At 35.2% G+C, this 144179-nt stretch overlaps 1 protein-coding gene and 1 non-coding gene across 2 annotated transcripts; one reads left to right on the top strand and one right to left on the bottom strand.

Moving 5' to 3' along the window:
• Window positions 1-30488: 30488 nt before the first annotated feature.
• On the bottom strand, window positions 30489-30575 carry LOC131070629 (small nucleolar RNA U36a). The gene has a single exon (XR_009112356.2). It is a non-coding gene; the product is annotated as a small nucleolar RNA U36a (small nucleolar RNA).
• A 24753-nt stretch (window positions 30576-55328) lies between these two features.
• Window positions 55329-112136, top strand: LOC131070618 (beta-adaptin-like protein B). Its single transcript, XM_058006194.2, has 15 exons — window positions 55329-55670; window positions 82423-82620; window positions 88367-88480; window positions 88600-88850; window positions 100677-100812; window positions 101448-101627; window positions 101784-101876; window positions 105832-106043; window positions 106158-106221; window positions 106368-106547; window positions 109161-109253; window positions 109345-109736; window positions 109873-110062; window positions 110247-110450; window positions 111452-112136. Exons 1-15 carry the CDS (start codon window positions 55584-55586, stop codon window positions 111752-111754), a joined length of 2697 nt encoding a protein of 898 aa, XP_057862177.2. The 5' UTR covers window positions 55329-55583; the 3' UTR covers window positions 111755-112136.
• Window positions 112137-144179: the final 32043 nt, after the last annotated feature.

The raw sequence follows: 144179 nt of genomic DNA, 5'->3' as shown, positions 1-144179 counted from the left end.
GTGTACCTCTTTGAGTCGTGTTTGACCAGATGGTTGTTTTCTCCTTCTTGAACTCCGTTCGTCTGACCATGTGTATTCCTTGGTTTTTGAGTTCGTCTGAGTTTAGTCTAGTGTCGTATGGGAAAGTGGCTTTCGATTAGGGGCCGCGCCCAAAGTGGCTGTTGGGTAACCCGTCCAAAGTGAGTCTAATAAGTGATAACCTAACAGTAGAGTAGGATGTAATCTCTAAGTAAGATAAATGTGCCTCACACATGGGACGAGTGCTAACATAGACCTGACATGCTGTGAGAAGGCTTGAAATGGCAATCCATCATCCTTGTCTTCACGAGAGGATGTGTGGGTCCACATGAGGCTTGGATGGGCCAGAGGCTCAGATTAGGTCGCTAGGGTAACCCAGTGTATGGGGCCGGGACCTATGAAGACTTGCCATGGTAACCGTACCAGGTTGTGTGATGACACTTGTCCCTACGTTCACTAGTGTGTAGTTGTTTTGTCCTGTTAGGAGCACTTTTGTGGGTCGCCCTATTGTCTTTACCTTTGTGAGTACTTGGTTTCATGTTAGACCTTGGGTGGTGATGACTCAATTTTGTGGATGCTCCAATGGACCTTTGTTTTAGCTTTGATTATGTTTAGCTGGATCCTTTCCTTTTCAAGGATCGTTTATGTATTATTGACCGATGCGGTCGTTTGTATATTGTTTATGTTTCGCCTTGATGACCAGATTGTAATGGTGTAACCTCTTGTATTCTTAACTTTATTAATTATTAGAGGGGTCTTGCAGTTGAGTAGACCCAGAGATGTAGCCCTTTAGGGGTGAACTCCGAGATCATTATGGTGTTATGTGATGTTATTCTCTTATGTTTCCCTTATTCAACTTTATCATGTGTGAATAGCTTATGTTAGAATGTATAAGTGGATAAGATGGAATTAACTTTAAATGTTTATATGCAGTTCTTTCTTGAATGCCATTTTGATCGAATGCATAAGTGGTTTAGATGAGATTTATCGTAGATGCATGTATGCAATCATCTTTTAAATGCAATAAATTGGATCATGAATGAGTGTAGCTTAGTATAATGGAATATATTTAGTTGTTGTTAAGGAAATTAAGTATGCTTGAAAAGATCTCATATGTTTATGATGAAATTCTAGTGTGTTAGAATATTAGATGTATGGCTTGTATTTTAATGAAAAGCTTAAATGAAGATTATGAATAGATCTTAATGGATGAATCTTTGCTTGTGATTTATATTTCCATCTTCTGAAAGAAATTATCCTGATTAAGAATTATCTCGTTATTAAGATAATCAGCTTATTGGATTAATTGTGTGAGTTAAGTGAATTGTGAAATTTAAGTAATCTCGTTGGGAAACTCTTTAGGTGTTAGTTGATGCCTTCCGCTATGTAATCTGAATCTTTGATATCTTGTTGTATCTTAATGTGGTGTAACTTTTTTTTTAAAAAAATTATTGCACTCTATTCTTGTGTTTTGGCTTATCCCTCCAGGGTTTCCTGGCGGGGCATTACATTTGGTATCAGAGCAAAGTTGCAAACACTGAGATCTCTGGTGTCGCGTGTGCCCTCTATTGGTGTGAGGTGTATCGACCTTATGTGTATGCTTGTCCTCCTTTTGCATGTGAGTGATTGAGCATACCTTAACTTGTGTGTAACGTGTGTGCATTCACACCTTGTTTTCACCTTCTTGATGTTGGTGTTTGAGTGTTTATATGTGCATTGTTTGCTTATTGATGTCTGGGTCTACGATTACTCTTATTCTGAAAGAGAGTCGTATGAATCTTCCCTTATTAAGTGTTGTACTCTTTAGACTAATCCATTTGGGTTGGTCAGTGCTTGTCTGGAATCTGAAAGTGTGTATCGTGCTTGTTTAAGATTATGATCTAGCTTAGTGTTGTCCACTTGAAGGACTAGTATGGCAAATATTGAATGCTTATTTTGTAGAAAATTAAATGACTATCACCATTCCTCTCTCTCTTTCTAGAAATTAAAATGATTAGGATATGTGTAATTATCTTTGATTCGAGTTTTCTTGTTTGCGAGAGAGAAAAGGGTGTGACTTCTTGAACCCTTGTGTGAGCCTTATGATGCTTATGTTTTTAGATTATTAAAGGGCTATGGGTTTAAAAGTTTATGTTGGTTATTGGGAGGAAACTGTATGTGTACGTTTAAAGTATTCTCCATGTGTATTTTGTAGGAGTAACATAATTAAATTTTATCTTAAGTAATGTACATTAATATGTGGATAGTTGTTATGTGAAACTACTTTGTTTGTAACAGATGTATAAATTGGAACATATTATAGTAGCTTCGAGAGTATATTAATGTGTTCCACGAAAGATTGTTTGATGTGTTCAGTAAACCAAGTTGATCGAGAATTTATTTTAGCAATGCTCCATTGAACTTGCTTTTGGATATATAAATTGTCTTACTATGTTTAGGAAGTGCGAATGAAAAGCTTGTTTGATGTGTATGCATTAATATGTTTTAATTGGGTGATAGCTCCTCGCTTACTTTTGATCGTAATGTGATTTCTATAATAGGTTGCAAATTATGGCATGTGTCTATATTGTATTAAGTATAAGAGAGTGTTCTCAAGAGGTCTGGTATTATCGAAAAGATTGCCTGTCTTGATCTATGTTTTGTTTGGAAAACTAGAACATTCTGTTGCAACCATAATTATTGGAAGTGTTTTGTCAGGCTGATTGTCATCCTTTTAAAGGTAGCGAAATGAAAACTGTGTAATTAAAATGATAGGCTTATAGTGAGAAATTTTATAATGTAGTGTGATCTATTGATTGTGCATTTTTGTAGGAAATAGTTTGGTTATCAAACTCTCTTTCCCTTCTCTTTGCCTAATCATAAGATTTTTAGAAATGGTATTAAAGAATGCATTGATTTAAATAGAATGTTTATAAAACATGTGAAATTGTAGGTTTGCATTTTGGCTTCATATTGAAAGATGAGAGTCCTCTTTGAGAAAAGAATTTGCATAGCTAAGTAATTTAGTTACGGATGCTTAGTGAAATTTGAGAAAGATATAGGAATGATGTTATTTCCTTATGTAATTGTGAATTGTTAATAATTTCAGTACTTGTATCTAGAGTAAACTTGATTCAGCTATTCATGCAGAACGCATAATTAAAATCTTCCTTGAAAAGATGTTAGCATACTAAAAAGTACTCCCCGTAAATGTGACTAAACCAGTACTAGTGTATTCGTGTGTATTGTAAGAAACCAGTACTTATTATATGTGCCCATGGATTGGTGAAGTAATCAACCATGGAGGATATGTTGCTTATGAGTATGGGAAACCATACTGTTTATGTGATGTTGTTTAATTGTTTCCCTACTAAGTACCAAACCTCGGGTTGTGGGTAACTCAGTATGTTAAGGGGTAGTATTCGAAGTAACCATTCCTTGAATAGTATGGATTGGCGTACGAGTAATGTCGGCGCGAAGCGACTTTAGCTTCTCTACTTTGAGGAATGATATAGTTGTACTATTAAACTGTATCAAAGGTGTACTCAATAATTTCCCTTTTGATGAATCTATTTTATAGGTTTATATGTGATAGCCTATCCCTCTTCTTTATTTGAGCATATGGATGGTGATTCTTGTGTATAGTGATGGTGTAATTTGGAGGATCCTTTGCCTTGTCTTCATGAAAGGTAGGTTTATTCACATGTGCTGCCAGTTAGTATGTGTTGGTGGGCATGTGGGTGGACCCTAATCATGTATACCTCTGACTTACGACGAGTATCCTTCTAGATACGTCACTATGCGGGATGTGACCTGCACGTGCTTTTTCCATGAGGTACACTACCACGCGGGATACGCCCATTGCGTGTTTTCTCCGCTTGGGGTATTGCCATGCCACATGACGATGTGATGCGGGGTGATGTCGAGGTGCACACTGCCATGCCATGTGGGTAGTGTGACTATGTCGCACCACACGATGAGCTACTGCAATAGCTAGTCAGTTGTTCCTTCCTCCCTCATTGGTGGCTAGATGCTAGTCACACAGTGATGTTATGTGCAGTTGTGATATTCTTTATATTTCTTTGGGGATCAGCAATTTATTTTACTTTAACTTTAAAGGTTTGGCCACGATCTTGTGATCTTTTGCATTCTTGATTTGGTGTTGCAATTCCGGATTAATTTTCTTGCCTTACTGTTGGAATTGATGATTTATTATCCTTATCCATCTGTACTTTGGTGGCTAAACTAGGTTATCCTTATTGTTTTCGTATGTTGGTCTTGTGTTGAAATGTGAAATTCCTCTCCAAAGACGTATGATACGGATTTGGTAGAGTGTGTACGAGGAAGTGGTCGTAAGGAACCTTGAGGATGGGGGTATGTGAGGCTGTGATGCAGCTAGGATCCACTACCTACCTATGTGTGGTGACTATCTCTTGGAGGCTAACCACCTTGCTCAACAAGGGATATTCACAAAGGTCTTGTATGGAAGGTAGCACCGCTATGGTGTGCCTAGCACCATCGAGCCTTGAGTGAGATATTGGATATTTATGATCATATTGTTGTTCTGAGATCAGGCATAGAGATGTTGATCATGCATGTTATCTTTGACCGAGCATTAGACATGCTCACATGTGGCCTTTTGAGTTATGCATTCCAGTTATGTGGATGGTTATTATTTGTATCATGGAGTAAATTGTGTTAACTTGTCACTATGTTATGGGACATAGTCATTGGAAAGGTTTTCTTATGCCTGACAAGTGTAAACAATTGAGTTATTTACGTTGCTCTTATTTCGTGAAAGTTAATTTGGTTGTAGAAATTGATATTTAAAGCTAGTTCTATTCAATAAAATTTTATGATAAAGATGTATTGGTAAAAGAATTGATCATGATGGCATGTTTTCTTGTCATTTTTGGTAGATGATTATGGTAATTGTTGTTTACCTCCTTGTAATGCTTTAATTTGGTGTAATGAAAGGGAGAAAATTCTTGTTTCTTTGCTATGATTGTGGACAATTTCTAGAATGTTATAAGAAATGTATGGATTTAGATGTATCTTGCCAATGGGTAATGGCATTTGTAGAGGATTTAGCAGTAATATTTCATTTGATTATGGAAAGATTTCTATGTGCAATTTGATATTTGTTGAATGAGTTTCAATTCTGATGCGTATGACATGTTCTCCATCTAGCCTTACGACTTCCAGGAGTAAGTCGGAACCTAGGGGGGGAGAATGTAGTACCCCTACCCTAATCAATCTATAATCTCGATTTAATCTTGGTCAGTTTATCTTAATATAATGTTATAGTCAGATGTTTGATTTAATGCATAGCTGTTGATGTGGTTTTCACACTAGTTGTATGCAAGTTGTTTAGTGTTCCTATTTCATGGTATTAATATTGGCCTAACGCTTTCATTAAGTTTATATATGTATGCATGTATGACTCTTGGTTGCAGGAGATTTCAGGTACAATGCCGCATGAGTGCGAGGTTTGTCTTCACCTGGATTTGTAGGTTTGAGTGTACCTCTTTAATCCTTAGAGTTGGATTAGGTGGTCGTAAGACCCTAGTTGACCATAGTCGTGCTCAAGTGAGCATCGTCAGTTGTTGTCAGTATCCCCTTTTTGTTGGGTTTGCGAGTCGTCTGTCTGGTTGACTTTCTTGGTTTGCATGCTTGGTGTGTATGGTTAAATTGATTAATTAGTCCTTAGTATTCAATTTGATTAAATATGTATTTGTGCATTAAAGATTAATGGACTAAATTAATCGGGATTTCATTATGTGATTATCGTTGATATTAGATTGCTCATCTTAAATTAGGAGTAAGTTCAATTAAATGGTTGATTTTGAATATTAAATGCATTTTGTATATGTTGTTGTAAAAGAAAGATTTAAATTCAATTACAATAGAATTAATTTAATCTTTTGGCATTTTTGAAATAGAAAGGTTAAATTTCAGTTGAGTGAGAAAATCAATTTTAAATGGGAAAAGCAATTTAATTTGTTGATATAGTTGGGAAATAAGTATTTTTGTGATTTATTTTAAATAAAAATTTTAATTCCAAAAAATGAAATTTTGGTCAACTCTTCCTTATAACCTAGACTTTTGGAAAATTTTGGGGGGATTGATATTTTTGGAAAAATGTTTGTTGGAAAAATATTTTTTTGGATGAAAATTTGGGGGTTTTGGAGGAGGAGAAATTTTTTGAGCCTGTAGGTTGGGCTCCTCACTAAATCTTTTCCAGGATTGCTATAAGAGGTAAGATTCTGGTTTATATTTTGGTTCTTTGCTTATCAAAAATTGTTTTGGATTTTGAAGAAATCTGTTTATGGAGATTAAAAATAAATAAAAATCTCAGCTATTGGGGGAAAATGATACAGTTGTGATTGTAATTCCAATCCAATCCCTTCTTGTTCTATTTCCATTTCAATTCTGGATTATGGTTGCTTTGGTTGTTTTTTTTAAAACTCAAAGATAAACTTGAGATTGGCTGTTCTTCAATGAAATTTGTTAAAATTCTAAGTTAATGCTTTCACATTCAAGTTTTTATCAGAGATATCTGCCTGTTGGTTGATATATGAATGTTAATCAATCTTATTTGGCCAATATGTTGTTGGTTTGGAGAAATTTTCCCCTTTCCTGATCTGGGTATTTTAAAATTTGCAAATGGGAGAATAAAATTTAAAAAAAAAATTATTTATTTCAGTCTCTGCGAGACTGTGTTTTTTTTTTTTGCTGTGTATGAAATTCTTTTCTAACAGCAAATTTTTAAAAATATAAAATATTATTATAATCAAAAATTATCGCGTTGCGTTGTTTTTGTATTGGCGAATTTGGGAGGGGACGGCAGGTGCCAAGGCCCTCGACCCATGGTTGGGGAGAGCCAAGGCTTCCCCATACCATGGGGAGAGGCCTACGGTGAGGCCATGTCGTGCTCTCCATGCAGCCTAGGCTGGGTGGAGACCACGTCATGGTCTCCCCAGCCCTTCCTGTGGGGAAAGGGAGGCCCGCGTGGGAGAAGCCCACGTGGGTCTGCCCTTGGGGTTTTAAAAAAATATAAAGTATTTCATTTTTTTTTAATTATTTTTTTTATTAAACAAAATAAATAAATAAATTTATTAAATTAAAAGTATTTTTCTTTAAGATAAAGTTTTCAATTAATTATTAATTATTTTATATATATTATTAATGGAAATTAATATATAAATATAAACTAATCGATATTTAATTTGAAATTTGTGCGATGCATTAATTATTAGTAAAATATATTTTATTAATAAAGATTAATAATTATATATTAACTAATAATTAACTGGGTTATTGTGCACTATTAGTTATTAATTGTGTATATTTTATTTATCGTGGATTGATAAATATACTCATTAATTAACAGTTAATTTTGGATTCTTCTATACGTGCGTAAGGAAGTAATATTTGGATTTTGGAAATGATTATCTACATTTGGATTCCCTTATATATTTATATTTCCGTGATCCGTATAGTGGAACTGGGCTTGGAAAATATGAAACTGTAGAGGTTGGTTTTGAACCAGTATGTCAATGATGTTTTAATTGGAGATTAAATATCTTATTTAATTGGTTAATGGTTGTCTGAGATTTATTAATGTGAATTTGGTTTAAGAACTCATTATGGCTTAATATGTATGTTCGATGCAATGAACCTTAGAGAGTTAGAAAACCAAGAACAACCTATATCTAAATGAAGTAGATAACTGCAATCTCTTATAGATCATGTAGGAAAACTTGATCGACTTTTAATGTTTAGATCCATTCGGAAAAGATTGTATTTGCTGAATATTACCTATGCGAGTTTAATTTCTGTATTCTCCTTTGCTTATGTAATGGCAAGTCGTGCTTGTTTGATAGGTCCCTATCGTATGGATTTACTTGGGGTACCTATTTCAGTCCTCGGTTCCGAGTTGACTATTGTTTTGTGGTAGTTTCGTATTTGGTCATATCCTTTGTGTGGGTGTCGAATGATGATTTGTGGTTGACCATAGTTGGTCGGGTCTCTAGTTAGAGTACCGTCAGTAGTGTACCTCTTTGAGTCATGTTTGACCAGATGGTTGTTTCCTCCTTCTTGAACTCCGTTCGTCTGACCATGTGTATTCCTTGGTTTTTGAGTTCGTCCGAGTTTAGTCTAGTGTCGTATGGGAAAGTGGCTTTCAATTGGGGGCCGCGCCCAAAGTGGCTGCTGGGTAACCCGTCGAAAGTGAGTCTAATAAGTGATAACCTAACAGTAGAGTAGGATGTAATCTCTAAGTAAGATTAATGTGCCTCACACATGGGACGAGTGCTAACATAGACCCGACATGCTGTAAGAAGGCCTGAAATGGCAATCCATCATCCTTGTCTTCACGAGAGGATGTGTGGGTCCACATGAGGCTTGGATGGGCCGGAGGCTCGGATTAGGTCGCCAGGGTAACCCAGTGTATGGGGATGGGACCTATGAAGACTTGCCATGGTAACCGTACCAGGTTGTGTGATGACACTTGTCACTACGTTCGCTAGTGTGTAGTCGTTTTGTCCTGTTAGGAGCACTTTTGTGGGTCACCCTATTGTCTTTACCTTTGTGAGTACATGGTTTCATGTTAGACCTTGGGTGGTGATGACTCAGTTTTGTGGATGCTCCAATGGACCTTTGTTTTAGCTTTGATTATGTTCAGCTGGATCCTTTCCTTTTCAAGGATCGTTTATGTATTATTGACCGATGCGGTCGTTTGTATATTGTTTATGTTTCGCCTTGATGACCTGATTGTAATGGTGTAACCTCTTGTATTCTTAATTTTATTAATTATCAGAGGGGTCTTGCAGTTGAGCAGACTTGGAGATGTAGCCCTTTAGGGGTGAACTCCGAGATCATTATGGTGTTATGTGATGTTATTCTCTTATGTTTCCCTTATTCAACTTTATCATGTGTGAATAGCTTATGTTAGAATGTATAAGTGGATAAGATGGAATTAACTTTAAATGTTTATATGCAGTTCTTTCTTGAATGCCATTTTGATCGAATGCATAAGTGGTTTAGATGAGATTTATCGTAGATGCATGTATGCAATCATCTTTTAAATGCAATAAATTGGATCATGAATGAGTGTAGCTTAGTATAATGGAATATATTTAGTTGTTGTTAAGGAAATTAAGTATGCTTGAAAAGATCTCATATGTTTATGATGAAATTCTAGTATGTTAGAATATTAGATGTATGGCTTGTATTTTAATGAAAAGCTTAAATGAAGATTATGAATAGATCTTAATGGATGAATCTTTGCTTGTGATTTATATTTCCATCTTCTGAAAGAAATTATCCTGATTAAGAATTATCTCGTTATTAAGATAATCAGCTTATTGGATTAATTGTGTGAGTTAAGTGAATTGTGAAATTTAAGTAATCTCGTTGGGAAACTCTTTAGGTGTTAGTTGATGTCTTCCGCTATGTAATCTGAATCTTTGATATCTTGTTGTATCTTAATGTGGTGTAACTTTTAAAAATATATATATATATATATTGCACTCTATTCTTGTGTTTTGGCTTATCCCTCCGGGGTTTCCTGGCGGGGCATTACACAGCATAACAAATTCTTGATCCCTCATCCACATTTTTTCAAATTTAAATGGGAAATTGATGGGTTTCTTATCTCCAGAAAGAACTACCTAAATCAAATAGTGATCTGATCCAGAGATTGGCATTATTGATGATTTCAATATAAAAGATGCTAAGGAAAGATCTCCTTTGAAGAAGAATCTATCCAACTTCTCTTTTGTATAACTAAAACCCAATCTTCTATTGTTCCAAGTTTATGCCCCATTTTCGATGTCTATATCTAATAAATTATTTTTAACAACCCATTCTCTAAAGTCTATTTTTGACTAAGACACCTTTTGAATGCCTCCATATTTCTCAAAAAGACGAAGAACCGCATTAAATTCCCCTCCTAACACCACATTATCTTGGGGAATATTTTTTTGGGTCCTTTCTAGATCTTTCCATAAGGCCAATTTCATATTATTTTGAACTGGTCCATAAAAATTAAAGATAGTGATCTTTATATCTTCCTGAAAGTTTGTCAGTGTTCCTGTTATCCAATGTTTATTTGAGGATAAATGAGAGTATGATATTTTCCTTGGGTTTCGCAACAAGGTCAATCCTCCAGCTGATCCCACTACATCAACCGATTCAACTTCCCAATATCCTAGTTTTTTGTGAAAGTTGAAATTTGATCCTTATTCAGTTTTATTTCCTGAAGCACCACAACCTCTAGCTTTGAGAATTTTATGCAGTGCTAAACCAAGCATTACTTTGTAGGGGCATTCATACCCTTGACATTCTATGATATAATTTTCATAAATCCAAAGTAAGGGGATTCCCCTTTCCTTTGTTCCAAAGGTCTATAATTTTTAGTTGATTCCTATCTTCTCCATCCAAAGACCTTAATAACACAGAAGATTTTCTACCTCCTCTACCCTCTAGCGATTGTCCACAATATGGATTTTGTTTGTTAGACCATCTCTCTAAGATACCAAATGATTCCTTATCTTTATGATCTATATGTGTTTCCAAAACTTCAAAATTTTATCCTATTGAACCATTATCTTCCTTTGTTGAATCATCCATATTTAATATTTTCTTTATTAATTCTTGTTTATTTGTCCATGAGTCCTCTGATTTCCCACTCTGAAGCTTTGAAATACGTAGGAATTCACAAACTACTACCAATTCTCCAATTAGGATAGAAGGAGAAACTGAGTCCCCAGACTTGGGATTTAGGACTGTAGGGAAGCTCTACAAGGGGGAGTGATTTACTTGGTTTTCTGAGAGATCTAAAAAGGATCCAAAGGAAAATCTTCAATATCCTTTAAAGGAATTAGGGTTTAAATTATATTCAATTCTTTCAATTTTAATTGCATAAATTATTATGAAGATACTATAAAGGTAAGCCGCGTTAAGAAATCCTTTGGTGGGCAAGATCGTTGATGTCACAACTTGCACCATTTAAATTCTTTTTATTATCAACTCAGGTTATGTCTAAAAGCTATCTGCGATAAGGAGGATCTCAATTGAGGATTTTGTACTGTAAAACAGTGACTGGGGTTAGATCATGCTCCGTCAAGAGCTATCAGGATCTATTCGGAACTATTCCTATGACTTTGGTTTAGAACTGGAAAGACATATTGCAAATATAACTAAGAAAATCAACTATCCTATGAAGAATTTGAATCTGATACGAAGAGTTTGAAAAGAACAGAGTTTAAGATATAAATCATGGAATTTTCTAATCATGAATTTAAATAATATTTATCTTCCTATGAAATGAAATCTATCAGTAAGTGTTGAAAATGAACCTATTTTACACTTGTTGAAAGTGAAATCTAGATTGCGTTTGTGGGAAATAAATCTAAATTATAATTGCATAAATGAAGTCTATTTAAACAAACAAGAAAACAACTAAAATCCATGAGTTTACCCAACAATTCTTTTGTTCTTTTCTTAGTCCTAAACTCTTCATCTTACTAAAATGAGAAACTAAATTTATTTACTATAAAGAAACTAAATGACAACAGAAAACTAAAACTTCTTTACATGCATTTATCAAAACAATATCTAAATGAAGATTATACAACTACAACTTTTAAAGTTTAACACTTAGATAATAAAAATGCATTAGCAAAGAGTTTGAACAACATGAGATAGATTCCAATACAGAAAACTAAACATGAAAAATAAATAACTTAAGGATCACCTCCCTTCTGTTGAGCAGGCCTTGCTCTTCCTCTTGTGGTATCCTAAGTACAAGAATTCTTAGATCAACTTCTGATTTTCATTGAAATGTACTTCCAACAAGAAGTGAAAACAGGCTTGTTGATTACAAAATATGGAGCTCTACTATTGGCTAACTTACTAACTAATTTTCCTATTACATTCTATAGAACTCAACTAAATATTTATAGATATCTATTTTTATTCAAATTCAAACTATTGATACCCGCTTAAAATAGAGTAACGATTATAACCGAATTGGAAAAAACTTAATGTCAAACTAATAAACATTGGAAGGAAGTTAAAGTTCTAGCACAACTGATGAAATAGATATATGGAAGATCAAGAGGATCTTCAAACTAGAATACTTCAGGATCTGCCATCATACAGGTGGCCAATGAACTGGAGTTGATTGTTTAAGTTCGCTTGTTCTCACTAAAATATATTCAAAAATACATTTATGAAGATAAAACATAACAAAGCAACATATTTATGGTTATAATGACATTCATACTTGCAAATTAATAACATTTAACCATAAGATATCATTCCTAATATTAAGCAGAATATAATTTAACCATTAAATTTAGCAAAAAATGACATTTAACCATTAAGAAGAATATAATTTAGCAAAAATGAATAAACATGCAAGTTATAAGGATGCCGCCAGGCATATTAGTTCACAGATAATTAAAAGTTTTAAACCATAAAGTATGATTAATAGTGCAAAGATGAGCCCCTCATCATTTCTCCCCTTCCTATTCCCAACCATGTCCTCATGGTTGATCTGGTAAGTCCCTCTTCAGCCTCTCAATCCACAAGGTCAAATCTAATTTATTAAAATTATATTCCTGATATCTCTTGGGAGGTACATAACATTTCCATTGTTCAACCTCGTTTGTCTAGTCCCTTAAGGCTGCCCATGAAAAGTTTGTTGGTGCATCAAGTTGCGGTACTTGAATAAGAATCAATGGTGGCTTGAATCTCATGCCGACTAATTCTATTTCTTACTCTTCCATTATTCTTATAATAGACCTTACTCTATTCAGACCCCAGATGATGTTTTTGGGATAAATAGGTTCTCTTCTCCTCAATGGAAGTGGAATAGTGTTATACCTGGCTCTTGTTGCTTGCAATGCTTTATAAGGGAGCTAGTTTTTAACATCTCTAAATGCCCTTATACTGTCCTTTCTGGAATATGTGGGTTGCACTTGTTGTAATTATGAAATTGAAACAAATTTGGACTAGAAAGCTGAGGAATTAGGCATTTCATCCCTAATAGGAAGGACTAGTCTATTATGTGCTTCGCTATACTGATCTAACTGGTTTTCCCAATCTACTTGATTCTGTAACAAGACCAAAAAAGCTTTGACTTGAGCATCACCAACATAGATACTTAGGAAGGGTTGATAATAATGGCCCATCAAAAATCTGTGCAAAAAAAAATTCACACATTTGATTCTGGTATATGGGATGACTTTTATAAAAATCTTCAAGGAAATCATAATCATTAGCATAGTTTATTTTTCTATCCAAAACCAACTGATTTATTTTCCATATAATGAATTTTTGACGCAGAAACAAGTAGTAGAGACTAGAAGGTTTCCTCATTGATAATAGAGCAGATGAAAGTTCTGCAATTTGCTCTATTTGTTGAACTACTTTACCTTTATGTTCCTTTTCTTCTTCTAGTTGTTTTGATAGTTTAGAATTTTCTTGCTTCAATTTATCAATAATCAAGGAAAGTTCCCATGGACGGTTTTTTTTTATTATTATTGGTAATGGGCCTAAGCCAATAAGGTGTGCATACCCTACCCTACCCCCTTGTGGGATTTGAACTTGTGACCTCTCTTTCAAGAGCACAAGTTCTCCACCACTAGGCCAACTCAAGCTATACAAATAACCAAGGATGTTGACAGTTTTTTATTCCTTATTTGAAGTTCTTTTATTGCCAATTGTTCCTTCAACTTTCTGATTTCCTCATTGTTTTGTAACAATTGTGTCGTTGTTTGGTTCAAAGCTTCCTCAGCTTGTTCCACAACCTTTTTCCAATTTTCTTCTTTTTCTTGAGCAACTTTTTGTGTTGTTTCATTGCTTAGAGTAGCTTTTCTAATTTCTTCATCTTTTTATCTCAAAATTTCTTCCATAAAACTTTTTTTTTTTTGTGCATCAGAGAGTTTTGTTTCTAGATGAGACATCCTCATGGCTTTTATTAATTCAACATCCTCCTTCTCTCTTCCTTTATCTACAATCTATGCAATTTCTTCCTCTACCAGAATTTCTTTCCCTTCTCTTCTAACAAATTGTGAAGGAGACAGAAGCATTTGAGATTCAAAATTATGAGGACGAGAGGAGTAAATTTGAGCAGCCTCAAATTCGTCGGAAGCTTTTAAAATTTTCGTATTTGCTCCAGAGGTTGTAGAAGAATGAGGAGACTGGTGTGCTTGTTCATCATCAAAAGAGTCATCATCAAGAGAAATTATTTGAGGATGAAATTGTTTTCCCTTCACAAGTGAAAAACTTCATGAGCCAAAGGACTGTAGTTTTCCATGGCTCATCCAAGCTTCTTCTATTTATACCTTTTGTACTACTCTTATGCACTTGTAAAATAGGTTTTCTCTCATTCCCTTGATGGAAGGAACTAATCACCTCATCAAAATTGATATGCCCCTTTTTTATCAACTCTCCTTCTGCACACATTCCTGAAATTTCACTTATAACCTGCGGAGTGACTTCAATTATTTCACCCCCTACTCTGGTAACATTAACATGAAATTTTTTTACAAATTCCTCTACAATTTTAGGCACATATCCCTCATATATTTTAATGAATTTTAGCCATCCCACTTCCTGCAACAATCTTTTTGTTTCTAGGTCGAGGCTAAAATTCTCAGGTTCCGCAATTCAACAACTCCATCCCCTTCTGAGTCCATATCCTCATCAAACCATTGTTGAGTATTAGAATGGATTGTTGGTTTCATTGGAGGATAAAGTATTAATTTTTTTTGTATATGACCATTAGAAATGGTCATACTGTCAGATCTGCTATCTACATGAGTGTTGCAACAGTTGCTAACCAAGGTCTCCCTAGTATGATTGGATATCTTGACACCTTTCTCCTAGCCTTAAGTACCAGAAAATTCACTAGATAATCCCATGTGTCTATAGTTATGATGACTTTTTTCCAGGATGCCTTCAGGTCTAGTAGTAGACAGATCTACTAACTGAAGTATAGTTGTTGTTGGTTGAACTTGAGTCATTTTCAACATTTTTGTCGTATCTACAGTGATAAAATTTATGGTCGCTCCTAAGTTGATCAAGGCATTTAGTATTTTAATTCCTCTTATGTTTAAAGTAATCACGGGACTCCCAAGGTCGCTATATTTTTGAGGAAGCAATCTTCCTAACAAAACATCAGTAAGTTTTGTTCCTAATTGTATTGTGGGTGGAAATTTACATTTCCTTCCATGTGTCTTAACATAAAGTGACTTAATAAGTTGATTTATTTCTAGTATATCCTTGATGTCTTGCAACAAATGGATTTCAATGTTAATCTTTTTGAACTGTCGAAGAAGTGGTGAACCTATCAAATTGGCATGGTCTGATTGGGAGGAATCAGGAGCTTTTTGTGGTATATCCAATCATTCTGGATATGGATATTTATCAATTACTTCTTTATCTTTATCCGAATCATGTTCCTCTTCCGTTATTTCCTCTACATTGCCTTTCTCCTTGGTATTATCTTTGAAATAAATATTACAATTCCTTAGTTGGATATCATTTACTTCAATTACATTCAAACTAGGAGGATTGATATCGGCATTAAATGCTTGTTGAGGATGGTTATTTTTTAGAATTGGGGACTGGTTGTGTTGCAATCTATGATTTGTCGATCTGTTCATTGGTAGCATTTGGACTAGTGATAAGAGGTGGAGGTTGTCCCCAAGGTCGCTTTGGGCCTTGATTTTTCCATGGTTGAAATTGAGGTTGGTTTTGTTGCCATGGTTGTTGATTATGTTGCCACTGTGGATTCCATTGTGGTTGATTCCATTCTGGACTAACCCATTCAGGAGGTCCCCAAGATGTAGGAGGTGGTTGTATTGGAGAGGGGGTCCATTGGTTGTAATTCCAGTTATTCCTAGGAACATATTGCCATGTGTATGCATTAAAACCAATGTTTTACGATCTTTGACCCACATAATTGAGTTCTTCTTTAACTATAGGTGGCTTTTTCAAATGATTCTTAATTTTTGATAACATATTGCAAGAACTAGTAGCATGGCTTTTCTCACAAATTTCACAGAGATCAACTTGGTTCATTGGACACTCCCTTAAAAGTTGTTTCCCCCTACATTTCGAATAATAGATGGCTAAAGGCTTAGTATTTTTCTTATCTACCTAAGTATTGAAAAGGAGGAGTATATCACTTTTTAAATTTGCCAACTCTTCCATAACTTGAGATACATCATGTCCTAAAGCTTTGTTTCTCCTAGATCCCCTAGTTCCAATTCTTGTCCTAGAGTAATTTCTGTAGATATCAATAATCTCCTCTAAACGAATCTTATTAATATCCCCTTTACCCATTAAGTTCAAAGCTTCTTTTGATTCATCATCAATTCCTCATAAGAAAATTGTTTGACTAATGTCATCGTTTAGACCTTTAACACACCTTTTGTATACAAACATGAATCTATCAACATAATCCTCTAAAGTCGTGTCTTCCAATTGCTTCATTTAAAACAATTCCTCTTTCCTATCTCTTACTCGATAATAATCTTGGTATTTATCCAAGAATATTATTTCCATTTCCGACTAAGTAGAGATTGAACTAGCTCATAAACTCATAAACCATCTTAATGTTGATTCCTTCAAAGTGGAGGGAAATAACTTCAACTTCTGATTATCAGATGTGTAGTCATATGTTTGATACAAGACTTTGAATTCAAAGAGAAACTGATCAAGATCTTCATAAATTTTTCCTCTAAAAGTTGGTAATACTGGGGGTGAAATATTTTTCATAGGAGGTTCATTATCTCCTAGATTCAGATTAATAGGATATGAGAATGTCTTATTCGGTGGAGGATCTTCAGCTTATATACTATTACCCATTTCGTTATGTTGTTGTTCAAATTGTTCAACTTGTTCCTCTAACTCATTTTGTTGTTCTTCCTGCAATTGATCAAGGTTATAATGTCTTGGAAGGAATCTTCTAAATTGATCTCTAGATCTTCTCATCAACTGCTTGAATCTTCCTTATCAACACTAAGGTTCTAACTTTAATAGCCATATCTTTTTAGGTCCCTGACAACAATGTCGAAAATGGTGGGCAAGGTCGTTGATGTCACAACTTGCACCATTTAAATTCTTTTTATTATCGACTCGCAGTGTGTCTGAAAGTTGTCTGCGATAAGGAGGATCTCAATTGGGGGTTTTTCATTATAAAACAGTCACTAGGGTTGGAACATGCTCCATCAGGAGCTATCAGGATCTAGTCAAAACTATTCCTATGGTCTTGTGGTTTAGAACTGAAAAGACATCTTGCAAATGTAACTAAGAAAATCAACTATCTTGTGAAGAATTCAAATATGATACCAAGAGTCCGAAAAGAATAGAGTTTAAGATATAAATCATGGAATTGTCTAATCACAAATTTAAATAATGTTTATCTTCCTATGAAATGAAATCTATCACTAAGTGTTGAAAATGAACCTATTTTACGCTTGTTGAAAGTGAAATCTAGATTACATTTGCAGGAAATAAATCTAAATTATAATTACATAAATGAAGTCTATTTAAACAAACAAGAAAAAAGCTAAATTCCACGAGTTAATCCGACAATGCTTTTGTTATTTTCTTAGTCCCAAACTCTTCATCTTACTAAAATGAGAAACTGAATTCATTTACTATAAAGAAACTAAATGACAACAGAAAACTTAAACTTCTTAACATGCATTTATCAAAATAATATCTAAATGGAGATTACACAACTACAACTTTTGAAGTTTAACACTTAGTCTAATTATAATGCATTAGCAAAGAGTCTGAACAACGAGAAACTAAATGACAATAGAAAACTAAAACTTCTTAACATGCATTTATCAAAACAATATCTAAATGGAGATTACACAACTACAAATTTTGAAGTTTAACACTCAGTCTAATCAAAATGCATTAGCAAAGAGTTTGAACAAGATGAGATAAATTCCAATGTACAAAACTAAACATGAAAAAGAAAAAGAAAAACACAAGGATCACCTCCCTTCAATTGAGCAGGCCCTGGTCTTCCTCTTGTGGTATCCTAAGTACAAGAATTCTTAGATGAACTTCTGATTTTCATTGAAATGTACTTCCAACAAGAAGTGAAAACAAACTTGTTGATATGGAGCTCTACTGCTAGCTAACTTACTAACTAATAGATATCTACATAACTCAACTGAATATTTATAGATGCCCACTTTTATTCAAATTCAAACTATTGCTACTCGCTTAAACAGAGTAATGACTACAACTAAACTGGAGAAAACTTAATATCAAACTAATAAACTTCAGAAGTTAAAGTTTCAACAAACCAATGAAATAGATACAGGGAAGATCAAGAGGATCTTCAATCTAGAATACTTCAGGATCTGTCATCACACAAGTGGCCAATGAACTGGATTTGATTGTTTAAGTTTGCTTGTTCTCGCTAAAATATATTCAAAAATACATTTATGAATATCAAATAGAACAAAGCAATATATTTTTGGTTATAACAACATTCATACTTGCAAATTAATCAAAAAATAAAACATTTAACCATAAGATATCATTCTCAATATTACTTCTAATAAGCAGAATGTAATAGCAAAAATGAATAAACATGCAAGTTATAAAGATGTCACCAGGCATATTAGTTCACAGATAATTAAAAGTTTTAAACCATAAAGTATGATTAACAGTGCAAAGATGAGCCCCTCATCATCCTTCATGTAGAAATAATTATTTTAGTGACACCGCTAGCAATATATTTTACTAGAATATTTTGAAGACAATTTACTAAAGATAGTTATTTTAAAAATAATCTTTATAAAGTAGGAATTTTTAATTCTAGATATGAAAGATAAAATTTATAAATTAGTTTAATCAATATATATTGATTACAATTTTTAAATATTAGAAAGATAAAGATAAGTGATTATTATATTTTTAATACATGTAATTTTTAATATTATATTTTATCAATATAGTAATTAACTAGAATATTTTGAAGAGAATTTACTAAAGATGGTTATTTAAAAATTAATAATTACAAAGTTGGAATTTCTAATGTTGGATATGAGAGATAAAATTTATAAATTAGTTTAATCGGATTCTTGATAAAAATTACTCCTACTTTATTTCCAATCTTGTAGTCATCTACATTTTTGTAATTATCAGTAGTTATGAATTGCATTTGGCACTGACAGAAACCTAACAATTGCACTCTTTAAAATTTGCAAAAACTGTTAGATTCTTCATGAAAATTGCTCCCACTTTATTTCCAATCTTGTCGTCACCTATATTTTTGTAATTATCAGTAGTTATGAAATGCATTCGGCACATGTCAATGGCTAGACTCAACCCTTCCTTCTACATTCCTTCTTGGAAAAACCATCAAGGCATTGTTGTTCTTTACCATTATACCTAGCATGTACATTAACCTTCTCTAAATCCCCTCTACTGCCCATACATTTCCTATTCTCCTCTACCATCCACATTTCTAACTCTTGACAGGAATATGACCCTTTGCATCTCTTATTGTCATGCTTGTTAAGCTTACTCAAAAAAAAAAAAGTCTTCAAAAAATATGAATATAAGAACAACATAATGAAACAAAATATTTTAATAATACATAAATCAACAAAAATAACATAAAAAATATATAAAAAATTGTAAAGTAAAATAATAATATTGAAATTAACAAATTAATGTCTACTTATTTGAAAAAAAAAAAAAACTTTAATATACAAGTTGAGTTTTACCTTCTTTGGATAAACCATTATGGTCATAAAACTAAATGCTTGCATCAAATTTTCATATGAAACATCAAAAACTAAATAAAAATAATTAGTGGACATTTATTTATTATTTTATTTCAAACTTGTCAAGCAATTTGCTCAAGGACAACCTTTGTTCAACTACCTCGCTAGGGCTAGCTGATGTAATTTTACCCAAATTTATGGCTTCCACAAGCCAATATTGTCCATTACAGCTTGGATCAATGAATTATTCTACTCTATTGAATTTCACCAATAATTTGATAGTATTACATGAGGCAAAGATGAACAAGGGTTATGTTGCAACAAAGTTCCCACCAAATGCAAGGCAAGGTAGTTTTGCAAAACAAGGGACTTGATAAAGCTCAAATTAGTTTAAACATGAGGAGGGCTTCTCTATTGAACAATATTTGACACCCGTATTTGTATCCATATGTGGCAATTGGGCCTATATGATTGGAGTTGCATCCATAGGTGACAATTCCTTATGCTTCCCCTTTTCCTGGGCTACTGCATTGCAAATATAGTATGAAATCTACATAAACATAAACTTTTAAAACAATGATGACATTGTAAAATATTTCACACCATCTTCCAAACTCATATGCAACCATATGCCAGATTTACTAGATAATATGTATCTTTGGGAATTGATTGCAAATGTAAGTAGTTGTTGCAAGCTAATATGGCACTATGCTCGCTCAGAATGAAAGTGGTTGAGAAGAGTAGATTAAATTTGATATACAATTCCTCAAAAGTGTGTGACAGACCTCCATTTCTTAGATTTAATGAATACTCTATTGCTTTGGGGATAGATTTTGGATACAGATAAGTATTGTAGGCTACTATGACACTAAACCTGTATAGAATTAAATCAATAGGATCGAGTAGATGAAGGTTATGCCAAACAAGTTGGCAAGATCAAGGCTGACATGCAACCATATATCAAATTTATTGAATAATTTATAGCTATGGAAATTGATTGAGGATGCGGGTAGACATGGAGGTAATTGTCATACCCAGCTTGCAAAGAGCATAGTAGTGGGGTTGACTGATACAACCATATATAAATTTACTAATAATGTGTAGCTTTGGAATTGGACTGAGAATACTAACAAGATGACTAGGAATGGAGGCCTTGGTGGAAGAGATTTGAATAGATTGGAGTAGATTGGAGCAACTTTGGAGCAAATATTAGATATGGTTCAAGATTTGCAACCACAAATTAGTGAAGGAAAAGTGCTTGATTTTTTAATAGATCATCACCAATGTGATCTACAAAATTGTGAAAAGGTATACTTGCACCAAAAGTGAAATCAAGTTTGAAAAAGATCCAAGCATGATCGATACAACAAAATATGAGAAACAATTTTTGCACAAATGTCAAATAGCCAAATTTACACTTGATGTGATCAGTGCAACATACCCAAGATAAGCTATATTTTGTTGAATTCATAGTGATGGCATGGAAAAATATGAATCTTGATTATCATTAAGAGGTGTCCCTAATCAATAAAACAACTTGTGACATTGCAACTAGTTTACAAGAAAGAACACCAAATAAGCAAAACGAGTCTAGATGCTATGATGGTGGCTCCAAAAGTCTTCCAACAGTTTTTGTGATGCAGCTTGCCTATTTCAACACTTTAATGCTCATCTTAGTTTTCTCAGCAACAAATATGAGATTTAGAGGTAGTTAAGGTATAATTGTGAGAAAAAAGTTCAAATTTGGCCTCAAAATCTAGCAATGGATTGGATTTTTTTATAAAGTCTAAGTAAAAACTTTAGCATGTAGTGGATCTTGTCCTGGTTGCTTCTATGGACCAAAAATATCAATATATATTGAAACATTAACAAATTTTCAAGCCTCTATTTTATAATAGGTAAATAAATATATTGTATATATACTAGAGGATATAAATATTTGTTTTGAAGGATTTGAGAGTCAACCTTGGGGTCTTCTTAGACTCCTTCTAACTAAATTATTTCTATTGCAAATCAAGGAAAAATATATAAAACCAACAATATCAATAGTTGAGCATGTGTAAATTACAGGATCTAAACACCCTAACTAAAATATAATTATTTAGGTCAAGAAGGTTTCAGTACAACCCAAATTCCTCTACCATATATTCCAGCCTAACAAGTAGATATAGTAAATGTAAATATATAAATAAATCATAATCTACTCACCCCATAAAAAGATATTGCTAGAAAGGATAACCATTGCTTTGCTTTGTGCAACCCCTTCTATGCAAAACAAGAAGTAGAGAAAGGGTTGTCATTATTGGAAGCCACATTTCCTTTTAGGCATTTTGTCAAACAATTTGTGTTTCCTACAATGCACATGTGAATATTTTGACATAGTCCAAAAAAAGAAGAGAGTTATATTATCTGTTTTCCTATTTGGTGTCATGGAAAGGTAATGATGCATCCTCCAAAGAAGGCTCACAACCAAGTTGCTTTGTCTTAGTGGTATACTCTTCTCAATACCATTACCTAATTGTTACCTAGTTAGTTGTTAGGCCTGCTTCTCCACCAAACCATGCATTGTTGTTATCTATGTCGGAGATAAGAATGGAGTCACCTAAGATTTACTGAGGCATTCACAAGAAAGAAAATACACTAATCAATCAACTTGTTTGAGTTGTTAAACCATAGAGGAAAAGAAAAAATAGTGAATGATGATTGATATAGATAGGGCTTGAGCCCAATTCTCCAAGAGGGAAATAAGAGTAGAGGCACTAAGTAAACAAAATATTAGAGTTTGATAAATCAAAACAAAAAATTGAATATCTATTAGCATCATGCAAACAAACCATACTATATATACCTATTTTTTGCACCTTGATGTATCCTCATTTTAGAAGAAGAAAAAAGAAAAAAGCATTACAAGTTGTCTATGTAGGGAGGACATCAGTTTAAAGAAAACTTGTGTGAATTATAAGTGCATACAGAACAAAGAAGAGTTGTATAATTTAAAGGATCTCATTAAAACCTTAGGCTTACTTGTGTTGAAATGGGATCTTTGTAATAATGTTGAAACTGCCCTAACAAGCATATATTAAAGTCAAGTAAACTCTTTTATAGAATGCCATGTGGAACAACTTTTGTTGCACTCCATGAGCCAAAGTGTGTGTATGTTTCCTAATAAATAAAAAACATTATAAAACTATTTTACAAATACCAACCTCTGCAAAGTTGCAAACAACATTAATTGTAGGCTTCGAAATTTATGTGTTCTCTCATCTTGTCCACTGCACAAGACTCTGACAATTTATATAGATGAATTGAACTCGAATCACATAACAACAAAAACTATTTAATAAAATCTTAAATAAAAACCATGTAGCTTTACCTTCTCATCTTAGGAACAAAATAACAAACCAATACAAAAAAAGTAAATGGTGATTGGTTCGTGAAGGCATTAATTAATTGGTAGTTAATGTGCAATAGCTCCAAGCATGACAAGGACTAATTATTATTTTTGGTCATTCTAATAAAGATTGGGAATTAATTTTTTTTAAATGAATACATCCTTTTGAGTGTTAGGTGTCTAGTAATAAAAGAATAGCCATCATATCTTTAGTTCTCTTCTCTTTAAAATATTTTTTTTAAAATATTGATATCTATTATTTTATTTTCTTTGGATGAAATGGAATACAACTCCAATTCCATCAAAGACTATTGCGCAAACGATTTCAAATCATTATTGATAATGGTTTAATAAAATTTGAAGTTTTATTAGCTATTAAAATTTTAAAAATAACACATGTAATTTGGGATTGTAAAAAACCTTGTCTAATTATTGATTATTATATTTTTTCTATTGTTGAGGAATATTATCATAATCAAATATTTGCTCGTAATTATTTTACACATCTAAGTATTCCACCATGATTAATTTTAGCACTGCTACTTTTAAACGGTTTTCTTCTTGATTTATTATTCAAATATAAAGGTAAACATATTTCTCATACTCAAAGTATGTATAATCTTGAGAAGAATAAATATTCATGTCATTTCTATAATGTTTGGAGGTTTATTTATCTGATCGTCTATATCTAGTCCATCTAGATTTATTCATTTCTTATAAACTAGTGTGCCATGAATCTTTTTAAGACAAATAGAACTACTTTATAATTAATTAATTTTTAAATATATTTTTGTCTTTGTATTAAAATATACATAATTTGAACAAACCCTATTATAATTAATGTAGTATAGTAACATTGAAATTTATTCTTCATGACATTCCTATCTAATATATAAATCATATAATTTTTATTTTTAATTTTTAAAATTGTTAAACTATAAAAATAAAAAGTAATATTTTGAATAATTTAAAGGAAAGCATAATCATATAAAACTGATATTTAACAATAATCTCTTTCAAGTAAAATTGGACCTATTAGTGGTTATATTAGTCACCGCCTTCTCCCCCTTTTCTAATATCATAGGATTTGATTACACAAACACAAACCACTTCTACATCAACTATTTGAGCCTCTTAAAGGAACTCTATAAGCTATAGCTAATCATAGAGATCTCTATATTTTGAAACTTTATAGAAATTCAAAACTTGCAAAGGTGAGGAAATGAAATTGGAACTTTACTATGATTGATTTATGTCATTATTTAGAAGAATGCAAAAAGAAGATAAAAAAATGATAGATATAGTGTGGTTGTTGGTGTTGGAAATAAGCCACACCTGGACTGACGATGGACTATTCCAAGAGGGGCCAATAGCTCAATGGTAGAGCACTCCAACAGTGTATGGAAGGTCCTAGGTGCGAGTCCTAGCTGGTCCATGTCTCAACATGGTATCAGAGCTAGGTCCAGGCTAGGAGCCCCAAGCACACGAGAGGTGTGGCTTGAGGGGGGGTGTTGGTCTTGGAAATAAGCCACACTAAGACCGATGATGGACCAGTCCAAGAGGGGCTAGTAGCTCAGTGGTAGAGCACTCCAACAGTGTATGGAAGGTCCTAGGTTCAAGTCCTAACTGGTCCATGTCTCAACAGTGGTACACAAACAACTCAAAATTATAACCATTTGCAATTTTGTAGAAGCATTCAAATTATTGTAGATACCCTCTGGAATCATCTATCAACAAATGGCAATTGGGGAAAGATCTTCAATTTTCCTTTTACTAAATTGTTATAACCCTTTAGTTCCATTTTTCTACAAATAGCTTATTCACACATCTTAAATCATTGAGCTCATTGATTATATATATTTTTCATGCTCCAAAAATTGAAAATCCCACATCCTATGTCTTTGCAATTAAAAGGTGACCAAAATTTATTGTATTTTACTTTAAAAATGTTCCTTACTCTCCTCTTAGTTCCATTAACATAAAATTCTTATTGAATATCTAGTATGACTATACTATAAAAAAATCTATGTAAAATAAGTCGAGAGATATTAAACTTAAAAATATTAAAAATTCACAAATATGAATATATTATTAGATTTACTATTAAATACTTATGAAGAATATAAACAAACAAAAAAAAATTACTAAAAATTTCCACTTTCAAATGTTTATCTATTTTTCTACAATATACATGCAATTTGTAGGATCCAATAGTCATTGGTGATGTAAGGGTTTTATTGCATTGATCAAGTGATAAGAAATTAGATAAACTAAGCTAAACATATTCAATGAGTTTATTTGAAATGTTTGAAAATAATTTTAACGAGAAAGATATGCATGCAGTCAATTGAATGTAATAAAACCTAAACCTTAACAATTGAATCTAATAAATCTCTACTTTCAGATGAATAAACATTTTTGTGTTATATTAATAGTGTACTTAATCCTATCCAAGGGGTTGAGCTTAACTGGTTAAAACATTGGGTTCTCACTGTGGAGACCCAAGTTCAATTCCCAATAGGGACATCTGAAGTGGAATTCTAAGTTGTGACTCTTGGCCTTCCATAGGATGGGGAAGGTCTTGGGGTCAATCTAATCAATAATAATAATAATAATAATTCAAAGATATGTAATGGGGATGGGGCCCCCTATTGTGTCCCCACTGGTTCATAGCTCCAGTCAAAAGCTATTCAGGCTTCGGCCGATTACCGATCAAAAAAACATAGTGTACTTAATCCTTTATTCATCATTATAAATCTCTTCTTTCACTTGAAGTTTAAATATGTATTTATTGAAACAAACTTTTCATATAATTTCTTCAAAAAAGACATCATCTTGTTCTTGATTCTTGAATATGTTTAATTCCTTTTTCGTAACATCCTTAATTTCTTCTATGGTTCTTCAAAAGTAGTAATTCAATTGAAAGAAGTATGGTCTTGCACTTTTCATTAAAGCATATATCTATAATCACATTAAGGGAAACTCTTATCACATCTTTTACAATATCAATTACTAGTTCCATTATTGTTCACCTTCTTTTGCATTGCCTACCTTCAATCTTCAAGTGGTAAGTTGTGTAATAGATATTGTCCACCTTTATGAAAGATAAGGTAGATTTTATCAATAGCCAATAAGGTTTATTAAATTTTTTGAGTTCCTCATTCTTAATTTATGCAACATTTTTCAACACTCTAGCTTATCTAATAGATGAGATTTCCTTTGTAATAAAATAACAAGTGAAATTATTCCCTTCTATATCAAACCAAGATCTCAATAATTGTGACTCTAGAAGATCTAAATTTATAAGAAGTTAGGTTGTGGTGATTGTTCTCACAATTTTTTGACCAAAATCACTAATTCATCCAACCTTTACAACAAGAATTGAAAACTTTCCTAAATTGAACATTTATTGGAGTTGTTGGCCTTCCTTATTTTAGAAATCCCACATTTTCAACTCCACCTTGTAACCCAATATGACTTTCATTTGAAGAGTCCATTTCTAAGTTTGTGTGAAATTATTTCTAAATATTGGTTTTTTTAGATCAATTAATAAAACAACACCAATAGTATCAAATAGAACTGATTTGCATTTCCTCAACTTCACTTATTGATTTAAAATTGAAGTGTTATTTTGGTACCAAGTTTTCCTCCTCATAACACAACTCAACTATGGCATTACTTTCTAAGAAAAATTCTCAATCATTCTTTAAATGGTTGAAATTCTTTTGTAAAATTTTTAATCTCCCTTTGGAGATTGTAAACACTCTCCCAATGTCCATGAAATCATAAAATTGTTCTATGACAACACTAAAATTGTTACTCTTATTTTGACCACCATCAGAATCTACTAATTCAAAACTAGAAGTTTTTCCATATCTTTTTGCATTGTTGAAATGACAAATTTGTCCCTTTGTAGTTACTCTAACATTTATTGTTCATTTGCTTTGGTAAGGATTTAGTGTTGCAATAGGAATTATTCTTGTGGGAGCTTCATTTCTTGCAACAATTGGGTGATCATACAGATTTTTGTTAGGATTCATGCTTGGTTCATTAGAATGTAAACAAAATATTATTCAATAAGTTACGTACATAATTCCACAATCAAATTTTTAAGATTGTACAAACTTAAATATGATAGTTATTATATTTTTAGAAAGAATCTTTATTTGTAATGAATATTACATTATGTTTGTTTCAATTAAGAGACTAAATTACACAAGAATAAATATTTATTAATATTTAAATAATTATATTGAAACTTCTCCCCTAATACATTTCACTTAAAACGTCAAGTTAACTAATAAACCACTTCAAAATCATAGAAATAGTTCTCAAAACCCTTACTAGTCCTTATTACAAACAACTAAATTCCAAATCTTGCACAACATAAACATCCAAGCAAACTTCAATTATACAACTCAACCAAAACTTTAGATTTGTTAAAATGTACATCACAACACACCTCAAAACAAAAAACGACAATAAAAAAGTCTATAACAACAAAAACATTGCAATATAAAATAAATAAATAAAAAACCATTTATAAGCAAATCCAACATATTTCCCCCACTTATCCTAGCCTTGTTATAGATCACACAACCAATATTTCAAAAAAATATCTCTAATAAACTTTAGCTTGAATCAATCTTTCAACCTACCAACCTCCTTATTATCCACCTAAGGAAGCACGAAAAACAAATTGTCAAAACATTGTGCCTACACTATTGGCTTGATCATTGGCTTGAATTAGGTTTTAAATTGTCACACTAAAACCTTAGCATTTCTTGCAACACTATTTGTTGTCACTGATAAATTGTGTTTTAAACCTTAGCATTCTGTTTAGATTCTCTTAGTTTTTCATAGTGGGCAAACCCAATAGATAAATGAGGAACCAATCAAGCATAAAACTATGTTATTTTAAGAATAACACATTTGTACGCTTCATTGAATAAAATAACTTCTTTTCAGTTGTAAATTTTTGAGTGCTTTTATATTTTTAATATTCTTTAACCAATTTCTTATTGAGAATTTTCTAGGTTGAAGTTGTTAACTTACTCCATGTGACTTTTGTTTGCATAATACATGCTTGGGTCATAATCTATATGAGTTTTCAGATGATGATATTTTCCATTGATACAAGGTACATAGGTTCTTAAGTGGGACATAAATATTCACAAAATACAGATCTCTTTATTTAGAATATCTAGCATTGCAAACGATAATAAATTAATTTAAATTTTATTATCAATAATCTCATAAAAATATGTATTCTATCAACCACTAAAGGATCCTAAGAGATAGTGGATGTTTGTTGGTGTTGGCATTTCAAGAAGTCAATGATATGTAGCTAGCAAAAAATTATTGGCATCTTGATGCAAATTTTGAGCACAAGTATGGAAGGCAAATCCTATTAGAAAGGATGATAATTCTTTTGTAAAGTGGACTTGTAGCCTTCTCTTAACTATCTTCCTACTTGTATGTACTTAAAGAGGTGTGAAGAGTTTCAAGTTGTTGGGAAAAGGTGATGGTTTGAGATTGTTAAACAAACTAACATTACCAAATACAAATAGTGGAAAAATAGTCCCACAATTTATTCATATGGTTTTTATTTTTAATACTAAGTGCTCAAGCAACATTACATTTGAAGCAAAAAAATGTTCCTCTAATTCTAATGTGGTAATGAAATGAGGATTAGGGAAGTAATCCCAATTTTGAGAATGCCTAACTAAAAAAATTCATATAATTGTTATCACAAATTATCTACAATAACATTATCGGTTGCGGAAATCATATGCCTAACTACTTATATATTTCATCATTTTGTCGCCTCAGATGTACAACTCCTTTGATATAAGGGGATATTCATAAAGTATGAAATTATTGGTGGGAATATTTTTTCATATGTGATTATTTTAACATTACCACTAGGTATTACAAAAGATAATCAGTTCAAGTGAGTTCTAACCAAGAACACAGGAGACCACTATTAGAGACGTTGGTTTATAAATTTATATTTGTCAAATTTATTGTAATGATATAGTAAGGAAACAATGGCTAAGATAGGGATAAAGGATATTCAAGAGATATTGTAATGGCGGATTGCAATAGATGGATATTGTTAATAGTAGAGTGCCATAAACATGATATCAAATAAGGATTGACTTGCGGATATAGAGAGTAATAATACATTATTTAATTTTAGAAAATAATTGTGTACCCACTTCATAGTATTATTTGGGGGAATGAGTAATTAATAGTCAATGTTTAATCATAATATTATCATTTGTGTGTGTACAACCTTTGTTAATCTTGTGAGTTAGGGATTAAAAAAAAAAATTAATGTGTATGCAATGACTAACTAAGCTTGTTAAAGAAACAAATGGCATAAAAGAAAAATACTATAGAGAAATCATGATAAAATGTATCCATAATCATTGTCTCCAATATCAACACTCGAGAAGCATATCATCTCAGGAAAAGGATAGGAGGAAGTAAAAGAAAAAGAAGTGCTCCCACAAAGGAAGAGGAGAGAAAAATAAATTCAAGAGAAGATGCAAAAATCATGTCTTTAGAGAATCAATAACAAATTGTGAAGAGAAACTTAATACTACAAAAACCATTCCCATGAAACTCAACATTAATTCCCATCTCAGTGAAAGAATTTGAAAATTTCAAGTAGGAGGTATTTTCCACAACAAGTCAAACTATGATATTGCTATCAGGGTTCAACTGATGAGAGATGGGTTCTTGTGAACCACTACTCATGAAACATGGGTTAATGAGTTTGACTAAAAAACTACACAATTGAACCCTGGTAGCAATATCATAATTGCAAGTAAACAAGACGTATTGTATCAAAAGAATGTTCAACAAAAATAAAACTTTGAGTAGATTTTCTTTTAGGCTGACCAATATTTAAAATTATTTTTGTAGCTTAAGTTACAATTTAAGATATGGACAAAAATAGTATAAATTAAAAATGATACCTCAATCAGTACCCAATGGTGTCATTGAAATGCAAAGGCAATGTTGAGTAGGTTCTCCTTGTTTCCACAAGGACTCGACACCATTTGCAACTCCACAAATTGGATAGGCCATCATTTGTAACAAAATAAAATACATCAAAGAAAAAATATATGATAAAAAATAAGGACAAATAGATAAATAAAAATAATTCTCAAAGAGAACCCATAATTGTCATTGAAATAAACGAGCAACTCCAAGTAGGTTCTCCTTGATGATTGAGGACTTGGAAGCACCTAAAACTAACTTCATTTGGTTCATTTCAGCGTCAACCATACACAAACACCATTCCAACATCTTGGCTCATATCAAAAAATTCAAACATTAATCTTTTTACTTCATTTACAATAAAGCATCAGAAGCACAAATAATCCTAATCATTGCCATATGCCAAAAAATACTATTCTATAATTGAAATTATATGGTAGAGTGTTGAACTAAAATTCACATCTAGGGAAGTTTTTTATTGTGATTAAGGGTGAAATTGTTAGCTACATAGGTTGGGTTCTCTGCTCAGTTGTGTATTTCCTTTACTTAGCTATGTTAATCAAGGGTTTAGGAAGTTTGTAGCTATGTAGGGAAGAAGGTTTTGGCAGAGATTTTTCTAAGAAAATTGAAGGTTTTGGGGTTGGTTTGAGTGAATGAGGAAGGTTTTTGTCACATAGAATAATTAAAGGGTGTTCATACTAGTTTAAGGAGAGGTTTTGGTAGTTCGGTAAGGGAGTTTTTTGGTGCTAGTGTGGACTAGAGTCGTGTTTGTGTTACTTTCTAGAATGTGAGCTTGGTGCTTCACCAACCATGGCACATCATGAGACTTTAGTGAGAGAAAATTTGTCTTATTCAATACATGCAATTAATATTGATTGCCTAAATAAGTTTTCAAAGGGTGAGGGCTCCTCTTTAACTGAAGGGCCTAGAATCCTTAAGGTAAATGTGAAAGGAAAAGGGCATCCCATGACCTTTGAGAATGAGTATGAACCTTCAATATCTTTTGTTTCTTTTAATTAAATGTTTAATGTCATGATACAAGAATATATTATTATGCCTTTAAAGCATAAATATGCATAGCCAATTTCTCATCGCATTAACCCTTTGAGGAAAGATAAATCAACTCATGGATTTAAATTTCAATAGCATTACAACATGTAAATTAATGCTTTAAAACATGAAAGAAATAATAATTGCACAGAAGAGAAGAAACACCAATATACATGGGGAAAACCTTTTTGAGTTAAAAAACCCACACTCTAAAGCATTTAACCAATGTATTCAATCGTAATAAATAATTTACAATACACTTGTAGGCTCATAGCCTTAACATGAAGAGTTACATCGTATTTTCTCTAGAGAAATATAAACAACATAATAGAAACTCTTAATTCTTCAAACTATCATTCAAAATTAAATACAACTCAAGAATATATTGCTTTGCAAGCTAGGTACCAAAGAAAGAAACTCCATCTTCAACAAAGCAAAAAAGATGAATAAAGCACATCATCAATGGATCTAACTTCATCTTGCATATGCAAACAAAGTTGTCCTCTTCCTTGGTTGTAAATATTCAAGGAAGCATTTCAATCCTTAACTCAACCTCCAAGAAAAGATAAAAGAAAAAAAATGCTTTCTTTATGTTTCATATTCAAGAATAAAAACTACACAACAAGTCTCTCTTCTAAACATATGAGATTGTCAAAAAAAATTATTATCTTTAACATGAAATATTTGACTTAAATCTCCAAATAATAGGAACTCCAAAGTGGGCACCGATTTCCTAAAAGAAAGGGATTACATCGTGTTTTGTTTCCTACACAATAGGAAACATGCCATTGACTTCACCTGCCATGTAGGATTCCACCTCTCCAAGAGGACCCACAAAGTGAATGGAAAACTTAGGAAATATTCAACTTAGGATAAATAAATATGCACCAAAATAATTAATTAATTATCAATATTAGGACTCAAAGGTTGAGACACCTTAATCCCAATATTCTCCCACTTGTTGAAGACTTACCAAGAGTCTAATGCAAACCACATAATATTGCCATAAATCCACTATGCTCACAAGCTTTACAGAAGCATCAATATGACTTCAAATCCATTACCAAAACACAACCTTTAAGTCTAAAAATTCTCCAAGAATGAGATTGAACATGAATGTTCAACAAACCTATTAGAACAACAACCATAACTTATGACTCTTATCCAACTCCAAAAAACCCACTTTATTGGAAAAAGCAACCACAACAAATCCTAAACCATGCAGTCATCCATACCTCTAAGGTATCAACAACATCAATAAACTCATGCCAATAAAAAATAATCCAACCCCTAAACCACAATCAAGCTCCATGTGCAAACCTACCAATGAAGAGCATGCATATCTAGGAGGTCCCAATGTACATGGGTAATGCAAAACTATAAAAAAACAAGGCATATCAAGTCTACCAATAGAATCAGATAGAAGGTGTTAACTAATATCATATGGTACCAAGGAAAATCCAAAATGATATGCAAAGCTTGCAAACAAAACTACTACAAAATCATATCTCACAACAAGTCTCCAAAGCTCTCTCAAGTTCTTCACATCCAACAATAAAAAGAGATAATAAGAACCTCCATGTAATCACCAAATGAACAAGTGACAACACGTGACCATAAAATAGTGATCGCCATAGCTCCAATCAAACCTTAAAATCAATTCCATGTGAATCCAAAAATCCAGGAAGACAACCAAGACCAAAGAGAGAAACACTATAAAACAACACATGTACAATGTCCTTCTACATACACCTCCAAATGCAAAATGTGTCAAGTATGTTCTCCTTCATAACTAATCACCAAGATCAAACATAAAATATATATTATGTAACCAACATGGATGAAACCTCTCAAACCAAGAAGATCAAAGTCAAACTAACCATTCCCATGTGAATAATTTGGCCCAATACATTATCTCCTATGATCCTCATAATTAATGAATGCCATCATAAATGAACCAGAATGCATAAGGAGATAACCATGCTATCCATCTCTCAAAATGAATCCTCCAAAACTATCTGTCTATAGCTCAAGATCCTTGTCAATGAAAGATAAGTATAAAAATAACTCATCTAAAATAGAATGGGCAAGTACCTTTTCAAATGAAAATTTGTCTTGAAGACCAAGAGTGGGAATGAGAATACTCCTTCACGGTAATGAAGTCAACATGACTCATTCCAAGAACAATCTCTGAGTCTCAAGTCCATACCAGATGAAAGCTCCTCTATCTTTCAACTGAAACCACCAATTGTCTTAAATAAATGTGTTTAAACACAAGAGAAGATCAACGTCACCTAAGTCAACAAGTATCCATGAGAACTTGTATCTAATCGATCCATGCCAAACTTCAAAATGCAACATAGCATAATCACGAATTAACAAACAAGTGATCATGTACACAATACCAATAGAACTACACAAGATCAACTATCATTGTTCCTGCTGAAAAAAAAAGCAACAACAACAATCATTGTTCCCATAGACACCTAAAATTGTCCTATAGTTAGATAGACATTTGTTTATTTCATTATTTTACGATAATATCATAGCATCTATTAATTAAATAAATAATTTTATTTAATTAATTAACTCACTAAGCCTCTTCTTTCTAATTTAAATAAATAGTTATTATTTATTTAGATCACATTTCCTCTCCTAAATTAAATAAACATTTTATTTATTTAATTTATCCAACCTTTCATCTATTAATTAGATAAATACTTTTATTTATTTAATTAAGTCACTTACCTTTTTTCTCTTTAACCCTAGTCCTCCAACTTGTTCAGATGGGTCATAATCTAAAATCATAGGCATGTGACAAGTATCAATTATCTTTTCATTCACTTTGTCTTTTCTCCAAAGTCAATCCATTGCTTAATCTCATCCCTTCATTTCAAGTCAACCTCTTAATCTTATCCTTTACCTTTCACCTCTTAATCTCCTCCCTTCATCTTCACCTACCCTCAAATCCTATTGAGTCTCTTTCATCTATGTGATCATGGCCATTCATCTTTAACCTCTTAATCTAAACCCTCTATTTTTAGGATGATCACTATAAAAGAGACTTCCTTCTCTCATTGTGAATAACATACACAAGCAATCATACTCGCATAATGCCAAAATCATTCTAAAGCATACATCATCACAACCATATCCATTCTTCCTTGAGCTCTTGTGCAAGTGCAACACAAATATGAGAGCAACATCATGGAGGATAGGAGGACAATGGAGATAGGCCTGCCATGGATGTAAAAGTATAATATTTATTTATTTTATATTTTATTTACATTTCATGACAGTTCTCTATTGAGTTTTGTTGAATTAGTCTGTAGATCTAGGGTTAGTGGTTGGATCTTATAAGGGTTTACAAATAGATTCAAAATTTGACATAAACATTTTGCAGCATGCAAAGGGACTTGGATCTCTACTAGAACTATATTTAGCAAGTTTCCTAACCTTCTATTGTCATTTTGTGCAAAAATTTGGAGACTAACATTGCAAAAATTTGGAGACTAACATTTGTAGCTACAGTTGGAGACACAAGCTTTGGGAAACATATGATCATATCTCTCAAACATATATAATTTTTTGTACAAAAAAATTATTGCAAGTTGGGGATGGTATAAGGAGCTCTTAGTCCAAAAATTAGAATTTTTGGATCAATTTTGAGGGACTTGTAATTTTTTTTACGATTTTTTATAAAAATTAATTTATGGGTGTAAATCAACAAAAAATTTGGAACTTCTTACATTTTTGCAAATATCTCAGAATTATAAGGGGGATTAGATCGTTGTATTTTTAATTTTGATGAAAAATAATTAGCAAAAAATCAGATCTTTAAAAATCAGGGTTTTTCCTTTAATCTACTTTCTAGGGGTCAAATCAAGGAATTTTTCTAAATTTTTTACATTTTCAGAAAGATCTCTGAATTTTAGTAGGGTATATACTTTGTATTTTAATTTTTGGAGTCAAAATAATTGCAAAAAAAATAGATCTTGTTCACTAGGTCAAAAAGCAAAAAAAAATTATAATTTTGTGATGAGCTTATGTTTTCTTTTTGCATTTCTAGATTTCTGGCTAACTCTTGGTACTAACAAAGTGATGCAGCTTGCTTTTGATTGTAAAAGTCCCCCCGGACTACTAACACCTATCTTGTAGGACCTAGAGTGGCTTATTTTTGCAACTACTAACTTGTTTTTTTGTAGGGGTAGCTAGTTGTGATTGTGCTTTTCTTAAAATAGCTCATATTTGGATTTAGTGCTTAAAAAGAACCTTTGTTTGTTGTGTCTTGTGTTATTGCATGCTTTGTGTTTAGAATAGAACCAAAAGGTGTTGTGAAAGTATCATATCCACTTGCCTTCGTGGACCTTGGGTGTAAAAGAAATCATAATATCTTCCTTTTCTTTTTAGAGGGTCTGCCTTTGGAGAAGTGATCACTCTAAGAGGAATGACCTAAAATACTATTTTGTTTGGGCTACTATATAAAAAGAGCAAAATAAAAAGTTGGAGCTCAAACTTGTGAATAGATATTGAAGGTGTCAATTTTGCAGGGGACGTATGGGTCCTAAAGTGGTTGACTAGGGACTTAAGTGTCTCACGTTGAATGTGTGTATGCTAGTATCCCAAAATTGCAACTAAATATCTTATTTTAGTAGCCCACCTCTTTTTATTGAGTGTTTGTGGTGATCTCAGTGCAAGGGATGCACATCACACCTTGAAGTTACTCACCAATGTACATCTTTAAGTTGAGACAAAAAAATTGGGTTGTATAAGCTAATTGTAGCTTTCGAAAAGAGGGTTATTGGGTTATTCCTCCAGTCTTGGAGCCCCCTACCTATCCTTCTCTCACAAAGACAAAAATGCAAAGCACTCCTTAAGGTGTGGCACATTTCAGTTGATGAAGTACCAAGTGGCCTAATTTCACTGGAATAAGCCTTGACTTTTAGGTTGTAAAAGGGTGCTTGAAGTGTCTTGTATTGTGCTAAACTAGTGGAAATTTAGGCTTTTGTGGAGCCTTGGTCATACCCTTATTTTTTCAACAATTAATAGCCTTTGTGTCTTTATGTTTGCAGTATTTTATTTCCACATTGATTATCAAACATTTTAGTCACATTTCAACATCTTAAACAAATTTAGGAAAACATCATGGAGTGACATTACACATTTGTAGGGAAGGTGAAGAATTTATCCCTCCACTTGAAAGAGCATATGAGAACCTACCATTTTTCCTTTGACCAACCTATCAATCCAACTTATGCATATCCCAAAACTTACACCAAAACTACATACAACAACAAAACACCCCCTCCACAAACACATGCAACCCAAAGTCAAACTTCAAGGATTGGTTTGAAAAAATGGTTATGGAAGTTAAAGCATTTAGGTCAAACCTCCAAGTCACACATTGATGCAGGAGCATCCCTAGTTCATAGCAATCTTGCATCAACCAAAAACATTTTCTTTATGTTTTGCTTTTTGTTTGCGGTTTCAACTTTTCTTTCTGTGTGTCTCAGTTTTGGCTCACCAGATCCTGTGGAGTTGGATTCTACTTGAAGACTTGATCATCTTTCTTATTTCTAAACTGCATCGCATTTGGATCATTTTTCGGCAAGATATCGCTATCAGTTTCCTTGACAGTTTCCTATTACCGGTTGACAATTCTTGTTACCAGTTGCCTGGACCTATTTTGGTGGTCTACCGAAACCCCTTTTGAAGCTTATGGAGCCTTGGGCATTGATTCTGATGTTCCTTGGCATGTGGCCGACCTTTTCTCGCGATCTAGACTTCATCTTTTGGATTTTTCGGAGGAATCTCTTGGCGGAGGTTGACCTTGTTAATTTTACATGTTAGGTCTTGTTCTTCGAGTTTTGATCTCTTTTAGGTTGACTGTATCCTTTGGATTGATATATATAATTGTAATTGCGCATTAGAATGTAATCAATTGAAGAATCAAGTAGCTAGACTTAGCATAGAAGATAGATCATAAGATTCAAGGTCCCAGTTGTGACCTATTATGTATGTTCTACCAGGCCTGTGAGCGGGTTATGTTGTAACCCAGTTGTTACTGGTTGGTTGTAATCAATTTTTATGAAATAAAACAATCGGTTTTGCATTACCTCCATCACATCTTTGTGTTTTCGTTGTGTTTACTCTTGTTGATCGGTCCAAATTGATCTCTTTGAGGTCCCTCCTCACTGGTGACTGCTTCAAGTTTGCTTCACACATCCAAACTACATTCCCCAAAAAAACATTCTTCCCAACCAACAATCCACATGCACACCTATAATTTCAAATAACCAAGTCAACACCCAAAGGACAACATCAAAACCTATGGTTCAATCACGACAAAAATTCACACCTTTGGGAGAACCAATAGAATCCGCCTTGCAAAAACTTATCGCATCTAAGCCGATTAAACTTCTGGAGGGTGGACCTTTTGAACCAAGATTAAAACCATCATGTTGTAATGATAATTAGCTTTGTGAATACCATAGGAACACGTGATATAAAACTTCTAATTGCAAGAAGATTAAGAACACAATCCAAGACTTTATTGATCAAGGCAACATTACTATTGAAGATCATATTATTATAATTCACCTAATGAGGAATTAGGCATGTGTCAAGATAATTTTTTCAAACATGATCAAAATTATCTTATGTTTAGCAATAGCTCATCCCAAGACAATCACTCTAATGACATATCTACCTTCCATGAAGAAATTAGTCCACATGTAGCCTCCATGTCTCCCACCATTCCTTCATCCTATGAATCTTTGCAATACCGATTTCCACCATCTCAATAAAAAAATGAACCCAATGATGACGCCTTTCATGTCTACCCCCAAGGGCTATCCATAATAGAAACACAAGTTAATCCACTTCATGATACCAATCCCTCCTATGAGTCAAAAGTCCTAGAAGCAATGCCACCATATGCCCCAACTCCAATCAACCCACTTAAGAGAGTCTCATTCAAGATCCAATGCTATCATGCCAAGAATCCCCTATGAATATCCAAACCAATACACCATGTCAAGAGGATAATCAAAAGTATCAAGAAACAAGTCCTAAAATGAATCAAAATCAAGATCCCAAAGCTTTCCCGTCCCATTCATTTTTTTATGAAGATCTCATCTCCCTAGAATCCCATGATGATCCTACCATCCATTTTCATTCCATCCAAGATGGCCCCCTTCCATCTCAAGAGAAAATTATCCCTCTAATTCCCACTCATAATACACTTCCTAATCAAGATCATGATATCCCTTCCATCTTTTCCAATGAACCTATTCAAAATCAAGAGCAAAGCATCCTTTGCACTCAATGTAATAATTCTCTTCCATGTCAAGATCAAAGTATCCCTTTGCCTCCTTTTCATAAGTCTTCATATCCTCCTCAAGATCTTATCATCCCTCCTAATCCCTCTCATGATCATAATCCTCCTCAAGATCCAATCACCCCTATCCAAGCTATTCGGAACCCCTTACTTATCAACTAAAGACCTCCACTTTCATAAAATTGAGTTTACTCCATGAGCTTATCATTCCCTCCAAACCATATCCTCCTCAAAATGGATTTGCATCTTGTTTCAAAAGAAACAAGTATCCCATTGCTAAAATTATTTGTCAAAGCATACATTATCAAGGAAAGGGGTCAGATATCCATGAACATGGTATATTGGAACCCCTTGATATAAAATAAAATCCTAATTATCATGGCCTTGGATACATAGCTCACCCTCAAGACATTGTTACCCATAGTAAGTCTCAGATTCCTCCATCTAAACCCAAACGTACACATCCCCCTTCATACCTTCCATCCATCTTAGGTCCTTATACCTCAAAACTAAATCCTTCATCCCTTTCATCCATATTAGGTCCTTATATCCCTCCATCTACTATCTATATCACCCCTAGCTCACAATCCACTTACCCTACCATAAATCAAGATCAACAAAGGTACACATCCTTGATAACCTTCCCACTATCTACCTACACAAACTCTTCCAAAATAACTCCATATCATTCCTATCCATCTGTGAATCCCAATACTTTTGGAAGTAATTTGGATGCCAAGCATAAAATTCATAAATACAAAACTCTACATTCATCCAAGTATAAACATGTCCTATTTAAAATACATGTAAAAGAAAAGAAAATTTGATCCAATATCAAAAATAAAGGCCACAAATGCCCATTAAAAGAAAAGAAAAATCGAAAGCCATATGAATTCCTAAGTTTCTCATAGAAGAAATGTGTCCTAAACAAAAAACAAAATTGGCATCCAAATTCATTATTCCAAAGGATTCCTTCAATCCTTCATCTAAACGTCTACTAAATTTAAAATCTATTTTGGGTCCCTATGTCCCAAAGTTCACTATCGTAAATCCTCCATCATTTCCTTCATCCATTTTGGGTCCTTATGTCCCAAAATCCACATCCACTTCTCCATCAAAATCTCAAACTCCAAAATCCATTTTCCCTTCATCACTCCACCACCCCTCAAGGTGTGTGCCAAATTTTATCTTGCCAACATTTCCATCCACCCCTACAAAAATATTCCAATGGTGAAAACCACCTTTTGTGACACCTTGAGCAAGTACCATGATGAAAACTTGGCAAATAAACATCATGTGTAAACCATTTTCCTCTTGAACTCTAAAATTGGGGGCAAGTTTCATCCATTATTCCTATCCACCTCATCCTCCATTATCCCTCATTCACCCTATCTACATCCATATTCCCTTTTCTACCTTTTATCTTGACAAGGTTAGGGATCTCCATAAGCGTTATACATCTTATCTACTTTACCTTATCCACATCCTTACGCATTTGTTACGTCCATCATTTATTATCACCTTTGATCTTCCTTATCCTATCTATATCATGTCTCCATCCTATCCAAATCCATCCCTAAATCTTGATCAAAACTAAGGGCATAAAATGCAAAACATGTTTATAAAAGTGGATGAGACAAATTGATATGTAAGGGGTTCATGGATAGCTTGTATAGGGGTGATGGGATCCTAAGGAGGATTGGAATCATGAGGGGGATTAGGAGGGATGATGGGGTATTAGGGAAGATATTGAGGAGCATGACAAGGAGATGAAGGGATACTTTTATCTTGACATGGAAGAGGATCATTGCATTGAGTGGAAAGGGTGCTTTTCTCTTGATTTTGGATAGGATCATTGGAAACGATGGAAGGGATATCATGATATTTATTAGGAATTAGATTATGAATGAGACTTGGAAATATACTTTTCTCTTGATATGGAAGGGGATCATCTTGGATGGAGTGAAAAGGTATGGTGGGATCATCATGAGATTCTAGAGAGATGGGATCTTTGTAAAAAAATGGATGGGATGGAAAAGCTTTGGGATCTTGATATTGATTCACTTTAGGACTTGTTTCTTCATACTTCAGATTATAATCTTGACATAGGGTATGAGTTTGGATATGCATGGGGGATTCTTGGATGGAGTCCATATTTTGGCATGATAGGGATTGATTTTAAATGGGACTCACTAAAGTTGCTTTGATTGGAGATGGAGTGTATGGTGGCATTGGTTCTAGGAATTTTGACTCGTGGGAGGGATTGGTATCATGAAGTGGAGTAGCTTGGATTTCTATGATGGATAACCCTTGAGGGTATGATCATTGGGTTCATTGTTTGATGAAGATGGTGGGGATTGTTGTTGTAAAGCTTTAGGGGATAATGAAATGGTGGGAGAGATGGAGGATTAATTTTGGGATAAGTTGTTGCTAGACATAGATAGGTGATTTTGATCATGCTTGGAAAAATTATCTTGACACGTGCCTAATTCTTCATTGGGTAAATTATTAATATGTTTAATAAATGTCACCTTGATCAATAAGGTCCTAAATGATGATCTTAAGATTGTTGTAATTAGAAGTTTTATGTCCAATGTTCCTATGTATTCACAAAATTCATTATCATTCTACCACGAGGACTATAGGTTCAAAAGGTCTACCCTCAGGAAGTGTAATTAACTCAGATGTGACAAGTTTTTGCAAGGTATATTTTACAGTTTCACCCAAAGGTGTGATTTTTTGTCATGATTGAATCATAGGTTTTGATGTTGTCCTTTGGGTGATGACTTGTTTGTTTGAAGTGATAGGTGTGCATGTGGATTATTGGTTGGACAAAATATTATTTTGGAGGATGTAGTTTGGATGTGTGACTTGTGGGTTTGGCCAAGTTGCTTTAAATTCCATAACCATTTTTTCAAACCAATCCCTAAAGTTTGGGTCTTGGTTGTATGTGTTTGTGGAGAAGGTGTTCTGTTGTTGTTGAGGTATGTAATTTTGGTGCAAGTTTTGGGACATTTCTAAGCTGGATTGATATGATTGATAGGTTGGTTAGAGGAAAAATGGTAAGGTCTCATATTCTCTTTTAGTTGGAGGGATTAATTCTTCACTTTCCCTACAAAATGCATAACACCACTCCATGTGATGTTTGTTTGAATTTTTTAAGATATCAAAATGAGTCTAGATCTAAATATTTGATAATCAATGTGGCAAGAAAGAACTGCAAACACAAAGACACCATAGCTTTTGATTGTTTATGACGAACAAATAAGGGTATTTCCAAGGTTCCTCAAAGCCTAAATTTCCAAAGTTTTAGCACAATAGAAGACACTTCAAGCACTCTTCACAACCTAAAAGTTAAGGCTTATTACAGTAAAATCAAACCCACACTTGAAAATTCATCAACTCAAATGCACAACACATTAAGGAGTGCTTTGGTTTCTTGTCTTTATGACCAAAGGATAGGTAGAGGGCCCTAGGATTGAAGGCATAACCTAATTAACTAATTTCTAGAAGCCACAATTAGCTTGTACAACCCCAAAAACTATGTCTCAACTCAAGAAAGTACAAATGGTGAGTAACTTCAAGGCATGATACACATCCCTTTCACTAAAATCACCACATCACTCAATCAAAAAGGGGTGGCTACTAACACAAGGTTTCTAGTCATAATTTGGGGACACCTATGTATGTACATTTGAGGTGAGACACTTAAGTCGCTGGTCAATCACTTCAAGGCCTATAAGTTCCCTACATAATTGACACACTTGGTATGTAGTCACAAGTTTGAGCTTTGAATTTTGCTTTTGCTCTTTTTATACAGTGGCCTAAAGAAAATACCACTTTAGGTCATTCCCCTTGGAGTTATCACTCCTCCAAATCCAAGCCATCTAAAAAGTAAAAGAAGATGTTATGATTTCTCAAGCACCCAAGATCCATGAAGGTGAGGGGAGAGGATACTTTCATAACACCTTGGGTTCTAATATAAACACAAAGTGTGCAAGTACACAAGACACTACAAGCAAATGATTTTTTTCAACACCAAATCTAAATGTGGGTTATTATAAGAAAAGGAAAAGCACAACTAGCTACCTCTACAAAACCACAAGTTAGTAGTTACAAAAATAATCCCTTTTACATGCTAGGTCCTACACGAAAGGTGTTACTAGTCTAGGGGGCCTTCTACAACCAAAAGCAAGTTGCACCACTTTGTTAGTACCAAGGGTTAGCCAAAAATCTAGAAATGCAAAAACAAAACATAAGTTCATCACAAAATTACAATTTTATTTTTTTTGCTTTTTGACCTAGTCAACAATGTTTGATTTTTTTGCAATGATCTTGGGTCAAAAAATGCAAAGAAGATACCCCTGCTAAAATTTTGAGAGATTTCTGAAAATGTTTAAAAAATATAGAAAAATTTCTTGATTTGAGCTCTAGAGAGCAGATTTAAAGAAAAACCTTAATTTTAAAAGATATGGTTTTTTGCTAATTAATTTTCATCAAAATTAAAAATATAAAGAACAAACCCCCCTTAGAATTACGAGAGATTTCAGAAAATGTAAGAAATTCTAAAAAAATTGCTAATTTGCACCTAGAAATTAATTTTCATAAAAAATCATAAAAAAATATCTCCCCCTGATTTTTGGATTGAAAGCTCCTTATACCATCCCCCTCTAATTATTTTTTGTCAAGATTAAAAATACAAAGAACAAATCCCCTTTAGAATTCTAAGTTTTAAGTCACGTCATTTAGTTTGACAAACGTTTCAACAACTTTCTAGACCTACAGGAATCAGATTTTCTACAAGCAAGTGAGAAAGTTTATTCTTATTTTCTTTGATGACATTTTTGTCTACAATAAAACATGGGAGGAACACCCATTGCACATGGATGATGTGTTGGGAATTTTCAAAGCATAAATGTTGTTTGCTAAGGAGTCAAAGTGTGAGTTTCCTATGAAAAAAATATAGCATCCAGATCACAACATCAACACAAATGGAGTGTAGGTGGACATGGAGAAGGTTAAATTAATTTGGGAATAGCCACCCTCAAGGACCTTGACATAGCTATGAGGATTCTTCGTCCTTTGTAATGACTAAAAATAATTTCTTAAGGGTTTTTTTCAACTAGTCATCCCTTCAATTGACCTAACAAAGAAGGATATTTCATGTGGATTGAGGATGGATAAAAGGTATTCGATAGACTAAAAGAGGTAATGATATTGTGCCTCATGTTAGCAAATGTTTAGATTTCACTCTTCCTTTCACAATGGAATACAATGCATTAGAAGAAGGAAATAGGATTTTGCTTATGTAGAACAAGCACCCAATTAATTTTGAGAGTAAAAACTCATAGAGATAGAAATATTATTCTTCATTTATGATAAGAAAATGTTGGCCATCATGCATAGTTTGGTCAAATTCAATTAATACTTGGTGGGCAGTGGATTTGGGGTCAATACTGCTAATTTGTCATGTTTTTTTCAAATACAAGGATTTAAATGAGTGGAAAAAAAGTGGGCGAGAAAATTCCAAGTGCATGATTTTGATATTCACCATGTCAAAGGGAAAAAAAATGTTGTTGTTTATGTGCTATCTAAAAGGTTGGATTTGTGTTTCATGTTTTTCATATTCGTGGATTAGAATAATAAAATTATAATAGAGTATGTTAAGAACTCATTTGTAGTTGATGTATTGGAAGGGAACTTGTTAAATGATAGGTACACCATCCATAATGAATTCATTGTCTATAAGGGAAGAGTCTACTTTGTGCTAGAATCAAGGACATAGGGAATGCTTTTATGGGCAATCCATGACACTCCTTTCGCAAGCCATCTTTGGTATTTTAAAACCTATAAATAAATTAAAGAAAAGTTCAGATGGAAGGGGCTAGAGGGTGATGTTCTTACCCATATCATAGAATGCCTCATTTATCAAAAGAATAAATTATAATATGCATTTTCAACAATTATTTTGCAGTCGAGTTTAATCAAATACTTCTTAAAGTCCAAGTCTAAGGATTTTTTATATTTTTTTATAGATAGAGTAATGAAGTATGCACATTTATTCATTGTCTCTTCATGTTGTAAGGTGCCATGATAGGATGATTCGTTCTTCAAAAAAGTGATGAAACTCCATGGACTACCGAAGAGCATCATGAGTTGTATAGAAAATTTATTCATGAGCTTAATTTTGTAACTACTCTTTCTTTTGATAGGAATTGAGTTAGCTCCTAATGTTCACTAACTACTACATGTAAATAGATGACCAAACTTCTTAGATTATGAATAATGGGTAAAATATTATTTGAGAAATAATTTTGCTAATTAAATACTTGGATGCAGTGGTTCTACTTGAGAGAGAATTGTTACACCACCACCTACCACATGTCAATAAATATGACATTGTTCATGACTTTATATGTGTATGAAGGTCAAATCTTTATTGATCTCTTTCTAGTAGGTAACATGGTATTAAGAGAAAGTGATGAGACCAAATAGAGCTAAGACATTCTAAAGTCACTCAAAGATAATCTAGCATGCTAAAAACTAACACAAAAGATGTATGTAAACCATTACAAGATCAAAAGATTATTTGAGATCGAAGACAAGGTTTTGAGAGATTATAACCATATAAGCAATCTTCCCTTAAGGAAATTGTGTTGGAAAATTTCAAACTACATTCTTATAGACCTTACAAATTTTTGAGAAGGATTAATGAAGTGGCCTATGAGTTGGAGCTACTAGATGGAAGCAAGATACATGATGCATTTATGTGTCTTGTCTCAAAAAGGTGATAGAAAAACATAAAGAATGCCTAGATGAGTTACCTAGATAATTGATGAAGACAACAAATTGGTTTTGATTCTAGAAGTAGTCATGGATGTAAGGTAGAGGAAGTTAAGAAATGGAAGAACCAAGAGTACCTAATTTAGTGAAAAGATTATTCAATGGAGGATGCAACAAGAGAAGGACCAAACATATTGGAACATTCAAACTTATAATTTCTCGAGGAAGAGTTACTTTTAGTGGAGAAACTTGTCATGTCTCATTTCCAATCAATCAAAGTCTATATATATTAGATCTTTACTTTTGTCTTCCTTTTTTTTGTTGTGTTTTCCCTTTTTGAGTATGTTTTTTTCTCCAACTTTTCTCTTACCTTCTTTTTGATGGACTTTCAAAATTTCCCTTACTAGCATGCCCATTGCTCAACCCTCAAAAGCTCATCCTATAGTTTGAGTCGTGTGATATGGTTGACCCTCAATCCTTGACTATGCTTCTTATTTTTGTTCCCCTTGTTATTTCTTAGTACATGTCATATTATTTCTACTAGTCTATCCCTTTTTGAGTATGTTTTTTCTCCAACTTTTCTCTTACCTTCTTTTTGATGGACTTTCAAAATTTCCCTTACTAGCATGCCCATTGCTCAACCCTCAAAACCTCATCCTATAGTTTGATTCATGTGATATGGTTGACCCTCAATCCTTGATTATGCTTCTTATTTTTGTTCCCCTCATTATTTCTTAGTACATGTCATATTATTTCTACTAGTCTATTTTTGGTATTGTCACTCTCAAAGTGGAATCTTTCCCATCAATGATCACTATTAAAATTTAAAGTTGTGAGTGTACATGGTGGATGCCATGTTCTAGTTATGGAGGATATAAAAGAGTGAGTGTTATCACCTAGGATGATAATTTACACTTAATCAAATTCCTTTTAAAATCCATCTTGAGAACCTGTGTTTGGGTGTGGAAATCCTAGAACGAAAATATTAGTGATTTTGGAGGGAAATATCATTTGCAATTCACGTTTGAGCTTCATTTGATGCGAACTTTGGTTTCATTGTATTAAATTAATTTTATATTCTTGTTGGTATGAAAGGCATTTTGTGACATAATCATTTGAATGCATGATAGAATCATTATAGTAATAGGAAAGAGAGTGAGAATTACGTCTTTATTTGTTTTCATCATAATAAGAAGATTAAAAAATTGTGTTGCCATTGTTGATCGAAGTCTAATGAAATTATTGATATATTAACAGTAATTTATATTCGAGTTGTCTAAGATCTAGTTAAATAATAGGGTCAGATAGTGTTGTTATTCAACTAATAACTGTTTGTGGAAGGTTAATAATTAGATTTGAATTATTATTTTGGTTTGAGACTTTACACCCAACCTTACTATTATACACATTGTTCCTTCCAAATAAGTTCTCTCTTATTAATAGGCGCTTGGTTTGTTGGTGAAGCTGAGTGGTTCCAAATAAACTCACCAAGAATTAATCTTTTTGAATGAAAGGCCTTGAAATCACAAGGAATGAAGTTGAGATTGTCAAAATAATGTGACATTAACCTTGCAAATCCCATGCCATTCATATGTCTTCATGTTCCTTGGGAATTGTTTTCAAGGAAATGAGAGAAAAATAATATTTGTACTTTATGGCTATTTGTAATTGCATTTTTGAGGGGTGAACATGTAATTATGATAAGGATAATACAAAATGGATATTTGCCCTCCTTTAGGCATCCACATTGGGATATGAAGAGTCATGCTTTAGGCGCCTAGGAATGGAAGGAGAAAGGTTGCCCATTAAGAGATTTGAAGAATCATTGAGGAGTTATGGAGCATCCTGAAGGCTAAAGGTTTGAGTGGTTATGGGTTAGGAACCCATCTTGGCACCACCTTAAGGAAACTAATATTTTACTACGTCTCTTGGATGTTCACTTTCCTAGGCATTGATTTTTGCAAGTTGTTTCTTGCCTCTTGTTTCGGGAAACAATAACACAATTTTCCCTCTCATTTTGCTATAAATTAAGCCATGACATAGTAGTTTCATCATGATTTATTTACATGTTTCTAGGTGATTCTAGGTTTAATTGGAGAAGTGTATTGTAGTGTATTGTTATAACATTATCTCTTTTTAAGATTAATAATATACTTCCGCTCTTTCTCTAGTGGAGTTTTTTCCCAAAAGGGTTTCTTCATGTAAATATGATGTCTTATTTGGTATGATGATTTTATATTATTGTTGAATGTTGCAATCACTTTCATATTTTAGATTTGGTTATCTTATTTCAAGCTTTCTTCACCTTGATTCTCAACATTTGGTATCAAAGTAAATGGTTCTATTGAGGAGGGACACCTTTCTCTTCAAGTGTTGAAGTTTTTTTGCTATAATGGGAGATTTTTTGTGTGGTTTTGCATATTTAAGAAAAGGATTGAAAGGCATGGCTTCTTATTCTCACATGGATATTTATAAATTCAATGGCACTAGCTACAAGATGCAGAAACTAGAGATGAAAGATCTTTTGGAATAAAGAGATCAATGGTTGCCAATATCACAAGAGACAAATCCATCTACCATGACCAATGAAGATTCAAAGAAAGTGGACAAGAAGGCACAAGGTCCCATTCGATTGTGTCTTATTGATTTTTTCCTCTTGAATGTCTCCACATAATACTCTACATACAAGTTGTGGAAGATGATAGATGATATTTATCAAACCAAAAGTTTGTCCAATAAGTTATATCTCAAGAGGAGGTTATATTTAAAAAAAATGAAAGACGATTCAATTCAATTGTTGACCATTTGAATGAATTTAATTTGATTTTATGTCAAATTGCATCAAGAGATGTTAAATTAGAGGATGAAGATAATCGTGTCTTGTTTATTTTCTCTCTGCTCGTATCTTGGTAAAATCTAATTATTACCATTAGCAATGGTAATGTAAGATAGATAAAATGATTTCAATTCTTCTTTCAGGAGAGAGAAGGATAAATTACATGTATGTTGGCTCCCAAGATGCCTTGCATGTGAAAGGAAGGTCCAAAGAAAAAGGGCCTAAAGGGAATAAAAAGAGGGATATATCTAAAGGATGTTCTAAGAACCTCAAAAAGAGCAAAGTGTTGGAATTGTGGTAAAAAAGGGCATGTGAAGAATGAATGTAAATTTAAGAAAAAGAATGTTGATTTCTCCATGAAAAAATCCTCTGATGATGATTTAGATGCTTTGTTTATTTCAAATAACACTATTAGTGATGATGTGTGGCTTATTGATTTAGGTTGTTCCTACTGTTGGGTCTCAAATCAACGGATTGGATAGGTTCTAAGGAAATGCCAACTCCTATGATCAAACCCTCCAATTGACTTGGCCAACTTATAGAGTGAACCTATTTGGTTACTAACTCTCTCACTTTAGGCTCTACAGGACCTAAGCAGGTATACCTACTCACTAGTTGTTCCTTCAACCAATGCTTTTTATAGCAGATTTAGTGTCTTAATCTGATATCTCCTAGTCTCAGAATGGCATAAGTTTCTTAAACAGACCGATTTCAGATGTGTGTATGGATCTATGTATCTTACAAAAGTATATATGTTAAACTTTGGCTAAATTACCTACTATACCTACTCTACTAATCCTAATGCTTAAAATTAAAGGGTAACTGGTATGGTTAAAGGGTTTGTTTACAAATGATCAGTGCCTTTCCTCTTATTTGGGCTACAGAGTCTTATATTTCGTCAGGACTTATTGTGTAAATTTATGAGACAATTTTTAAACCCACCCCTCTCGGTGAGTCTGTCAGTTACTGCTTCTTATGAGCTCTACTTCAATGTCTATATTGTAAACTGCTTGAATGAATTTAACCCTAACTTTAAGAGACCATCCAAGGAAGAAATACATGGAACAATTACAATTCACAAGTAAATCTTTTTTTATCCAAATCTACAATATGAAACACAAAATTTCACTGGAAGAACACAAATAACCTTATCTCCTTTAGATAATATCACAAGCAACTGCCTTCTAAAAATATGTTATCTCTCAACACATATGAGAAAGAAAATGCAACTGGTTATTTTTGATAAAAAGTTTAAAAGTACAAAATTGCCTCCACCTCTTGTATCTCTTTTTTCTCTTTTATACATTTTACATCACACATATATATGTGGTTGAATGGTTTTCATACCCCTTTGGGTGAAAAGACACCCCCCTTTTAAATAAAAATAATTCCAAATCCCAAAGTTGCCTTAGTTTATGTAATTAATTGTCACTTTGCAAGTTGTTTAGGCATATTAGAGGTATTTTAAGGCTATTTTATGGGTATATAATGGATAAATGGTCTTTAAATGATGTAAATACCCCCTTTGGTGCTTCACAATCCATTTTTTATGCCCATTATTGTGTTTATGTTATGGTTTCATATTGTGCAACAAATATAAAACATATTACTTGTACCTATTCTATATATATAGAGAGAGAGAATTTTTCTCATTTCTTGTCTTGGAATCTGGAATTCTAAAAATTGCAAAATTTAGGGTTCCAACACCTACCACACAACTCATTACAAGGAGTGCTTTTCTTCTTATAAAGCATATGATGGGGTAGAGGTTTTCCTTGGTGACAACAACACAAAGACTATTGTTGGTAAAGGAAAGGTAAAGCTATGTTTAAGTGATTTCTATGAGCACTATGTGTTTGGTAAACAAAATAAATCATCATTTCCTAAAGGAGTTTATAAGAAAAAGAGATCATTGTAAATTATTCATTTGGATATATGTGGTTCATTAGATGTTGATTCTTTGGGTAAATCTCGATATTATATTTCCTTTATTGATGATGTCTCAAGATACACTTAGATTTATTTTATGAGTTCTAAATCTAAAGTTTTTACTATGTTTAAGGAATTCAAGGCATTAGTTGAGAAGTAGTTAGATTATAAGATAAAAGTGTTGAGATTCAACCATGGAGTTTAATATCGGTCTAATGAATTTGATGAGTTATGTAATTATGTAGGTATTGTTTGGTAGAACACTACTCCTTATACTCCACAACAAAATGGGGTAGTAGAAAGAATGAACCAAACCTTAATGGAAAGAGATAGGAGCATGTTTAGTGGTTCTAATCTTGATAGATGCTTTTGGGTAGAAGCTATTAGTACTGCATGCTATAAATCTAATAGATCTCATTGTTCAACTCTTATTGACAAAAATATTAATGAAGTTTGGATAGGTAGAAAGCCTTCAATTTTGCACTTAAGGGTCTTGGTTGTGAGTCTTTTTTCAATGTCCCTCGAGGGAAGTGATTTAAACTAGATCCAAAAAATTATAAATGCATAATCTTTGAAATCCTCTTAACCCATAAAATGATATTTTCTAGAGATGTTATTTTTAGGGAGTTTAGAGTTTAGTCATGTGAAGAACAACCAAAGGAGAAGACCAAGACAATGCACTTCAAGATAAAAAATTGAGGAGGAAGATGCACATGTAGAAGAACAATTACATGAAGCCAATGATGGAGATGAAGAAGAGGGTTCAAAGAATTTAGTTGATGTGTAGGATGAGAACATGGAGGAAGATGAATAGGTAGAGCCTATTACTCAAACCTTGAGGAGATCTACAAGGCAACAAAATATAGTTGACAAGTATAGCCTACCAAGTTTTTACTTTAAATTTGCTTCATTGAGTACTAACAATGAACCTAGATCTTTCATTGAGGCTCTCTCTTTGGAGGAAAGTGAATATTGGATGTAGGCCATGTAGGAGGAGATGATGGCCTTGGATAGTTATGACTCTTAAGAGCTTGTTAGCTTTCCCAAAGGAAGGAAGCCCATTAGATGCAAGTGGGTGTTTAAAAAGAAATTGGAGTAGACAATTAGCTAGAGTGGTAACAATCCAAACTAATGGCCAAAGGCTACTCCTAGGGAGAGGGAGTTGATTTCGGTAAATTTTCTCTCATGTTGCAAAATTAACTTCTATTAGATTCTTATTGTTTATTGTTGTTGCTTATTATTTTGAGATAGAGAATATGAATGTTATTATTTTTTTTTGTGTGGGGATCTTGAGGAGATTTATATGCAACAAATTGATGGTTTTGTTGTGAAAGAGAAATAAAAATTGGTTTGCAAGTTAAAGAGACCTTTTTATGGTTTAAAATAGTCACCTAGGAAGTGGTACGAAAAGTTTGATGCTTTTGCATTGAAGTTGGATTATATGAAGAGTGAGGAGGATCATTGTATTTATATTCGGGTTATTGATGATCATATACTTATTATCTTCTATATGATGACATGTTGTTTATTGGTAACAACAAGGTGATGATTATAGAACTCAAGGCTCAACTTTTTGGCACATTTGATATGAAGGAATTAGGAGCTACAAAATATATTCTTGGGATGGATATTAACAAAGATCGAGTTTACAAAAAATCTTTGGTTAAGCTAGAGCAAGTATGTTGATACTATTTTGTAGAAGTTTAATGTGTATGACTGTGAGCTAGTTAGTATTCCATTTTGAGTTGTTACTAGGTTGATTTTAGACATGCATCCATTTTTTTATGATGATTTTGAGGACATGTCTAAGGTTCCTTGTGCTAGTGCCATTTGGAATATAATTGTAGATATGAATTTGGAAATCATCAAAGCAATAAAAATTAGACTAGCTCAATCACGAAAACTCAATTGCAATGATAAGAAAACCTACAAACATTCAATAGAGATAATGAACATAAAACATTCAATTCAAATGCAAACCATCACAAATGTGAATGTCTCCTCCATAATTCTCCATTGTCCTTCTTTCTCCTTCAAATTGCTTTGTTTGTGGACCTCACCTACAAGTGCATAAGCATAATATGAAAGCAAGATTGACAAGACAGCATAAGGATACTGGAAGCGTGATTGATTCAAGATCGGGATCGATTCGAAAATGTAATTAATTGGGATCGGGATTGATTCAAAAATGTAATTAATTGGGCTTCTTGATTGAAGAAATTCATCCAATTTATAGATAAATTGGAGAAAAGACAAGATTAGCATGAAGAGATTTGAAAGGAAATTTCAAATCAAGAATGACAAATATGACAAATTATGACAAGATTGACATGCAAAATTGATTGATTGACAAATTATGACCAAATTGACAAGATTGCTATGCAAAATTGATTGATTGACAAATTATGACAAATTATGACAAGATTGAAATGTCATTCCATGAAATTAGGGGAAATATTAGAAAAATAGGAGAAAATAGAAAATTAGATGAATTGGAAATTAGGAAATTAGAAATTGATGAAAATTAGGTAAATTAATTAATAATTTTTCATTCATTAATTAATTCACAAAAAGAGGAAAGAATTAATTAGCCAATTAAATAAATATTTAATTGTGACAAGAAGACTTAGGATAAATAAATAAATTATTTAACCTAGAGGGAAAATGACAAACAAGATTAAATGAATAAATCATAAAACCCTAGAAGATGAAATAGAAATGCAAGGACAACAATTAGGTCTTGACAAAAGATAATTGATGTCGATTCGATTTGATCATGATTTTGATTGACAAAGGACCAATGCTGACAAATGATTGAGATTGATAAAGAGATCAAATTGATAGGAGCCAATTGACGAGGAACAATGACTAATTGATCCAAATTGACACGATTTGAAAAGGACAACGATCGATGACAAATCGATCGCAAAATGACAAGATTGACAAAAGGACAAGGATTGATGACAAATCGATCGCACAATGACAAGATTGAAAAGGACAACGATTGATGACAAATAGATCACAAAATTGATGAGATTGACAAGAATCGATGGCGAATCAATCGCAAGATGACAAGATTGACAAGAGGACAAAACCCTAATTCTATCATTGATTAGAATTGACAATGTCCAGAATGAAATCAAATTGACGATGTCAAAATATGACAAATGAGCACGCACATTGATGCGACAGGATAAGATCGACCAAAATCATGACTGAAGATTGTTATGGACAAGACCAAATTCGAAAGCGAGACAAATGAAGAATGCAGAAGAAGGACTCGATGCTTGCAAATGATAAAGACCAAGTGCGCAACATAGAAGAAATGTTAATGCAATGCAAGAACCCTAAAATAAGGCAATGCACAAATGTTAAAGTATGACTCCGCAAGTGTTGACCATTTTTAGACGTCTACAATAATATATGCATTAGTTAGGACTAGACTAGATATAGCCCAAGCAGAGGAAGTTCTGAGCAGGTTTATGTCTAATCCTGATAAAGAGTATTGCACTTTTGCTAAAAGAGTGTTTAGATACTTGCAAGGTACTTTTGATCATTGTTTGGTTTATCATGGTATTGGTGATGTGGTTAAGCCATTCAACATACATGGATTTTTTGATGTAGATTGGGCAAGTGACTTGGATAGTCTAAGGTCCACTAGTGGCGATGTATTTATTTTGTTTAGAGGAGCAATGACTTGGACGAGTAAGAGGCAACCCACATTTGCTTTGTTCATCAATAAAGTAGAGTATATGACTACTACACATGCCTCTAAGGAAGTGATATAGTTACAGAGACTTGACATTAGCATTGGTTTTGATTGCAAGACTACGAGGATTGAATGTGATAATTAAAGTGCTATCTATTTGGCCAAGAATCCCATGTATCATGCTCGCATTAAGCATGTAGATGTTCAATATCATTTTATGCGACAAATGGTTGAGAATGACAAAGTACTGATAGAGAAAGTTAACACTTTGGATAATGTTATAGATTCTCTTATGAAGCTAGTGACCACAAAAAAATTCTCTTGGTGTAGGAAGACCATGGGCCTTGATCATTGTACTTGATTTTATTTTATGTATCTTGTGGATGTTATTGCAACGTATAATGTCAAGTGGGAGAATGTTAGGATAAGGTGACATTAACCTTGAAATCCCTATGCCATTCATATGTCTCCATGTTCCTTGGAAAGTATTCCCTAGGACATAAGAGAAAAATATTAAATATATGTAATTTATGGCTGCTTGTAATTACATTTTTAAGAGGTGAACATGTAATGATGTTAAGGATAAGACATAATGGATAAATTATCCTCCTTTAGGCATCCACATTGGGATATGAAGCGTCACACTTTTAGTGACTAGTATTGGAAGGAGAAAGGTTGTCCATTGGGAGATCCGAAGAGTCATAGTGGAGTTACAAAGCATCCAAAAGGCTAAAGCTTTGAGTGGCAATGGGTTAGGCACTCATGTTGGGGCCACTTAAAGGAAATTAATATTTTACCATGTCTCTTGGCTATTCACTTTCCTAGGCATGGGTTTTTGCAAATGGTTTCTTACCTCTTGTTTTGGGAAACAATGGTTTTCCCTCTTAGTTTGCTATACTTGGAGCCATGGCATAGTAGTTTCACCATGAATTATTTGCATGTTTCTAGGTGATTCTAGGTATAATTGAAGAAGTGTAGTGAAGTTTGTTGTTGTAGCATTCTCTCTTTTGAAGAGTAATAATATACTTACCCTCTTTCTCTGGTGGAGTTTTTTTCCCAAAATTGTTTCTCCATGTACATTTGGTGTCTCGTTTGCTATGCTGATTTTATATTGTTATCGAATGTTGCAATAACTTTCATATTTCAAATTTGGTTATCTTGTTTCAGATTTGTAATCACATAAAGAAGTTGTCATTACAAGCTTTCTTCACCTTGACCCTCAACAAGGATTGTATCTCAAACAACTTTGATGAAGTAGACACCTCTAAATCCTTGAATCTCGTGGAAAATATTTCAATTTAAGACTTATACTCCCATAACCGAATGATTATATAAATTTGATATAAAATCTTTAAAAAATAAAATACATCTCTTTAAAAAATCTTTATAACTCCCCTAATAAAGAGACTAATAAAAGCAATCCTAAAAAGGTACCACTACAAGCATACCGTTTGAAGAGGCATGGCTATCATATGGCCAAGTAAGAAATGAAGATTAAGTGGAAACGGACTCAATATAAGTCTTCAAAACACAACCGAGGTCAAAAATCATGCAATACGCTTGCCCTTGAATTATCACAAGGCGTATGAACATTTTCATCTGTGTTCTCCCAGGATGCTATAACCATCCATATGTATTGAGAAGAATACAGGCATAGCCAATGTCTTTGTGAGAAAATTGTTCAGCAGGACTGTTTGCATCAGATTAGTGGTACCGTTGCAGCACCAGCAGGGGTACGATCAGCAGATATCCTCATCAAAATGAGCGGTCACGACGCCAGATATTTCTCCACCACCAAGAAGGGTGAAATATCTGAGTTCAAAGATGAGCTCAATTCTCAGTACAAGGTATTGTTTATTCAAATTCGTTTCCTTCTAACTTGTTTTACTCTGATCTAGTCGAATAAAGTAGACAAGAATTGCTGATTATTGTCATTATTTAGATCGACGCCAATGCATTGAGAATTTTAGGAATTTGATTTCCTGTAAAATATTACGGATCGCCTCCTTAGATAAGCGATCTTGCGTCTGGAAAATTGCTTTTAAAAATGCTCTTTATTATCCAAGCAGTCGTGGGATCGATGGTCAGAAGCACTCACCAAAAAAATTGTGTCAAAAAAACTAGATCTTTGTCTTAGGTGGTCCAGGGCTGCACTCATTATAGTCAAAAAATCGTTTGTTATTTTTATTTGCGAAACTTCTGGTCGTGGCTCTGATACGCGAGACGACATCAAAGGCACTTACAAAAAAATGGGGGCAATTTAGATCATGGCTCTCGCCATTACAAGTCGTGCCCTTAAGTCTAGTTTATGGTCCATGTGATCGCCAGTTCGCTGCACTGAACATCATTTGAAGCAGTTAGAGGAAAATATTAAGACAAAATGACCTAGAGCATGAGCGTCGGTCTTAATGACTCGCCTTTGGATTTGTTTAATGACTCTTGTGGTCGTGAGTTTGATTCACTAGATATAATTAGAAGCATCCGCAGAAAACGCTGATAAAATGACCTAGATTATGCGCCTAGGTGCTATAGGGCATGCCCTTAGGTTTAAATTATGATCCCTATGGTTGGGGATATGCTACAATAGATACTTGTGAGAAGTACCTGAGAAAACATTCATGCCATTCTTACAGGGTATGCCCTTAAGGTTTTCTAGTGTGGTTTGATCTTGTAGAAAGAGAACAATTAGACCAAGCAGATTGCCTAAGGATGCCTGATGTAAATCCCTAAATTATCTCCTGATTTTTTATAAAAATGAATATCACTCAATGCTATTTAGCTATATTTTACGTTTTTTTGTAGGTTGATTGTTGAGTTGATGCCAGTTCATTGAAAAGTGGCATCCCTAGGATAAGTTGTGTTGATATTTTACCATCATTTCTGATTTCTAATGCTTGAGTAGACATTTTCCAAGCACTATGTATCAGAGAATATGCTTTGGGTTAATATTTTCAAGATTAGTTACCGAGAAACTTGTGCACACATATGCAGATCCTCTCCCCATACCTGCATCTTGTTATTATTATATCTTCATAGTTAGATCCTTAGTCATTAACTGCAGTACCTTGATTTGAAACAGCACCCCTGTCCACAAAGTCTTATGTTAGTATAACGTTTGAATGCCTGATACTTTGGGTGGGTACCATGTGGCAAAGGAGTTGGCGTATGAATTGAAATTTGGTTTTACCAACATTATAGGCTGCTTGTTCTTATACACAAACGCCATGTAAAGCAAAGTAGGCCATTATTTTTGCAAATGCAAGTGCAAGCACATATGCTGTTTCACTCTGCACATGAGGTTGATGGCTTACAAATGACTAATGGGCATTGCCATTAAAATTTAATGGTGATAATTTTATAATTAGCAGGATGATGAGAGCAAGTTATGATCTTGTACCACCATTGGTCAAGTCACATTGTGACACCCATGTATGCATGCACCATGTGTTGATGGCATTTGCATATATGATAGCAATTGGCATCACATGTAAAACTAGTTTGTATAAAAATGGGTCTCCCTGGCATGTATGCCAGTATTTTTCCTATTTGGGGTTAAGTGCTTAATTTTAGTAATTAGACTGAAAGAAAATAACAAAGAAAATAAATGCAACACATAACACAATACTATCCTGGGAAAACCTCCCTCTTGGAGGTGAAAAACCCAGCAAGAAATCTCAGATCCAATTAGGTTAAATATAACAGCAAATTACAACATAGCCCCTCTAGGGCATACACGTAACTTATCTGATTCACAACTCAGATTAGACTTGATCAACTTGCCCAGAATTCAGATTTCAGACCATATGGTGATATTTGCATGCCCTAGGATGAATGTCTTTAGGTCTGGAGCAGATTCAGCAACCTTGAATCAGGTTCGGCACCCTAGGAGCAGGCTTGGTAGGCTTAAGAGCAGATTCGGCAGGCCTGAGAATAAGTTCATCCAGTTAGAAGATGATTCATTGAATAGTTTGCTGCCTTAGATGATTAATTCGATGTTTAGTAAGTTCGCACATCAGAAGTAGGAGTATTCGCTTGGTTGATGGTGTTTTTGATCCTCAAATGATCTTACTTATATATGAGTTCAAGCCCACTACAAACCTTGCCCGGCCTTATTCATTTTGGTGCCAAGTCACAATAATTTGAATACTTTATTTACAAGTTACATCAAATAGGTCTTGACCTATTTACAATTTACAAGTTATATATTAATCAATTCGCCCTATTTAGGGCCTGCCCATAATCTGATATTACAACTGAGATTTCTAAATGTCAAGGCCGATAGGCCACTTGACATTTTGTGCACTAGGTTGGCCCTAGAAGGGATCCGACCTAGCTACACAACAACACTTCCTCTTAGCTAGGGAGGATTCCTTCCGAATGACCAAGTCACATAGTGACTATCACCATGGCTACTCCCATGGATGAAAGACATAAGTGCTTATTGTCATCTCAACATGACGTTCACCACTTCCAAAAGGTGAACAAGCACATCATGGAATTTCTTCCATGAAATCCACCATACCTACTCGTAGAGGGTGGAAGAGGTTTTTCACCTCAACCTTCTCCCTGAGAAGGATTCAATGTCACTTTGCATTGCCCGTAGAGGGTGGAAGATGCAACTTAGTGCATCATTGGGACTGAGACTCCCTCTCAGCCAAAGTTGTGTTCTCAACAACTCCAAGTCTCTCTCTGAAGTACTCAAACTTCACTCGAGCAAGAGGCTTGGTGAGAACATCTGCAATCTGCTCATTAGTGCTCACATATTTCAGCTGAATGGCACCTCTCTGTACCATATCACGAACATAGTGATAATGAGTTTCCACATGTTTTGACCTATCATGAAACACAGGATTAACAAACATCTTAATACAACTCTGATTGTCACAATGAATGACTGTGGGTTCCCAAGGTTGTCCAAACAACCCAGCAAGAAGCTTGCGAAGCCATACTGCTTCTTTTGATGCCACACTTGATGCAATGTACTTAGCTTTTGCAGTACTCAAAGCAACTAAAGACTGCTTCCTGCTGGCCCAGGGGATCACGACAGAACCCAAACTGAAGCATATCCTTGAAGTGCTCTTCGTATCAATTACACTTCCTGCCCAATCAGATTAGAGTAGCCTTCCAGGGTGATGATAATGTTGATTGGATACTTCAGCCCGTAGCCAATTGTGCCTCGCAAATATCTCAGGGTATGCTTGGCTGCAACAAGATGAACATGCTTCGGTTTGTTCTTGCATAACAAATATCCAGTCTAGTGTTAACTAGATACATCAAGGATCCAATCAACTGCCCGTATTCGGATGGATCTGCAAAATCAGAGTTAGCTGTAGATAAACTCAATTTCTTCAAGTTAGTTTCCATAGGAGTAGACATAAGTTTGCGATCCACCGATCCAAATCTTTTCAATATATCAATAGTATATTTTCCTTGACTAAGGATAATTTCATTAGATCTTTGCCATACTTCTAAACCTAGATCCTTCATTTCAAATTCAATGGCTAATTCCTTCTTACATCTAATGATAAGACTATCTTCACCAGTTAGAAATAAATCATCCACATATAAAACCAGAACTAGCATTTCACCATCAAATACTTTAAAAAGTAAAGGTTAGAATCAACATCATTCTTACAAAATCCTAAACTAACCAAATACTTATCAATTCTTTCATACCAAGCTCGAGGGGTCTGCTTGAGGCCGTAAAGAGCTTTCTTCAATTTGCACATGTGAGATTCTCTATCATGAATCTCATATGCTTCTGGTTGTTCAATATAGGCTTCTTCTTCAATGACACCATTAAGAAAAATAGTCTTTACATCCATTTGATGTAATTTCCAGCCCTTAGCTGTAGCAATAGCTATAATGGTTCTAATAGAAGTATATCTAGCAACAAGAGCAAATGTTTCCTCATAATATATGCCTTACTTTTGAGAAAACCACGAGCTACAAATCTAGTTTTATATTTCTCAATACTTCCATCAGCAGTATGTTTAATTTTAAGCAACCATTTAGAGGATACAACAGACTTACCTTTAGGTCTAGGTACAATATCCCATACACCATTCCTGGTGATGGATTGATATTCTTCGTCCATGGTTAACTTCCATGCTTGCTGGCTCATAGCTTCTTCTACATTTAATGGTTTGGTCTCAATAATGTTGCACATCATTGTAACATAGTTGAAGAACTTCTGAGATCATCACATGGAGGAACTCTCAGGGAGGAGATCATCACATGCTTGCAACCCAATCAGTCAAGAAGAAAAGTGGAAATTGGAAGAAGGGCAACTTAAAGAGGAATAGAGATTTCAAACCTTCAACAAGTCATGATTCAAGGAAGAAGCCAAGAGATCTCTCACGCATTCGTTGCTTCAGGTGTGACAAGTTTGGTCACTATGCGAAGGAATGCCAAAATCAGCTCAAGCAAGGAGAAGTGAATCTCAATGAGGTTGCAGAACTTAAGAACAATGAAGACTTCCTCTTCATCTCTGCCTTGTCAAGCAATGTATTGACTGACTGCAACACATGGCTGATTGATAGTGGCACATCTAGACCCATCACAGGCTACCGAGAGCATCTTTCAGACTTGATAGAGAGAATCCAATCTTCATGTGGTAATTGGTGATGATGCTTGATATTCGGTAAGAGGTTTCGGTACTACTTCATTAAATTTAGATTCCGGTATCTCTCTACACCTCAGTGATATTTTATTTGTGCTTGGAATTAAAATGAATCTTATCTCCATTTCTGCACTAGAAGATAAGGGTTATCAATTAGCATTTTCTGAGGGTAGAGTACTTGCGTGGCCTAAGAAATCTAGTTTTAAATCTACTCGTGTCATTGGTAATAAATATGATAGCTTATACAAGCTTTCAACTAAACCTGTTCAAGCTCTCATTCATGAGGCTCCTGAGATCAACGAACTATTGCATAGGAGGCTTGGTCATTTACACTTCCAAGCACTTCCCTCACTTGAAAAGATGGTTAAAGGTATGCCTAAACTTAGTCAATTTCATGATGATACTTGCAAATGATGTGCTTTAGGTAAGAATTTTAAAAGTCCATTTTATAAAAGTGAAAGTAGAGCTAAAGAAAAATTAGCACTTGTTCATTCTGATTTATGTTGACCTATGTCTGTTGCTTCACCTAGTTGATGCCTATATTATGTTATATTCATAGATGATTTCTCTAGGAAGACTTGGATTTACTTTCTGAAAACTAAAGAATCTGATGAAGTATTAAGTAGGTTCAAAGAATTTAAGGTTTTAGTTGAAAATCTATTTGGAAAAAGAATTAAAGTGTTAAGATTTGATAATGGAGGCGAATACACCTCAAGTAGCTTTCATGACTTTTGTGTAGAGATGGGAATTAAGAGGGAGTTCTGTGTTCCTTACAATCCTCAGCAAAATGGGGTGGCTGAAAAGAAGAATAGATCCATTGTTGAAGCAGCTAAAGCAATGATTCATGATCAGGATCTACAAACCTTCTTGTGGGCTGAGGCATCTAAGACTGTAGTATATATTCATAATAGATGCCCTCATCATGTGTTGAAGGACATGACTCCTGAAGAAGCCTTCATTGGAGTCAAACCTGATATCAGCCACCTAAGGATCTTCGGAAGCCCTGTCTATGTTCATATACCAAAGGAGAAGAGAACTAAGCTAGAGCCATCCGGGAAGAAGGGCATTTGGATACAGTGAATCCTACAAAGCATTCCGAGTCTACATCCCAGGACAAAGGTACATTGTGGTAAGCATAGATGTAACTTTTGAAGAAAATATTGCTCTTAAGAAATCTAAAGGTTCCTTGGTTGATGATGATAAAGAACTTAATGGAAATCAAGATATGGATGTTGATTCTAACCCTGAGATTCAGAGGGAGTCTATTGAGCCTTGTGATCCTTTTGAGCCTCTGGATCCAACTAATGGACCCAGAGACATTGCAGTTAGTAAGAAGAGACCACTTTGGGTTAGGAACACCATCCAAGAAGCCAAAAAGTTTGCTGCTCCCCAAGGAACATTCAGAGAAAGCAAGAGACCTCAGAAGCTCTCCAACTGTGTTGAAATGATGTGCAACATTATTGAGACCGAACCATCAAATGTAGAAGAAGCCATGAACCAACAAGCGTGGAAGTTGGCCATGGATGAAGAATATCAATCCATCATCAAGAATGATGTCTGGGATATTGTGCCTAGACCTAAAGGTAAGTCTGTTGTATCCTCTAAATGGTTGTATAAAATTAAACATATTGCTAATGGAAGTATTGAGAAATATAAAGCTAGATTTGTAGCTTGTGGTTTCTCTCAAAAGGAAGGCATAGATTATGAGGAAACATTTGCACCTGTTGCTAGATATACTTCTATTAGAACTATTATAGCTATTGCTGTAGCTAAGGGCTGGAAGTTACATCAGATGGATGTAAAGACTGCTTTCCTTAATGGTGTCATTGAAGAAGAAGTCTATATTGAGCAACCAGAAGGATATGAGATTCATAATAGAGAATCTCATGTATGCAGTTTGAAGAAAGCTCTTTACGACCTCAAGCAGGCTCCTCGAGCTTGGTATGAAAGAATTGATAAGTATTTGGTTAGTCTAGGATTTTGTAAGAATGATGCTGATTCTAACCTTTACTTTAAATTATTTGATGGTAAAATGCTAATTCTGGTTTTGTATGTGGATGATTTATTTCTAACTGGAGAAGATAGTCTCATCATTAGATGTAAGAAAGAATTAGCTACAGAATTTGAAATGAAGAATCTAGGCCTAATGCATTACTTTCTAGGTTTAGAAGTATGGCAAAGATCTAATGAAATCATCCTTAGTCAAAGAAAATATACTATTGATATATTGAAAAGGTTTGGAATGATGGACTGCAAACTTATGTCTACTCCTATGGAAACTAATTTGAAGAAATTAAGTTTATTTGCAGCTAACTTTGATTTTGCAGATCCATCGGAGTACAGACAGCTGATTGAATCCTTGATGTATCTAGTTAACACTAGACCAGATATTTGTTATGCAGTGAGTGCCCTCAGCCAGTTCATGAACAAACCGAAGCATGTTCATCTTGTTGCAGCCAAGCATATTCTGAGATATTTGCGAGACATAGTTGGCTATGGGTTGAAGTATCCAATCAACATTGTCATCACCTTGGAAGGCTACTGGGCAGGAAGTGTATTCGATAGGTTGAGCACTTTAGGAATTTGTTTCAGTCTGGGATCTGCTGTTATCTCCTAGGCTAGCAGGAAACAATCCTCAGTTGCATTAAGTACTGTAGAAGCTGAGTACATTGCGTTAAGTGTGGCATCAAGAGAAGCAGTGTGGCTTCGCAAGCTTTTTGTTGGGTTGTTTGGACAATCTTGGGAACCCACTGTCATTCATTGTGACAATCAGAGTTGTATTAAGATGTCTGCTAATCCCGTGTTTCATGACAGGTCAAAACATGTGGAAACTCATTATCATTGTATTTGTGATATGGTACAGAGAGGTGCCATTCAGTTGAAATATGTCAGCATTGATGAGCAAATTGCAGATGTTCTCACCAAGCCTCTAGCTCGTGTGAAGTTTGAATACTTCAGAGAGAGACTTGGAGTTGTTGAGAACATAGCTTTGGCTAAGAGGGAGTCTCAGTCCCAGTGATGCACTAAGTTGCATCTTCCACCCTCTACGGGCAATTCAAGGTGGAGTCACCCTTTGCGGGCAATGCAAGATGGATACTGTGTTATTACAATATGATAATCCTTTCTAGCTAAGAGGGAGTGTTGAAAATAAATAGCCAGTTCGGATTATACTTGATTGAATTTTAATGTTGCCTAGTGGCAATTAAAATTTAATAACTTAAAGCGATTACAATATGAGACTGGTCCTATTTGGGTGTAACGTGCTAAGGCAATATATAACTTGTGATGACATGATAGGTCTAGACCTATTAATGTAACTTGTAAACAAAATTCAAATTTATTGTATTTTGGCGCCAAGTTTATTATGGCCGACTAAGGCAAATAAGTTACTTTTATCTCATATATAAACAAGGCGATGTAATCCATTCAAAACACACTCATGCATTCATTCAATTCAGCGATCTGATCTGCAAGCAATTCAAGACACAACGAATATACATTGAGGGCCTGCCATTATACTCTGGGTCAGTGAACTCACCTTGAAGAATAGCGAATTCATTCTAGCTGTGTGAATCCAGTCAAGGGTGGCGATTATCATTAGATTGAAGGACAAGTCAAATTCGGATCAGAATTCAAGATTCAGGTAAGTCAGTTTGTTCATGCCCTAAGTGGGCGAATTTGTACTTGGCTACCCTGTGACATTAATATAATCTGATCTGAATCTTGTTGCTGGGTTTTTCGTCCAAGAGAGAGGTTTTCCCAGGGTACTGCTGTGTTGTTCTTGTGTTGTTTTGTACCGTTATGTGTTGCATTTTCAGTTTCAGTTATTTACATTCAGTCTGATCACTAAAAACTAATACTTGGCATGTATGTCAGTATTTTTCCTATTTTTTGTTAAGTGCATACAAATGATGACTATTTTTTTTTGTATGTGTGGTTTTTTTAATTATAATTTTGTCAGCTCTGTTTGATCTTATATTGTCAGCAATTGAGGCACACCACAATGCTTATTTATTTTCTGTGTGGCTATGGCAATGGTGTAGAGTTTCATCCAACTTCTCAAACCTAATCAGCTACTTAGTGTTCATATACGGACAAGTACATCATATTTGTGTAAATAAGAACATCATTTCTGTTCACACACAGAGCCAGCTGTTTACCAAAAATTGGGGTGTTGTCACTGCAATATATGGTTTTACAATTTATGGGCATATGTGAGCTTATCACGATCTTAAACCATCACCCCTCAAGGTACATTGCATTGTATGTGCATTTATGCATCATGGCAAAGGTAATTGTCTATGCATTTATGCATCATGGCAATGAAAATGATGTATGAGAGTGAATTCAAGTTCACGAACATAGCTTGATGTCAAGCTTGAATGTTGTGAGGAACATCTGAAATGAGAGTGAATATTTGCTTAACGTGGTTATGATCTTATAACCCCACCAATTAAGGCACACCACATCATCTATATATTTGTGCATTGAGGTGTTTTGAATTGCCTATGGCTTGGAGTTTTACAATTTATTGGCATGTGCGAGCTTGTCATGATCTTAAGACTTAAGCTGTCACCCCTCAAGGCACATTGCAACGATTGTCATTTATGTATCATTTGGCAATGGTAATGGTGTATAATCTTAAACTATTTCCACTTAAGACACAATGCATTATTTGCACATTTATGCACCATGGCAATGACAATGGTGTTTGAGAGTGATTTCAACTTTACAAACATACAAGCTCTTGATGACAAACTTGAATGTGGAGAGTGATTTCAACTTCACAAACATGCAAACTCTTGATGACAATCTTGAATGTGGTGATAAACATCTAGGATGAGTGTGAATACTTTTGTTCACTACAGGGTGATGTGAATTTCATATGGCCTGACATAATACAATTTATTGGCATGGGTGTGCTTGTCATGATGGTAAGACTTACACCTTCATCCCTCAAGGCACATTGCAATGGTTGTGCATTTATACGTTATGTTGCAACGTTAATGATGTATGATCTCAAACCGTCACTACTCAAGGCACATTGCATTGTTTGCACATTTATGCACAATGGTAATGACAATGACAATGGTGTACGAGAGTGAATTCAACCTCACAAACATATGAAATCTCGATGACAATCTTGAATGTGGTGAGGATCATGTAGGATGAGAGCGAATACTTGTTGATTAGGGTTATGATCTTATAGCATCACCAATCAAGGGACACCACATTATCTATGTACTTGCGTACCATGGGCGATGTGAATTGCATATGGCTTGACTTCTTACAATTTATTGGCATATGTGAGTTTGTTTCAATTTTAAGGCTTAAGCAGTCACCTCACAAGGCACATTGCAACCTTTTTGATGCATTATGTGGCAATGACAATGGGGTATGTGAAAATAGCTAGCTTCATAAACATCAGTGAATTTTTGAGGACAATCTAATTTCATTGATGATCATCTAGGGTGAGTGTTGATACCGGGCTAACAAGTTCATGATATGTAATGCATTTGAATTCACAATAAGATTTGCTATTGGGTATTAAATGGCTAGGATGTATAAGACCAAGTAGCCCATTATATTGGTAAAATAGATTGCTAGTACCTATGTCATTGGGATCAAGATTTCTCAAAAGATTTTGCATTATTACTAATGATGTTACCAATTATAGATCTATGTGAACTTGTTATAATTTCATACTCATGACACACTGTAATGTTTGTGTTTTTGTGCACAATGTGGTGATGATAGTGATACATAATAATGACATTGTAAATCGCTAATGTGTGACTTGAAATCTTGTTACACTAGTTAAGTAGCTAGGATGCATAAGACCTAGAATCCTATTATATATTGTGGATTTGGATGTTAAATGCAAGCCATTTCCTTCGACAAAATGGCCAAGGGTTGGTGTTCTACTGATTATAGACCTATGTGTTCTTTTCATTAATATTACCATCCTAAATTACCGGTTTGGGTTTGGATTCGGGTACGGATTCGCAGATTTGGCAATTTTTTTCTTCTTGGATACGGGTACGGGTTTGTCCGTACACATATATATATGTTCAAACATCAAAATTATAAAATTTAATTATATAATTTATAAACTATCACTACCATTATTGATTATTACAATGATACAATCCATACAAAAATGAAATATACAATGTGACTGCTGCAATGATATATTACAGCAGTTATAAACATATCAGATATTACAGAGAATAATATAATACAACATCATTTAACCACGAAAAAAGGATCCTAAGTTAGAGCATGACAGAGATGAATAAGAATAGAATTAGGATAGAAGGATGAACAGAATAAGGACATAAATAAAAGCAGATCTGCAGTAGTCTAGGACAGCTTGGTGCGATAAAACAAGAGAATATATGAGCAGCCTTATGTAGAGGATAAGAACAGAATTCAGAGCAGACCGGTGAAGCATATTGGAAAAGATCAGAGAGACATGGGTTTACATATTAAAAAAATATTAAAAAAAGTGTTTTTTTATTGGTTTTTTATGTTTTTATGACCCGAGGGCCCCGTTTTTGGGAACCCATGCGCCTGGCTTCTCCTGGGTCTGCCTGGGTTCTCCCTGGGTTCCACCCAGGTCCTGCCCAAGTGGAACCCAGGGAGAACCAGGGGAGGACCAGGACCCAGACCCAGCCTAAAATGCCGAGAACCAGTATCTTAGCTACCATCATTAAAGGCATATAACAATGCTTGTGTATTTTTGCACCACACGATGATGCTAGCAGTGTATAAACTCACATTTGTTTTTGCAAGAATAATGAGCTACTAGGTGTTATAAATCAACTATATAAGATTGAGTAGCCTGCTATAGTTAAAAAGCCTGTTGTGAGATTGTATACTCTTATACTACCATTCAAGGCACATTAGTATGCTTATGTATTTGTGCACAAGGTGGTGATGGGACTAATGTATAGTTTAACTCTATAATATAACATGCTATTGTGTCTAATAGGACTAGATTAAATAACATTAAGTACCCAATACTCTCTTTGACGCTAATTGACAACATGGCTGGTATGTTTATTGCCACATGAGGTTTTGTGTTTACAAACGATAGAGAATGTTGCCTTTGATGGTGCTGGGCTTATGATTTACGAGCCTATTGAAGGTCATGTTCTTGTACCACCATCTCTATAGGCATATTGTATTCCTTGTGTATATGTGCACCTTATAGCAATGGTAGCAGTGTACAAGTTGGTGTTTGAATTTGCATATATATATTAGGGTACTGGGTTTTTAAACAATTGGGCAATATTCATGAATTCAAATGCCAACTTGTACACTGCTACCGTTGTTGGGCCATATCAGACCACATAGCCTGTAATATTTGTGAATTCAGTTGCCAGCACATGCACCATTTCCACTACCACATGGGGCTGAGAGGGGGATGTTTTCTTTTACATTGACAGTTTTCAAACTATAGGCATACTTGGTCTTGTTATTATCCTGCAACACCATGGATCATGGCACGCTAACACTTCCATGTTTTCCTGAACCAAGGGGCAGAAGTAGTGATGGTTGTGTTGGCATTGAATTTTAACAATATAACATTCTACTTTGTCATTTATGATGAGGCTATAGAAGACCAAATAGTCCATTTTATTTTTGAAGCCAGTTATTGGCACATTTACTGTTTCTGTTGTGATGTAACAAAGTTCTTGATGATTTTCACAAGGATGACATGACCTTGGTGGGGCCATCCATCAAGAACCTTGAGGCATTTGTGGTCCATCCTTGAATGATGCATCCTAGCAGACATGGCACTGGTGATGGTTCAAGATTGCAAACTTTTTGGCTAGTTATCTATGTTGACCTATGTGACTAGCCACTTCTGAGATTGTCATTCAAATGACTTTATTAAGGGATACATTTACCATAGCTCTAGGTTTGAATAAGTAACGAGTTAGGAGCTACCCAAGCTTGAAATGCAAATATTGTTTCTCTTTTGTGTACTTATCATTTTGGCCTTGAGCTAGACTTTCACAACCTTTTTGCAGGTCCTGGGTTTGGGTGTTAATAAATGGCTGGTGGGTGTTGCCAATGCTGATGGTGGTATTATGGTTTACCAATTATAGGTATAAGTGAGACAGGGATTTGCTCTAGACAGCTGGGTGTGGGGCCTTGCTTTGTGGTACATGTGTTTGCAACTGCAGTTAGGATCAGTCTTGGGTTCTTTGATATTGTGTGGACCTCGTGCATTGTTCCCAACATTTACTTTGAAACTAAGGTCGTGGGGCTTATCTATGGTTTTGCAGCTATCTAAGTGTTTCTATCTGTTCTACTGTTGCCGTCTGTTGATACCCCAATTTGTTGATATGGGCTGCTATGACATTTTGTTTATTATTCGAGACCTCATGCTGAATGCAAAATTGCTCCTGAAAAACAAGGGCACACATTTTTGAGCTACACTGGAAACTTTGAATACAAAGCTCGCAATATTCAATAAAACCTATTTGATTTAAAATATCAACAAATACATGATATCACAAAGCAATTTGGTTTGGGTTTGGGTTTGGTAGTATGATGATGTTTGGTATGGACCCATAGTTTGCAAGAAAATGAAAATGAAAATGAAAATTGGAAACACATGTGATAATGATAAAGATAATAACTCAATATCAAGTGTCAAATAAATACAAAATTACAATCAATATTCCCAATCTTGATCTCCATTGAGAGCATCAATGTTACCATTTGGTTCGTTTGAACCAAAGATGGAAAAATCTTAATCGGCAATAAATCTTTTGGCCAATTTTTTTTTTTAAATCGGGAATTGGCAATAAATTGGCAAATTTATCGAACATTTGAAAATATATAGTTTCTTAAAAATATTAGCAACATTACATTCCAACCAGCTATTCATGTATTGGAAGGGGCATGGCAAATAGCAGTACAAGTCTTCCCTTTGGATCACCCATAGGCTATGACAATGGCACTTAAGAAATTTATAAACTTAAAGGTTCAAGTGCCACAAGATATGATCACTTGTAGATTGTATTTGTAAGTATGAGCCAAAGGTTTGGGTTCCTGTGGAAGTTGGAGAACGCAATCTTTTGTTCCCAACTACAATGTATGTCGCAATGACAAGATTTCTGCAGAAATATTATGAGGAACTTAAGATTTTTATTAACTTAAAGATTTTTATTAACTTAAAGATTTATAACTGCGAATTCGGTGTAACAGAAGACAGAAACTAGGTCAAATCTCATAGGTGTTTGCGTGCCTGTATTTTCTCCTATGTGCATAAAATTGCTTTCTTTCGGGGTCAAAAGAAATGTATATCGTGCTAAAAAACGAAATCACTTTTTTTAAACACGATTTTCTGCCATTTCCTCGTGGTTTTTTCGTGATTTTTTCTCAGAAATCCATTCGATTATTTTTCTAAAAATCGGCGACGATTTAATCGTATTTTTGACTCGATAAATCGCGAGTCAGACGATTTAATTGCGATTTTTTCATCCTTGGTTTGAACCACAAGCAACGACAATGCTACTTCCACTAGCTGCATTCTGTAAGGAAATTATAGGAAGTTGTGGAATAGAAGCATCTGAGTTGCAACATTCAAGGGCTCCATCCCAATTCCTCATTTTGACCTTTGTGTACCTGATTTGCTTATGTGATAGGAGACACAAGTTGGAATGCACATAGATCAGCTCCTTTGCCTTTTTTATGACCAATCGGTTGTGCTTAACTGAGTGGATAAATGAGTATGTATTCCAATTATGCTCAATTGAAGAAGAATTGGGAACATTTTGAGATTGGAGAAAAAGTCAATACATCATTTACAATTATAAGTGAAAGTATAATATGTAGCTGTCAAAGAAAAGCAGGGAAGTTGTTTTTAATAAAAAATGCATAACTGCAATAGCACTTTGATTTCAAGAGGCTGTGGTTGAGCATCCTACTTGTACTTGTTGTGAAGGATACTAAGACAATGATTTCTTGAAGTTATGAAATTATCAAGCTCAACCATGATAACAACCTCCGAGTTTGGAATTGGGAAGAACCTAGTGATTGCAGTCTTGTACCTCTAACTGAGTTGAGCATCTCTATATGGTGCTACACTCTTGGGCAAGGAAAGTATCTTTTTGTTATAATATTTGGAATGTTAGGAGATGCAAGGGTGTTGTCATCCGTTTCAACAATAAAGAATGACTTTATGCCATTTAAAAAATGCTTCCGTGGGGTCATTCTCCTTAGCTGCTAGTATGACCTATATTTCTTGATCATGGAGTCCACACCGCCATGTTTCACCCAAACACGACTGATCCATATTAGCAAACCCAATTATACTCCTAATGGGCTTAGTGAAACTCAAAAGATAATTCACATGAGCCCACCTAGTATTATCTAGGACCAATAATTTGACCATTTTGACACTCTTTGAATTTGATTGCCTCTATACATTCCAAAGGTTGTTGATGACCGTGGTACTTTATGCTTGTTGCACCTTCACAAGTCATCTCAAGAGGATTTGTGTGATGTAAGTCAAGTCTGAAGACTTTGAACAACCTCATATGATGTGAAAAAATAGAACAAATTTTGAAAATCTAAAAAGTAGATAATATGATTAAAATTATATAGCAAAATTAAAAGTTAAAAGTTCAAAACAAATCAGAAAATTAGTTTCAATTCAAATATTGATATTTTGTAAACATATCTTCAACAACTCCAATGTTGAGGACTTGAAAATGGCCTGCGACTTATGAGGATTTGTTACAAACATTTGAATATCCTTAGCCTTGACATGGGATCCACTCGATTTGTGTGAGTTCTTAATCTCTAAGTTCAGGGAGTGGACAGAACATGGCCTCCAAAAAATGTGATTGTAGGACAATAAATTTACTGCCTTGAAATTTTTAGCATTTGCTATGACTTGGACAACTTTTTCAATACCAACTATCTCTTTTGTATCTCTGAAAATTTTGGTAATGAAGTTAGCATCCTTCACTTGCCTCTCACAATTAGTTACCTCCAAGAACATTGTCCCTTTAGGTTACTCTATGATGACATTCATTGCAAGCCTTTTTTTGCAATCTTTCCATCCAGTAGAAACGGCAGACACTCTTGTTTTGGAAAGTGAATCCTTGATTGGCTTTAAAGTTGTCTCTACATTTTATATTCTTTTACCTATAAGGTGGTGTGCACCTTCTCATACTCAGGACTTGTGTAACCTATAGGAGTCTGATTTATTGTTACCATTTCCTGCCAATATGGTAATCTCACTAGGTTAAAAGGAAGTCCATTGGTGTGAAATTGTAAATCTAATGTGCACTCATCTACTATGGCCCTTGCCTCATTGTAAAATTACCTTCTAATGGGCCTCTTTTATATGAAAGAGGGGGTTCAATCTTGTTGGGAATAGGGTGTCACAACGAATAAAGTTGGTGCAGCAACTATTAGAGAAGCAAAAGATGGTCCAACATAAGTGCTTGCACAACGAATGATAGTAACGAAAGTGCTAAATTGGAAATGGTAGTAACAAAAACCAAGTAGGGGGTTCACTTTTCATAGTGATTGTACAAGGAATTGTAGTAACAAAATTGACAACATGCTCCTCAATCTCACCATGCTCTGTCTTCAGATCCATCAATATTGGGATTTAATTGTCAAGCAACCAGATTGAAATCTTGTACCAATTCTCTCATCCAAGAGAGGGATCCTAATTTGCATTTGCTACCTTACTCATTTCTTTCAGTTTCCAATGGCATTAATATGATTCAGCTTCTCCATGAAGTGCTGATGTGGAGAAACCATCCATCATAGTATATGCTCCATCTTTGAAATTCATTCCTCACCTTATGCATTCTTGTTAACAAAGCATGCGATCAGTTAATAGCATGTGAACCCTGTTAGCATATTTTGTCACTCCATTTCTGTATTTTTCCCCTGAGCGACTAGTTGATTCAGTTGCCTTTCCCGATGACTAGAATGCAAAACTTGTGGCACAAAACACAAGAAGCATGGCGTGGGCTGCAAAAGACAAGCTGTGATTTCTCAAAGGTGTTTGACTTAAGATATGAGGTTAGCCTTATTCATCATGCTCAAGGACTCTTTCCTTAAGATTTTCTGAAGCCTTCTCACGCATTGCTTTTCCCTCAAGAGGGATAGCCATCTCAACCAGGTGGTCCTCTATGTTTTTCTTTACCTGTGTTTGCATGTTAGGTTTGCTCAGCTTCAGCTCAATAAGAAGACATGATACTGCTGAAAAGTTAATTTGATATGTAGGTGCTGGAAAACAATTGTTTTTTATATTTGGAACTGTTGCTAAAAGCCTTGCCAAAGCTGCTGCAGATGGAGGTAAAGTATTAGAATATTTAATTATATTTTAGTCACCTATATTTAGTTCCTTGTTTAATGGTCATTTAGCTTTTTAGTTAATTAGCTTTTAAGCTTTATTTAGCATTTAGCTTTTTCTTTTGAGTTAATTAGTTTTTAAGCTTTATTTAGCGTTTAGCTTTTTAGTAGTTCACTTTAAACGACTTGTTCTTAATTTAGAACGTCGTCCTTGTAATCTCTTTATATACGCTTGTATATTGTTGAATAGATTATCTAATTATTGAATCATTCATTCAATTTTTATTTTTCATGGTATCAGAGCGGGTCGATGGGATTTTTTAAAGTTTGGCAAATTTTTTAATAAAAAATCATGGCCTTCTTTCTGGAATATTTTCCAGATTTTTTTTTTTTTTTTTTTTTAATAAAAAAAAACGATTTTGCTTTTTTAGGGTTTCAAGGGTTTTTGGCTCGTGGGCGAATTTCTTTAATTGGGCAGCAGTTCATGTTTTGTTTAGGGTTTTGGAGATTTTCGGGCCTGCAACCTAGAGGTTTTTTTTGAGTTCATGTTTTTTTTAGGGTTCTGGAGATTTTCGGGCCTGCAACCTGGAGGTTTTTTTTGAAGATTGAAAATTTTTCTAGGGTTTCTGCAATTTTCGACTAGGGTTTTGACCTTTCAGTTCAAGTTGAATTTTTTTTTTGGTTGCAGATTCTTGGTGGGTTTTTCGAGACCTCAACTGGGTCGTTGTCAGATTTTTCTGGCTGCATCGTTTCCCGTGCCTCAATTTTTGAGCCGTCGGATTTGCATTTTGATTTCAGATTCTTGGTGGGTTTTTCTAGAGCTTTTTTGGTTTGGTCTCATATTTTTTTGGGTGCCTCGTTTTCCGCACCTCGAATTTTGTGCCAGCAAATTTGCCCTGGAATTTAAAAACAGTTCACAATTTCTGCTATTTTTGTGGACGTTGGGATTTTTGCTGTTTTTTTTGGGCAACATTTATACTATTTTAAGTTTGCAGAAATTTTTTAATTTCCGGATTTCTTCCAAACCTCGAAATTTGCACCTTAGAATTCGTGCCATAATTCTCCTCCAGGATTTCAGATTTTTTGTGCAGTTGCTTCTACTCTGATTTTTGAATCAGATTCTTCTGTCTCATGCTTTCACTAGGTTGACCTCGTTCAACCTCCATTTTCGTGATGGCATCTTTGACCGGCATCATGTCGGAACACAGTCAGAAGTTCAGTGGCCTCAACCACAACACTTGGAAACAATGCATGTTCACGATATCTGAATATCGTTGCCTTGATCAGATTGATTTAGGCCAGACCTCGTCCTACAGGTCCTAGGGTTTTCACATTTTTTTTCCTCAAAAATTGTTCGAAGGGTTTAGAATTTTTTCCTTAAAAATTATTATCTATCATCTTGGTTTGCGTGGGTTTTCTGATTTTTCGCCATAAAAAATAATGGGAGGGTTTTGCTTTATTTTTTTCTCAAAAATCAGGTTTTTACCACGTGATGTCTGGTATTTTACCACGTGATGTTGTCTGGTGTTTTCCGGCATGGTGTCTGATGTTTTACCGCGTGATGTTTGGTGTCTTACCACGTGGTGTTTTGGGTCTTGCCATGCGAAGTTTCAAGGTTTTGTTCGATTTTTTCCACAAAAATCGTTTTGAGGGCTTTTACCATATTTTTTCACAAAAATGATGATTTGTATCTTCAGTTTTGGAGGGTTTGCCGATTTTTCCTCAAAATCATGGTTTCAGGTTTCAGTTTGGTTACCCAACATCAGGTTGGATGGATTTTGGTATTCTTGGTCATTAACACTTTTCAGATCCAGGGAGGGTCTCCATTGTAGCAGAGTGTTTTTTTCATTTGTGATCAAAAGACCTGCAGTGTCTTCTATAGGGTAGTTAGTAGATAGAATGACCATTAAGGGAGGGTATTAGAATATTTAATTATATTTTAGTCACCTATATTTAGTTCCTTGTTAAATGGTCATTTAGCTTTTTAGTTAATTAGCTTTTAAGCTTTATTTAGCATTTAGCTTTTAAGCTTTATTTAGCGTTTAGCTTTTTAGTAGTTCACTTTAAACGACTTGTTCTTAATTTAGAACGTCGTCCTTGTAATCTCTTTATATACGCTTGTATATTGTTGAATAGATTATCCGATTATTGAATCATTCATTCAATTTATTTTTCATAAAGCACTTTTAAAAACCTGTTGAAACTGTCCAAAATTTTTCTGAAAATTTGCTATTTATTATGTCCGATGAATAGAAACTTACCAAAGCTGCTGTAAATGAATGCCACATAAAGGTGTGACCTTTGAAAGCCTGCAAAAAAAATCATCTGAAAACCTGCTGAATCTTGGATGGCCGGAAACTTGCTGATGACATTTTAAGTCCTGATGTATCTGCTTGTCCTTTGTCACTGAAGCATGAAGTGAATAATGACAGTTCTTTCATTCAAATACCTCTATGGAGGTGATACACCCTTATGCTTTTGTATTTTGCAAAATCATGCCACAAGGATGTTGGGCCCTTGCTTTAAGTGTGGAAGCTGTTTTTCCCCATTTTTCTTTGAAAAACTGCCTTTCAGTTATAACTGCGTGCCCTTTTTTGCATTTCGATCATCTTTTTATTGTTTTGATCTTCTTTTTAGTTACAACCGAGTGCACGTTTTAGCTGTATTGTATTTTAATATTTCTATGTTTTTGGTTCTTCCCCTTTGTGGACTTCTTTAGAATTCAAGTCTAAAAACTTTCTACTGTAAACTGGTAAGTCTCATTGACATACTTTTGTTCATCTATAGACATTAATATATTTCTTTTTTTCTTTTTCTTTTCTTTTGAAGTATTCAAAGTTTGGCCAAAACCTTGTTGGGTGTGTGCTGTTATACTGTTTGATGATTGTTTTTTGCATTTATACTTTGCTGAGATCTCTGGTAGGTGGATGCTTTGGATGTCTTGACCCCTTTTGTCGTCTAAATTTGTGGGAAGAAGGATTATAATGTGTGCTTTTCAGTATCTGGGGCACTTTTTCATATTCCAAATTCTTGAGATAAAATCTGTCATGACATGCACTTGGGATCATTTTGTTCACATTTTGGCATGGCATTTTTTGGATATTGGCCAAATGGGGTTTAGGCATGCACTTCTAGGTCTTTTGGCTTTTTTTTTTGGTATTTGAACCTTTTATCTGCAGAAAATTAAAATATGTACCTGGGGACACTTTGGACAACTTTTGTTTTGACAAACTTTTTGGACAAAAATGATTAAAATGTTTGCTTTTGAGCAAAATGATCATTCTTTGTTGACTTTATTGTTTCTGGGAAGAAACACATATGGAGTGCACTTTGGCTTCTCTTGCATCCAAGCTCTAATGATTTCCTTGTCTGATGTTGGAATGTTCCTTTGATCGGTCATACAAAGACATGGATTGAACCTGAAAGTATTACATTCAATGTATGATAGACAAAGATTTGACTGATGGCCCAGCTAAAAATGGCTAACATTTGAATTGAAAATTTGACACCATACAGAATTTTTCGTATGGGTACAATGGGCTTTATGCTCTCCTCATGCAAATATACAATTTCAAATTTTCCTTTTGAGTGTTTTAGTGAGCTAGAAATTTTGCAGATTACCATCTCTTTTCCTCGGCTTTTCTCTTTGAGAAGAATAAAACCTCCCCTTCTTTCTGTTGATTATAATTAGGTAGGAATGGCGGATTCCAATTGCCTTGGGCAACATTGGAATCTGCCCAAAGGGCTAGCTCCTTCTTCAACGTATAGGGCTGGGCCCTCTCTCACGGCACCTCTAAAACCCCACGCTACATTCAAGGTAATGTGCTCCAATGAATAGGGCCGACTCTATAAAGCATTTCGGTAAAAGAGACATAAATAAATTAAAGGTTATTAATTTATTAAAAGCCGACATTCCTAGATCTTGCACCACATATAAATAAAGTCATCTTCACCTCATTCAAAGATGACACAATATATCAATTCATGCAAAATTTATATCTGCCTAATGCGAAGTCAGAAGAAGGAATGCATGCGAGTTATACCTGCCGTTGAAGGTGCTAATATCAAGTACATACCATCATAAAGGAGTGCGAACTGCTCCAGTTTCAAGGTGCTGTTGTTACAGATCAGTTTCAAGCATAAAAGCAGACTTAAGATGCACTAAAAGTGCAGATCTAGTGTATGAACCTGATTGCTGGTTGGTGTGCTAAAGGGGCAGATCTAGTGCTCATGAAAGTGCAGACTTGTTGAAGTTTTCATCAGCCCTAAGAGTAAACATCTCAGACCTCTACAAGTACTTGAGATAAGTATTGTAATCAGAATATTGAATCTAATCCATAATCAGATTTGAGGATCTTTTCTGGCTGGGTTTTTCCTCCTAGGAGGTTTTCCCAGGGTAATTGTGTTTTGTTCTTATTTGTTCATTTCTATGTTATGCCTAATCTCTAAATTCTACAACAAACATCTAATTAGAAACTAAATTCTGATTTCTGAGTTTTACATTAATCTGAAAGTATAAAAATCAACACTTTCTCTTTTGTCCTGCCTATTCTATTGACCTAGTGGTCTTTCTGTTTTGTCCAGCCCTATGTATAATATAGAAATGCTGGCTCACTTTGATTTCATGTATCATGCATCCCTTTTGTAAATGAATTGATTTTCACCTTTGGTATATTGCCATTTGCTGATAAACTCTATTAGCCTTCATTGTCTGTTGATTGAGTGAGCTAATATTGAATGATTAAACAATTATGCACCTGTGTTTTAATGTTTCCTTTGCTCTTGACTATGAAATCAAGGTTCTGAGAGCATCCCTTTTGATTTGGAACACAACTTGAAAATTGTATATAATCCACTGTTGTGTTTTTATGGTCACAACTAATACAAGTACTGTTAAAGTTTAGAAGCAGAAATTCAGGCCTCTCCAATGGTCCCATAAAAAATTTAAATTTTCATTTACCATAAAACAATGTGCAATATCAAGGAGTTGGTGAGAAAAAGAGTGCTATATTATATATTATTCTCATATTTTTAAATCTTGAATAATATATGATATATATTATGTAACTTGCTGACACGACTTCATATATCACATAATTTATCCATTCTCTATAACAACTGTTCAAAACAATCAATTATTCTCTGGAACACTACCACTCTGTAAACATTCACAAAATGATAAGAGTGTATGTTTGATAAAATTCACTTGATAAATGTAATATAAAATTCAGCAATAGTTCTGATGTATCAGTATAATTGCATTGTGATTGTGGTAAACAGTGAACATAGAGATTTGGTTTAATGATGTTTGAGAGGGAGATCATATGTTGGAAATTCTAGGGTCGGTTGCAGATGCCAATGTTCTTGAGATACATAAAATTATCAGCCAGGTGAATATAGCCTATAGGCAAAGCAGCAAATCCAACACTTGCGTGTTTTGTCATATATTTTGCACCCCTATGAATTTGCTGAAGCCCATGTGAGCTAGTTTTGGAGGTCAAGTGGATGCAGATAAGAAGCCAGTTGTTCTCCTAGTGATGGCAGTCTTATTTTGCAAGCAAAAAATTAATTTTAAATTGTGATTTTTCCAAAAGGTTTGCAGCAAAGTACATCAAGCAAGTAAAATCTTGGTAACTACAGTTTTGATAAAGCAGGAACCTCTTGAGTCTAATGCATCCAAGGTTATATGTATTTAAAATTAACTTGGAGATAAAAGATTATAGTGGTGTGGAGATCATTGTCATTGTTGGTTTTACTCAGTATCTTTTTCACTTACACTTGTACTTGACCAGAATTTGTTTGCCTATGCAGTCTTAAATTTGATTTTATTAGTCCTTTTTGTTAGGAAATGTATTTTACATTACACCAGTTTTGTACTCGATTATAAAAATCATTTCTTTGGAAAGTCCTGTTTGTATGTGATGATAAGTATCAAGCATTTTGGATGGTTATTAACTTTTGATGCTCAACAAGGGGCTTCCTTTTTCCTATTAGGCTTTCACTATCTATTATAAAAAATGACAAGAATCTGGACCTGGCCACTGGTTATGGTACAACTCTCTCATAAATTGTCGAGAACAAAAAGTAGGCCTTGGAGCATCTGATTTAGATTGTCATGTTCACGAATCACAACTAGTAGTTGTTCATTGGGAGACATCAGGCGTGCACTAGTGTGAATGCGCCTAATGGGGCCAACATTAAGATAGACATTATTGCACTTATGTTTTAAACTGCAGTATATAATGCTTTTTACTCATTTTACTTGCTCTTTGGTAAGTGAGAGAAACTGGACTAGTTGTGACTGTATCAATTTAAATTGATTGTCAAGTATCAGTTATGGGAGCTTCTTCATGGGCTTTTGCATCTATGTCTTTAACTGCTTCTGAGGATTTACCTGTCAGTCAGTCACTGCCAGGTTGGATCCAACATTGATGATTTTGAGTTGGATATTGTACATGGTGGAGTCTTGATAGTGTCTATTGAATTTTCAATGGTTTGGCTTATGGACTTCTGTGTCTTCTCTCTTTTTGGTTTGTAGACTGACCAGATTAATATGTCTAAAGTACTACTTAGAGAAATTATTATCACCAGTCCATTGTTGGAGTATTCGGGTATTTACTTGATTAATTAAACATTATTTGTTTAATTATTTAAGTTCCTTTTATCTCTTTTACACTTAAGCTAACTTTAGGTGCATATAATTAATTATTTTAATTAATTATTATGTGCAAACCTAGGTTTTCCCTTTTTAGGGTTTCTTGACCTATTAAAGGTTGAGTTCTTTCTTTTCATTGTAAGAATCACATTACATATTTTTGTGAATATTGAGCTCTCTCTTTTTGAGCATATTCTCTGTGTTTTGTATGTTCTTCAGATTTTGCTTCATTGCTTCTCCTTGTAACAGGTTATTCGGCTTGCAGAAGATCTTCAGGCTCCTGTGGTGTTGTATTTTCTCAACTCCTATATGGTATCAGAGCTTCAGATCTGCAGCTGCCTGTTTTTGTTTTGAGAATTTTTTGCTTTGGAAGCAGATCTAGGGTTTCAGGAATTTTTTATGTACCTAGGGTTTGAGCTTTTTTCCTGAGCACTTTGGGCCTAAACGGACCTCACCATCATGCTCAGAAGGCCCGAAAACCCTTATGGTCATATAAAATTCGACCTATTTTGGTTCCTGAGCCTCTAGGAGCAATTTTTTTCTCAGATCCAGGCCGTACGGCCTTGGCATGCAGATCGAGAAAAAAAATTCAAAAAAATAAAAAGTTTGCCTTTTTACGGCATGCAGGCCGAAATTTGCTTTTAAAAAAAATTAAAAAAGAAAAAGCGAAAAAAAAAAAAGGTGTTAAAAAAAAATTTTTTTGGAAAAGATTTTTTTTGGGGTTTGGGGGTACCGCAGGGTACCGGATTGACAGGCCTGTCAGACCTGTCAGTCCGGCCTCTGCGGCCCCCGCCGGCGGCCCTTTCTAGCGTTCTTTTCCGGTCCCCGCTGTACGCTCCCGCCGGTCGCCGCTTCTCCTCGCCGGCCGCTGCATGCTCCTCCGGCCGTCGGTCGCCGGCCGCAGCTCCTCTCCCCGGCCGTGCTCCGCCCTGGCCCCCGCCGCTCAGTCCTCGGTCCCCGCTCTGGCTCCTCGGCCCTTTTTTTCCGGCCGGCCACCACTTTGCCACCGAGCCGCCACCGGGCCGCCGCCTAGCCACCGGAGCTCCGCCCGGCCGCCACCGGTGCGCCACCCACTAGCCACCGGACCACCAACAAGCAACCAGACCCCCTTTTTTGGCTTTTTCAGGGGGGGTTTGATTTTTTGGCCCTATCTTGGGCATACGGAGTCGTTTTTTCGAAAACGAATAGGCGTCGGAAAGCTGGTTCCGAGGCCGACCTCATGGTGTTGGTAATTTTTTCCAATTTTGCTGTTTGACTATGTTTTTTTACAGTCAAAGTGAGGTATCTTTTTTGCACTCCGGGAGACGTAGAATGAGCATCCGAACTCCGTTTTTCAAAAAATTTATATTTTTGGAAAGCTTGTGCTGTGTACTTTCCAGAAATATGAGTTTTTTTTCCAGATTCTGCTCCATGCATATTTTATTCAGTTTTTTGCTTTTCAGCACTCTGGTGGATATCGTGGTTGTTTCAGGTCCTGGGATCTCTTTTCTGAGTAGGGTGTCTCTGTTTTGATTCTCGTTTCTATTTCCAGTCTTCTTATCATTGTAGCTTGTAATTATGCAAACGCACTGAGATAAAGTGCCATCATGCATTGTTTACTTGGAATCTTGCATATCTTGTGTCTTGTTGTACATGCACTGTTGATCAAGTGCCATGAGGGGGTTGATGTTTGCCTTTGTTTGCCATCTTCCTTTGTCAAGTGAGTGTTCCTTCCACGACATTTGCCTCATGATGATGTGTCTCAGCACCTTTGATGTTCTTGGTTCTTCGTCATACAGTTGGTTTTTTGGCTATCCTTTTCAGTGTTCTTGTCCCTCTCCCACTTCCGCATTATGGGGAGGTTTATCCTGTTGGTTCTAATGCTTCCGTGGTTCGATTGATCAGCTCTTCAGGCTTTGGTTTCTCATGCCATCTGTATCTTCAATTTCAGTTGTTTTGCCTTGTTTGCCTCCTGATTCGAGTAGTGTCATTTGAGGGCACTCATGCAGATTACAGTCTTCTCTACCTGGTCATGTTCTAGTTCAGTGGATGTTCTTCAGATCAGCAGTTATTCTTCGACAGAGTTTGCATGTTCTTCATGCTTCTATGGTGTTGTATTTTCTCAACTCCTATATCCATGAGGTGTGGTTCCTGTTGTTCATTCTGTGGTCTTTCATTCAACACACAAATTTGCATATTTTATTTTTTCCTTTTATTGGCAAATCAATCCCTTAACTGTATATAATGACATATACTCTCATCTCATCCAGTCTAGTAGTTCTGCTCATGTTCTGAGCGGTTATATGTGAGCTTCTAATATTTCTAAAATGATGTCAACTCCAAACTTTGAGTTTTTCAGGTATCATATGATTGATTTATGGACAGTTGTGAGAAAAAAGATTCTCGCTCAAATATTGCCAATTGCTGATTTGGGATATGATCTGGTCTAGGTTACCCAGCATCTCCCCTGCAAAGAGGGGTATTTGTGGCAATGGGGAGGAGCATGCCAGCAAATGACAATTGAATCTTTAGTTCTAGTCATAATTAGAATGCTTTCAGAAGCTGGTTACCTTGCTTGTGTTATTTAAACAATTTTGACGTTTTTTTACAATGATATCCTTTGGAAAAGCACAAGGACATGACATTTTTCAACCATATTGGAAAGGAGCAATTTCTGAGTTGAAAATAGATTTTCATCTATAGAGTTTACATCGCTGGAGGTAGCACAATGTATATATATTTTTATAACTAGGGGGACAGATGTAGGCTTTATCTGTATTTTAAAACTTTAAAGATGGATTTCACACTGAGTTTGTTGTGGTCTGTTCTGTTTGCTCATTATCGTAAATTCTGTGGAAAGTTGTTACACAAGTTAACACATAGCTAACACATTTAAATATGGTTGTTTTTCTTCTTTTTGAGTGCATAAAAATATCTTCTTTACAGATTAACTCACAAGGTTTGATGTTTAATATGACATTTCTTCCCTTTCTGTCACATGCAGGATAAGAAAAAAGATGCGGTAAAGAAAGTCATAGCTGCCATGACTGTTGGTAAAGATGTTTCATCATTATTCACAGATGTTGTGAACTGCATGCAAACAGAGAATTTGGAGTTGAAAAAGCTTGTTTATCTATATCTTATTAACTATGCAAAGAGTCAGCCTGACCTTGCCATACTTGCAGTGAACACATTTGTCAAGGTAAGTCTTCCTATTTTTGTTTCTCAAGTTTCTATCAATGTCTACTTTTGTCCCTTTCACCCCAACGACGAGTACCATTGAAGTTCATCTAATGAGGGGAACGGGTGCTTACTGTTAAATTATCTGAAGCATTTAGTTATTTATTTTGAGATGTATGTAATCTGGAATAGCTACTTGGTGTAAGAATTAAGACAAATGGGCTATGTAATCTGAAAAACCATATTCTGCAAAACATTGAATCATCTTGGAAACATTAAATGACAAATGGAGCACATTGTGAAAAAAGGGTCCCTGTTCTCTGTGCAAAGTTATCAACTTATCTTTATCTTTGCCTGCATCTGTTTCTAGAGCTTGTAGACAGGATAATGAAAGAAAACAGGTATAGCCCTTAGTTACACTCGTGTCTACTTTTTAAGGAAATTATCTTGATTTTTGTTATAGAAGACAGGTATAGATCTTATTTGCAATAGGAGAGTTTTCTTGTCTTTATTGTTATGGATTTGTGTATTATTTATTAAATGTATGAATTGAATATCACATGTCGAGAGGTTTACTTGTTTTGTTTACCTTGTTTCTAAACTTTTCAATTTAGCAGGTGAAAATGTGAGGAATTGTCATCTGTCGAGTGGTTCTTAGGTGGATGCTTCATGCATTTGTCTTCTATTGTCAACAACGTTAGCTCTAACTTCTGAGCTTGTATATGCAATTAAAGTTTTTGGTTTGCACATTCTTGATCTTGCCATTTGGAAAGAGCTGTTTGGGTCATGTTGATTCTTTGAACTTACCATATGTATTCCTCATAATTTAAGTTCCCATTCACAGAAACACCAAGCTTCTCCTGCTTCCAGCCTTTCACCTAACCAATTTTTTGGTGCTTTAAGTCTCTCTCATCTTTCCTTAAGCATTGGCCATGCACTCTTTATCAAGTTCAGTGTGTGGCAGTACCAAACCTTTCTACTGCCCCCCCTCTAAATATTCCATCAGAATGGAAGAATTGCATCTAAGTACTCAGTTACTTATTTATAGTAAACTGGATATTCAGTCTTATTTGAAACATATAATGGCAAAGTATAAAATTATGAATCTATACAGATCAGATTTCATTGAATATTAGTGAAGCCTCATTTTCATTTCTTGTCTGCTAGTGACCTTTCAATGTTGTCTCTGATTCTTTCTTGCCTTTCCTATCTGTCTTACTCTCTCTCTCTCTCTCTATGTATGATTTCTAGGCCACAATAAGAGCCTGTCTTTACCATTTGATTGTTTAATGGCATAGATTCTTTCTTATCCTTCTATGGGACCAGGTTGCATCATATTTTTGAAGATCTAAGTGAATTTGATTATACATCAGAAATGGGATAAACAAGGTTCAAAATTTGTTTTACACAAAATAATAAGTTCAGAACATAATAATATCTTTGCGCACTGCATCTTAACTAGCTTCAGCATGTCCTCTTCTAGATAAAGCTGTAATCTGAATTCGTTGTAAGGTTTTTTAGCAAATCGTGTTCGTTCCCTTTTATTACATTGTACATCCTAGTCTAGGAATGTAAATTCCCAGTAACAGAATAGCTTGCTTATAATTCCATTGCAGTATTTGCATAGCTAATGTAAATTGTTGTGGGCTTGTCTATTATGAGACTGAATGTAGCGTTGTAGAAATAGATGCTCAAATTTTTTAATGCTTGAATGCATTTGAAAGATTTAAGAGCTTGAGAACATTAAAGAAAGGAAGGCAAGCAAGTGAGCTGGATGTGTAGATATTATTTACATACATGTGATTCACATTAAATAGCAGAATATGCACACATGTCAAAACACATCCCAAAGGTTTTGAATAATTGGTCTATAAACCTTGTATTTGATACCAAAAATTTGAATTGAGCACAGAAATCTGAAATGACTGAAAGTGCCGTATGTGTGGATTCTGTACATACTATATTTCTGAGATTTTGGACATCTGAAACTGCAAAACATAAAAAATGAGTCATTGGAAGGAAATCTGAAAAACAGGAAAAAATAAATATGGGAATAAGGAAAAATCTGCGGTGAACTTCTAGTTTCATTTTATGTCAAATTTTGGTTAAAGAACAAACTATGTGACTACTGAAAGAAAACATGCTCTAATGGTCTTGAATAATTGTTTTAAACCTCATATTTAGTACTAAAAATCTGAACTGAGCACTGAAATCCGAAATTACTAAAAGTGCTGTATGTATGGATTCTATTTCTGTATACTGCCTTGATTGGACATCTGAACTGCAAAACCCAAAAAATATGAATTGTGGGAACGAAAACTGAGAAATAGGAAAATCTGAGTCTCAAAATAAGAAAAATCTGCAGTGAACTTCTAGTTTTATTTTATCTCAAATTCTGGTTAAAAAGTAAACAATGTGATTACTGAAAATGAACATAACTATAACATCACTCAAAAATGGATTTTAATTGTACATAGAATGAGTGAGAGGTTTCTTCAGAAGGCATAGATTTCAACTCAGGCCTATTTTTCTAAATAACCAAGTGAATGTGGACTTTGCTTTCTGAACATCCAATTCAGCATTGACGTTGATTCTGGCTCATCAGTATTGAAGACTCGTGCAAAAGTCACATCCAAAGCATAATGATATTTTAAGGCCTGGGGGTCTATTTTAATAACAATTTTTATTTCATGTCTTGTTCGCCTTATGCATGTGGGGCTTTTGCTTCTTACAAACCTAACATATACTATCAAGCAAATATGATGAAACCAGCAATTGAATTGAATGTTGGTTGATTGTAGCCTACTATCTAAAGGGTGGATCTGTGGACCCATTGCCTGAAAAGATTTGCTGGGTCATGAATCCCAAATTAGAGTGCCTATATACATAATATGTTTGGTGGGGCTACTACTGAATGTTTTTATTTCTTATGGAACAAAACAAGGATTATAACATTGCTGTTTAAGGTGGACTGGTTTTTATTGCAAATTCAAATACTAATTAATATATGAATGGAACAAGGGTGATATATTGTCCAGACTCTTAATGACAAAGATTTCTGCAAGAACTACTATTACGCATCTGACACCTTCAAACTATAATGAGTACACACTACAATATCTAGAAGATCTGGAATTCAAAGATGTGTACTTTGCACTGCAGAAATAAGTTCCATCCATTTTTAAACAACAGAACCTATTTAAAACAGGAGCATTATTGTACGAATTTCATATTTGCATATTGCCAGGATACAATTGGAATCAACTCAGGAAAGAAACCTACAAATATCTACAGATATCAGTATTGGCCAAAGATGCATGGTGGAGCCAGATTAATATTAGGATATGCATTGTGCAGTAACAACAACCCAAGTAATTAGAAAGTTTGGCTTGCATACACCCACACCAGTAACCAGTTGGCTTTGGGAGAACATATTCATATATTCTAGGGGTGAATTTCAAACACTAGTTAAACTTGTGATTATATGTTTTTGATTGTGGATTGTTCTGGCAAGATTGTGAGTCAATAGCTTGTAGGGGGACTATATCTGGGTAATAGACACAGAATTTTTCACCTTTGTTGGTTTGTAAAGATTCATGGTGTTGGAATGGGTTTTTTGATGCTTTAGTAAATCTTTGAAAGCTTCGTGGAGTAGGATGGAAACTAAGTTGCAGTGATTTACCACCTTCTATCCACAATGTGATGGAAAGAGCAAAGTGTTGAATCAGACTGATGTGGTTGTTTAGGGGATCCAATCTGAAGTTTCCCCAAACCTTTGATTTTATTTGTACAACAGAGGGCTTTACAGCTGAATCAATTTAACTCCACTTGAGACCTGCCTAGGATTCTTATTGCAGACCCTATTGGATGCCATTTTTTAAGTATCACCTTATAATAGATCTTGTTGAATGTGTTTGTGAAGTTTAGACAGGATAAAATAGTTATTCAGAATATGCACTAGCATCTCCTGAAGTCTTACTAAAGTACAAAGACAGAGTTGGCCAACATCAAGCAGTGCATAATCAATGATTTCCAAGTTGGGATTAGTTTAGTCATATGCAAGCAAAAGTACATTTCCAGAAAAAAATAAAAAGCATAAACCAATTTAGTATAGACCATTTTGTATATTGCAGAAATCCAACCTGATGCCTTAAAGTTGGGTTTTCTTCCCATGCATGTTGGATGATGACAGAACAAAGCATTTATTGACTTCAATGGAAGACTTAGCTCTGTTTCTCAGGAAGAAATGGTTGAAAACATTATACTGCAAAGAAAAGAACAATGGACATGATCTGCTGAGTTGGAATACTTACAGACATGTTTGATTGGCTGCTGTTGTAAAAGGCTATTGTTTTCATTGGAGCAGGTGATTGGAAAACTATCATGTGTTAAACAATTAATCTTTTTGGGACAAAGAGTCTAAGCTTTAGTTAGATATGTTCTGAAATGGATCATTAAAGAAAAGGATACAAATGTGTGTCTATTGTGGGTAGAGTTAGCAGAGTTGATCTTGGTATATTTCAGGTATGGATCAAGGGGCAATGTACTCCATTACCCCTGAAGAAGAAACAGGTACCAAAGTTGAAGACTTTGAAGGGAAAAATGTGCAAGTATGGTTTGACTTAAAATGGACATGTCCTATGGAAAATTAAGTGAAAGCGAACAGAAGGGTTGGAAAATTTGGCCAAATTTAAAAAGGAAGAGAGAAAGTTTATATGACAAGAATGGTTTACCTTCCAGTAACAAATCAAATAATTAAATGAAAATGAAAATTTTAATAACCCTCAAATGCCATATTGTGTGGTATACAAGTTAGGCACTAACATATGAGTGCGCTGCTTTTTGTGTGAATGAGGAATTAATGTAATTTTTCCAAATTGAAATTAGTATCTCTCTATCTCTATCATAAAGTGTTAGAGAAGGAATAAAAGCAGTTGCCAATTGTCTAGGTGGATTGTTCTAACTCGACGGTTTCACCATGTTAATATATATCTGATGGGTGAATGTACTAAAATCTCTATTTAATGTTTTGTCACTTTTATTTAGTCTTCCATCTGCATAAAAATAAGAATTTTAGATGTCTATTCCATGATTTCTGTATTTAGTATCTTTCACTAACAAAGTTCAGAAAGTATAGAGACACAATTTTTAACTTCTCTTCATTTGCGAAGATCTGGTTGGTGAATTGTAATCCCTTATAGATTAGTTGATTAGGGATCAGTAGGTCATTTTGTATTTAGAAAAAGTTATCCATTTCTTGTATAGTAATTTCAAAACTTGAAAATTATCAAACATCAAACAACAGGATGTTCTGGGAAGTTTAGGTGAAAGCATTGAGCCATTCATGTCAAAGGAACAATTGGTTATTCTCACCTACAAGTTCATTTGACCAGGATTGACTTGTGCTCATAAAATTTTAACATTTCTTGTGACAAGGCTTTCATCAATAACATATTATGAGATTGATTATTGGATCTCAAGTATCTCTTTATTCTTTTCCACAATAAGGCCTTTAATAAGGAAGTATGGTTTGAATCTTATATAGGGCATTCTCACCTAAATAATAGCACATAAAGCCTATAATCTTGTAATCTACAAACTTTTAGTTTACTTCAGATACGCCTTTTTTTGGCTGATTAATGTGCTATTCACACTGAATATGCATGTTCACGGGCAAAGTATCTAGTATGGTCTCGGCATACTTAGCTGTTTATAACTATCAGATTTGTGATGTAATGGCATTTGAAATAATTCCTATGGTTGTGCAGGATTCCCAAGATCCTAATCCCTTGATTCGTGCCCTAGCTGTACGGACAATGGGTTGTATTAGAGTTGACAAAATCACAGAATATTTATGTGATCCTCTTCAAAGGTGCCTCAAGGTAGCGTCCAATTCTGGTGAAAATCTTTCTAGCAGTTTTATGCATCTACTGACTTTATTTGTTTTGTTTATTTAATGTTTGTGTAAGTTGATTTAGTAGTTTCCATTTTCAACATTTAGGATGATGATCCCTATGTGCGAAAGACGGCAGCCATATGTGTTGCTAAGCTTTACGATATAAATGCTGAACTGGTTGAAGATAGAGGTTTCCTAGAGACTCTCAAGGATTTGATTTCTGATAGCAATCCCATGGTTGTAGCAAATGCTGTGGCAGCACTGGCAGAGATCCAAGAACACAGTAGCAGAATGATATTTGAAATTACAAGTCACACACTTTTTAAACTCTTGGCAGCTCTCAATGAGTGTACTGAGTAAGTTTCTTTATCATACCTGGTTTCTTTGATAGAATAGTTTTCTGGAAGTGCTTCTGTAAAATAAAGAAAAGCAACATACCATTCTACGGAAAGATCTGAAGTCAGCATCACTGTTGTAGAATATATGAATCCTAATCTCTTAACATTTTATCATATCGAGAATCTTCCTGACATTTGTAACATACTGAACATGTTGTCAAAAGAGAACACTGTTCGTAAATGTAATTGAGTATATTTTCACCAAAGGAAAAGACAACGGTAGCATCAGGGACAAGAGTGGAGATACTACCAGTTTTTAATCCATCTCATCTGTAGCCTAAGGAAACAATGGGCCAGTCTCTATAGCAGTTTAAGATTATGTGTGGCTTTCACTCGGTCCACTTAAATTAGGTTGGTTCAGGTCTGGCTTTTCTACTCATATAATGGATGAAACTCCTGGCTATTCTGTAGGAGAATCTACCACTGGGTTATTCAGGCTTTCAATGTCTTCGCTGGCTCAGTTAAGAATTGATTGCGGATTTAAAGCATTGTTTAGTCATTGTGCATTTTGCTGATCATTTGTTTTGCACATTTTAACTCTATATCGCTAAAAGGCTAAATCTTTGTGTTGGATACGTCAGATTTTACAAAATTGGTTTGTACCAATGTTTCCTGGGTAGCCAATTGGATAGACATCATATTTCAGTTGATTTGAAACCCAAATTTATAAGACAAACTGCCACCTTGTTCCCTTTGTGGAAGCATTTTAATTAAGCAACCTTGAAGCTTGAGGCAATCTCTCAAGCATCTTTAAGGGTGAAATTTAGATGCCAATCAATGTCGGGACCTTGTAACAAGACCAAGGATAATACAAGTCTTGCTCAATAATCGACTGTTTGCAACCATGTAATGTCCCTTTTTGGGATATACTTATATATTGCCCTAAAAGTCACAAGTTCAATTAAAATAAGAAGTGTAATATAAATATAGTTAGAATTATAACTTTACCAATTAAATGCCTTTTAAACAATATTGTATTTGTATATATTATTCATAAATCCAATTATTTTTATAAAGGGTTAGTAATCACACATATGAGTACAAATAGATATAATCATCATAATTCATTAGATAAGCCATGTTACATCGATACTGATTTTTAATCACAATAGGTTGAATGAGGGTGCATGATGGGTTGGCCTGAAACAATACTAACACTAAGCCCAAGAGCAGACATTCACCCTCTTGGCCTCAAGTGGGAGGCACATTGGACATCCAGCATGGGGTGGTCTAGCTAGTGGGGTGCTTGTATTCGCCCTCCCTATCCAACAATCAACCATCTTAGAGGTTGGAAAGGAAATCGCAATAGGGTGCCCGGAAATCCTCCTATTTAGGCCCAAGAGTGGACACTCACCCTCTTGGCCCCAAGTGGCAGGCACATTGGACATTCATCCACATGATTGCTTGCCGGGTTATATATATAGATTAATGATTTAGAATATGCATTTCACATTACCACACAACATTTATTGATTCCACTATTTCATGCTACTACAATTGTAGAACATAAGATTTTTGCAGATTATATACTTTCAGTCTGCTATTGCAATTTAGATTGATCTGACTGGATACTGTTTCCTTCTTTGGATGCTGATCACTGCTCTCTTGAATGAGTGTTATTGCAATGGTTTGATCTATCTATTGAATTGCTGAATATTGTTTGTTCTTGTTGATGTGTTCAAGTATCTTATCCTCTCTTGAACAAAATCTCTCGGATGCTGAAGATTAGCTTAAGGATCACTTGAGATGACTCCAAGGTTCATGAATGTAGGATCACTACGTGTGGATAAGCTTAGTTGGTTTGATGTGATTATGCTGGAATCACAAGGGGACTGGCATTCGAATGCTTGAATGCTTGATTTGCTAGAACTCGATCATCTGATGTTGCTATATGGTGATGCTCTTTGTCCTAAACTAGCTTGATTTGAAAAAAAAGGGCAAAAGGAAAGGATTGAGAGAGTCTACTTTAAGACCTAGAATGTAAGAAGATAGTTGAATGATTAGCTGAAATCCTACTGGGCAAGGTCTTACCATCAAACTGAACAATTTGACACAAGCTCAGTGCAGTCTTCTAAGGACATTTCAAAGATGTTCGAATCGATACCATCTAACATTGATCACCATTCAAGTTAATGCATAAGCAATGAGTGTAAAACAAGGCACACAAGGTGCACTTACAAGCTCATATCATTCCAGTTGACCACACAAGGTGCACTTACAAGCAGCAAGAGGCTAGTGGTATGGATTAGGCAGATTCCACATGAATACATTCAACAAATTCCTCCACTCAATCTAATTACATGAAAGCAAATTGAGAAGCAAAGACCATGTGAGCTGTTTAAGTAACGAATCAGATTCACCATAATTTCAATGAAATCAATTGTTCCTTACAACAAGGTTTGGCAACAATCTTTACCTTCTCCTAATCTAATTTCTATTCTATGCTATTCTATTCACTAACTATCTATTTTTCTATTTACCATTAACCTTTACAAATGAAGAATTTGAGCTTTTATAGAGAGCTCATTTACAATGAATGGCTAGGATTGAATCTCCATCAATGGCCAAGATTTTACAATGAAACCTTAATTAGGGTTGTTACAACAAACTCTCTTTAGCCAATGAGAAAATTACATTCAATGATTGTGGACCAATAGATATTGAGGGTAGGTTTCTCGAAGTTTGTGCCATCATGGAGGAATCAAGTTCGCTGAATCAAGGCACACCGATGTGGATCTTCTCTGATTGGCAAATGGTGACTAGGATGATGACTAGGATGCCACCTTTAACTTGCACTTTGTAGGCTTGATAGATCACCATGAAGGAATATTTCTTGATACTCAACATCATCTAGCTTCCGCGATGATGATGATCTTCTGACTTTTCTTCTAAAACTATACTCCTGAGGTTTTCAATGATGGAAGTGCAAGGTATAGATCTTGGTTTTGAAGTATTGATGTACCTTATAATGAACTCTTGATGTCACCACTACCTTTCTCCTTTGGCATTCCTTCTCTGTGATTCCTTGGTGCTGTGAGAGTTGGTGTTGTGGTTCATGTCTTTGTCTAAGTGAGTGCTCCTTGTATAATCACCTTCTTATGTTTGTCTTATGAAATTCCCTCGAGTGTATCTTCCTTGTATTTCAACCTTGATGTTGAAATTTGATGATGTTGAAATTTGATCATGGAGCGGCTTGTTTCAATCCTCCTTCAATATGATCTCCTTGATTTCTTTCTTCATCTCCTGCAAAACAAATAAGCATCAAATACATATGATATCCCTTATATTATAACCTCCTAGTTCGATGTAATTATGTAATTTCATGTGATTTGCAGGTTTAACAAGAGCATCTATAGAAGGGGTCACTCCTTGGTTGAAGCAAATTTGTTGTCTTCTTGATGAATTCACTTCTTCTTTTGTGACTTTTGCTGTCACCAATGATTGGAATTGCTGCTTGTGGATCAGATTTGATGTTAATGCTTACTGAACTCACTGTGGATGTAATCAAATTCGCTGATGATATGTTTCCTGAATCAGATTTGTTTTTGATATTGATTGGACTCCTTGCCCTGCTGATTGAATTAGCTAGTGGAGTTGATGGGGACTGATGATCTGCTGATCAAGTTCACTCTAGGAGAAAGGATAGCTTTGAATTGGTGACTAAATGATTGCTTCAAGTCTCCTTATATAGGTGTCTTAATGAGGAGATGTGTCCTTTTAGGGTGAGGCTGACTTGCTTTGATAACAAACCATTATTTCAAGCTGGCCGACTCAGTTCTTTAGATTTGAATTTCACTTAGAGGCTGATTGATCTTTTAAGTACAAGTTGGAATTTGCTCACCCATCTTGATCTATGAGGTTTGCTCATGTGTATCAAATCTTGAAGTTCGCTGATGTCCCTTGTTTCATGAAGTTCGTCCATCCTCTTTAGATCATGAAGTTCGCTAATGTAGGTCAAGCTGTGAAGTCCATTCATAACATTCAATCTTAGGTGCTTGAATTCGCTAATATACCCCAATTCTTGAAGTTTGCTGATGTGTATTGATTTTTTGAAGTTTGCTGATGTGTGTTCAAATGTGAAATTCTCTCATAGGGCTTAATCTTTGAAGTTCGCTCATCTTTAGTTGCAAGGACAAGACTTATAATTGAGGTTTGCTCTCTGTCCTTGGCAAGGACAAGACCTATATAACAATTTGCTCTTTGTCCTTCTCAAGGACAGGACCTATGATGCAGTTCGCTCTATGTCCTCTCTAAGGACAAGACCTATAATGACAAATTCGCTTGCTGACCTTTGCAAGGTACGCTCTCATCAATTCACTTTATGTCTTTTGGGCGATCAAGACAAGTGTTTCGCTCCATGTCCTTTGGAAGGACATGCCCTATATGATAAATTCGCTTTGTGTCCTTGACAAGGACAAGACTCAGTGCAGTTCGCTCTGTGTCCTTGGCAGGGATAAGACGTATAATGTAGATTTCGCTCTTTGACCATTCTAAGGACAAGCTCCAAATGATCAAGTTTTCTCTATGACATATTCAAGTTCACTCTACCATCAGCAAGTAAGCAGTTGATTTCGTCCAATGTCCTTTGGAAGGACATGACCTATATAGCATTTATTGCTCTAAGACCTCCCTAAGGACAAGCTTCAAAAGGTGAATTCGCTCTATGACCTTGGTAAGGACAAGCTTTAAAACATAATTCGCTCTCTGTCCCTTGGAAGGACATGCCATATGTCAAAAATTCGCTTCATGCTCTCTCCAAAGAGGTCTAAAAGATTCATTCGTTCCAAGTTGATGCAAGATGCATGATTAAGTGAAGAAGCTCGTTCAATGTCCTTGATGGAATTTCGCTCATGTCCTTGATGAGGTCAAGATCCAAAGCATAATTCGCTCATCGTCCTTTGGAAGGACAAGGTCAAGGTATGAGAAACTCGCTCTATGTCCTTTCTAAGGAGAGGACCTGTCAAATTTCAGTTGGCAGTTCACCTTAGGGTCTTTACAAAGACATGACTTGAAACTCTTTTACCTCATCAATTTGAAAGCATCATCAATTCGGCCCTTAAGAACATCTATAGAGGAAATTTGCTTTGTGACCTTCAGAAGGACAATACCTAAAACAAAATTTCGCTCTAGGACCTGAGCAAGGACATGAAACAAATTCTCTCCAGGACCTTAGGAAGGACATGGAACAAGTTCTCTCTAGGACCTTAGGAAGGACATGACCTATGATGAAAATTCGCTTTGTGTCCTTCGAAAGGTACGCACATGTTTCGGACCAAACTCGCTCTAAAACTTCTCTAAGGACATGACTTTGGAAATCTTCTTTCATTTGGTTGGTTTTGAGTTCAAGTTTTCCAATCTTTCCACATAAAAGCACCATCAATTCAACCCTTAAAAACACCTATGGAGGAAATTCGCTCTAGGACCTTGGCAAGGACATGCCCTTAGTGAAATTTCGCTCTAAGACCTTTGCAAGGTACAGGAGTCTATGTTCTTAGCAAGGTATGAGGTCTAGGTACTTGGGCAAATTTCGCTCCAGCGAGGGAGCAAGGTAAGCATCCTTAGGAAAGATTCTTGACTTAGTCCTTTCACCTGACTTTGCCCAGTTTGTTCAATCTTAAATCATTTTTGCAACACTTGATGTCCTACTTCACTCCACTCAGGAGACCAACCTGACATGATGACTCTCTAGCTTCTTGAGAAACTCTATTCCTTCAATGCAAAGATTAATAGCAAAGACTCTAAGACAACCTAGAAAGCAAAAAGTGGTGGGTCCCCATTTGCAATGGGGCGATGTGTGAATACCTCACAACAGTTCTCTTATGAGGATTGATGTTCCTTTTGAAAATGATTGCTTGATGCCCTTTTGCAGATCAGACTGTCTTATATTTCAGATCCTTCTCATGATCCCTTCTTCCTGTATGTAGATTATGTGTATTTTAATTTCTGATCTGATTCACCTTCTGCTGTTTCTGCTTTAGTTCATCTGCTCTCAATTAAATTAATTCTCCTTGCTTACCCCCCTTTTCAACCCCTCGTTATCTCCTATATATACCTTTGAAGGGATGCGATCCTTCACCAAATGTTGGCCTTCTTTAAATTAATGGGTGCTATGTAAAGGTGACCATTGATATCTTAATCTAGTTGGACCTTATTCAAATAACAATTATTATTTTATTTTTCTTATCTCTTGGTCGGCCAAATGTAGTTCCCTTTACTTTAGGTTAGCCCATTTCCTTTGCAATTATATTTTATTTTTATTTTGTCACCCTTTGCTTCAGTTCGGCCCTGCTCACCTGAGTTTTGTGGCTGTGACCCTATTTAATTGGTTGCAATTCCACTTATTGACAGGGACATTACAGTCTGCCCTTCCCAAGATTGCTTGTCCTCAAGTAATGACAGTTTTAATCTTGTTGACCAAATCGTTTGCAATGTGAAGGTTACAAACCATATAAGATAATTAGCCTCCATAACCCTGGTATTACTTTAAGCTGCAAATCTTAACTATATATGTTTTTATTTTTAATGCGAATTCGAGTTATAACCAATTTGGGAAATGGGCAAAGTTTGTAAATTAAGACGATTTTTTTCCACATATTAAGATGAGGATTAGAGGCATGACACCTATCTATGCAATGCTCTTAGTCAAGTAGGTTTAGTCCACAGGCTGGCAGGATTAAGGCTCTGATACCAATTGTAATGTCCCCTTTTGGGATATACTCAAATCTTGCCCTAAAAGTCACAAGTTCAATTAAAATAATAAGTGTAATATAGTTATAATTATAACTTTACCAATTAAATGCCTTTTAACAAGATAAATTCTGATTTCAGACCTGCAATCATACCAGTCAATATTGTATATGTCATAAATCCAATTATTTCTATTAGGGTTAGTAATCACACATATGAGTACAAATAGGTATAATCATCATAATTCATTAGATAAGCCATGTTACATCTATACTCATTTTTAGTATTCAATCACAATAGGTTGAATGAGGGAGCATGATAGGTTGGCTCGAAGCAATCCTCACACTAAGCCCAAGAGCGGACACTCGCCCTCTTGGCCCCAAGTAGTAAGCACATTGGGCATCTAGCATGGGGTTGCCTACCTAGTGGGGTGCTTGAATCTACCCTCCTTGTTCATGTCTCCTTATTCATCCTCTTATGACTGTAATTTTTCCAACAATCAACCATCGTAGAGGTTGGAAAGGAAATCAAAATAGGGTGCCGAGAAATCCTCCTATCTAAGCCCAATAGTGGACACTCACCCTCTTGGCCCCAAGTGGCAAGCACGTTGGATATCCATCATGGTGTGGTCTACTTAGATGTTGATCTCGTATATGCTCCCCTCTCTTGCATTTTCTTCTCCTCCACATGATTGCTTGCCGGGTTATAGATAGATTAATGATTTAGAATATGCATTTCACATTATCACACAACAGTTATTGATTCCACTATTTTATACTAATATAATTGTAGAACATAAGATTATTGCAGATTATATACCTTCGGTCTGCTATTGCAATTTAGACTAATGACTGGATGCTGTTTCCTTTTTTGGATGCTGATCACTGCTCTCTTGGATGAGTGCTATTGCTCAATGGTTCGATCTATCTATTGGATTGCTGGATAGTGTTTGTTCTCTTATGAGAATCGATGTTCCTTTTGAAAATGATTGCTTGATGCCCTTTTGCAGATCAGACTGTCTTATATTTCAGAATCTTTTCATGATCCCTTCTTCCTGTATGCAGATTATGTGTATCCTAATTTCTGATCTGATTTGCCTTCTGCTATTTCTGCTTTAGTTCATCTGCTCTCTATTAAATTAATTCTCCTTGCTTACTCCCCTTTACAACTCCTCCTTATCTCCTATATATACCTTTCAAGGGATGTGATCCTTCACCAAAAGTTGGCCTTCTTTAAATTAATGGGAAATAACAAGTATTATTTTATTTTTCTTATCTCATGGTCGGCCAAATTTAGTTCCCTTTACTTCAGGTCGGCCCATTTCCTATGCAATTATATTTTATTTTTATTGTCACTCTAAGACTATTTTAATTTAATCATTCTAAGACTTTCCAGACTCATCTTTTGAATCATATTTTTTCTTTTTCTCATCTTTGTAGTCTCTTTTGAAATGCCCAAGCTTGCTATAGGTCCAACACTTGATTTGGTCATCTTAGGTGATTTAGATCTCCTATGAAACTTGGATCTCCTATGATATTTTGATCTAGACTTATCAACCCTTTAGTTCTTCCTCTTGCCTTTTGCTGTTGATCTTTCACAAACAACTAGGGCCTTCTTAGCCAAATCAAAAGTTTTTCTTCACATCTCCTCCAAAAGTAATGATGCAACTACCTCATCCATCTTGAGTGTAGAGGTAGTAGTCTTGATTGCCATCGCCAAATGATCCTATGCGTTTGGCAAAGAACATAGTAAAGTCATGCAATGATCCCCCTTCTCCATCTTCACTCCAACATAATGCATCTTCATGTAAAATTTAAGAACACAGAGTCTCTTTATGTACATTTAGCATCTTCATATATGTTTGCCATGAAAAATATTTCTACCTAGTTTTTATTAGAAAACAATTCCTCTATTGAATAGACTTTGGAAATATCATTTCTCTTGACATCGAATTTGCCAAACAAAACCTGATGAGGCCCTTCATTTTTTGTCCAATATGTCCTAGTCTTCTTGTTTCATTGCAATTGGTTTCGATCTAGATATTGCAATCCATAGATCTCTATCGATGAGTATATCCTTAATCTCGAGCTTCGAAAGCTCAAAATTAGTTCCTATGAACTTCTCCATCTTTATCTTTGTTATTGTCATTTTGCTTGCAACAAGATCTTCTTTTGAGGTGATTAGGCTTTGTTACCGAATGAAAGGAAGCAAAGGTATGGAATACACTTCCGACACTGATTTAGGAGAGGAGGTATGTGCAAAAAATTAAATTAATCTCATATAGTTACAAGGAAATAAACACAAAAGATAAAATACCATTACACAATGATTTACATAAGGAAAACCCTTTCTAAAGAAAAATTCCACATTCTAAAGCAACTCAATGTATTATTAAGTAATTAATGGTTACAATACACTTGTAGAATCTAACCATTTTATAGCAGTATCAACACAAAGAAATTTGGAGTAATTTTAACATCATAATAGTACCTACAAAATTCACTATGTTTTCTCTAACTCAATTGAGCACTCAATAAATATAGGAGAAACAATACATCAAATTGTAGACATAAAATTAATTAAATTAATATTTAATTAATTATCCCATGTCGCATAAATAATTAAATTAATTATGTTAGCCCTTTAGTACCTCTAAGTTAATTGAATCATATTTAGTTAATTCCCCCTTCATTCTCCTAAAGTTTGATAAATCAAACTCAGCCTTAGGGAATATTCCAATTTTATCCCCAATCCTAATTAGCTAAATTAATCTTTGATCAGTTAGGCTAATTTAGTGATTCATACAAACCCACAGCTTAATCCTCTCATTAAACTAATTAACCCAAATCCTAATCACCGTTAGTATTTATTCAAATCTAAAATACTACACACCTACCCAAGTCATCTCACCCATCCACATCATCTTTGACCAAGGGGTGCTCACACATGTGTGAGAATTGCTCTTCCCCATGGAGCCACCCTACACTTTCCCCTTTTGGCCCGTATGTCATATCCCCCCTTTTCATAGCCCTTACACCTTTGCCACAAGTGTTTCCACTTGTCAACTTCATGAACTTCCCAAGGTTGCTCACTCATGTGTGAGCACACCTTACCCTTTTCCCTAGGATAGTTGGACTTCCCAAAGTTTTCTCACACATGTGTGAGCACAATTTCCCCTTTTCCCTATGACAGTTGTTCTTCCCAAGATGTGCTCACACATGTGTGAGCACACCTTTCTATATCCTTTAATCTCAGCCATTGATCAACTTTTGATCTTGACTGTTGGTTTCTAGGCTCCCAACTCTATAAATTGAGCCCTTCACTCATATCAAATCATCCACTTTTCATCATAATCTTATGCTGCCCTTTTGGTTGCATATCCTCTTATCATTGCACTATCATATTGCCATTTTGATTCCAAATCCATGTCCACATCCACTCATCCATACTATGTTGTTATGCTAGTTTGAGAGCAGTCCACACTTAACTCCACCTATCTCTCCTACTCTCCATTTGTCAACCTCGAAGCAACGCAGTTCGTGGAGAGGAGGACAAGGAAGAATCAAGTTGCATAGGAGCGTTATAAGGGAAGTGCATTTCATGTATTTTCCTACTTTCCGTATATGCTAACATTCTTCTTTGATATTGCTTTAAAATGGTTTTGATTTACGTTGATGATTAATCCTTACTGCTAACCATTTTTATGGCTTTACAGAAACCATTAAACATTAATTAAGAAACCATGAGCTAAAACTGCCACAAAATATGGCACCCAAATCCCTAATAAAGAATACAACACCTAAATCCCAATATGAGTCCGTAGGTGAAAATAGCATATTCCTTCCACCTGCTATAAGCTCATTATAAACTACTCATCAACTTGTATTCCATTTTGGCTCCATTATCTCCATTCAAAAATATTTTATGACGTGTCATAATATGCATGATAAGGTGGTCAACAAGTATAGCTCCTTATAACTGTCATATGTGTCATAGATGGTCTTACATTTTCGATATGGGAGATCCAACTTCCATGGGCCATAACTATTGATCCAAGGAGCCGATTGAGCCTGTTTTTTTCCATCTGTTGATCTTGACGAGGTCCATGATGCTGTAACTAACTTGCTCCAGCTACGGCATTTTGACATTTTTTTGAGGCTAAAGCATCCTCTAAGACTTGTACGTTGCATTGTTATGTTTTATTATCTGAAAATTGTATTTTTCCTTTCTAAACATTAGGATGCAAGGTTGAGACACCTTTTCTAATGATACGTAGGTATAAGATCAGTCAAAATTGTGATGTCAAGGAGAGATCAATAAATGGCTAGAGAAAGAGTCAAATATATATAAATAAGTATTATCATCATCATGATCCCATAAATATGTCAGGAATCTCCAATATGTGGGATGAGATGGACTGGTCAGCATCTAATCAGATACACTAAAGGTGCTCAATGGGGAAAGCATCATAATTAGATACCCGAAATGAGGAGATTTTCTTTAAACAAAGAGATTATGTTTCCCTTTAAATCTCTAGAGGTAAGCTGTAAGACCTGCAGGATATATCATATAATGTATTGGATACCATGCTATGATACCTATTGGTAAAATATGCAAGCAACTAGAAACACAAACTCATCTATGTCTGCTCAAGTTGTCTAGAAAATTTTAGCAGTTGAAACTTCTCATATTGGTTAGAGAAGCTTGTCTGGAAAAATGTGATATCTTAAATCAGAAATGGTGTAACCAAAATGGTCTATTAGGAAGCAATATTATTGGTACCCTAAATCTATGGTGTAGTAGCTATTTCATCTTGCTACAGGCTTAAATGTGCTGTTTTGTCCATATATTTTGCTAGCATATATCCTCAAAATCAGTTTTTGTGTGTACAACAATTTCAGTTTGAAAGGCAAAATTGGAAAATCAAGAAAAGAATAGGTCTGCAGGATTAGAGGATGTTGATTGAAGCATTGGAATTTTTTTTATATAATCTATAATTGATTTTGTTGAATTACTTTTTTCTGTTGTCTCCATGCTTTTAAATAGTTGTCTTTGCATAAATAATTGTTCAACGATTTATCGAATGGTATCTTGTAGGTGGGGACAAGTTTTTATACTAGATTCTCTTTCAAAGTACAAGGCAAGTGATGCTCGTGATGCGGAAAACATAGTTGAACGTGTAACTCCTCGTCTTCAACATGCAAATTGTGCAGTTGTACTTTCAGCTGTGAAGGTAACAATCTTGTCCTTGAATTAGCATCTCATTGTTGCAATTAATTTACAGTGCTTCTCATTTGAAGTTCTTGGTGTCTACGATGTTTATTTGGTTCTAAATTTCTGATACCATATTAGTGAACCATGGCAGTTTATATAGAGAAACAAAAATTATGGTATTGAAACAACAGTGAGCCACAGCAGTTTGGTTCACAAAGGTTGATGTTATCTGGTGGCATAAGTGTCAAAATTTCATATCATCCATTGCCATATTCAGATTATGATACAATGTTTTTACTGAACTTGGTTTAGCATAAAATATGGCAAATTTCATGGAAATAAGATCAGATTGATTAGATTTTTAATGTCCTTTATGTCAAATTGATCTGTAAGACCTATCAATGCTATTTATTTTTTGCAAAGATTATTTGTATAGATGTTCAGTTTTATTTCAAACTCTAAGGATATCCAGTTTTAAAATATCTTTTTTAGCTTTGTTTATTGATATGCAAGTTGCAACTGAAGCCTAGTTATCATCTGGTTCTATGATTAAGAATCCTAATCTTCTATTTTCAATAACAGCCTCGACTGTTTTGATGGAGTGTAGCTTAATTTTGTAGTATGAATGACCAACACATATTTGATCCATTGCAGGTTATTCTGCAGCAAATGGAGCTCATCACTAGCACTGATGTGGTTAGAAACTTGTGTAAGAAAATGGCTCCTCCATTAGTTACTCTTTTGTCAGCAGAGCCTGAGATACAGTATGTTGCATTGCGGAACATAAACCTTATTGTGCAGCGCCGACCTACTATACTTGCACACGAGATTAAGGTGCACAGGCTCACTGATTTTAGTTACTTATTACCAGAAGGGATATTATTTCTCTGTCTTTTCTTGCTTCTTGCTTTACTAATATGAAGGGCAGTTTGGACCTCGTTATATTAGAAAGTTTTTAATGCAAATTGCGCAACTGGGCCTTGTCTGCAGGTGTTTTTTTGCAAGTACAACGATCCAATTTATGTGAAGATGGAAAAGTTAGAAATTATGATAAAGCTTGCATCTGATCGTAACATTGACCAGGTGAAGAAGTCATGTTCTTATTGCAATGTGATCCATGATCTCACTTACTATAAATTATATATGGATGCAGAGAAATTGTCTTCTTTGCTTTTAAGAGAAAAATGAATATTGTTTTGTGAAATATTTTGCAAATTTATATCGTGTTTTTTGTAGCCTGTCTTTTACAGTGTTCCACCGGCATTGGGGATGGGGGGACGGGTTTCCGGGACGGGGGGGCCAAGTGCCTAAGTTTGGGGAAGGCAGGGGGACAGTGACGGGGTGGTGGTGCTGATATAGTTATACATATACATATAGTACTTGAAAAACTAGTTTTGAAAAGATGTATGACAGTATACTATTATAAGAATTACATTTCAAATGAAACTATATGAAATTTGAAATACTAAATCTAAATACCAAGATTTCTTCAATGCTAATTATGTTATATGGAGCCTAATCAGACTCAGAGGCTAAATTCCCTACTTCTATCGGCACGGTTTCCCCCTATATTTTTTGATGGGGGTTTGGGGGCAGCACCCCCAAGTTGGGGTCAAGTAATACTTTTATTATATTATAAAGGCGTTGGGTGTTATTTTTCTATTGGCCCATGTCCAATTAGGGTTACCCCTTAACCCCAAAAAAAGTCAATTTTTTAAATTTTAATTTTAAATATTGCATATACATGGGGGCGATGGGAGACGTCTGGGCGTCTCCCCGTCCCTCGAGAGATGTCTGCACGTCTCTCGAAGGACGGGGAGATGCCTAGATGTCTCCACGTCGCCTTGGGAGATGCGGAGACGTCTCCCCATCTCCGGTGGTGCTTGGGTGGCGGTGGCGGGACGGCAGGGGACGTCGTGTCCCCGTCCCCCCGTCTCCGAGATGCGGCCAAAAAGGGGGGGGGGACGCGTCCTCTTGGAACACTGGTCTTTTATCAAAACCAAAGACTAGAAGATTGAGTATGATGCATTATATTCCATGGGAGAAAAGTTCCATTAATATATCATATACAGCTTCCCCTGAAAGCATTCTGATTCTCTAACAAGCAATCTGTCATTATAGTTGCAGGGGGCTAAAAGTTTCGATTAATAACTACTGAATACACTAGTAGAAAATTTCACAGGACAGAGTATAAGCCTCTGTTTTTGCACGCCTGCCTTGCCAAAAGAGCTATTTACAATTTGGAAAACTCAAAAACAGTTTCAGTTATGTGCAAATGAATAGAATCACATTCATAGGCAATGTTACATGTTGAGTGGCATAGTACTTTCAATATGGGTGAGGAAAACTTCCCAAGACAATCTATTTGGTGCAGACAGATGATGTGAGCCCATTTAGATAGGTGATCGCCTAATATGTGCCATTTCCCTAGTTGAGATGACGAATAGATATAACTGCCCTAAGACTATAAGAATCGGCTTATGCCGGTTATTCTGTATTTCTGTTAAATTGAAGACAAAGGATCTTCACATTATGTGGCAGTCATTTCCTGCATTTATAATAAGTTTGCCATTGAAGTCTAAATAGAAAGTAATGCTCATAATTTTTCTGAGGAAGACCTGAAACATTCTTATCACAGAGAACTCATACACAAGATAAGAAAAGAAGTCTTGCACACATGGAGATTACAAAATATTTAGACAACAATGACAAAATTGATAACTATCGTTTATGTTTTAACACTCAATACAACAGATGGACCATGTTTATGTGCCTCCACAACTAACATGAAGAACAAGGAAACCAATAAAATTAATGAAAAACAAATCTATGCCATTCATATGAAAGGAAAAAGAGAGTTTTTTTAACGGGAAAATCATAAAACAGACTCCAGGTATGCTATTCACAGTATGCAAAAAGAGATTATTTTGTATTTGAAGGGCAAATCAGAAAAGGGACTACAGAACCCTGTTCATAGTTTGAAAGAATTGAATAAAAAACTCTACAACTATAGGAAGACAGGCTTAGAAGTTAGAATTGTAGTTAAACGAGTTTATAATGGGAGATAAGCATAGCATTGAAAATCCAGATTACAGAAAGGATAAGCACTTAATTGAAACTATAAGATTGTTATTTCTATTCTGCCTCACAATATTGAATATTCAGGTAAATTGGATTCTGCATAGAATTTACAAAAGACAATCTTCTATCAGTTGTTGAGTGGTCCCTTTAGACCCAAAGTGGAGAAACAAACAGGCTATACGAAAGAATTAAGCGGAGGTCTAGTCACCAAGTATCCTATGCTTTTCTTCACTCTAATTGCTCAGAAATTATCTTGCAAGTTCACCAGTAAATCGTGCCAGAATCTCTCTGCCACATCTTCAGATTACATGATAAATTGAAATCTTATAAAAGAGCAATAGGGAGCAAATCTGGGGTCTCCTTGACTAATATGAGAATTGAAGCTTCATGGGAGTAAATCATAACGCTCCCCAAAGCCCCAGCCTTCAGAGAAACAGAAAAGATTGGGAGTGTGGAACAAATTTGAATTCCAGTACCACACATCCCAACAAAAATTGGATTAGAGCTTCTGTTCCAAAATTACACAGCCACTGCTGAACAGTATTGAAAAATAGAGAGTTAAACTAAATACTTGAACAACAGTTAAACCAAGCTTCCATGATTAGTCAAGATAGAAATTCACAAAGACTATTTCTTCTAATCTGATTTAAAATAGGCAGCTTCAAAACAGAGTTCAGTGAGGAGCTTCAGTTGAGGAAGAGGCCACTGGTGTATTAACTCCAAGTTTCTGTCATCTTGAACATCATGCTGGAAAGAGCAATGAAGACCATGTGCCCTGAGAATAGACACCATCCAATGAATCAAGAGTCCCAAAGAAAATCAGAGGAGTCTTAAATGAAATTTGCTTCATTAAAAACTCCTAATAAAATGCTGAAATTTGGACTTAGAAAGCAGGTGCTAGAAATGAACTAAATCAGTAAAATTGTATGCTAATATTAAAACTGGAGGAATTTCTTTTTACTAGAACCCAGAAGCAAGGATAGCAGCCATAGTTAATTTATGGATGGCAGTAGGAGCAATATCCAGCCAGATGAGATGAGTCAGAGAAAACTTGTATCCTTCATATTCCTGCTACCAGAACTCTGTAAGGATATAAGAAGCTAAGTCTATTATTATTGTCGAAAGCATAGGATGGCACATTGTAAAAATAGTTTCAGTGAAGGATCTCAATTCTATTTAATTATAGTAATCCTATCTTGTACGTTTGGTAAACATGCAAAGTGAGAGCATATCATAGATCTGCATTCAATGGCAGAATTTAAAAATCCAAGTTAGAATATATAGCTTAGTGAGAGGAAGAGTTATGGAAGATTATTAGGCTGGTGAAATCTTCCACATAACCTAAGGTAAGCCTTTTTTTCTTTCTAAATCCTGTAGACGACCTTTGTTTATTGCCACAGGTGCTTGCAGCCTCTTTCTATTTTACATTTCAATAATTATTCTTTTTGCATTCATCCTGTCATGAGCATTTAATTGCTAGTGTAACTATGCAATTTTGCAACAAAAAATGTTATTAGGAAATCAAAACTATTTTTCAATTGATGGCAATTTTAGTATCCCCCTCTTTTCAAATATCAAATTGGCCAAATACATATGAGAAAATGAAAGGCCCAGTAAGTATCTGATTCTGTAGTGGTCTAGTGAATAATTCAAGAGTACTCAACAGTTGGACGATGCCCTGGAGTATGCCTTGCCTCAGAGATGGAATGACATGAATTTCCTATGGGAAATATTTTCATCTGGATTTTTTCCCTTTATTTCTGAATTTTGGTTGTCATAGGCAGAAATGATGTTCCGAGTAAAAATTGATATCTAATTGTGCCAATTGTTGATGGTCCTATTTGCATGGTACACATGGTGATATATGATCTTGAATATGTGCCTACTTTGTATTTTTTTAGAAATGTATGATGAGTAACATAGTATGCAATCAGCTAACATTTCTTAATTTGTTCAGGTATTATTGGAGTTCAAAGAATATGCAACTGAAGTAGATGTTGATTTTGTTAGAAAAGCTGTACGTGCCATTGGACGTTGTGCCATCAAATTGGAAAGGGCTGCTGAACGCTGCATAAGTGTATTGCTTGAATTGATAAAGATCAAAGTTAACTATGTTGTGCAAGAAGCCATCATAGTTATCAAGGATATTTTTAGACGTTATCCTAATACGTGAGTGGAGGGAGCATAAGTGCCTTCTTATTTTATGTTTGTCTTCCATTCAGGTCCTACTTTGTATGGATACCTTGGTATTTGGTTCTGATCCGCTTCTTATCCAATGAACAGTTATGAATCAATCATAGCAACTCTTTGCGAGAGCTTGGATACTCTGGATGAACCCGAAGCGAAGGTCCTTAATATCATATAGTATATTTTAAGTTTACTAATTAAAGAAAATATTAATGGTTATATCATTGTATTTGGTCCTTTGTCATGGATGCCTTACTAAATCAACAAGTGCTGGAAGCTAATTTAAACCTATTTTGCTTGGTGCAGGCATCTATGATTTGGATAATTGGTGAATATGCAGAAAGAATTGACAATGCCGATGAACTACTAGAGAGCTTTCTGGAGACCTTTCCTGAAGAGCCGGCTCAAGTGCAGTTGCAGTTACTCACTGCAACTGTCAAATTGTTCCTTAAGAAGCCTACTGAAGGGCCTCAACAAATGATTCAGGTTTTTATTTTGATCCCAAACCACTTTAGACCATTTGTCCTTTCACATTATCTGGTTATTTGTCTAATTACTTTCGTTGACCAAATATGAAATATCTTCATGTACTATAATCTGTAGACTAGCATGGATATTCAGTTGAATAGACATCGCAAACCACTCCTTACTTAGTGTTGTTTGAACTTCTATGGCCAACTAAACAACAAAATTATTTGAATTAGTTTTTTCTGCCTCTTTAACAGCTGTAAGCTACTTCATTCACACACTATGCAACCGTTCACTTTAACAAAATATGCCAAATACATTGTATGCTGCAATAGGATGTCATATTTTGTTTGTTTGGAGTCAACTGAATGCTTCTTCCTACCTCTTGAGAGCAATTATGAAACCTTTTCTAGTTGATGTTTACTGAATTACGTGTATTCTTTGTGGAAATTTGAATTATGAGCTTGTCAGAGTTGAAAATCTAATGGAACTTTTGAAGACACTCACAAATGAGAGAGAACACAGAATTGATCCTGGAAAAACCTGAAATGGGAGAAAATTCCAGCAAAGAGAAGACTAGCTTTTTCTGACCTACTATGAGCTTGCAACTGTAGAAGGTTGCTCCATTCATGAGGTCCAGCAAGAATGCTAATCAAAATTCTAACCCCTGCAAACTCCCTCTGAAATTCAGTGGAGAAGCGTTTGTCCTATTGCACCCTCAACTTGTTGGTCCAAACTCCCAAAATGTTATCTTTGGCACTGATGGCTGTGAAGAATGGCCAATAGACATCTCTAACATCTTCTTGGGAAATAACATGCACATAATACATGTTTTGGGCTGGAGTTGAACTCTCGAACTCTGAATATTTGCCTGTTGCTTCCTCTTTTTGCATGTTAAATCTGGATGAAGTCATCCCTTCTGTCAGACCATCAATTTTGAAGCCACCTGATGACAGAAATGAAACCAACTCATCATTGCTCATTTTGTTCATCATCTTCCAAAAGACAATAACTTTTGCTTATAGATTCAAAAAGCATTCTGTTTTTTTGAGTACGCATAATCTTTTTGAGAGGGACTTGAATATTTAAAAGTATTCAACTTTGGATGCCACCAAAATACTTAAATAATTTGAATTTCAGGTCAAATCATGTCCAACCACTCCAAAACAGTCACTGAACTGAAACACATGATCTTGGTGATGGACCAGATCCATTTCCAGATCATATTAATGTCCAAAGACTTGAATGTATACCTAAACATTACCCTTTATTTTATGTTTTTAGTCAGCTTTCTTCATCAGTGAGCTCTCTGGCGTATGTTTCTTTTCTACTGATCAGCAGTGAGGCTTAAAAGCTGTAATGTAATTTGTTGGATGTAAACTATGAAGACTTTAATTGTAGATTCCTACTGCTATTACACTACTTGATGTAAAATGCAATGTGATACAATGATTTGAGTCACCTTATGCAATTGATATATTACTTAGTTTTGCATTTCAGTGGTGTTAGGTCAGAACTGAAAAATGATATGTAAGATTTCTGACAAGTCCGTGTGTACAATTAAACTACAGTATATTACAGAGCTTTCCCAATGATTTCTACAATGTCCTGAATGAGCATCCATGTGTTCTTTTCTGCCAAACATAGGCTATATCAAGTATACCTAAATATAAGTCAGGTATCATTGTGTAGTAGGAATCACTGCCAAACTCTCAATTTGGAAACCAGCTTTCATGTTTGCATCACGTATGCTGTATGCATATGGATCATTATTGGATGTTCAAGTTAAAGTTGTCCTGCCATATTTTCTAGAGCTATTGACTATGATGATGTGATATACCACCCATTGTGTTTTGTTCCGTCATTGAAGGACTAAGCAGAATACATTTTGAGCAATATCTTTCTAAAGGTTGGAAGAGAGGTGAAATCATGTGATGCTGTGAATAATCCCACATATAGTAATAGAACTAGTCTTCATGGTATATACTCCATAAAGTGGGTTTTTACCCGTGTAGATTGGTCTTCTGAAGATGGATTCTCAATATAGCCTAATGTTGCTTGGAGTCTGGACAACCTCTGAGCTATGGAGATTTGATTATAGCTTTTCTCCTTTTAGGGATCATGAAATGGTTCTAAACAATTCTTTGATATCACTAACATAGGTAATTTACAACAGATATGGTGCAATCAAGTTTTCAACTGATCATTGGCTCTTCTTGATTGAGTATGGTCCTAAAAAAGTAATATTGCATGTTCCCAGGAATTTTAGAGCACGTATATAGAAGAACAACATATTTCTATGAGAATAATAGCAGAATGCAGGCCTTTGCATCTGGTAGGTATTACCAGACAGATTATCATAGTACATGTTACGATCACTAATGTTGCATTTGAGTTTTTTATAACATTGGCAAAATATTTGAAAAAATAGTAAGATTTTTGAAAGCATGGTAGTATTACAAAGTGATTTATCTGAATAGTTCATAATTTGAGTCAAGATTTTATAGCCATTTTCCCATAGCAGATCTCAAAAAGAAAGCTGTTGTCAATACCTTATGATTGATAATAAGACATGAAGTATTTGACCTCAGCCCAAAATCGATTGATTTTATCTTTGGCATACTCTGTCAGGTTGTACTTAACAATGCTACTCAGGAAACAGACAATCCAGATCTACGTGATCGTGCTTACATTTACTGGAGGCTTCTGTCAACTGATCCGGAGGTATTTAATCCAAATTGCATCATTTTCTAGAAGAATACTATTCTGTGTTAAAGTTGAACAATCTTACTTTAGTTTTATCTTTGAAACACAGGCAGCAAAAGATGTTGTTTTGGCTGAGAAGCCTGTTATCAGTGATGACTCAAATCAACTTGATCAATCACTTCTGGATGAGCTCCTTGCAAATATTGCTACACTTGCATCTGTATATCACAAGCCTCCTGATGCATTTGTCAGCCGTGTTAAACCAGTTATTCAGCGTCCAGAAGATGATGAAGAGTTTCCCAATGGGCTTGATTCAGGCCCTTCAGAACCATCTGCTCCTGCCACAGAATTCAATTCATCCTCTGCATCAGCCTCAAGTAATGTTCCCCAGGTTCCAGCAAAATCAGTACCCTCTGCAGCGCCTGTTCCGGATCTTCTTGGTGATCTGTTAGGTTTGGACAATGCACTTGTCCCTGTAGACCAGCCAGCAGCAGCTTCTGGGTGAGTAGTAGAATCAGCAACTTCCATTTCAAAAAATGATAAAATATTCTACTGCTTGCTTGTTAGAATGTGAATTTATGTACTATTACAAGATAATGAAATTCATTTGTTTTTTGGTTTACATTGTTTGATACAGGCCTTCATTGCCAATTTTACTTCCAGCATCAGCAGGTCAAGGCCTTGAGATTAGTGGGCAGCTTTTACGACGAGATGGCCAAATCTTTTATAGTTTGAAGTTTGAAAACAATACTTCAGCACCTTTGGATGGGTTCATGATACAATTTAATAAGAATATGTTTGGTCTTACTGCTGCGGGTCTCCTCCAGGTGCGACAAATGAATCCGGAGTTATTGCATCATTAGTTCTATGCAATGCAGCTACAACTAATTTAGTGGATGCTTATTGCAAAGCAGTTATTTTAAAAATAGATAGGTTTGTTTGAATGCATGGAAGGACATTGAAATTAAAAAGTTAATAATTATCTTCTGTGCTTTATTCATGGTCAACTAGGTGCCCCTAGTGCAGCCCGGCAGCTCAGCAAGCACTCTTTTGCCAATGGTATTGTTTCAAAACATTTCTCCTGGACCACCGAGTTCACTCTTGCAGGTGGCAGTAAAAAATAATCAACAGCCTGTGTGGTATTTTAATGATAATATTCCATTCCAAGTGTTCTTCACTGAGGATGGCAGGATAGAGCGTTCAGCATTTTTGGAGGTAATGATTATTCATATTGCACTAATATTCACTGTATTTTCCCATGTGATGCATGTTGATGTGATTTGTATTGGAAAGAAATTTTATATTTTGTTTTTGGGGATTCTATTTGTTATCATTTTGTTATATGCATAATATTTGAACATGTTTTGTGGTAAATTATACTCAAGAATTTGTATTGAACTTATTATAGGATATTGATCTTGGTAGGGTTTTGGATCTTGGTAGGGATGTTCCATTAAGTCTATAATGTACTGTAGCAGTAGTTTGGTCCATTTGTAAATTTTTTTGTTGAGTTAGAGAACATGTTTTTTTTTTGAATCATTTAGATTATTTTGTATTTCATGCAAGGTTTGGTTATTATTTCCATAATGCCATAAGGATAATATCCAAGATTCATAATCTTATTTGTTTTGCAGATGAATATGTGTGATTGGTAATCTTGGCTCCTCTTGATGTGTGAGTTTGTTATAGGGTATCTGACATAGGAAACTATGCTCAAATTAACACGATGTGGCACCGTTTCTAGTATAGGTCATGGACAGGATCTAATCATTGATGATGATAGTGCTGGTGAATTTGAAAACTGTTTTGAATGAGCCACTGACAAAACCTGGAATTGGATTTAAGGCCATAAATTGTGAAGAACAAAACAGAGTTGAGTCCAAACCGTTGATACATCAGTGAAAGTAAAAGTTTTAGCTTTGTTATTATTAGCAAAGGCTTTTTGGTTATAGATTATAACTTCAGCTAATTGATTTCATCTCCTCAGTCGCAATGTATGTAGTTAGCTTATGCAATCAAGTGTTAACTTTTTCTAGAGCCTCCTTGCTTACATTAAGTGAGCTAATTACAATCATGTTAACTGCCTTTAAACTACATTAGAGTATGTATCATATATTTGTAAATTCTTGAAATTGAACAATATTATGAAAATTGGAACCATAATTTTGCATGTTATTCATTGTGTGATTTATTTTGTGACTTTTTGTTTCATGCAGACATGGAAATCTCTTCCTGATTCACACGAGATTGTCAAGGACTTATCCAACAGTATAATAAGTAACATAGATGTTACAGTTGACAAACTTGCTGCATCAAATGTGTTTTTCATAGCAAAGCGTCCACTGAGGGATACCAATCAGGAGGCTCTCTACCTTTCTGCAAAACTTCCACACAATATTCCAATTCTAATTGAAATTACTGCCCATATTGGACAGCCAGGCGTAAAGTGTGCAATCAAGACTCCAAATCCAGAAATGGCTCCCCTTTTCTTTGAAGCTATTGAAGCTATTTTGAAGTAATATAATATGGTCACACATGGAATTAGTGAGTTGGTGGCTTTCATTTGTGAAGTTATAGAAGTGATTATAAATGGACAATTGATATTGAGCTATCTAGGTAGATGAGACATCTGAGGCTTCAGGTTTTCAACTTTTGGCTGATTGAGACTAAACCTATTTTAAGTGGATTCTGTACCATGCAGTTATCATTTTTGTATCATAAATTATGTAAAGTAGTTGCGATTCTTTCTTATGAGTATGCACAAAGGAAATATCTCACCCATCCTTCTCCCTGGTTTGTTGCTGATGCATTGAGAACTTTAGGCGGGTTCAAAACATTTTTTAAATGAAATTATTCAAATCTCTTTCCGTGTCTTGGAAATATTATTGTTATTGAGGGTTTTGTGTGTGTATTGTTGAAAATGTAATTCTGACTGTTTGGTTTAAAGCTGATTACTAGATTTTTGTAAGCATTTATGCTGGAAACCATCCAGACAAAATTGGTTTTTGATGATTGCAAAGAGAAAAATGTGATTGAGTGTGAAATCTTATGTAACTAACATGTAAATCAAGATATTTTTTGAGTTGGAGTTGTGTCAGTACTCGTTGAATCACACATTTCAAACGGAATATGCTATTTTTTCAAATTTTGCCATCTGAATAAATCATAAAGAAAAAGGATGCTCCTTTCTCGTAAGTTTCCGTCGATTAAATGCTAAAATTGTAGTTAATTAGTTTTCAGGTGTTTAGCACCAGTGCAAAAGGGTAAAATTACTGAATTATTAGTTCTCTATGATTTGCTTATGTCATAGTATCAGGTAGAGAATAAACTGTTATCATATTGCATCCGGAAAGTTGGTTACAACCTAACAATTTACTAATGATGACTGATAAAAGAATGTACCTTTGGCAATAAACTCGAAATGTCTATTTTTATGAGTAGAATCATCAAAAGACTCTTGCGAAGACAAATTCCAAAAGACTTCGAACTGGCACATGCATGCACTAATGTTAAACCAATCAGCATTCTTAAGACATGAAAAGCCTTGCTTATACAAATCTAGCCACAGGTGCAAAATTTAAAAAAATCCACTAGGGAATTTGCGTTTTTAAGGATATCTGTTTTTTTAAGGTGTCTATTTGTCCCTTTATTTAAAATTTTTTTTTGGGGGCATTTTTAGTGGCATGATTGAAATTATTTGGATAATGTGGGATGAATACTTTTCCATATGCTGGAGCTTAACCTGTGATTAAAATTACTGCAGGACTGTCAATTGCTTATTGGTTTTAATACATTTAGTGTCCGGAAATCACACAAATAGTATTGTTAATCCTCTCATGCCTTTTGGAACTTATTTTTGTTGTTGTACGAGCTCTGTTTCTAACTTCACAATGTGCTCTATCCATTCAATTATAAGTTTATAACAATTATTCCGTCTATACAGCAGAGAACCACGTCTCTTACCAAAGTAGTCATCTCCCAGTTTCAAAGTCAGTAGGTAGGACAATCTTCTACCATCCAGAAGACGCTTGACTGCATCTCTTCTTTGTAAATAAATTTTTGTGACCAGTGTATCTCAAATTTCACTGCGAATGGCCTACCAATTATCTTTACTCATTTACAATCACAATTTACCTTAAATTGAAATCCCTTTCACAAACTAATGACTCTTCGTTGATAACTGAACAATTCGGGCCCTACAAAACTCATTTTATCAAATGAGAGTATAGTGAGTATACTCCGTTTCTTCTTCGAGAGAAGTCAATGCATGCATTTTAAATGCTACAAACTCCTAATAGGCATTCTTGAGTCGGCTTAATGGTTTTGCATGTATGTTAAAAACAGCAACATCAGTAGGTATCAAGAAGAAAGGGCTTTTACTATCAACAAATTTAGATATCATTACATGTATGATACGATTTATAAGGCACACTTCGCCTGTTGTTCATTGGATGATCACTCTAATATTCGATAATTATATTAAATGCAATTTATCACATATGACACAAATTACTTACAGAAGTTAGTATCTCTGGCTCTTCAATTTATGGTAGTATGATCGAAAAATTGGAGTCTAAAATGTGTAATGTTTCATGCAAATTATTTGGCAACCCACAAACTGCTTTTGCAGACCACTAATCACACGATTAGAATCATGTAACATAACTTTTAATTTTATCCGTGACCATCCATGAACATCCTTAACTCAAGATGTGTTAAAATATTGTTCTACGGGGGAATTTCGAACTATACACACAAAGTTTTCCAAATACATAAAGTAGCCGTGTGGAGCTGGCATAATGGGTAAAGAATATCGTGACCTAGGAAGAAAGTACCGAAGACTTGAAAGGGAAGATATTATAACATTTGTGAACGTTCTTTGTATTAGTCAGAGCTAATTGAATTTAGGTATTACAACTAATAATTTCCCTTCTAGATGAGTATATTGTTAATAGTTGATTGATTGAATATATAATTAATAATTAGTCTTGCTAGATGAGTATATTGTGCATAGGCAATGTGAACTATATTCTTCTTATTGAAGCAACACATAATTAGTTACAGTCACATCAAATGTCACAAAGGGTCGCTCTATATCATTATCATTCATGGTAAATTGTCATGAGTATATCATGACTAATCATTTTCTCATAGCTGAGTATATTTTCATTTTTTGGTTTAGAATTGTTTACAACATTATGGATAGGCAATTAGAACCATATTTCTCTTATGGTAGAATTACAAAAACAAGTTACATAGTCACATCAAAACCCACTAGTCTTTGTAAACATTTGCTATGTGAAACATGTTGTATCTTTTTATAATATAAATTAGATTATTTATGTCTTACATATTAGTGCATGCTTACTTTTATAAATTACAATATTGTGTTAATATACATCATTTAGAGAGATGATACATCAATTACAAATAACTTCTTGAATTTTGAAGGTATAAATGTTACATGGTTGACATAGGAGAATATGCAACTCTTCTCTTTCTTAAGTTGCAATTGTTTTATGTACAAATGAACCTCTTATGCCTTCTAATTCCGAAGTCTAGATTAGAGAAAGGCTTAATGCATTTTTGTCCATGGATATCTAAATGATGATATGCAGACTTAGATTTAATTTGACAAGTTGAGGACTAAAACACATAAGGTATTAATTAAAAAAAAGAAATTCTTCACATTTATACTACAATATGAGAATTTGAAATATAGTATGCTACATAGAAGATATAATAGAATGTAATAACACACAAATTGAAATTAGAAGCATTATTCACAATATCAATATGAAAAGAGTCTAAATTTATTTTCAAATAGATGTGCAATCTTAATGACATTTATTTCTATTTAATAATTATTTGCATTCCTTTTTGGGAAAGGGCAATCCATTATATTTTGACCTTATGTGCCAAGTTTATTGCCTTTATGATACATGCAACTAGTTGTAAAAGCATGTAATGCCATAGAGATGTGTAAGAGTATCTTACAACATTGTAAGATACATAAGAGATCTTATAACAATTATATGATATGTAAGAGCATGTAAGACGAAGGTGACATGGTCTTTACTATTTGACCAACTTATGACATATAAATATGATGCATCATTAGATTTTTTTTGAATGGAATTAATTGGACACCCAAGTTGATGAGTTGGTTATGATAAATTATGACAATGTAATAGGATATATTAAAAATAGCTTGTTGACATCATGGCATGAGGTATTTGGAACTTGAGCCCATGGCTTGGGCTCCATATTGGGTCATAGTTTTTGGTCCATGATGTAATTTTGTATGAGATTATGATATCAAAATCTCTCTAGAATTGGGTTGGTTGTTCTCTTATGATTGCTAGATGTTGTTTATGTATTGTAATGGGATCGATACTATGTATACATTGGTTCTCGATTTGGAGGTTGGTTTTTCTCTTAAAAGGGTTTTCCCAAGATAAACACTATGTCAATTGGTGAATGATCTTATTGTCTTTCTTTTAAAACTATTTGATCAATTTTCTATGCATTTATTTGCTCATTGATTAGTGTAGAAAGTGTGAGCTTGGTCAACTCTATTTCCTAGGTGATATGGAAAATATTTTCTGGGACAATCTATGTTGGAGTAAGATTCATTCATAGAGAAGATCTATATTTCAAAAATGATTAGTACATCAAGTTTGGAGACGAAACAATTTGTTAAAGTAGATTTTTTATTTTCCTTATGTGAGGGGGTTTTTCCTTTTTCCTACACATTATTTAAGCTTGCTTAGGTTTATTAGGAGTATAATATGAAGACATGTGGTGAAATACATTAGCCATGTATCACTCTCTCCCACACATGGGTAGTTGAATTCACCATCTTTTGGTTTGTGCCACCTCTCATAACCACTATTTTGTCCTTACCTGAGTAGGTTATGGGGTAGTTGGGTTTCTCACCCTTTTTTGGCTTTATGTGCCACCTCTCTTAACTTCTTTAATGTCTTCACTTAAGGAGATTATGCCACATGTTTTGACATTTACCAAGTAGGTAAAACCTCCCACCTTTTATGGGAAGTAGGACTTAATGCACCTATTGGAAGTATATGCTCTTATATTTCTCTATATACATCATTCTCCTTTCACCTTCACTAGTTGGGTGGTACCTTGGTAAGAGTATTGAGAGTATTCTCAAAATTCCCTTGCATTGTCTCTATTTTTCATTTATTTTAGATTTTCTTTTCATTCTTCTATTTTGATCTTTAATCATTTGCCAAGTGTTGTGTGTGATCTACGACCAACATTAGATTCTTGCATGCTTCCCGCTTCTCACAAAATATAAAATGGTATTCGAGCCTTGTTGTTTGTGAGAGTTCATTTTATTATTAGATTTTTTGAGAGATTTGAGAGTAATAGGTAGCTAAAGTTTTCTTCAAAAAATTAGTATTCTCTTCTCCCACATCCTTGTATGATTTGGAAAGAAAAACGATTTTTGGGTTTGGTTCGTAGGGTCGAAAAACTATCTGGGTATTTTTAAATTTTTGCATACAATTAATATATTTTGTAAAAAATGTCAAAAACACACATGGGTCATCCTTTTAAGGCAATTTTTTTTTTTTAAAAATGCATAACGTTTGCCTTAGTTGTCAAAATTTGGCAAACTACTACTTGAGGAAAAGCTAAAAAATGAGCACTTTCCATCCACGAAAGTTTTGATAAAAAATTTGCCCTTTTTTATTAGATATTGTAGGTTGAAGTTGCTGCATTTTTTTCTTCAACAGGCCATAAATTTCGCTTCAATAATCCATTTTTTGAAAACTAATAGGGTTTGGAAATTTATTGAATAGTAAGATAGTTAAAAGGCCATTTTTTTCAAATTTTGTATCAAAATTTGTAATTTTGGCCATTGAAGTCCTAGAAAGCATTGCAATCTAATTAAAGCCTTGTAAACACACTAATTATAAATTGTCGCAATTTTAATATCCAGTGGGGGTGATTTTGAGACTTGGAGAGGGAGGTGTCTCGTGTCTTCTTATTTACAATTTTCTTTCTACTTTGCAATCTACTTTTTTGTACTCATGGATGCCTCCTCTAGATTAATTTGCCTGCAAAACTCACTAGGGAGAATTGGTTCTAATGGGTATGATTAAACCCTCAAAATCACATGTCTTGGTTATAAATCAAGGCACAAAAGAACACAAAGGGTCTAGAAAACAAGATAAGGAACCAAAGAAACAAGGAGAGAGAAAGAAATATTAGAAACCTATTGCTTCAAAAGAAAATAATCAGACTTTTTCGTCAAAAGGTAAACAACCTAGCAAGGAGAAGGTCAAGTGTTCTTATTATAAGATGCATGGCCATGATGAACACAAGTGTTCAAAGAAACAAATAGATCACCTTTCACATCTTCTAGAAAAAATAATATCAAGGTACTTAATTCAATCAAATAAAGTTCATTAGAAGGGTCTTCTAAGGAGACATAAAAAAATAAGCAGAAAGGAAAGGGCAAGGCCCTAGTTGTTGTTGTTTCACAACCAAATTCTTGGATCATTGACCTAGGTATTTTGTACCATATGGCTTTTTCAAAAGATGATTTCACCTATTTAGAGCCACGTTCTATTCCTACCATACTAATGGGTGATGGAACTCATGTTGAAGTGCACAATAGATGGTCCATTGGCACATATAGAGGAGCATTTGAGGATGTTCTTTGAGTTCCATACTAATCTCCTATCAGTTTATTAGATCACTCACACTGGTTCTGCTAAGCGAGTTGAGTTCACACTAGATACAATGGTAATAAGTGAAACACTTAATGGGTCCACAATTGCTGTGGTAAAAATGGATCATCAATCCACGAAATCAATTTTATCACTTTATTCCTAACTCTCCTTTGATAGTCTTACTCACTCGTATAGATGAGATAAGTTGTTTGTGGCATCAATGGTTTGGCCACTTGAACTATCATTACTTGCAATGACCTAGTTAATAGGACATGACTTTAGGGTACCTTCTATTTGATTTTTTGATGGATTTTTCCAAGGATGCATTCTTGATAAGCATCCTAAATGCAAAATTTATAAAGGCAAACCATGGAGAGCAACACACCAATTGGAGTTGGTGCATAGTGACTTGGTAGGACCATTTCCACAACTATCTTTCAACAGGCTAGATATGACTTGACATTTATTGATGAATTTTCTAGATACACATGGGTTTACTTTCTCAAACAAAAGTTTGAGGTCTTTGAGAATATTTTGGATTTCAAAGATTTTGTAGAGAAACAATCTATGAATTTTATCAGGATTTTGCATATAGATAATTGGGTTGAATATGTCAACAATTGAAGGAGATGATAAATTGTATGATTCACTCCAAATATTTGATACCTCAATATTGGGTAGAGGCCATGAACTATGAGTATTACATCTAGAACTAAGTTTGTCACAAAGTTGTTAAGGGATAACTTCTTTTCAACCTTGGATTGGTTGGAAACCAATAGTTAAGTATTTTAGAGTGTTTAATTCTCTTGCATGGGCTCATATTCTAGTTGAGAAATAAAAGGCTATGGATCCTTAGAGAAATCCTTGCATATTTGTTGGGTGTTTAGATGATGTCAAAGGCTATAGACTTCTCCATCTTGCCACTCATGAGTTGTTCATTAAGAGGAGTTTTAATTTTGAGGAGAGTGTTGGAATTATGTGTTGTTGTGGTTGTCACTAATGTCAAACTTGCTCTGGATTGGTCTGAAATGTTTGTGGTGCATAGTTATCTTGCTATGTTGATGTTGTAGTTGTTCTAAAAGTATTTGGGTCCGGAAAGTGTTGTTGATGTTGTTTATTATGGTTATCTTTGTTGGATATAGTTTTGGTATCATGGATATTATAGTTTTGTGTTCTTCGGGTGTTGTGGCATTATTTTTTGCTTGTCGTGATATTCTATGTTAGACCTATCCTTAGGTTCAAATATGATTTTTAGGAGATTGTTTGATGTGTTATGGGTCTCACCATAGTGTGTGGAGATTTGGATTTGAATTATTTGCATTGGAGAGTGTCTTTTGATTGTTAATTGCTGATATGGATGCATAGTGTGTGGATATGTTGTTGGTTATGTTACAATGATTGTGAATCAGTGAATTGATCTTTGGAAGATGTGTTTTGGTCCCCTTTTTCTCTCAGAGTGGATCAACATGTGTGTTTATGGTCCATAAAGTATATTTTGGTTCAGGTCGATTTGGTTCAAGCTTTGATGATCTATCTTGTATATAAGGATGAGTGTGATTGAGTTAAGAGTATGATGACGAGTTGTGAAGTGTACATGTATGATGCAAAGATAGTTAGTGAGGTTCAATGAAGAGTAGTGAAGAAGGGTTGTGTTGAGACTGTGACAAATATTTTAGACAAAGCGTTGTCAGTTGAGGTCTAAGTTGTGTGTGCTAATGTTGGTCGCTTGATGTAGAGTTCAAGGACAACTTCATGATTAGGAGATTCTTCTTTTCATATCATTTTTGTATCTTGCCCTGTTGCAGTTACCTTCAGGTTTGCAAGTCCTTTTTATCTTGCCCCATGAGTAGTCAACATTGGTTTGCAAGTCTAGATTAGTGAGCTCTTTTTGTAATATGATGTACATAGTGGATATATTTTAGTGGGCAGGTGCTCATCGTGGTTTTTCCTTGTTTGGGTTTTCCACGTAGAAAATATTGGTGTTCATGTGTTGAATGTGTGTTGTTTAATTGTTTATGTGCTGTATTAATTTCTATTTTGGACTGATTCACCCCCCTTAGTCATGCCTTGGGTTCAAGAGAGAGTCCTTCCAATTATTCTCTTACCACTTCTCCATCTACCATCACATTGTAGACACTGCATAATGACGACAGTTCTTTCAAGGATCTTAATCCTCCTGATATTGATGAGGAGACTTTTTCCTCCACTTTAGATGGCAATAGTGATGACGATACACATTCCTCTCCTAGTCATCATTCAGAGGTTGATGATTCTCCTTCTAACTCTCCATCCAGAGCATCTCTTTGGACTTGTCAAACATGAATCGACATGTGACTAGGTTGGTGATCCATTAGATACAAGAAGAAGAAGGTCATAGTTTTAGCATACTCCACATCTCTTCATTGCTTCATCTTTTGATCCATAATGTTTTTGAGAAGGTTCATGTATTCTCAAGTGGGATGCTACAATGTAGGAAGAGTTCAATTCCTTAGAGAGAAATTACACATGGAATCTTGTCCCTCTTCCTAAGGGAAGGAAATTATTTGAAACAAGTCGATCCATTAAATAAAATTTGAAGAAGATGGGTCGTTTGACAAGCATAAGGGTCACTTGGTAGTAAAAGGATTCTTCCAAATTTCCAAGATTGAATACTCTAAGACTTTTGCACCAAATACTAAGATGAATTGCATCTAACTTGTCCTTGCTATTTCTAAAACCCATCATTAGGAAGTTCATCAGATGGATGCGAAGAGTGACTTTCTTCATGGTAGGGTGTGTTGAGGACCCTTCACTTGTGTGTTGACTTCAAGAGTTTCTTTATGGCCTCAAATAGGCTCCTTGGGCTTGGTATGCCAAGATGGAATCCTTCCTTCTGATATTTACGTTCACTTGATGTCATTTTGACTTAAATGTATACGTTCTGCAATATGAAGATACTCTCACATTTTTGGCTCTCTATATTGATAACTTATTGATTGTCTATACATAATCAACCAATTTATATATGTTGTTATCTTATTACATGTGTCAATAGTAATTCTATATATTTTTTTGAATAAAGGGGTAAATTTTTTATTAATAATCAGATAACAACATTACATAAGAAAACTAGAGCCACAAGGCTCCAGAAGAGAACAACAAACCCAGCCAGAAATCATCCATCTTCATAACTATCCATTTCCTCAACAAAGATCTTATGCAAGTCCTGAAAGAAATAAGGGGAAAGATGCTCCCAACCCTCAACTTTCCAATCATCACCATGATCCGAAGCCCACTTAGCCAAACAATTCACTGCTCTATTCCATTCATGAGGAATGTGGATGAAAGACACCCTCTCCATCATAGCACTAATTTACAAAATCTGGTGCACAATCCCTGCTAGCTGCCAATTAATCCCACTCACCTTTCGCTCAATCAACAAATTAGCAATAATCTGCAAATCCGATTCGCATATAACCTTATGCCACCCAAACTCATATGGACGCTCCAGGGCATAGAAAATTGCTAGCCTCTCCATAAAATTATTAGATTGCTGTCCTTTATGTACTGAAAAGAAGAAAACCACATCCCCCATACAATCCCTACCAACATCCCCAATCCCAACAGGACCTAGATTACCCCGAGAGGAGCCATCAGTGATAATCTTAATGGAATCATCTTGAGGGGGCAACCATCTTCCCACCTTTTGAACCTTCTACTTAGCACATCTACCTCTCCTGACACAAGTTGAGACAAGAGACATCTCCTATAAACCCAACCTACTCACAATATCAACCTCTCCTCTATCCAGAGGAAAATTCACCTCACATTTAGCTGCCACCGTCTCCTGGATCAATCCAATGATTTTATTCCACACTTGCTGAACTAACAGTCTGACTTCCCTAACGATCCTCCTATTCCTCTCTAGCCAGATCTGCCAAAGTATGAAAATGGGCCCAATGTGCGAGACAGTCTGGAGAAAAGAGGACACAATAGGAGGCCTGCCAAAACTGCTCCAAAACTCCACCAAAGAACCCGCTTGAACACAGGGGTGCTTCCACACCCCCCACCAATAATGACAAAGAAGCAAAGAGAAAGGGAATTTGAAGAATAGGTGTGAGGAATCCTCCTCTCCATTACCACACAAAACACAGATGGAAAACCCGTGGAATCCACACTTGTGAATATTGTCCCAGGTTAGACATCTATTCAAAGCCAAAGTCCAAGCAAAACAGTTACACTTTGGCCAAGAGAAATTGTTTCAAACATATTTCCACTAGTGCACCTCCCTCCCCTCCAAGCGATGGAACAACATCTCCTGGTACCCATTGGCAACAGTAAAAACACCCTTAGGATTCGGGGACCAAGCAAGTCTATCCCTATCCTTAATGAAACTATAGTGTCTACTAGCCAAAATGCCATGAAGCTCAGCGCAGTCTTCCTCCATATCAACAATCGACCATTCATTAGGAACCTTCCACCACACCATCTCCAGTTGCCCACACCTATAAATAGACTTAAAGTCACTCACTCTAGATCACACTGCCTCCAGGAACCTCTGGAAAAGATTCACTAAATTAGGAAACTGATCAATAATTGGGGGATAGCCATCCCAAGAATCAAACCAAAAAGGCACCTCTCCCCCCTCTTATTGATCCAAAAAAGTCCTCCTTTTATTAGTGCATCCCCTTTCTTGAGAGTACTCCAAATCGTAGAGCCTTTTACCACAAGTGGATATCTTGGGATTTCCTCCTTCGGGATCCTTTGCATATACTTAAAAGACAAAATCCTAGCCCAACCTCGATCCTGTTCAACACATAACCTCCAGTATAATTTAGCCACCAAAGCCTCCCCAAATAAAGAAGAGTGCCTTAAGCCAAGCCCACCCAACTGTTTCGGGTTTCACACCAAGTCCCATTTGACAAGACTCTATTTATAGGTGGACATGTTGCCTACCCATAAGAATTGCCTTGCCAAAGAATCCAATTCCTTCACAAACCATGACTTGGGGGCCACTTGGAGCATACACCTATAAATCGGAAGAGCATGAACCACCGAATGGATCAGTTGAACCCGCCCAATAAAGTATAACCATCTATGAGTCCAATGTTCAACCTTCATATAAAATTTGTCCAAAATACCTTGCCAAGAGTCCCTGGGATAATTACTAGCAGAGATAGGAATACCCAGGTAAGTCAAGGGAAGAGAATTGACCTAGAATCTCAAGATATAAGAAATCCTCACTAGAATAGTTCCAGGTGTGTTGAAGAAGAGAATGTAAGATTTATCCTCATTGATTAACTAGCAATAAGCCACAAGATAGACATCCAAGATTTTACGAAGATTTATAACTTCTCTGATCCTAGCCAGTCCCATCAAGGCCATATCATCTACAAAATGCAAATGGGACTGAGGAGGTATGACATTACCCCAATGCCAACCATGAATAATACCCAATCCCGCATTATACTTAATCAATATCCCCAGACCCTCAACTAGAAGAATGAATAAGTACGGGGAAAGAGGGTCCCCTTGACGAAGATCCCTAGATGCACCAAACAACTCAGTATGATCTCCATTAATTAGCACAGATAATGAGGTAGACGAAACACACCTCATAACTTATTGGATTCATTCATCAACAAAACCAAAGGCCCTAAGAATCTTCTAGAGAAAGGACCATCAAACTCTATCATAAGCCTTTTCCATGTCCAGCTTGATAAACATGGATTTTTCCTTGGAAGCTACCATAGAATAAATGGTCGTAGTAGCGATGATCACTCCATCCAAGATTTGACGACCCTCCACAAACCCACTCCGCTCTTTAGAAATGACCCCCCCCCCAAGCCAATTCTTTAAACTTTTCGCTATCAACTTAGAAATAATCTTATAAATCACATTATAGAGAGAAATAGGACGAAACTGGCCTAACCGGTCAGTCCCATCACACTTGGGGATGAGCGCAATAAGTTGTATTCAAATCCCGAAGCATCTTCTTACTCCTCTGGGACTCTTGGACCACCTCCAATATCCAATTTGATAATATCCCAAAATTCTTGATAGAACTCAATCGGAAACCCATCTGGTCTAGTAGCCTTCCCTTTCTTCATGTGAAAAACAATCCTCTCAAGTTCGTCTAACAAAATAGGTCCCATAAGCTTCTCATTCATCTCCCTAGTAAGTAGAGAAGGAATACAAGCAAGAACCCGATTTTCCTCTTGTGATTCGCCCTGAGAATCCTCACTAAAAAGGGATTGGAAATACTGCATAGACTCCCCAGAAATCTCCTGCAAGGATAACCACTGCTCACCTCTATCATTAACCAGAACAAGGATGGAATTGCCATGTCTTCTTGCTTTCATTGAATTGAAAAAGAATGCAATAATCCTATCCCCCGCTCGAAGCCAATAAATACAAGCTCTCCGTCTCCATTAGATTTCCTCCCTAAGCTTCCACTCCTCTAAAACCTTGACTGCCTTGACTTCCTCCCTAAGCAAGGCTTCTAACAATCCATCCTCTCTTATCTCTCTAGTAATTCCATTAAACTCTAATTGAGAAGCTGTCTTAGCATGAAAAATATTACCAAAACATTGACGATTCCACTGTTTAAGTTGAAACTTAACAAATTGTAGCTACTTGGCAAAAGTGTACATGGTAGTGCCAAAGGATGGCCTCCCTTTCTTCCACCACTTTGTAACCTGAACCTGCAAAGAAGAATCTCGCAGCCACATAAGATGGAATTTGAATGAAGGAATGCGAGCGAACCGAGCAAAAGAGGACACCAATTTGATGGGCCAGTGGTCCGAGCCTTTCCAATCTAAAATCTCAGAGCATGTGGACCATCCCCCACCAACCCAAAAAAATAGAAACTAGAAAGCTATCCAACCTCTCCGCAATCCAATACTCCCCTAATCTCCTATTGTTCCAAGTGAAAAAAACATTACCGGGCTTGATGTCAACAAGATTTAATGTTGATATACTATCCCGAAGAAGGAAGGAAGAAGGATCCTACCGCATAAAACCATCATTCTTCTCACTCAACTCTAAGATGGCATTGAAATCACTCACCATAATCCACAGATAAAAAGGAAAAAACCCCATGCATAAAAGTAATATGAGACCACAAATTATGTTTGCCCTAAAGATCAATGGGGGCATAAATGTTAGTAAGCAAGATATATTCCCCAGTCTCAAGACTAGAGGCAACCCTAGATAAAGATGATCTGGAAGAAACCCGCCATATATGACGAATCCTCAAGGGGTTCCAAAGACAAGCCACACTTCCAGAGGAGCCAAATGCCCCAATACATTGACATTCACCTCTCCCCCATAGCTTAGGCATGAGACCCAACATACTGTCCATAGATAATTTAGTGTCCTGCAAGAAAAGGACATCATGAGAATGACTCCTTATCAATTCTTGAATAAATTTTTGTCTAGGGCCACTGTTCAAGCCCCTCACATCCATGAAAGCACAATCATTTTGGGGGATTAGAAAAATGAGAATCCAAAGCCTTCACTGACCCTAACTCAACCAAATTCTCCCCCATCAATTTGATCTTATCCAAGTCCTTCTTTCTTGCAACCTTCGAAACATTCTCCATTGCTCCCTTTTTAATGTCTTTCTGAAGAAGACCCAGATGTAAAGAGATCTTATTACTTTTAACCCTAGCAGAGTCCAATTTATGTGTTGCAGGAGAAACATCCCCACCAACCATCTTCACTTCAACACTAGATATGGTTCCCTTCTAAGCCAAAACCTATTGATCCATCTCCATCTGTTGACTTCCAAACTCTTGCAAACCCTGGGTAGGATCCAAGTTCACACTATCAGGCATCAAACCTATTGCACTATGATCCAAAGGAATCATCCCCAGATTGACCTCCTACTAGCTAATTTCATCTAAGGCTTCAAATCTATTAAAGGTATCCTCCTCTGGTCTCTCCTGCAAAGACCTCTTTTGACCCCGATTCCTATTCTTAGTCTTAACTAGGACGAAACCATCAACACCCACAACCTCACCAAACATGGAAGTTTTCCCTTTATCAACCCCATCAAGGTTACGAGAAGGTAGTTGAGACTGATGCTCAATCGATTTAGACCTAGGGCACTTGCACTGCAAATGACCATATTCATGACATAGACACCATTAGAATGATAAAGTCTCCTAATCAAGCTGTTGGACCCAAGAGTAAGAGCCAACACAGATATCTATAACATCTGGCTAAGGCTTACTAAGATCAATTTCAACACAAATACGTGCAAAAGTCATTACCTTTCTCCCCAGGGTTTGCGTTGAAGATCCAATGGGCTTCCCAAGCAATGAAGCTAGCATTCGCAAAACATCCTCCCGACAACATTCCACCGAAAAACGAGGTAATCGAACCCCATACTGGGACCCGATTCGGGAGATCCTCCGAATGGTTAAATCTCACATGCCAAGGTTTGATGAACAACCCCACCTGGTTATAAAAATACGGGCCTCCTTCAAAGACCCTATTGTGATCATCCATGCAATTAAAAGTAACCATTAAATAATTGTTAGGCAACAAAATAATATCCATTTCCCCTTCTGGCACCCAATTCCTTTGAGCCCAATTCTCCAAAAATTGTAGAGAAACCCTCATCCCCAAAAAATTGCAATATAACGAGTGTTTTGAAAAGTATTCAACATCTTCGGCTATCATCTCTAGAGGAATTACCAATTTTGGCCTATCACTGCATCTCTCCTAACAACCATTGATCTTCTTAATCTAAGAGCCATCGGGCATACTAGCACTACCAAACCCCGAATCTGAAACAATAATATTATTATCAAAGGTCTTAATACCTTCAGATGGGGATTTTGAACCCAACACTGCATAAAAATCCATGCCAAGTGATGCCCCATAGGCCTCTCCTCCAGATCTAGACATCGTACCTCACAACAAACCCACATCCAAAGGGAAATGAAAGAGGAAACCGTACATCCTAGCAATACACTGAACACCCAACCCACTTGAGCACCACCAAAGAGCAATATGGATCAAAGCCCCCTCTCCTCACACTGTGAACCCCCCGACGAGGCCACAGACCCCAGGAACCTTGCACGATCCACCCAAACACCACCACCATCGCTACTCAAGCAAACCACCTGCCACCAACCACTCAAACACCGTGGTTACTCCCTGCGAAAGCCACTACACCTCCCCTCTGCGCACCTGCAAACAAATAATGGTAACAGGCTAGGGCACGAAAGCCCTAGCACGACACAACATATCCCGCTTCGCCATCCTATTAATTTTGTGCTTTTTTCTGAAAAATTTAGGCAAGCATTTTCATTAGTAAGAGATCAGTAATTCTATATTTTAATGTGGTATGCCTTATATGCATTTGTTGGAATGAGATTTGAATGATTATTTATAGGGGTCTTTTGGGAGTTAATTTGCTAATTGAGTTTTAAATTGGTTTTTTATTATTAAAAAATTCCTTACTCAAAAAGTGAGTTTATATTGCATAATTGAGCCCATTTTCTCAAGATTTAGTGTATTTTCATGATTTCTTTCTCAAACCCTCCTCATGGCCATATTGTGATTGTTGAGATTGGATGAATTTGGAGGAGAGATTTTGTGGGTGTGGAATGGACTGAATTGAATTGGTGGAGTCTTGTTGCTGTGCAATTCTTGTGGGCATTGGTGGACTGTGGAACTTGTAGTTTGTATATGACCGATTCTTCAATCTTGAGGTAGGATCTCTTCATTTCTCCATTTTATTTTCAGTTTGATCTCTTTGAAGGCTTGGAATGTGTTGTAATTTGTATTTGGAACCTTGTAGAGTAATGAAATACAATCCCTTTAAGCGTTTGATGGATTGCTTGGTTGTTGTGAATGTGGGTGTGGGAAATCATTTTGAAAATGGGGTGTCCATGGGAACATGCTTCCCAATTTTTGTGGGAATATTTTATGGGTTTTTTAATTGTGTTTTTTAAGTTTCATGAGGTAGTTGTCAAATGAGTTGGTCCCCAATTCAGTCTCCCATGCTTTATTTTGGTTGAATTTGATGCCCTAGGTGACTTTCTAGAGCATAATCCCACCCTTCATTCTATATTTACTCATTTGCATGTATCACATTTTCTAATTTAGTTTTATATTTTCCAAATGGATTTTGCATTTTCTCTCTAAATTTTGCAATTGGCTGCTCTAAACTAATTTTTGGGTTTTTGACTCTTTTTGTGTGTCCATTGGGTTATTCCATCTACTTGCCTTGGTGTTTGGGTCCTATTGAATTGTTTTATGATGTATTTTTATGTATAATATGCTTTCATTATATGCCAAAGATTATTTTCATTCATACTTTTGAATTGAGATCATTTCAAGATGACTTAGAGACCTAGAGGTTGCTCCTTGAGTATGACATTTTTATGCATTGAGTATGTGACCTATTGTGATATTGTTATGATGATTAAAATGTGTATCTATGCCTTATTTTAATTCATGTATGAGAAATTGAGTGTTTTTTTATTGATGGTTGAGATGATGTATTGATGTTGGTATATTGATTTGCAATGAGGTTGCTATTGTTGTTTGACTCGTACCTTTCCAGGTGTAATGACTTGATAGCTCTTGATATGAGAAATTGTAAGTAGCCAGCAATAGAGCTTCATATTTTGTAATCAACAAGTTCATTTTTACTTCCCGTTGGAAGTACATTTCAATTAAAATCAGAAGTTGATCTAAGAATTTGTGTATTGAGGATACCACCAGAGGGAAAGCAGGGTCCGCTCAACCAAAGGGAGGTGATCCTGTGTTGTTTCTCTTTTGTGTTTGATTTCATTATTGAAATTCATTTCAAATTGTTTAGGATCTCTGTTAAATTATCTCAGTTAGAATAAAGTGTTAATCCGTAGTTGTTTCATTTTCATTTAGAATTTGGTTTGATAAATGCATAAAGATTTTAGTCTTCAATTGTTAGTTTCTTATACTAAGAAAAGAACAAAAGCATTGTTGGGACTAAATCATAGAATTTAATCACTTTCTTGTTGTTTAAATTAAATTTCAATTTTGCAACTATAATTTAGGTTTATTTTCTACAAGCGTAAAGTAGATTTCACTTTCAGCAAACACACAATAAGTTTCTTTTTAGCACTTAATGATAGACTTGATTTCATAGGAAGATAAAAGTTGTTTAAGCTTAGGATTAGAAAATTCCATGATAAAGATATTTAATTTTGTGATGTTCAGATCATTGGTAATAGATTCAAATTCTTTTTAGGATAATTGATTTTTCATAGTTTCATTCTTGAAAAGTCTTTAAGTTCTAAAAATTGCAGTCTTAGGAATAGTTCCAAATAGATCTTGACAGCTCTTGATGGAGCATGATCAAACCTTAGTCACTGTTCTACAGTGCACAACCCTCCCACAATTGAGACTATCCTTACCGTAGACAGCTTTCAAACACACACCGAGTGAATGATAAAAGAATTGAAATGATGCAAGTTGTGACATCAACGACCTTGCCCCACCATTTTTAGCATCATTGCCAAGGAACATTAAAAATATCTGACTACTAAAGTTAAGGTCTTAGTGTTGAAAAGGAAAAAATAAGAAGTTGACGAGAAGATCTAGAGACCAATTTGGAAGATTTCTTCCAAGACATTATAACCTTGATCAACTACAAGAAGAACAACGTGATGATTTAGAAGAACAAGTTGAACACTTTGAACAACAACAAAACAATGAAATGGGTGAAAGAGTAAAAGATGGAGATCCTCCACTAAATAGGACATTCTCATATCGTATTAATCTGAATCTAGGAGATAATGAACCTCCTATGAAAAATATTTCACCCTCGGCTCTACCAACTTTTAAAGGAAAAACTTCTGAAGATCCCGATTAGTTTCTCTTTGAATTCAAAGTCTTATGTCAGACATATGACTACACATCTGATAATCAAATGTTGAAGTTATTTCCCTCCACTTTGAAAGAATCGGCATTAAGATGGTTTATGGGTTTACGGGATGGATCAATTGCTACTTGGCCTGAAATGAAAACAATTTTCTTGGATAAATACCAAGATTATTGTAGAGTGAGAGATAGCAAGGAGGAATTGTTTCAAATGAAACAATTAGAAGATGATAGCTTAGAGGATTATGCAGATAGATTCATGTTTGTGTATAAAAGGTGTGCTGAAGGAATTAATGATGAAATCAATCGAACAATTTTCTTACGAGGAGTTGATGATGAACCGAAAAAATCCATGAACTTAATGGAAAAATGAGATATTAATAAGATTTCTTTAGAGGAAATTATTAATATTTGTATAACTTACACTAGAACAAGAATTGGAACTAGAGGATCCAAAAGAAATGTATTGCTTTAGGACCTGATGTATCTCAAGTTATGGAAGAATTGGAAAATTTGAAAACTGATATACTCCTCCATCTTAATACTCAAGTAGATAAGAAGAACACTGATCCTTTAGCCATCTATTCCTCAAAATTGAGGGGGAAACATCTTTTAAGGGAGTGTCCAATGAACTAGGTTGAAATCTGTGAAATTTGTGAGAAAAGCCATGCTACAAATTCTTGCAATACTTTACCGGAAATTAAGAATCATTTGAAGAAGCCACCTATAATTGAAGAAGATCTCAATTATGTTGGACAAAGATCACATAATGCTGGTTTTAACACATACAGAAGACAATATGGTCCTAGGAATAATTGGAAATATAATAAATGGGCTCCTCTTCCAATGCAACCACTTCCTACATCTTGGGGACCTCTTGAATGGGTTAGTCCATAGTGGAATCAATGGAGTCAACCACAGTGGAACCCATAGTGGCAATAAAATCAACAACCATGGCAACAAAATCAACCTCAATTTCAACCATGGCAAAATCAAGGGCCAAAGAATCCTTGGGGACAACCTCCACCTCTTATCACTAGTCCAAATACTGCCAATGAACAGATTAACCAACCTCACATTCCTGCACAACTAGTTCCCAATTCCAAGAATAACTGCCCTCAACAAGAATACAATGTTGATATTAATCCTTTTGGTTTAAATGTAATTGAAGTAAATGATATCCAATTAAGGAATCACAATGTTCCTTTCAAAGATAATGTTAAGGAGAAAGGAGATGTAGAAGAAACGAGGGAAGAAGAACCTGGCACAAACAAAGATAAAGAAGCAAGAGATAAAGCACCATATCCAAAACGATTGGATATACCACAGAAAGCTCATGATTTCTCCTGATCAGATCATGCCAATCAGATAGATTCACCACTTCTTCGAGAATTAAAAAAGACTAATATTGAAATTCCTTTGCTTCAAGCTATCAAAGATATTCAAGAAATAAATCAGCTTATTAAGTCACTCTGTGTTAAGACACCTAGTAGAAAATGAAAGTTTCCACCTACAATACAATTAGGAACTAAACTTAATGATATTTTGTTAGGAAGATTACTTCCTCAGAAATATAGTGACCCCGCGAGTCTGGTGATTACCTTGAGCATAGGAGTAGCTAAACCTCCTGCCCCCCCTACTATTCTAAGGGTGACATTAGGAGCGACCATAAATGTTATCACAACATATACGACATAAATGTTAAAAATGACTCAAGTCCAACCAACAACAACTGTACTTTAGTTGGCAGATCAGTCTACTGCTAAACTTGAAGGTAACCTGGAAAATGTCACAGTAACTATGGACACATGGTGTTATCCAATAGATTTATTGGTACTAAAAGATAGAAAAAAATATCAGGATATCCAATTATTCTTGGAAGGCCTTAGTTAGCAACTGTTGTAGAACTCATAGATTGCAGATTAGACAGTATGACCATTTCCAATGGTCATAAACAAAAGGAATTAACACTTTATCCTCCAACAAAACCAACAATACACTCTAATACTCAGCAATGGGTTGATGAGGATATGAACTTGGAAGAGGATGAAATTGTTGAGCTAGCCATGGTCACATTAACTAAACATATTGAGGAGTATTAAGACAATGTGGATAAGGAAGAATAATTGGATACCACTGAGAAGCCTTGAGAACAGATTGAGGGAAAGTCTTTTCAAAAGAAAAATAAGGATGGAAGACAAAGAAAAACTTTGAATCATCATGAGCAAGATACTTGTCCTTTAAATACTCTTATCAAAGATCCAATTGAAAGAGAAACTCACTCAAATGAGATTTTACTCTCAACAAATAAACCCCTTTTTATTAATTCATCCTTGCCTATGGAACAAGAAAATGAGTTAAAACTTATTGTAGACGTATAAATCTGACCACTTTCCTAAATGAATATTTAATATTTATTTTAATCCCATTCCTCCTATTAATTAAATTCTATTTAATTAATTTCTTCACATTCATCTATTTGATTAAATGAATTACTCAATTTATTTAATTAAGTTCACCTAAACTTTTTCTAGCCTTTAATTAAATAAATCACTTTATTTAATTAATTCCCCTTTCTCCCTTTTTAATTAAATTGATCGTTGCAAATAAATAAATCTAATTTATTTATTAAATTCCCCCACTTGTATTCATGCAAGTTGCATCTATTTTGTTAAAATAAAGTAATTTTATTTCAATTAAAATCCTCCTCCATCCACTTGCATTTTCCTACATATCCCACTTGCCTCCTAAACCCCTTCTAGATTCTTCTAATCACTTCCAATTTAGCCTAATTCATCTCCTAATTATTGTCACATTCCTAAGAAAAGAGAAGTCACTTCTCAAAGCCTCCAAAGTCTTTGAAATGCATTAAAGGCTTTATGTCCTCAGCAAGTTAACGCTCAAAGTCTTCCTAACCATTAATGACTAACTCAACCTTATTGCATAGTTAGAGACTTTCCTCTAACTTAACCCTCATCTAACCCAAGGGTCTCATCAATCATTCATGACTTTAACCTTGGTTATCCCTTTAAACCTTGCACAAGAGTTTACCCCTTGGGTAAAAGCTTTATCCAATGGATGACCCTAACCTAACCTTAACCCTTACCTCCTAAGGTAACCTTCATGTCTTCTCAAGCATTTAATGCTTCTTACATCTTCTCTCAAGCAACCTCTTGTTGCCAATTGTCACCATTTCATTGGTGAGAATTGTAAACATGGATTGATTAAATTTCAATCCTTGCCCTTGTTGAGATTATCCAATCTTGACCATCCATTGCCCTATTTTCCCTATAAATAGAGCTCTCATTCCTCATTTTTATAATCTCCAAGTTTTCATGTATCTACATTATAGCCTAAATTACTAAACATTTAGTCTCTCTTTGTTAAATCATCATAACAACATTTAGAAGCATTTTAATATATCATAATATATTCATGTTAGGATAGTATATCATTGCTAGGATAATTTGCTAATCTTATCATCATATTTATGCTAGCTTAATCATCATAGTTTCAATATCATACATCTTAGAATGCATTCATGCATATAAATCAAACATCACTTGTTCTTGGAGTTGTCATTCCTAAGTCACTTTGCTCAGTGACCTGAGAGCAAAATATTGAATTTAGTGATCCTATGAGATAGAGAACAATGGGACACCCATTGGGAAGTTGAATTGATTGAATCCGTTCATATACTTGCACCAAGAGTCTCATTGGTGTGTGGATAGTCTGGATTTGAGCTATTCATTTTCATCGCCACATTTCCCCACACACATTTATGGCGCCCACCATGGGGCTCATCCCCATAAATAACACTACTTTTTGTGCAGGACAAGGATTACAAGCATGTTGGAATACCCTTTTAGCACGGCGAGAACTTTCTTTAGCACATTTGTGGCAAACTGTAGCACTTTCATCGCACACTTTAGCGTATAAGAACCTTTTTGTAGCGCTTTGGAGCTTATTGTTAGTGCATATCCCTTTCAGTTTCTTTCTTGCGCATCGAGATATCAGTGTAGCACATTAGGTAATCAACATAGTGCATAGAAATCATCCTTTAGCGCTTTTGTACTTTTCTATAGTGCATCCATGTAGAAGTCTAGTGCGTAGTTCTGACAAAGAGAAAATATAATTTGTAACCAGAATCAGAATTTAGGCTTGTGAAGCCCACCATCTTGATTTAATTTTTTTGCTAACAGACTGTGTGCAGGTTCTAACATTTTGTACAGGAATAGAAGGGAGTTAATTTAGTTTTCTTTGCTTTCTTTCAAAGTTAGTAAAAAGGACTCATTTTTCCTTTTCTTGCAAAGGTTTAAAATGGATCTCACATTTTCTTTTGGAGTTTTAAAATGAACTTCATGATTTTCTTTTGGTGCTTAAAACAAGACTCAAGATTTTATTTCTTGCATGGATAAAAAGAACAACAAACTCAAATCCTTTTTATGCAAGTTAGGATAACATCTTCTTTGGGCTTTAAAAAGAACAAGTAAAACTTTCCAATTTTTGCACAAAGTTAAAATTGAACATCACATTCCTTTGGTACTCATTAAAGCGAACTTCACCTTTGTTTTGGAATGCTTAAAAAGAATCTTCACATTTCCCTTTTCAGAAGCTTTCAGAAGTAAGATCATTGTTGTTACATTGGCGATTCATTTGGTTGACTAGGATTTACTTTCAAAAGTTCAAAATTTTATTACCTTCACACGTTTTGCTGTGAAATGTTAAAAAGAACACCATGCTTGTTGGATCAATATCTCCAAATAGACTTTAGTAAATTATTGTCTTGAAGGTTAAAAAAAAAATAGTTTGCCTTGTCTCAAAAGTGGAAGGTATATGCTCTCCCCTTAATTGGGTGACCAAAAAGCCAAACCACTCTTATGCTTTCTTTTACTTCAAGAAATTAAATCCTTTAGAAGGATTGCCCTCCCGAGTTGCCCTTAGGGTGCCATTAATGGCCGATGAGAGGGGAATGACCTAAGTGGGAAATGACTTTATCGCCAAGTGTTCCAACCCACTATAATCAAAAGTGGAGGCTGATGAAAGTCCCCTTCAATGGTTTTGATCAGTGATTAGTCTTCCCCCAATATCTTTAAGATACATAAAGCCTTTGTTCTAAAGGTTGAGAAGCCTTCCAAGGGAGTTTATCACTGAAGATCGAATGAAAGCCTGATTATGAACCTTAGCATTAAAATTTTTGAATTGAGTCATTCGCCAAAAGATTGACAATATCATAGTGCAAGGGTGGGGAAGAATCCACCCCCAAGATCACTCACCATATATCTCGCAAGATAACTACTCAATTGTGAAGCAATTCACTTTGAGTTAATTTCTGGAAAAAGGCAAAAATCGGGCGCCTCCTAGGGGGTGACAAGGCTGTTTGAGCTGACGGAGTATCGAGACTAGTGGGCTATGATATTGTTGATGACCCTTGAATAAAGAGTCTTCTTAATTTGTCTTTTTATAAATCCAAACTAGTGAAAACATCAAGGATTTGAACACATCCTCGAAAGAACATACACTACTTGTTTAGCATAGACAAAATTATTATCTCTTCTATGTGCCATGTTTTCAAGTCATTTTTCAGAAAATAATCCATCAAAATCACAAGTGTTATTTCTCAACACAACAGAAACATCAAACAAAGAAATTAGGAGAGTTAGCGCATAGGAGCAACATCCTAGCGCGTCGCAAGCATTAAATAGTGCATCTGCACAAAAACATAGTGCTTTCATCACTCAACCTAGTGCATAATCAGTGTTATACTGGTAAAATTTCAAGTAGTTCTTATCAACATCATTGTAGTGGATTTAAACATCAGCATAGCACATTCAAGGTATATTATAGTGCTTTCATATCAAACACTAGCGCATAATGAGAACATATTAGCACATAACCCATCCAGCCAAGTCATTACCAAACAGTCTGAAGTAGCACGTAGGAAAGGCAACATAGCGCATTGTGAATATTCTGTAATGTTTCGGGAGCTATCTTTAGCGCATAAGATCTCTATTTTAGCGCATGATCAATATTAGGGAAAAACAGAGAGTAAATCAGTCTCTCTGGGAAAATTTTATCAACAGTTTCAAATACCCTTTTATGTCCTTTAGTAAACTCAGCAACAAAAATTCAAATCTGATCATTAGTGAGAAAATTTCCAAATTCAACAAAGCACTCTTAGAACAAGTTTTTCAAATCATTAAACTAGCTTAAGATCAAACTTCATCCAACAAAATTAGGGGGTATCAAAAACAATGATCAAAGTTTCACCATCCAATGGATTCTATCAAAACAAATACCTAGTTTGATCCTTAAGTCATCAAATCAAGTTTCCATATCGGGAGACTTTATCCATATCATTTGACACACTTTGTCGTGGAGGCGAATCAAACTAAACCTCTACTTGATAAAGTATACTTAAGTTTTCAAACGAAGTATCCAACACCAACATCAGCATCAACTGATCATTTGTGTATGACCACTCCTCATATTTTGAGAAGAACAAGTCTTCATCAAAAAACCAAGTTGAAGAAGAGACAACCTAGTTCTAAGACACTTGTTAAAAGGAATAAATTTCTCTATATTAATCGTCAACTCTTTGCATCACATCATGCATTCTTGTGTCACATGCGATTGTATACCGAAGGAAAAACAAATGAGTTTGACAAGGAGCCTTTGAGAAGTAGGGCTTACATTCAAAAAGTGACATTCAACCAATGCCTAAATTGTGGAGGAAAGATTAACCCAACTTTGTTCCCAAAGTTCCCTATCACTTATAACGAAGCTCAACCTGAGCCACCAACTCCACCAAGAACTCCAATAGAAGAAAAATAATTCATCACGGTACAAATATATTAATGCCCATTGTCACTCGATCTGAGAGAAACAAACAAAAGGAATCACAACTAGAATCGAGTATGGGTTGTAGACTTTCCAATCCTTTTGATGAGTATGCCAATATAGGAGAAACAAAGATCACCGAAGAACTTCTCCAAGAATGTAAAAAAAAAAGTAGCATTCCATAAAATCATGGAAAGACTTATCGAAGGAGACAAGGAAAAATATCTACTCATGCTAACTAGCAAAGGAGTCAACATTCCTCAAGATTTTGATACATAAAACTTAAGGAATATAGATGAGAGATTTTCAAGAACAAGGTCAAGAAATTATGCCTATCAAGAATAACAAAGAGAAGAAGAGGCACATGATCTAGAAAACATATGCACCCTAGATCACACCCACAAACAAGATAACACCCACGAGCAAGACCATGGCTACAATCGAGACAATCTTAATGAACGGGGGGAAACTCTCCCTTGAAGGACAAATGCGCCCATAGGTGCTCTTTCACAATAACTCCAAACACCGCAAAGGCAAATGCAGGACATGCAACAAGGAACTAGAGTACAATACTCCTTGGACGAAATCTGTCCTTATCCTTTTGATAGGAGATTGAACATGGTACCTTTCCCCCCAAATTGAGATATACCAAAGTATGACAAAAACAATGGTAAAAGTGATCCTCGTGATCACATTTGGGAATCTTGTACCATGAGCCTAGAGTTTGCTCACGATGACACTTAATGAGATTATTCCCAAGAAGTTTGGGAGGGCAAATAATCGAGTGGTTGTCTAAACTTACACCCCCATCAGATCATTTGATGAGTTGGTGAACAAATTAATAACAAAATACTCCTATAACATTCAACACACAATCACCATGCTGGATGTGTGTAACACAAAACAAAAGAGAAATGAAACATTCATGTTGTTTCTTCAACGATGGAGACACATGGTTTCAAGATATCCTCGAGACATGCCTGAGAAGAAAAAGATGAAAATCTTCATCGATAATCTAAATAGTGAGATGAGTTATCAACTCAAACTCCAATGCATACCATCTTTTGCCAAATTAAAAGAAAACAGAATCCAAGTGGAGGAAGATTTCATCAAGAAAGGAACATTGAAATTATTTAAGGAAGGTGTTAATTTATCAAGCACTAATGCCTTTAACAATCAAAACAATAACAACACTTTAGAAAAATCCAGATTTTGGACAAGAAGCAAAAATATTGTTAATGATGGGGTAGTTGACGACAACTATGTGAAGTCTAAAGAACCACTGTTGGCTTTATCAGGTAACCCATCATCCAATAAAGATAAAAAAAGTGTTAATCAAGGCACTAACACTTATCCACAAAATACCAATCAAGGAACTTCAACATCAAACACCCAAAAAAATCACCAAGGCAACAACACTAACCAAGGAAACAACATTAACCAAGGGAATAACGCAAACCAAAGAGGCAACACCAATACTTTCCCATATCAATGCATCTACACACCATTAAGACAAACCTTAGAATCAATGTTTCAAGAACTCTTGGTGAATAAGATCATCACATTGCTAGACACGAACAACTTTGAACCCCAGATAAAACCACCTTGGTGGAATGACTCACCTTTTTTTGATTTTCATCGAAACAAAAGACATAACACAAATGATTGCATGAGGCTGAAGAACATCGTTTAGGACAAGATCGATAGGGGAGATTTAATAGTTGATGGTCACAAAACGAATGGTGACCATGAAGCCTTCAAAAATCCTCTTCCAAATTACAACAAGGGAGGAGCTTCAACATTAAACGATACCAAAGGAGCTCATATAAATCACCTATACAAGAACACCATCAATCACATATCGACACATGACAATCAAGTAAATGTCATAAAAATAAAGGACAAACAAGAACATGCATCGATAAATGTGACAACTAGAGCACAAAAATATGTCTTGAAAGGGAACACATCAACATCCACAACCCTCCCCAAAACTCAATATAATTTAGTTGATCAACTACGAAGAACTCTCTCTTGGATATCCATAGTTGAGTTGCTCAAACTCTTGCCAAAACACAAATATATCTTGGAACAATCACTTATCGAAATAAACGTTCCAAATGATTTGGACATTGATCGATTCCAAGCCATGGTGGCTCATATGATATGGCTGCATAACATATCCTTTTCCAAACATGATGATGTCTTCTTGAATCATCCGCATAACACCCCACTCCATATCGAAGTATTAGTCTATAAACATCGAGTAAAAAGAGTGTTAATAGATGGAGGAGCTGGTCTGAATATCTGCACTTTACAGCTTATCTGTGCATTGGGCTTCTCTGAGTAGTCTATTGATCTGAACAAGAAGATCACCATCAAAGCCTATGATGATGAAGAGAGGTCATCCAAAGGAATGGTAATACTAGCTATTTAGGTAGGTCTGGTACAAAAGGACACCATGTGCCAAGTCTTGGACATAGACGACATATAATATACTATTGGGTCGTCCATGGATTCATGAAATGCAAGCGGTGCCTTCCACATACCATCAATGTATCAAGTTCCCATACAATGGACATGAAATTTCTATATCTGTAGATAATAACCCTTTTCAACATTGCAATGCTATGGAGGAAGCTCAAGATAGCTTGGTTCCACACAATAGGGAGGCCCAAACTTCTTCAACATCCAATCATCATCAAGAAGAACTCAAGTCTCTATCCATAGAATTTAAGCAAAAAATGAAAATCAAGGACTAAGGCATGGGGGAATACTCTTTTGAAGCCCTATGTCTATCAAAATTGCCAACATCACCAAAATCTTATGGACAACCTTCTGCATCAAGACATCATGCAACACAACCCATCACCAAGTTTGATGGTAAATTTATCTAGCTGGGCACACTATCAGATGAATTAGAAGAGAAATACATCCTTAGTTGGCTATATAAGGATGAAGAAGAAGTCAAATAAAGGTGCTATAGAAGTGGCAGTACCAATAAAACAATATGGAAAACAGTTCCAGATCATGCAATAGATGGCATACAACGACAAAGGACCTATTGGCATGTGCCAAGAAGGCATTATAGAATTCCTGCAACCTCCTTCACAATTTGAAAGAGACAAAACAAGACTTGGGTATGGACAATATGTGTCGCCTATGCAGAAAAAAATAACCATCAAAAACCTTAGTGGAGAGAAAAGGAAAAATATAATGAAAACTCATGGCAAGAAGAACTACACCAATCAATATAAATGACAAGGAAAGAGAAAGAACATCAAGAAAATGAGAAACGACAAGAAGAACTGACCATTCAAAGGGAAGAAGCCTCTTACAAGAAAGTACATCATGTGCAAGAACCTGCTCAAACCGAGGTGGAGCCACCACCTGAAGAAATTACTACTCACAGAAGAGAAACAGTGTATGAACAAATGCAAAGAGTACAAGTAGGCTTCGATTCTGAATCAGAAAAAGCTACAAAACTGGTGTCAATTGTCAAAGATCTTTTCTCACCATACAACATACCTGTTAGAAGCAGCGAAATAATCTAGGATAGTAATTCTGAAATTGATTCTAATGAATATGAGTGGGGTAGTTGTTTGGATGTTACTGAAGACATTGAGGTAGATACCATCCACTCAAACACATCCCTTTCTCAAGAGGGACAAGGCTCAAAATCTCCACCACTTGAATTTGGACCACGACATATCTATGAGGCTAGTGATATTGAGCAACAACAATATGAACAAGGCTACATCAAAGATAATACCATCAAAGAACTTGACAATATCATAGACCTAACCAGTATCCCAAACAACTATAACAATGACTCTATCATGACACTTACCATGACTGATCTTAACCCACCAAATGACTCCTTACCACTCGTATATCCTGATCTCATAGACTAGGAAGAACCTGAACACCATGACATACCAATATTCCCAGATGATGAATCCATTGTCTAGTATCTATGTTCAGTCAACCCAAAAACGTGCTCTACCAGTGAACAAAATGACGATATCTACAATCAAGGAAGTGCCAAGTCTCTCAGTCGCAAAAATGAAATAAACAAAGGATCTAATAGTGAAAACCAGTCAATAGCGATATTAGATCACAAAAAAGTAAAAATAAAGGATGCATCTGCAAGTGAAAACCTTTGTAAGGCACCTAAAGATGGGAGAATTGACACTCTTCCTGAACATTATCGAGAAAGGTCACCAATATTGATTGAGCCAACTCAATCAATAAACATCGGTATTGAAGCAACAGTCAAAACCATACACCTAGCAGAATCACTCATAGAAGAGGAACAACCAAATTTTATCAAATTCTTCAAGGAAAGTAAATAAATTTTGCTTGGTCTTATGCTGATATGCCCGGAATAGATCCGAATCTGATCATGCATCACTTATCCATCGCTTCAGGAGCTAAGCCGGTCAAGCAGAAATTAAGAAAGATGAATCCGCATGTGGCATTATTGGTCAAAGCAGAACTAAAGAAGTTATTAGACATCATATTCATCCGACCTATAGACTATGATGAATGGATCTCAAACATTGTACCAGTTTCAAAACCTAACCGAAGGATCAAAATATGTACCAATTTTAGAGACATCAACAAAGCATGTCCAAAGGATGACTTTCCTTTACCAAGCATTGACCTAATTGTGGATCTCACAATAGACCATGCAATGTTATCATTAATGGACAGTTTCTTTGGCTATAATCAAATCAAGATAGCCCCAGAGGATCTAGATAAAATTGCGTTCACCTATCCATGGGGAAAATATTGTTGGAACATCATGCCTTTTGGCTTAAAAAATGCTGGGGCAACTTATCAAAGAGCCATGACAACAATCTTCCACGATATTATGCATACCTTCATGGAGGACTATGTGGATGATTTGCTAGCTAAATCATTCACTCGAGCAGAACATCTAGGCATATTAGATAAAATCTTTCAAAGATAGGAAATTCAAGGTCAAACTAAACCCTAAGAAATGTGTCTCGGGGTCACATCAGGCAAACTGTTGGACTACATTGTATCAGAAAGGGCTATGAAGTAGATCCAACAAAATTACAAGCTATCATGGAAATGCCTCCTCACAAGAACATTAGCCAACTCAGATCTCTGCAGGGATGACTGCAATCCATTAGATGATTCATAGCTCAACTGGTAGATAAATGTCTCCCATTCAATCATCTGCTTCATAAGAATGTACCTTTCAGATGGGAGGACAAGTGTGCGGAGTCATTTCACTAGCTCAAACAATATTTGATGAATCCTCCAGTTTTGGTACCACCGATAGTAGGCAAGCTGCTCATTCTCTTTATATCAACAATAGAAGTATCATTGGGGGAACTACTAGCGCAAGAAGATCCGAAAGACAAGGAATGAGATATTTATTACATCAACAAGACTTTGAATGGACATGAACTAAATTATACATTCATTGAGAAGGCTTTCCTAGTAGTGGTATTCGCCTCTCAAAAGTTCTACCATTATATGCTAACTCACACAATCAAGTTGGTAGCAAAAATAGATCCTCTCAATTATTTACTTAGCAAGGCAACTCTTACAGGACGATTGGCTAAGTGGGTCATAATTCTCACTGAGTTTGATATCCAATACATAGAAAGTCGGGCTATCAAAGGACAGGTAATTGCAGATCGACTAGCAGAAGCACCACTACCAGACCAACAACCACTGCAGGTGGAATTTCCAGACATGGATGTACTCACTGTCACACCCAAGAAATAGACATTGTACTTTGATGGATCCTATGCACAACATAGATCAGGTGTCGGCATCTTGTTCGTCACTCCAGAAGGGCACACAATTCCAAGATCTTATAGAATGATGTTTCCATGAACCAACAACATTGTTGAATATGAAGCTTTGGTAATAGGAATCAAAATGGTTGTGGAATGGAGAATCACATAATTGAGAGTCCATGGGGATTCTCAATTAGTTATCAATCAGATCAACGATGACTATCAGACAAAGGATGATAAGCTAATTCCTTACAAGCGAATGGTGGATGCTTTCAAACAATACTTTGTACACATTACCTTTCAACAAATCCCAAGATTGGACAATAGAGCTGTCAATGCAATAGCCACTATCGCTTCACTGGGGCAAATTCCAGATAAACAGAGTCGTTATGAGTTCCAGGTAGAGCAATTATTATCCCTAGCCTATGACAATTCCGCATCCCAAGTCATCTATGCCTTAACCGGTTCAGACTCACCTCTATATGGGAAAATATATGATTATCTCAAAAACAAGACTCTCCCACTCAACCTCTCTCGCAACCAAAAACACAACTTCACCCGGCAAGCCGCCCACTATACCTTAACTACTGACACACTTTACCGTCGAGGTCTAGATGGTAGTCTTCTTCGATGCCTTGATCCTAATGAATCTGACTCTACCTTACATGAGCTTCATGAGGGTATCTGTGGTATGCATTCAAGTGGTCCTACTCTCACCAAAAAACTTTTGAGAATGGGATATTACTGGTTGACAATGGAGAGAGAGTCCTATCAATTTGCTAAGAAGTGTCCTAAATGTCAAATTCACGACAATCTTATCCATGCACCAGCACAGGAGTTGCAGCCATTCACCACATCTTGGCCTTTTTGTCAATGGGGACTTGATTTAGTAGGGAAAATTCATTCTTCTTCTTCAAATGGACATAAGTTCATTATCACCGCAACAAAAAATTTCACAAAGTGGATTGAAGCAGTCCCAATGACCACTATAATTGGAAAATAGATCTCCTCATTCATTCTCAATTATCTCATTTGCAGATATGACATTCCTAGTTCCATCATCATAGACAATGAACGTCCTTTCAAGAATCAAGATGTGCGAGAGCTATGTGAACGATTCAAAATCTAACATCGCTTCTCCACACCATATTACCCATAGGGGAATGGCCAAGCGAAAGCATCGAATAAAACAATCCTAAAAATCTTCAAGAAAACAGTAAATGATGCTGGCAATGATTGGCATGTACAATTCAATCTGATACTTTGGGCATACAGGACTAGTATCCAGACACCTACAGGGGCTACACCATATTCATTGGTGTATGGTTCATAAGCAATTCTACCTCTTCAGCTCGAAATCCCATCTCTCCGAGTATCTTTGAAGGGCCTCATACTAGATGAGGAATATCGAGTAAACATGTTGCATGAACTAGAGATTCTTAATGAAAAATGACAACATGCCTATGACCATCTCAAGGCATATCTGTAGTGAATGTTTAGAAGCTATAATCACAAAGTCATCCCAAGGGCTTTCAAAGTCGGTGATCTCGTACTAAAGGAAAATCCCAGAAATCAGCAAGATCGAGAAAAGAAGGGGAAGTTTGAACCTAACTGGTTGGGTCCCTTTGTCATCATACCAGCCTACAGATCAGGAGCATATCAATTGTCAACTTCAGAAGGGGATGTTCTCGACGAACCAACCAATAGTATCCATCTGAAGAAATTCTACACTTGAGTCATCCAATACATGGAAAAGCAAA

This window comes from Cryptomeria japonica, chromosome 1 (assembly GCF_030272615.1).
Source record: "Cryptomeria japonica chromosome 1, Sugi_1.0, whole genome shotgun sequence".
Taxonomy (NCBI): Eukaryota; Viridiplantae; Streptophyta; class Pinopsida; order Cupressales; family Cupressaceae; genus Cryptomeria; species Cryptomeria japonica.
Note: the sequence above shows the minus strand (reverse complement) of the source record. Positions and strands in the feature narration are given on the sequence as shown.

What these genes read in the sequence shown, in the direction of transcription:
- LOC131070618 (XM_058006194.2), top strand. Translation starts at nt 55,584, where the DNA reads ATGAGCGGTCACGACGCCAGATATTTCTCCACCACCAAGAAGGGTGAA. An exon ending in GGCCTCAACAAATGATTCAG is followed by an intron (nt 106,548 to 109,160) that starts GTTTTTATTTTG and finishes ATACTCTGTCAG; the next exon opens with GTTGTACTTAACAATGCTAC. An exon ending in CAGCCAGCAGCAGCTTCTGG is followed by an intron (nt 109,737 to 109,872) that starts GTGAGTAGTAGA and finishes TGTTTGATACAG; the next exon opens with GCCTTCATTGCCAATTTTAC.